The following is a 144,179-nucleotide window of genomic DNA, read 5'->3' on the forward strand; positions in this document are numbered from 1 at the left end:
TCAAGACCCAAGAGAGCAATACAGAAAACAAGGCGTGTTCATGATAGGTTTTTTGAACCACAATGGAGATAAAGACACGGCACAGTGGGTGGATATTTAAACCCACCACTGCAATTACTAGCGGGTGATGAACCCGAGTGCCATGATCCCTAATGTGATGAGAAAGCAAACTGAACAAGCTGTGGTGCACTCAAGGCCCAGGAGAAGCCTAACAGAAGAATTCAATTCAAAAATATAACAGCGATGGATAAAACACAAACAGGATTCATGGACAGTGTTGCAAAGGCTAAGGAAGACATTTTTGTTTTTGTTAGGTCCTTGGATTAACAAACTATTAAAAGAAGAGAGATTTGAAGAAGAGTTAAACGAAATTTGACCACTCTGCGGAGACCTTTCTTCACTTGGACATTAAGGAATCTTTCTCTGTTGGTCAGTATCATAAAAAAAATGAATGATGAAATTCACTGCGATTCAATCTATACTAATAAAAGGCAAAGCCCTCACTGATTGACACACTTATCACTAATTCTCCAACTTCACGTGTAGGTAGAAGGCTGATATTTGGCAGGCTCATTCTTTACAGCTTACTTACAAAAGTTAGGCAGGTTTCATTTCGAAATTCTACGTGTAATGTTCATAACTGGAACCTATTTTTCTCCATATACTGTAATGGACGTTAGCTCCTGCTCCTGCTTCTGCCTCCTACAGATACTAGCAGCTGACATTCAATTTTCTCAGTTAAAAATGAAAGACGTAAGCAGCCTCATGACAGCCAACCTGGTAGTAAAAAGCAAAGCAGACAATGACTGGCTGAGAAGTACGGTGATTGCATTTAATTAGCTTAGAGACAAGAACACTGTCCACATGTTTAAAACAAAAATTATCAATAAAAAAAAGAGTTTTGTAAGTGCCTTAGAATATCGAGTTTGCTACGTGCCGGGAGAACAAGCCATCTAAGATGCGATTCTACGGGAGGCACCATGCGGATTCTGTCGTTGGCATATAGCAACAAAGGAAAACCAAAAGGAGTCCAATTTAGCACTGAGGTAAGATCATCCAGGATTTAATCCAGGCCACTCTCCACCCCAAGCCAAAGAGCATCACTTGAGTGCAATGAAGGTCATTCTCAACCCAACAACTGTCCGCAAAGAAGCAAGAGACTCGAGCAATGGCAGCATCGCTTCCACCGGAGGGGACGTGCGCAGGGTCCTGAGGTAGAGACCTTTGTCTTGAAGGAGCAGAGCCTTTCCCCACTTCAGAGATATTCCTCTTCGAGCTTCTGGGTGGCACACTTGATGCGGTTGTTTTCGCGGAGATTTCGGAGGCGAGCGCTGCGGCTCGTGATCTCCTCCACGTAACTCTTTGGGAACCAGCCCCTCTCTCCATCAGAAAGCCGGATTCCTTCGATCCACCCTTAGGAGAGCAGTAAAGCCATTTAGTACCCCCTCAGTTTTACACACAGGCACACCGAGCACTCTAAGTTTGAAAAGCAGCCTCACCATCATTAGTTATCGTCTTAGCCTGAAGGATGTCGGCCTTCTCCAGGGTCAGCTCATCATCCTCCTGGGCTTTGTAGCTCCGGATGCATTGAACTTGTGGTAGATCTGCATACAAGAAAAGCATTGGTTGGTCAATGACATCTCAAAACAAGAGGCTTTCAGCAGGATACCACAGAGACTGGGTTAGAAGATGGCTTCTGAAGTCTCACTCTGCAGTAGACTCAGATTCCAAGGATGGCCTATGAAGTACACAGCGATTAGAAATAAATGCTCTACACCACCCACCCAGGAAGGCTAAAGAGATGTTTTTTGCAGAATCAAATTCTTCAAACTGCCTCATGGCACACTCTTAAAAAAACATTAACGGAGAATGGGGGGAAAATGGTGGTGTGGTGCTCCGGGCGCTGTCATTCTCAATGGAGAGAAAACTTCTAGTTGTTTTAACTCATTAGTTAAAGTAGGACGATCACACTTTGATATTATTTAGTATCAACAAGTACGCAATTCATATGGGCATTTTGAAAACACTGTAATGCGAAACGGCACCGCCATTTTAGAAAAATGACCCGTGACGTCACTCGGGCAGCACTGAGCTGATGGAAGGACACAAAAAATAAAAGAATCGATGCAGCAGTGTAAAACTGCAGCACCTTCACAAAGGATTCAGACCCCTTCATCTTTTACATAATTTGTTACTGTTCAGAAGTCGTTTAGATTAATTTTTCCTCTCTCATCAAGCAACACTCAATACCCCCAAAATATAACGTGAAAACAGGGTTTTAGAAACTTTAGCAAATGTATTCAAAATAACAAAACTGAAATATCCCATTGACACAAGTCTTTAGACCCTTGGCTATGACATTTGACATTTGGCTCAGGTCCATCCCATTGTATTGATCATCATTGAGATGTTTCTGCACCTTGTTTGCAGTCCACCAGTGGTCAGTTCGATTGGTTGCACAGGATTAGAAAAGGCACACACCTGCCATGGGGTCGAAGGAAGTGACTGAAGAGATTATGGACAGGATTGTGTCAAGGTGCAGATCTGGGGAAGGCAAATAAAAAACTTTCTGAAGGTTTGAAGGTTCTCCAGAACACAGTGGCCTCCATAATTCTTGGAACAACTAAGACAATTTGTAGAGCTTGCCGTCCAGCCAAGTGGAGCAAATCAGGGGAGAAGGAACTTGAGAGGAGTGGTGCTTAAGAACGTAACAGTCATTCTGGGTTAGCTCTGGAGAATTTGTGTGGAAATGAGAGAAACTTCCAGAAGGGCAACCACCTCCCTGGGATTTATGGAAGAGTATCCAAACAACGCATGAAAGCCCACTTGGAGTTTGCAAAAAGGCACCAGAGGACTCTGAAACTGTAAGAAACAGGATACTCTTGAATGAAGAAACCAATATTTAAATGTTTGGCCTCACTTCTAAGATACCATGTCTGAAGGAATCCAGACACCTCTCACCACCTGAGCAATGCCATTTCAGTAGTAAAACATGGTGGCGGCAGCATCACGCTGTTGGGTTGTTTTTCAGTGGTAGGGACTGAGAGACCTGATAGGGTTAAGGGAAAGCAGAATGGAGCAAAGTCCAGCAAATGTCCTTAATGAGAACCTGCTGAGGGAACTCTGGACCTCACACTGGTATGAATGTCTGTCTTCCAACAGGACAATAGGTCTAACCGCAAAACAGACAACACAGAAGTGGCTTAGGGATAACTCCATGAATGTTCTGCGGTAGTCCAAATAGATCCCACAATTAAAAAACCCGTCCACCAACGCTTTTCATCCAACCTGACAGAGCTGGAGAAGATCTGCAGAGAAAAATGGCAGAAAATCCCCAAAATCCATGTGTGCAAAGCTCGTTGCATTGGACCCAGGAAGACTCCAGGCTGGAATCACTTCCAGAAGGGCTTCAACTAAGTACTCAGCAAAGGGTCTCAATACTTTTGTCAGTGTGATATTTCAGATTTTTATTCTTAATAAATTTACAAAACTTGTCCTTTGTCATTTTTTCGTTCTGAGGTATTTAGTGATGCTTGATGAGGGAAAATATTTATATAATATATATGTAATTTAAATGATTTTAATATAATCATAAATAATTTAATTAAGATAACAGTTAAATGTCAAACTTTTTTTCTAATGATGTAACCCTGCAGTTTCCTATCTATCTATCTATCTATTATATAGTGCCTTTCATATCTATCTATCTACAGTATTATATAGTGCCTTTCATATCTATCTATCTATCTATCTATCTATCTATCTATCTATCTATCTATCTATCTATCTATCTATCTATTATATAGTGCCTTTCATATCTATCTATCTACAGTATTATATAGTGCCTTTCATATCTATCTATCTATCTATCTATCTATCTATCTATCTATCTATATGGGCTGCCATCTCAGCCAGGATTGAATAGGGGCCCTTATCTGGCAGGGAGGCCAGTACAATGGAAGGACTGATAGAGATGATAACTGGAGAATATTTTCTCCCCCAATACACTAGATGGCAGCAACTCTGGGCTTTGGTACCCATTCGGATACTCACAGGGCATGCTGGGAACTGGAGACCTGGAGAAAAACCCTTTTGGGTTCCATTGGTGCCTCCACGGGGTGCTGCAGTTGTTTACAATCGTGACTTCATGGGACTTCCACCTGACCCCAGAAGTGCTAGGACAGGCCATGTCCTGGCACTGGAAGTGCTCCTGGGCCTGAGATAAAAGGAGCCAGGTGGCAGCGGGTAAGAATCACCAGGAGGGCAGAAGGAGCAAAAGGTTCTTGAAGTAGTAATTATGTGTTTTTGGTTGTGATCACCAAAAAGTGTTGGGGACGGAAAAATTATCCTTTAGTTGAATCCAGAATTGTGTTGGGTAACATTGCGTCTGTGGTTTGAGGCTCAGTGGTGCCTCCTTGTGATCACACTATCTATAATTCTATTATAAAGTGCCTTTTCATATCTATCTATCTATCTATCTATCTATCTATCTATCTATCTATCTATCTATCTATCTATCTAAGGTTGTGCATAGCAAAGTTTAAAAAAGTGAAGGGGACTGAATTCTTCCTGAAGACAGCATATATGTCCTGCAAATTACTTATTTGTCTTTTTTGTGCATTCTTTAATGACATTTTGAGATAAATTTTGCGTTTACTTTTGGTTTATTGTTGACACTTTCTGTGTTAATTACAGATCAGGAAATACAAATTTCCCTGTATTAGAAGTAAACAAATGAAATTAAATGAAAACTATTGAAAGCTACTGTATATCGAACAATACACAAATTGACTTTCAATCTGTGAAGTGTTTTGTGTCTCTGTAAGCGCCCCCTACTTACTGTACCCGACTCTTTTATAGGCACAGCCTTTACAACTTCATTGAAGGAGTTTTCAGGTAAAACTACAGAAGAAGCCCTGGGCTGACATAAGAAGACAAACAGAGTCATTCTTCAGCTCTCCCACCTTCATTTTCTTTGATGTGCTCTTTGCCTGCCTCCAGATTTGAAGGAAACATGGCTGTGATCCAACGCTGCTTCTCACTCCTGAAAATATTCCAGCACATATAAAATGTCATCCTGTTGCACTTCTGAACACAAGGCAATAAAACTTAAATAAAAGAAGGTCTTTCAAAATATGTCAAATTAAGAAGCAGCCAAGTTTTCCAGGTTGCTCCATCTCCTTTATTCTATGGTTCTGTCAAATCTCTGCAACTCTCAAAAAACATGGATCGACAAGCCCCCAGATTCTGCCCGGTCACTTACTCTGTAAGAGCTTTAAGTAGGATCTGGTATTTCAGCTGCTGCCCATCACAAATCTGCAGGTGGAAGATATATCCAGAGATGCCATGCAACTTCACATTCAAGTCCTTCACTTTTAGCCCACCGATCTTCGCATGCACGAACACAGCAAACTTGCCTGTCCTGAAAAGAAAATAAAAACTTTAAGACAACCTGTTATATTTGCCACTCTACCATCAGTACTATAATCAAGAACATCAATGAAGAATCCCCCATTATCTTACTAAACCATCTACGAGACCTCGTCCACCTCTCCCAAGAATGCCAGGTGTACCTACTCCTTCTTCCGTGACAGCAGAAGATAGTCATTGAAGAGGTGGAGATAAACAGGCCTTGTCGGCAGCTTCAGTTTGGAGCCAGACATGCTGATGGTCTGAGTGTCCACCTCAAGGAGTTCTCCATGTTTTACAAGCCAGCGAGACTGAGAAATCAGAGGAAAGATCTGCACAGAAGCAAACAGGAATGCCAGTCAAGCTGAGCAATGACGTCTGGCACAAGAACCCTGAGGTGATGAATGCTGTGTCCTTTATACCTGACAGCACCAAGTGTGGTGCATCTTATTACAGTGATCAGTAAGCAACATGACGTGTTATTGACATGAGCCGTGGAGTTTGAAACACTGCTGCCCTTTACACGGAACTTTGTATAAGACAATGGTGATGTCACTGGGGCTTCTGGTACAGACTTTTGAATTTAGATCTCCCACCATTATAAAGCATACACAATGCAATTCATCTCTAAGTTGTGAAAAATATCCAGAGGAATAAAAATTGGCCACCCCATCCCATTCTTCATAATATGCCGACACGTATCAGTGGTAGGTGCTGGTGGATTTCAAGAAGACTGTCCATTACCTTTCCTTCAAAATGAATTTTCTTGTTGAGATGTATTAGCTCTTCAGTTCTTTTCATGGACTGGACACTGGAGTTGCATTCCTTGATCAACTGAGTAGACAAAAAATGATGAAGTGGGTCACTGTTACATCAGTGAGTACACATTAACAAAAGAGCTTTGAAATATCATTTAAACTGATCCAAATATATATATATATATATATATATATATTTATATAATATATATAATATAATATTAATAATTATATAATAATATAATAATAATAATAATAATTATAATATATATAATATATATAAGACTTTGTCTTTCTTCTGAGGTTTCATTTTGCAGACATGCTCACCCACTTGTGTATCCTCAGAGGTGGAGCCCTTAGCCCAACTCCACCTCTCACTTCTGTGCTGGACAGACAGACACACACACTTCCATGTGTAGATGTTTATAATATTATATTATCCATCCATTTTCCAACCCGCTGAATCCGAACACAGGGTCACGGGGGTCTACTGGAGCCAATCCCAGCTAACACAGGGCACAAGGCAGGAACCAATCCTGGGCAGGGTGCCAACCCACCACAGATATTATATTATATTATATTATATTATATTATATTATATTATATTATATTATATTATATTATATTATATAAAATCCAATGTCTGTCTCTCTGTCTATTTGTATGTCTGTCTGCTTTTCACAAGAGAACTACCTAACAGAGTTAGATCTTTTTTTTTTATAATTTGCTAGAACATTCTGGTTAATTTTGCAACTTCTCTCATTGCACTAAGTATCATAGTTCACTTGCGGTACCGACTTATTTGTGTGAATCTGAGAGAGACGCATCAGCCCAAGGGGAGGGGGTCGGGGCCCTCCTCACTCACGCACCAGCCATTCGGGGTGTTTCTTACCGCCACTTAGCTGGTAAACGAGAGAACTACTTAACGGATTTAGATCTGTTTTTTTTTCTATAATTTGCTTGAACATTCCAGTTGATTTTGCATTTCTCTCATTGTGCTAAGAAGCATAGTTCACTTGCAGGAGCGATATATTTGCGGTTTTCCGAGACAAAGACTGAGGGCCAACGGTAAGAGGAAGCGTGACGTGAGTAGTAGGGAGCAGGACAGGGCCCTCCAAGCTGTCCTGTTTCACTTCTACACAGGTGGAGCTGTGGGGGATGGCTAGTATATATCTATATCTATATCTATATCTATATCTATATATATATATATCTATTTCTATATTTATATATATATATATATATATATATATATATATATATATATATATATATACAGTGGAGGAAATAATTATTTGACCCCTCACTGATTTTGTAAGTTTGTCCAATGACAAAGAAATGAAAAGTCTCAGAACAGTATCATTTCAATGGTAGGTTTATTTCAACAGTGGCAGATTGCACATCAAAAGGAAAATCGAAAAATAACTTTAAATAAAAGATAGAAATTGATTTGCATTTCATTGAGGGAAATAAGTTTTGAACCCCTACCAACCATTAAGAGTTCTGGCTCCCACAGAGTGGTTAGACACTTCTACTCAATTAGTCACCCTCATTAAGGACACCTGTCTTAACTAGTCACCTGTATAAAAGACACCTGTCCACAGAATCAATCAATCAAGCAGACTCCACACTCTACAACATGGGAAAGACCAAAGAGCTGTCCAAGGATGTCAGAGACAAAATTGTAGACCTGCACAAGGCTGGAATGGGCTACAAAACCATTAGCAAGAAGCTTGGAGAGAAGGTGACAACTGTTGGTGCGATTGTTCGAAAATGGAAGGAGCACAAAATGACCATCAATCGACCTCGCTCTGGGGCTCCACGCAAGATCTCACCTCGTGGGGTGTCAATGGTTCTGAGAAAGGTGAAAAGAATCCTAGAACTACACGGGAGGAGTTAGTTAATGACCTCAAATTAGCAGGGACCACAGTCACCAAGAAAACCATTGGAAACACATTACACGCAATGGATTAAAATCCTGCAGGGCTCAAGGTCCCCTGCTCAAGAAGGCACATGTGCAGGCCCGTCTGAAGTTTGCCAATGAACACCTGAATGATTCAGAGAGCGACTGGGAGAAGGTGCTGTGGTCTGATGAGACCAAAATAGAGCTCTTTGGCATTAACTCAACTCGCTGTGTTTGGAGGAAGAAAAATGCTGCCTATGACCCCTAAAACACCGTCCCCACCGTCAAGCATGGGGGTGGAAACATTTTGCTTTGGGGGTGTTTTTCTGCTAAGGGCACAGGACAACTTAATCGCATTAACGGGAAAATGGACGGAGCCATGTATCGTGAAATCCTGAGCGACAATCTCCTTCCCTCTGCCAGGAAACTGAAAATGGGTCGTGGATGGGTGTTCCAGCACGACAATGACCCAAAACATACAGCAAAGGCAACAAAGGAGTGGCTCAAGAAGAAGCACATTAAGGTCATGGAGTGGCCTAGTCAGTCTCGGACCTTAATCCAATAGAAAACCTATGGAGGGAGCTCAAGCTCAGAGTAGCACAGAGACAGCCTCGAAACCTTAGGGATTTAGAGATGATCTGCAAAGAGGAGTGGACCAACATTCCTCCTAAAATGTGCGCAAACTTGGTCATCAATTACAAGAAACGTTTGACCTCTGTGCTTGCAAACAAGGGTTTTTCCACTAAGTATTAAGTCTTTTTGTTAGAGGGTTCAAAAACTTATTTCCCTCAATGAAATGCAAATCAATTTCTATCTTTTATTTAAAGTTATTTTTTCGATTTTCCTTTTGATGTGCAATCTGCCACTGTTGAAATAAACCTACCATTGAAATGATACTGTTCTGAGACTTTTCATTTCTTTGTCATTGGACAAACTTACAAAATCAGTGAGGGGTCAAATAATTATTTCCTCCACTATATATATATATATATATATACTAGCAAAATAACCGCGCTTCGCAGAGGCGAAGTACTGCATTCAAATTTTTATTAAGAAGAAAATTTTACCTTTTTAAACTGAGGGAAAATATGCCAGTAATTATTTGTTAAGGATCTCTTTGTATACCATGTTGTCAGTTCGGCCCTCCGGTTGTAATATGACCAAGCTGTGTGCTGAGCTTACTCTTGAGTATGTAACTTACAGTTGGCCATGTGAACAGTAATCTTGTCTCAGATCTCACAGCTTGGATTGCTGCTGTCATAATCGGTTTGAGTTTCATGGTTTGTTTCAATTACGACAGTATTTGCAGGATTTGTTGTATTGAAGTGACATTCGGCATCTGTCAAGCGTTGTAAGTATACAACCGGTTTCATCGATAACTTCACATCCAGCTTTTGAGAGTTTAAACATTCATAAACATCAAAGTGTCCACTACTGAAATCGTCACCTGTCAATCTAAGATGTTTAAGAGGCATTGGCGGTTGTCGAAAGGTGTAAAATATTTGGCCATTTCGGTACACTTTAAAGCGACAACCGAACAAGTCAGCGGCAGCCATCAACTCACATGCAGAACCATAGGTGAAGGGCTTAAGCATTTCACTCTTCTAGTGCTCCTGTGTAGTATAATTATCTGCTGTACCATCATCAGTCCACACCTTGAACCTGTCCCAGTCATTCAATACATAAGACACAATGTTCCACCGGATATCAAGAGTGAGCCTGATATGGCCGTGCAATATGTAACAAAGAGAATGGAAAAGGTAGGTGCCATCTCCGGGCATGGAAACCACTCGGTAAGTGACAGTTCTTTGATCGATAGTGATCATCTCGATAAACATGGTAATGGGGGTTGGAATGATAAAGGAAATGTGTACCTGAACAATCTAAAGTAAGTGTAAAATACCTATACAATAATTATAATTGTAATAAACAAACAATAAAACAGCGGAGAAGCCGTGGATTAAATAAAAAGGCTGTAGTTATCAGTAGGGAGACGTGAATCCTGTGGCGAAGCAAGGAAGGGAATGTAGAGACCGGAGCGACGGATGGCCTTATATAGGCAGGCAGCCAACAATGTGGGAGGCATTGGGATGGGGGACCCAACGTCACCTCACACGGTGACCGAGCTGCAGGCTATGGACGTATATATGTACGGAAGTAGGATTCAGTTAGCGCTGGGAACCCGTGTACCAAATTTCTTGAAGATGGGCCCATAAGTAGCAAAGACTGTTGAAAAGTTCAATATGGCAGCCGACAGTGGCGTCATACCACCGAAATAAGTATGTACATTGGTTTTGGTTAGCGCAGGGAAGCCGCCTACCAAATTTCGTGAAGATGGGGCCATGAATAAGAATGTTCAATATGGCGGACGTTGTTGACCGTTATGACCGTTATGCGTAGAATTTCAAAATGAAACCTGCTTAACTTTTGTAAGTAAGCTGTAAGGAATGAGCCTGCCAAATTTCAGCCTTCTACCTACACGGGAAGTTGGAGAATTAGTGACGTTTGGAAAATTCAAAATGGCGGCCGACAGTGGCGTCATACCACCAAAATAAGTACGTAAATTGGGTTTGGTTAGCGCAGGGAAGCCACCTACCAAATTTTGTGAAGATGGGGTCAGCCTTCTACCCACACGGGAAGTTTGAAAATTGGTGACGTTGGAAAGTTCAATATGGCGGCCGACAGTGGCGTCATACCATCGAAATAAGTAAGTACACCGGTGGACATTGTCGACCGTTATGACCGTTACGTTTAGAATTTCGAAATGAAACCTGCTTAACTTTTGTAAGTAAGCTGTAAGGAATAAGCCTGCCAAATTTCAGCCTTCTACCTACACGGGAAGTTGGAGAATTAGTGACGTTTGTAAAATTCAATATGGCGGCCGACAGTGGTGTCATACCAAATAAGTACGTAAATTGGGTTTGGTTAGCGCAGGGAAGCCACCTACCAAATTTCGTGAAGATGAGGTCAGCCTTCTACCCACACGGGAAGTTTGAAAATTGGTGACGTTGGAAAGTTCAATATGGCAGCCGACAGTGGCGTCATACCATCGAAATAAGTAAGTACATCGGTGGACATTGTCGACCGTTATCGACCGTTATGACCGTTACGTGTAGAATTTCGAAATGAAACCTGCTTAACTTTTGTAAGTAAGCTGTAAGGAATAAGCCTGCCAAATTTCAGCTTTCTACCTACATGAGAAGTTGCAGAATTAGTGATGAGTCAGTGAGTCAGTGAGGGCTTTGCCTTTTATTATTATAGATATGGTGTAATTCTGTTGTAAACATTTTCAGATGCTGGCTCAACCCATGAGCCTTTATCTCATATAACCTAAAATTAATTTAAATTTACAAGTTAAATCAAATTAAAAACTTTTTTTTTTTTCCAGAACAGAATTATGATGTGGGTAATCGTGAATTGCTAGCTATTGAAATAGCATTAGAAGAACAGAGACCTTAAAGGCACAAATCACAAAAATCTCATTCAGTTCTTATCCGCTAAGTGTTTGCTTTTATTTTTTCGGCCGCTGTAATGTTTTAATTTTTTACTGAGGAAGTAGCAAACACTGAGACCTTCTTGTGTATAAAAGCTTGTTTGACCCAAATGTCACCGCTCCTGAGCCTGTTCCTCTTATACCCCCTAAGAAATTTGTATGTGCAGTATATTAATTGTTATCTTAATCCTCCATCTTGAGGACAGCCTTCAAAACTCTCAAACGTACGTTTCACTTGTTCAAAATACTGTATTACATTCCATCTAAAAATCATGCTATTGTCTTTCATTGGGCCCATGTGTCTCCTATGTTTAGTGCACCACGTGAACATGTAAAGATTGGCACATGCATCCCCTTAGTATCTGAGACTAGGATAAAGGCCATGTTGGTTTTCGACCATATCTACCTGGCAGAAGAACTTGCTTTTGTTTCTATGACTTTTTAATTTTTTTGGTTTGCATTTTGTACTTGTCATGTCAGTTAGATTCTTGGTAATGACTTCAGCTCAATACTTGACTACGGCTCATCTCCAAATCCTCTTCATTAAGAAATTCACCGTCTCACTTCACATAGTGCATGTAAAATGAAAGGGATTACAAATACTTTTAACTGATACTCTTTAAAGGATGATTTAATATGCCAGCTTTGTTCCAAGAGCTACTTGGATATGCTAAGTCATTGCGAACTCTGAAGAAAAATGAAGGTCATACTGAACGGGCAGCACTAAACAGTTTAGTGGAAAGAAAGAGATAATATACAAGCAAAGTGGGCAATATCAAATGTGTCACAAGCTGCAATTTAAATATGATATATGCTAATTTAGAAGAATTTTGCAGAATATTGGAAAGCATAATTCCTTTAAAATGTATCTAGTCATAGCTTAACCAGAATGCTTTTTCTTTTCAAACTTTGTCCGTTCCTTTCTTCATTTTGATATTTTCTAACAAATATTTATTCATTCAGCATTTAACATCAATCAACAAAATGTTCAGTATATTCTTCTTGAATGCCATGAAGCAAACCGAAGTCTCTACAAAGTGCAACAGGAATTCATCAGAACTGCACACTCAAGTCCGGTAAAAAGTCACACCACATGAAAGGAAAGCCACACCAGAAACTGAGGTCAAAGATTCGGTAAACAGAACGATGTCGTGATAAACTACTGAGCTTTGCCGTCACACTTATACCTCAGAAAAGGATGCCGTTAAGTGCTGCGCTTTGCTGTCACACTCCTACAGTAGATGCTTCCTTACTAATTTAATACATCAAAGAATGGCTCGGGCAAAAATTCAAACACCTTTAGAATAAAAGTAACTGAGAAGAAGACAACACAAAGACCATGGGAGTCTACAGAAAAGACAACCAAGGAAGCAAATAGAAACTGAATCAGAATTAATGTTGCACAAGAAACTAAACAAGACTCAATGCAGAAAAAAAGAGAAGACCTAAAGCTAAAAACAGACTTTCTCAAAGAGAGTTGCTCATGAACGGGGGCTACAGGCATTCAGACACAAATGTTTGAGCAAAATGGAAACCCCTTTATATTTCGTATGTAGTTGGTAGTTGCCCAGGGCCTACCTGATAATTCCACTAAGCTGGAGAGCTTAAATTATTCTGGGGTAATCGAAGCAGATAGCGTGAAGAGAAAACAAGATGAGGCAAGAAAGCACTGAAGAGAGCATGGAGTAGCCATGGGTGGGACAAGACTCTTGAGACCAAGACAGATACCAGCAGATTACCTTTTTCAGTTCATTAAAAGCTTTGGTGGCTGTGTCTTCGTCCTTGGAACCAGGTGCTGTCCTTTTCAAGATATTCTACATGTGAATTAGGAATAAAAATCAGAATGTTATGTTGGGCTAATGCAGTCAGACTCAAGAAAGGAGTTTTATAAGTGAGCATTTCTAGTCACGTTCTGCACTTCAATACATTCGCAGAAGACTTTACAATCAGCCTGCTAGTCTGAAAAATACGTACTGTGCAAAGTGTGGAGGTGCCTCCATCAAGTCAAATAGCATAAGCTACTTCAAGAGAATATGAAAAATCAGTTTCTTTAGTTTTACATAGTGAAGACACTGCGACAACCTAATCAGGGTATGACAATTTTTGAACCACAATATGACCATTTTCAAACATGAAAGAGCCACTCGAGGGGATCAATGGAAATGAATGGGAAATGATGTGTCAGGTGGTAGTAGAAAACCTCACTGGTACAGGTTGCAAGTCTAGAGAGCCGAATGTCAAGTAGGAGGGGCAATATCAAGTGGGAGGGGCAATGTTGACTGGGAGGGGCAATGTCGACTGAGAGGAGCAATGTCAAGTGGGAGCCCAGACAGCCAAGGTAGAAGCTGTAGCAGAACCTGTCAGAAGTGGTTTGAATGCTATGATACCTTCTGCCAGATGGAAGAACAACAAAGAGACTGTGGGAAGGGTGGGAGCGATCCTTCACACCTCCATAGGCTTTGCGATTGGAATGTGTGATAAAAGTGTCTTCAATTGAGAGTAGAGAAGTCCTAATGATCCTAACTGCTGTGTGTACTATCCATTGTAGGACCTTGCGGTCAGAGACACTGCAGTTTCCAACTGGCAACCTCCCAGATACCAGCGCAAATTTTTAGCCTCAGAGCCATCACTGTGTTATATTATATTATATTATATTATATTATATTATAGTTATTTTAGATAAGTAAGACAGAAGTTTTGAGGTAGGGCAGTAATATTCACTAATCATGGTGCTGGAGAATGGGGTGACATGCTGTATGTCGAATAGCACATGTAAATACAGAGTATAATATTAGTATAATTATTAGTTATTGTCATTTTCTAACCTGCTTAATCCAGACCAGGGTCACTCTGGAGCCTAACCCAGCTAGCATTGGGCACAGGTCAGGAAGAAATCTTTGACAGAGTGTCTGTCCATTACAGAGTGACCATACATACCCACACACACACACTAATTTAGCATTGCCAATTCACCTGCGTGTCTTTGGAAGGTTGGAGGAATTTAGAGCATGCGGAAGAAACCCATGCAGACATGGGCAGAACATGCAAATTCCACACAAGGGGTGCTTGGGATATAAGTCCTGATCTATTTACTCTGATGCAGCAGAGATACCACTGCACCACTGTGCCACCCCTATATTATATTATCCATCCATCCGTTATTCAACCCACTATATCCTTAACTACAGGGACACGGGGGTCTGCTGGAGCCAATCCCAGCTAACCCAGGGTGCAAGGCAGGAAACAAACCCCGAACAGGGCGCCAGCCCAATGCAAGGCCGCACACACACACACACCCACACACCAAGCACACACTGGGGACAATTTTGAATCACCAATGCACCTAACCTGCAAGACTGTGGGAGGAAACCCACGCAGACACGGGGAGAACATGCAAACTCCACGCAGGGAGAACCCGGGAAGCAAACCCAGGTCTCTTTACTGTGAGGCAGCAGTGCTACCACTGCACCACCGTGCCTCCCATATTATATTATATTATCCATCCATTTGCTAACCCGCTGAATCCGAATACAGGGTCACGGGGATCTGCTGGAGCCAATCCCAGCCAACACAGGGCACAAGGCAGGAACCAATCCTGGGCAGGGTGCCAACCCACCGCAGGACACACACAAACACACCAAGCACACACCTTAGGGCCAATTTAGAATCGCCAATCCACCTAACCGGCATGTCTTTGGAATGTGGGAGGAAACCGGAGCGCCCGGAGGAAACCCACGCAGACACGGGGAGAACATGCAAACTCCACGGGGAGGACCCGGAAGCGAACCCGGGTCTCCTAACTGCGAGGCAGCAGCGCTACCACTGCACCACCGTGCCGCCTATATTATATTATATTATATTATATTATATTATATTATATTATATTATATTATATTATATTATATTATGTAAGTATAAGACAATTTGAAATTAAATCAATGGAGACATCTACTTTAAAGTTTGTAGTACGCCATTTATTGGAATGCATTTTGTAATGTATGTAGTAAGAAATTCATTGCATTTCTCATCCCAACAGATGATGCATCACAAATTTGTATTAATAAAACACATTACTACACATGTTTATGATATGCCATCTATTGGAATGACAAATGCAATGCATATATATATGTCTCTGTTACATGCCATTTGATATGGGATTTGCAAAAATTGTGTTAATACTTGTGATGCGCCATCTGTTTGAATGACAAATGCACTGCATTTTATTACTACAAATGTTTGCGATGCGCCATCTGTTGGAATGACAGAGACTATGGCAACTGGACGGCCACACAGATATACACACACTTGGCCTTTTATTTAGGTGGATAATGATAATAATAAGTAATAGTAAGTTTGTACTGAGGTGGGTAAGCTTATTACCCCTCGTGACTGCAAACGCACTTGTTTGGGCCCTAAGAGGGTAGCTGTTTTGATTTTTTATTGTCTTTGTATTCTTTTATCTGCCCAGTCTTATGGATATATCTTATGGATATGGTGCTGCGTCTGATGTGATAATTCAGGGCCCTCCAGAAATGACTCCAGAATCTGAGTCCTTATCAGTGCATAGCAGACACCTCTAATTGTACTGCAATCCCTTAAGCAGCAAACAGGTAAGTCAGAACCATGTTGGGTCTTGAAGCCTTATATTATTTGACACTTGCAGCATGTCTCCTCCCTGATTCATACATCATTTCCTCTATTTATGCTTCATTTTCCTGCCTTGCTGGCAGCACCTACCTAATTCATCACAATCCATGCTTTCCACAGCCACATCACTGTTCACCCTGCACCCCTGTTTCATTTTCTTTCTGGCTCCTAATCCCCTGTGTCCATTATCTGTAAGAACAGAATCACAGCAGGCCCCATTTACTGACCTACCTCAACCAGCATTTTGAGCCTGGTGATCCTCTGGAATGGAAGAATGAGGAAGGAGGTGAGAGGCAATCGCTGGCAGACTGGGTCTTCTTCTAGTCGTGCAAGAATCACAGGAAAGCGTGGATTTTCCAGACTACGTAATAAAATAAGCAAAACAAATGGTCAAACATTTAATAGAATTTTCTGAACCTGATTTCTTCCCCTAGAAAGCAGTAAGTCTGGTTTTCATGTCAGTGCATCACCATACACATACAACACCAGGCAAATGTGAAAGTTACCGATTAATCTAAAATATTCCCATCATTAGGATGTGAGGGAAATTCACATAGACGTGTGAAGAAAACCTAAAACCTTCACACCAACAGTTGCAATGAACTTCAAGGAAGCAGTAGAGGCACTAAATCTGGCAGACAGTCATGCTAAGCAAAACAAGACGTCAACTGTAAGCTCAAAGCAAGACGTCAGCCATGCCAATTCAGTTGTACCCCAAGAGTAGCATGAAAGGTTCCTCCTTACAGCAGTCTCTGGTATGTCTGCTCCTGGTAGGCCTGGTTTGTCACGTAGGGCAGGTAGACTTTCCGAAAGGCAGGGCAGTGTGTTAGAACGATGTCAGACACATCAAAGCGTAAGATGTCTTCCTCAAGTCTTTCTTCTAGATCTGAAAGGAACCTTCAGGAGACACAAAGGGTGACAATAATCAGACACTAATGATGCACAGACAATGAACACCATTTATTTTTATCTGCCATTGCTGTTGTTCAGGCTGGGTCTCCAACAAAGACCATTGTATTAGGAAAATTGCGATCTTAGTTCTCTGTGAAAACATGGAGATTGTAAAGTTGTTCTTGACTAACACTACAAACAATACAAGGTACTGTAAGTACAGACACAAAAATCATTCCTGGATTGAGCATTCCTTGAAATTTGTTTGGAGTTTCTAGTTCTAGACTACACAATTTCTGTTTTTGCCCTGTCATGTGAGTTTCTCTGATTGAGCAACACCTCCATATCTTCAAATTCCAGTTTCTGAATAGCATGACCTGGACAAGTAGTATCAAAAATTTGGCATTTTAATGGAAAATAAGTTCTCATTGGTCACAGATGGTTGTCTATTATCCAAAAACTGTACAGGCAGAAGAAAATGGAATTCCCAATTGAAGCTCAATGTCAGGGTATAAAAGAGAAATATTGTATGAATATCTGTGAAAAGGGCCTTCCTCTAAATTCCTTTAAACTTGTACCGCACCTTTCACTGACATCCTTGACGTCGGGGAGCTTAGAAAAAAGCCATTGCCTCTCCTGGGTCCCCAGGCAGTCGCTCAGCTCTCTTGAGCACATGAAGTGGTCCACTGCGATGGAGAGACTGCGGATATAGGAGGCCTCAGATGTTACCAGCTCAAATTTGGCCTGAGGATGCAAACAAACAAAGGCAGCGTCAACAGGGGTCCGTGAAAGATAACAAAAAGAGACTATGAGTCTCAGAACCAACTGGTGCACTCAGCTTCATGCTCTTATTGACTTTATCGAGTTTAACAGTAGGGCCGTTCCAAAACTAATGAGCAAAGTCACATTACGCCTATACCTTTGGCAGTAGAAGAACAAATTCTGTTTTGTCAGTATGTGCCATCTCTTGTTACGCCCTTGAGTAATTAATGATGTCATTAAGCTAACTCACGTGACCACACAGGTGTTAATCAAAATGGCCAACGATGATGTATTGTGCCATCAGTGTGCTGTGATTCAATTTTTTGTTTAAGAGGAAGCTCTTGTAGCTATTATTCAATGTTGGCTTCTGTGACATTATACTGTGAGGATGTGGATGAAGAATTTCAAACATGATAACACTGACGTCCAGAATCGGCCCCATAGTGGTTGCCATCAAAAAGACTCTACAGAAGACAAGAAAGAGTTGTTGCACTCAATAGAGATAACAGATGCTCGCTTCATCCCACGTTTACTGACTGAGCATAAAATCATCTCACCATAATTGCGTGAGTGATATCAAAATAAAGGAGAAGCCTTTTTGCCCAGTATAGGAGGAGGAGGAGGAGGTTAGGAGCCGCTCCCACTACGTGACAAACCAACTCAGGATCCCAGATTAGGATTAGGGTGACACCACACTAGTTCAGATGGACTGGAACCAGTGTGAGGTATTTTATGGTGGCTGGAGCGCCAATTCTGCCACCAACCCCCAGGTTTTTTTCCCTGCAGGGTGGAGGGCCTACACAGCACAGCGCAGATTTCCAGCCTCAGAGCCACCACTCCGGCCAGTATAGTGCTAAGTAAAATGCGTTTCGCCATTTTGAACCTGAGACAAAATGTCAGTGCATTTGATCATCTGAATTTGCCAAGAAAAAAATATAAAAAGCCAAAGACAGTGCAATCAGCTGCAAATGTTATGAGTTCCTCCTTTTTGGTTGCAGAAGTTTATGTTCTAATAGAATTGCTGGAGAATGGAGAAACCATAAATGAGGCTTTTTATGTCTAAACATGTAGTACTAGGGTGTTGTACCATGTTGGCATATATGATTGTAGTGAGAAGTCAATCAAAATGACTCCTTTTATTGGCTAACTAGAAAGATTACAATATGTAGGATTTTGAGGCAACTCAGGCCCCTTCTTCAGGCAAGATGAGTTGCCTCAAAAGTCTGCACATTGTAATCTGTTCAGTTAGCCAATAAAAGGAGTCATTTTGATTGACTTCTCACTATGTCTAAACATTAAAGAAGCCCTGGCATGCATTGGGTGATAAACGCCCTGGAAAGAAAGCCATCTTACAGCATGACAGCACTTGAACCCACTCTGGAAGAAAATGAGAGAATAGGATGGGAAGTTCTCCTCCACCTTCTTTACAGTCCCAATCTGACTCCCTCTATTTACCATCTTTTTGGAATCGTAAAGGAACAGATGTGAAGCCAACACTACAAGAGCCCAGAGGCAACCCAGCAAGCTGGGCATCAGTGTCTCTGGACGGCTGGAGCAGACGTCTTCCATAAGGGTGGCTTCAAACAAATTATGATTGTGAAGAAAAATAATCGAAGGTGTGTGCAGTAAGATGTCATACTTGTTTTATCAAGCATCAGAATTCCCAATTTTTAAAAAACGATTGCTCGTTAAGTTTGGTCCAACCGTTGTAGCTGTGCAAGTGGACAGAATTCATTAGCGGGTATAGAGTGCACCAGATTTAATGATCACCACAAGTTCAGCTTAATATAAATGAAATAAAATGAAATAGTCTCCAATAGTCCATGCAATTATTCTATCAAGTATTATTAACTAGCAGGAGTACCCAGCGTTGCCTGGGAATCTATAACCGGTGAATTTCCAAAATGAAAGAAACCGAACATAGAAATAGAACAAACAGTTCTCTGATTCACATTTTATTGTAAGTTCCTCCAATGTGGATTTTGTCTGGTGTGGCGTTTCAGACGCCGTTGAAATAGACTTTCTTCTGGCATCTGAAGTGGACCTTCCAATTCTACGTCTTTTTTTCAGTGGCATGGGTATATTAGTGAAAAGCAGGACAATTATAATGTGTTACATGGTATTACGTACGGAATAGGCACCACAGTGAGATGAATGTACCTTATTTACAATACGTCGGAAAGCGAACAAATAGCACCAGTCAGTCAGAAAGAGCAACACTGAAATGGTACTGTAAGGCGGAAAGTGAGCAAATAGCACCACAAATACGGAAAGCCAGTGAGAAAGAGTAGCACTGAAACTGTACTGGGAAAAATGGCGGGGAGGGGTGTTCTGTTTGTAAGGAGCGTCTGTGTTGAACTGTGCTGCCAACTAACAGATGTTGGCGATGGGAACTACAGAGAGAAGTTAAATACAACCGCTGCCGCGTGTGGGGAAAACGGTGGGGGAAAGATGCTGTCTTTTTAATGCGAGTCTCTGTTCAAACGTGCTGCCATATAACGGATGTTGGTGAATGAAATACAGCAGTATTAGTGTGTGTGGGAGTGTGACCCGCAGAAACGCGGGTGTGTGAGCCAGTCACGCTTACTGGGTCGTTCACGTTTTACATCCATACACCAGTTCCCCTTCACCCGATCAAGGCAGTCGGCGTACTAATACTTGGACACTTCCTCCATCTCTTGGCAATTTAAAGAAACATGGGTAAAGAGCGACGCAGAGGGACCAAAGCTGCCGCTAGATGGTGCTACCGTGAACATCTGTTTTTACATCTATACAGCAGTTTCCCCTTCATCTGATCAAAGCAGTCGACCTTCTCATAGCTGGACACTTCCGCCATCTCTTGGCAATTTAAAGCAACATGGGTAAAGAGCGACGCACCGGGACCAAATGTGCCACTAGATTGCGCTGCCGTAAACGTCTCTTGCAACGTGCAGCCATCTTGTTGATGATAAGTATAGGGACGTGTGCAGAACATTGTGTTGGTGAAAAGGTGCCCTACACTTCACCAAGAAAATGTTTCCCAACCAAACATACCCCATGACCTACTCCTGGTCACAAAGGAGCCCCAGCCCCAGTTTGGTGGCGATCGGACGCCCGGTGTAGATTTGTATGGAGGTCAAACAAACATACATACTCACATACATTGACTCTGCTTTATATATTAGATAGTCCGCTTTAGTCAGTTCTGCTAATAATGAGACCAAATGGTCCCCATTGGTAATCAAAACTCTGAATGAAACCTAGAGGTTTCCATCAGTCCCTGCTTTGATAAACAGAACTTAAACTTTGCCATTGGGACATATACAGTAGATCAATAAATACAACGCAATTGTCAGCCCACAGTGCTTTGAGTGTAAATGAAACCAAATGGCCTCCATTATCTCATTCAGAGAGTGCAGACAGGGTGGACTGGGTGCAGAAGAGTGGCAGGAGTGATTTGTGGTAGAAGAGTGAAAGGGAAGGTCTATAAAACGGTAGTGAGAACAGCTATGACGTGTGGTTTGGAGATGGTGTCACTGAAGAAAAGACAGGAGGCTGAGCTGGAAGTGGCAGAGCTGAGGGTAGGCAAAATTAGGAATTAGTATATTGGGGGGACAACACAGGTTTGGTGACCAAGTGGGAGAGGTGAGATTGAGAAGGTTTGGGAGCATGGAGAGGAGAGAGGAAGAGGTATATCAGGAAAAGACTTTTTAGGTGGAACCGCCAGGCAAGAAGAAAAGAGGAAGGCCAAAGAGGAGGTTTATTGATGTGGTGAGGGAGGACATGAAGGCAGTCGGTGTGGCAGAAAATGATGAAAAAGACCAAGACAGATGGAGTTGGATGATCTGCTGTGGTGATAGGAGAATAGGGGAAGCTGAAATAAGGACAAGAATATTTCATTCCACTATAAATGGAAGTAAATGGCCACCTTCAGTCCATTCAACAATAAGTTAAGCCAAACAATTAGCATCATATTGAATTGGAAATATCACCATCAGCCTGTGCTTCTGCAAATGAATTTTAATGGTGGCCATCAGTCCATCCAGTCATCAGTCCAACTGACTCTCACTTAATCCAAATTGGCACCATCAGAAAACACAGCTAGGAATACAATTCAATGGCCGCCAACAGTCCACCCCATCATGAATGAAAGTCAGATATAGAAAGAGGCTAAACAGAGAAGTCTGCAAACCTGACCTCCTGCAGCTTTCGCTCCTGGTTGCTGAAAGTATCCAGCAGGCCGCTGGACCGCACATCTGGGATGTCTTGCCAAAGCGAAAAGGCCGATCCCCTCGAGGAACGCTGTGAGCGGAAGGAGTTGGTCGGGGAGATATTACAGCTGGCTGGCGCAACGCCATTCTCGTCCTCCTCATTAATGGCATCTGCCCACTGCTGTCTCTGAATCTCCCGATTGATGGCCACGTCGCTGTATTCCTGATACAAGATTGCTATGGGATTCAAAGAGGGGGCAGTCTGTTAGAGTTGAAAAATTGAAGTCCAATTAGTGAAAGCAAGGAAAATGAAGATTACTAGAGCCAAAAAAATATATCATACTTTAGTACAAAAGCACATTACATTCATCAAGGAAAAAATACTGGGGAGGGGGTTTCTTGTTATTATGACCTAGCGTCTCATAATTAGGACTTAGTATCTCACAATTATGAGATAAAGATCTCGTAATTAGAAGATAAGAGCTCATAATTAGGAGATAACAATCTATGGGACAAGGTCTCATAATTAGTATCTAATAGTTACTGTATAAGATAAACTCATATTTAGATAGTAAGGATCTCATAATTATGAGTTAGCATCTCATAATTATGGATAAGGATCCTGTAATTATGACTTAGTATCTAATTATTATGAGATAAATATCTTGTAATTATCACTTAGAATCTCAAATTATAAAATGAGGATCTCATAAATATGACTTAAGATCTCATAATTATAAGATAAACATATATTTAGATTATAAGATCTCATAATTATAAGATAAGGATCTCATAATTCTTACTTAGGATCTCATAATTACGACTTAGCACCTCAATATTATGAGATAAGGATCTCGTAATTCTGACTTAGTATCTCATAATTATAAGAGAAACATCTCATATTTAGATAATAAGATCTCGTAATTATAAGATAAGGATCTTGTAATTATGACTTAGTATCTAATTATTAAGAGATAATAATCTTATAATTATGACTTAGAATCTCAAATTATGAGATGAGGATCTAATAAATATGACTTAAGATCTCGTAATTATGACGTAGAATCTCATAATTATAAGATAAAGTTCTCATATTTAGATGTCAAGATCTCATAAATTATAAGATAAGGATCTCATAATTATGACTTAGTATTTCATAATTATGGATAAGGAGCTCATAATTATAACTTAATATTACATAATACCAAGATAAGATCTCATAATTGTGAGACAATCTCGTAATTGTAAGATCTCAGTATTATGCAATATTAAATCATAATTATATCTTACCTTATAATTACAAGATCTTATCTTGTAATAATGAGATAATAAGTCACAACTACGAGAAAAGTATTTTTTCCTTTGGTGAACACATTAATTTCCATACTTTAACACCCAAATAATAATAATAATAATCCCTCACTGTCCATATTGATTAACACGATAATATAAACAGAGATTCTAATGCCATCTACTCATAGTCCTAATCACGAATAAACACCAGGACAGCGGACACACTGATCAGTTAGTCTGCATATGTAGCACATGTCTGTCATATTACAGAGACAACCTTGTTGTTCTTCACACTTCTTGATTTCATATTTACCTAAATAATCCAATCAGCCAATCAGAGTGTGTTGGTTGCTGTGGTGAAAGGAATGAAGAAAGTAGCCTGGTCAGGAGGAGGTGTGACACTTGCCTCAAGACTCTGGTGGTTTTCTTTCCCTTTAAAACTTTCAAGTGCAAAGAACATTTGCCTGAGATCTGATAAACGCCATCTTGTAGCAGTTTGCTAGAAAGGCTTTCCCTAGGAGCCTTAGATGCTGACATCTGTAAGGGGATTCAAAAGTGTGCACACCTGACGAGCCCCATTAAGAGTGAAACACGTGTCATGCACTTTTTGTATTAATTGGCAGATATGGTATCACATATATACTGTATATTTATACATATATTTGTAACTATATACAGTGGAACCTTGGTTTGCGAGTAACTTGGTTTACGAGTGTTTTGCAAGACGAGCTAATTTTTTTAATAAATTTTGACTTGATAAACGAGCGATGGCTTGCAATACGAGTAGTATGGATACACTTTGTCTGCTTGGCGTCATATGATCACAACTGAGCTGATGGTTCTTCTCTCTCTCACGCGCGTCTCTATCTCCTTATCTCTCTTGCTCACGCATGCGTTTCTCTCTCTCTCTCTCTCTCTCTCTCCTTATCTTTCTCGCTCGCTTGTGCGCGGGTTTACGAGTGTTTTGCAAGACGAGCTAATTTTTTTAATAAATTTTGACTTGATAAACGAGCAATGGCTTGCAATACGAGTAGTATGGATACACTTTGTCTGCTTGGCGTTATGTGATCACAACTGAGCTGATGGTTCTTCTCTCTATCATGCGCGTCTCTCTCTCCTTATCTCTCTCTCTTGCACGCCCGCGTCTCTCTCTCTCTCTCTCTCGCACGCCCGCGTCTCTCTCTCTCCTTATCTTTCTCGTTCGCTCGCTTGCGCGCGCGTCTCTCTCTCTCTCTCTCTCTCTCTTCTCTTGAGGGCAATCATCTCCTATTCTCCGTCTGAGTCTGCGTGCCTCACTCATATAGTCAACATCCGTACGAGCGCATACTGTTTTACTACAGCATCGTGACTGTGTGTGTGTGTGTGTGTGCGCGTGCGCACGTGTGTGCTGTGAAGTGCGAGTCCCCGTCTTGCGCCCCAAAACACGAAGCTGAGTCTCAGTACTTTAACAACACCAGCTTTATTCAGCTTGAAACAGCAACAGCCTGGTTATTTATTGTAGCAGGATCTTTATAATGTTCCTTGTATCACCCATCAACGGCAGGCTCTTATAGCATCTCCGCGATCTTTTTGGATACGCTTATACAGTGAACTGCTACAGCACTGTGATTGCTTTGGGACACTCTTCGCGTGTCGTCCCATTGGGTGGAATCCCGCAAGAGTTTAGAAACTCACTCACACCAGCCATGATTCTTTTTAAAGGTAAAGTGCAGGTTAATTTGTTTCATGTATTTTTACTTTATATTTTTTATTAATCATTTTTAAATGAATAATTTTTGGGTTGTGGAACGAATCATCTGAGATTCCATTATTTCTTATGGAGAAATTCACTTTGATATACGAGTGCTTTGGACTGCGAGCACGTTTCCGGAACGAATTATGCTCGTAAACCGAGGTTCCACTGTGATTTGTTTGTCAAACTTCATTTAAGACCATTTTTTTATTAAACTAACATTTATATACCATGTGTGTTTCTAATGTTGCTCTCCCAGTTTCTATTCCATATGCTAACCTGCTCTACTAAGTAAACTGACTGCTTTACTCTCACACATAGATTCTTAGATATGTCCCTTAATGTTTATTGTTTTTAACTGTATCTTAACATTGTTTAGAAATAATTAAAAGTCCAGTTGGAAAGAGATTTCTGGGGCACAAATACTTCTAAGATGGCACAGATCTTAGACATTTAGACAACCCTCCACTGTTAGCCAGCGCACACTACTGTAGAAAGAAAAGAACCATCAGGGGGTTGTGCCTTGAATGCCAGTTCTCTGAGGGCACCAGCACAAAAGAGAAGCTTTACAAGATGCACAAATGGCAAAGAATAACAGGCAGGAGCCCCCTTGTCCCATTGTGGGCTCCAGAGATGAGGCCTTGTTTAAAAGCCATTTAAAGACAGGAGTGTAGTTCTTCCAGTAGCCACTAGGGGCCACTACAGATTAGCTTGCCGAGAGTTTTTTAGGATTTTCCTGAAGCCAAAAGTGACTCCTAGTAGGACCTGGCATGGAAGTAAGATTTGATGTGGCTTGAAGACCACTATCAGCCAAAAACCTCTTGAGTCCAAAGTGTGAGAGATGTTGGGATAAAAATTTGAGGAGAATTTCACAAGTGGCCGGTTTCTGGCAGTATCACAAGTGAAAAACAGGGGAAAGGGGTATGATTGGGGTCTATTCAGTGGCGCCCCATGATGAAGTGCGATAAAAATACCATTAGTCCTAAAAAACAAGAAAAATGTGACAAATAACAGCTATGAGAGTCAAAAAGAGTGAGCAGCCTACAGGTTTCATCATACAGTTCAAAGGGAATGCAGATGTTGCCTGTACAGAACCAGGGAGCTAAACGCTGAATGAGCAGAAGGTGGATTCTGTTCTAAATCAGACCCTTCAGACTTAACATATGGCTAAGGCTGAAATAAAAGGAAGAAAAAAGCCATCAGGAAAAAAAAAGACTAGTGGTACATACAATTAGGCAGAAATCTTGAGAGTCGCTTCGTGTAGCCAGGACAAATAGGAGCGCAGGTGGTCTCTTCCATTGAGTCCTTCCTAAATGAGAAAAAGGAAAATATGAACCTTGGCTAGCATAATGTTACTGTTCCACCTGCCACCCATTTCTGCTTTACTCTCAGTTTCTTTCTCATCTGTTGAAATTTCTGGTGACTTGATTACATTTTTTGGCCACTCCACAGGCTTCAGTGAAGACCACGTCATGGAAGCTGGAGGATCAGAAACTGAGGAATTCAAATATTTCAAAGACGATTTGAGATAACATGAATACATTTCATAATGAGAGAGGAAACTAAATGTAATTTGACAGGTTGCCTGTTTGCCAAAGAGTAAAAAGATGTCAGGTCTGGGAAACGAGCCACACTTCAAATTAGAAACCTTGCCTTGTGCCTGGAAAGCAGTCCGAGTGCCATTCTTGGAAAACACGACTTATTGCTCAAATGATACTCAGGCCAAAGTCACTCTGAGACCACTGAAGAAGGTGGGAGAGGGTTTAGGGAATTGATGGGATGCCAGGACAATTCCCCAAACTGGTGGGTCTCACACAGAAGGTGCCCATGGGAAAGGTTAAATTGTTGTACTCTCTGATGGGCAAGCAGCCTGGGAGTCGCCAAACGTTTGTCGCCTTTAATAAAAATCGTGAGTGTGCTCCATCAGCTTTCTCGTATAGTGAGATAGAGGGAAAGGTCGTCAGAACCACTTCCAGTTGTGTAATATTTCTCAAATATCATATCTCTTTGTTTCTCATCATAACTGATAATATCAATACACAATCATGTATCTCTGTTTATAATCAAACTTTATATTAAAATATTTTCGCACTTAGGGAGGTCAAAAACGGTGGAATGTTTTCATGATTACATATTGTAAAAGGCCGCTCTATATAGCGCCTGACCCGGCACAGACCACGCAGAGGCACGTGTAAAATCAACAGGCTTTATTTTTTTTCTTCACCCGTGGGCACGCGTCTTCCCTGTGTCCCACAAGCCCAACACAGTCCCAAAAGCACACAACACTGTCTTACAACTCTCCCTGGCACCTCCACTCCTCCCAGGCAACCTCGTCCTCTACCTCCCGATTCTGGCCTCGACTGAAGGAGGGTTTGCCCTTTTATGGTCCACCCGGCAGTGCTCCAGGTGCTTGACCAGCTGGTCTTAATTGCACCTCCGGGTGGGGCTGGGAAGTCGTCCATTGTGGCGGCTGGCTCTCCGCAGCACCCCCTAGCGGCCTCCCCATCTCCCAACCGGGCTGTGGTGGACTCCATGTCCCATGGAGCCACTGGGGAGACTGAGGAAGGACCCACGGCCAGGGAGGCTGCCCCCAGGCGCCCCAGGGGAGGCATTGCACTGTCCATGGTGGCTCCCCCGGGACGTATGCAGCAGAGTCATCCCGGCCGGGCATGGGACCCGGCTGTCCGTCACAATATGCATTACCTAGATTATGTGCAAATAAAAGGAGTGATAGCCACCTAATAGCACAGAAAAAGTATTAGTATTATATAATATTTGTTGCAATAAATTGCTATAGGTAAAGCTGCATTTAGCTACATTTAATTATGATAATGATGAGTGGAAATAGAAAAAAATCATAAAATTAAATGTATTACCAGGAACACAGTGGGGGTGTAGCAGCTTATTGTTCCCATTACATTTTTATATTTACATGGTATGTTCAGTGTTTACACATCATTGTTAAACTGATTGTGTATAAATTAAAATTAAATTAATAATAGTTAATTATTTATAAGAATATGTGTTATATTGAATACAGTTTTTTAATATTGTGTACTCATTTATATTTCCATGATACAAAAAATTTGGATGGTTGTTTATATAAAATACTTTTGCTCAGTTTGCGTTTTATCATTATAAATATCTATATAAAATTTGATTCATCTATCTTTAATTATCTCCATAGTTTACTTGAAAATTCTCAAAAGTATTCAGTTAAAGTCCCATTTCCAGTGTCAGAAGTGGCCCAGAAGTTGAATGGATTCCTTATTTTTGATAGAAAGCAAAATCTAATTGACCAAAGTTATTGTTATCATGTGTAAACACAGACAGACAGACAGACAGACATCATTTCAAAAATGGTATCTTCAGACTCAGGAAGGTCTAAACCATCAAGATTCATCAAAAGCTCGAGGTTGAATTTTTTCACGATTCCTATACTTTCTCTATTCTATGTATACAAAAAAGTAAAAAGGGGCTTTAGAGTGCAAGGATGACCAGGGCTGCTCTGTTGGGATGGCCTCAGGACTTTTGGAGGCTGTTCCATCAAATGAATACCTGGGGTGGTATTTACTAGTCACTCCTTTCCAATGCCTATTGTGCTACCACACCAGCAAATAGCAACTTTCAGACTAGAAACCTGGAGAAAGGGCATAGTCAAAGACAGAAACATGGTCAAAACTGAGGGGTAAATCACAAAGTTACCAAAACGGCAATTCAAAATCAAAGTCAAAACTACCAATGGCCCAAAATATTTAAACAATAACAACAAAAGCAAGCTTTAAATAAACTAAAACAAACTAACGTGTAATTCAGATTCTGGGGTTCAAAGATCCTTCAAAACAAGTGTTAGATCTGCATTGAAGGATGAAGACAATATGAGATACTGAATCCATTCATAGCAGTATCCTATTTATTGGGACTGTTTAGAATATAATTAAATAAGGAAAACTCTGTAGGATTTTGAGAAAAAGATGAGTGGATGAAAATGGATTTTGAGATCAGAATTATGTGTCTTATGATTGGCCCCAGCGATAGTAATAGCAATCAGTGTGTCCACAGCCATGAACAATGAGCACAAGGTGGATCCAGAAAACAAAATGGAGTCATGGCGTCTCCTAACATAATGACAAAATAAACAAAAACCCACATGAAGAGCAAATGAGAGGAGAAAGGAGATGATGACCATGGCCAAAAGGATGGAAAAGTGGCCTGTCCAAGACGGAAAAAAATATACAAGGACCAGGAGATAAAGAACTAAAGGAAATAAACCAAGGGGAAACACTTGAGAAAAACATCTAGGACTCTTAGCTAAAAAGTCAAATGGGCTAGAATACCAAAACAACAACGTTACAATCATCAAGAATCAAGAATCAAATGGCGTAAGCAAACGTCCAAACCATAAGAATTCCCTTCCCTGACTAAACAATTGAGCATTTAATTGTCATGACGTTTTTCTGACGATTATAGTGTGGAAAATCTATTGCAAAATGTCACTGCGGTGAGGACACAAAAACAATGTGAAAAATTCAAAGCACTAATAAACCAAATTAATTTATGCAAACATTGTGTGAGAATTAGTATTTTTGCTGGACCTGACTGAGTGTGCCCTGTGATTGGCTGGCATGTCATCCAAGGTTGGATCCTGCCTTGCACTCAGTGCTCCCAGAATGCAATCCAACTTCCCCCAACCCTTAATTTGGATTAAATGGTTTCAGATAAAGGAAAGATGGATATGTGTCAGCCATACGTTTTGATAAAAGGTGGGCTGATGGATGACAGCTGGCTGGTCTTCGAAATGGAATAGCATAAGGATACATTGATGAGCCAAAACATGATGACCACTACCATATGAAGTGAATGACTGTTTCATGACAATGGCACATATCAAGGTCAGGGATATGTTAGATGGTAAGCTGACATTAGGCACTCATATTGAACATGTTGAATGCAGAAGATATAGGCAGGTGTAAAGACCCAGGTGACTTTGATAAGGTCCTAAACATTATGGCCAGAAGAATGGGTTAGAGGATTTCCAAAATGGCAAGACTGTTGGTCACAGTGAGTACTTGCTAACAGTGGTCTGAGGAGGTACAAAAACCACAAACTGATGTTGGACTTTGCAAGGGGTCAACAAAGGCTATCCCATCTGGTACAAACCAGCTATTGTGGTACAAAGTTCAATGATAGTTATTAGAGTAATGTGTCAAAGCAAAGTGCATCAAACTCTGCTGCATATGGGACAAAGTAAGCATAGGACAGTCAACATGCCCAAGTTGACTCCTGTCCATCATGGAAAGTGTCTCCAATGTGCACACGAGCATTGGAACTAGATGTTGGGCCAATGGAAGAAGACTGCCTAGCCCAATGAAACCTGTTTTCTGTCATGTGGATACCTGAGTATGTGTGCCTTGCTTACCTGAGGAAGAGATGGTACCAGGATGCTCTGTGGGGAAAAAGACACAGGATGCAGTGTTTTGTTGGGTAATTCTGGGCCTGGGTATTCATGTTAACATTAATTTGATGTGTAACACCAACTTAGATATCATGGCAGACCAGATATGCCCCGTCATGACAATGACATTCCTCCGATGAAAATAGCATCCTTCAGCAGTATAATGTCTACACAAACTGTTTGAGGAACATCATGAAAGAGTTCACAATGTTGTTCTGTCTGTCAAATTTCCAATCAAACAGTGGTGGAATATGTTGGAACAGCAGGTCCGATCAGTGGTGGCTCCACCTCACAATTTATAGGAATCAGAGGATTTGCATCCTGACCTCCTGGTGCCACATACCACTTTTTCAGAAGTCTTATAGAGTCCATGCCTCGGCAGGTCGAGGAGCAACAGCATATTAGGCAGGTGATCAGAATGTTTTGGCTCTGACATTTACATGGTTACACCAAGCTGATGTATAGATGTCTACCCCTTACTTTGTGTGTGTGTTATTGTGATGTTACACATATTTTGCTTATTTATATTTGGCAATATAGATTCAGCTGCTGTGTGCACCCTTCCTCCACATGGCTTACCTTTGTCGTGATGGTCCTTTATGCAGTGCTGCAGAGTGCTCACCAGGGGGCACCGGTCCTGGGCCCACAGGACTCTGAGGCGCACTGTCGGCGGAGCCCGCTGAACTGCGATCTCTGCCGCTGTGTCTGCCTGAGGGGAGAGGCGATGACAGACAATGATTATTACTATCGCCCTAGTGACGAATGATAAGCAGGCATTTCAGATGTTTTTGTCAGCAGACCCACATTTAATTTTTAATGAATTTCGTTGGATTTTATTGGCTTTGTCTCCCTTTAACCCTTAAGGTCTATCAAGATAGTGCCAAGGGAGTGGCAGCTGGGCTTCACCAATACAGACAATGGTAGCATGTGTCTGAAAAAGGGAGGAAGGAGTTAATAAAGGAATGATCAGGGCAGAGTCAAAGAAAATGTCAAAAAGAGAAGGAGCTCAGCGGGCACAAGCAGGCGAGTCTAGAGTCAACATGCTGGGTTTACCAGACTCAACAAAGGGAGAGGAAATGCGGAACGTTAAACCTGTCAGCCCACCAGTAGAAACAAGAAATTTGACAAACGAGAGGAGACCATTCAGTCTGTCAAGCCCGTTTGTTTAGCTAGTAGCTAAGCTGTCCCAACATCTCATCCAGATTCTTCTTAAAGGTTGTCAAGGTTTCTATAAGAAACAGAAGGGTCTGTCAGAGATTTTCTTCATGACGAACCAATAATCCACTGCTTTATCTTAAATGCTGGTGGTAGAACGCTGCAGAAAAGTTACTAGGTGAGGTGGTCAAACTGCAGAAGGGACTGACAGGAGTCCCATTTAGCAAATAGGCAAGAGGGTATCTTAAGCCATGATAGGAGGATTACTGGGACCAAAGATCACTCTAAGTAGTTAGAACATTAGAAAAATCTAGACGAGAACAGGCCATTCAGCCCAACAAAGCTCGCCAGTCCTATCTACTTGTTTCCTCCAAGAAAACATCAAGTCGAGTTTTGAAAGTCCCTAACGTCTTACTGTCTACCACACTACTTGGTAGCTTATTCCAAGTGTCTATCATTCTTTGTGTAAAGAAAAACGTCCTAATGTTTGTGCGAAATTTAGCCTTCACAAGTTTCCAACTGTATCCCCGTGTTCTTAAAGAACTCATTTTAAAATACAAGTCTCGATCCACTGTATTAATTCCCTTCAGAATTTTAAACACTTCAATCATGTCACCTCTTAATCTTCTTTTGCTTAAACTGTAAAGGCTCAGCTCTTTTAATCTTTCCTCATAATTCAACCCCTGTAGACCTGGAATCAGCCTAGTCGCTCTTCTCTGGACCTTTTCTAGTGCTGCTATGTCCTCTGTCAAAGTCAAAGACATGGAAGACCACCTATGGCCAACAGCCACATACAACTGTAAATTACCACTTCTCTTTTCTGCCGGTACATTTGTGGAAAATACTGTAATGACTCGAGGTGCATGGAAGATGAATTGGCCCACACACTCAAATAATGGGTTAGTAGGCCTGAACGGGAAAGTTTATTGGATAGAAATCACTTCCTTAATTTAGGCGCCTTATGAGAGACAGCAGAATACCCAGCACAACCAGAACTCTGTCAGACCTGTGCTGCTCCTCCGTCTCTTTCTGTGGTGTAAGCTGATTCTCGCACTGCTACTCCATGATCTGCCATGCTGGCTCCTTGGTGTTAATGTTACCCACAGCTCTTCACCTCTCAAGCCTGGGTGTCATACAGTTGTCCCTGTTTGAGTCTCTTGCCTACCAGGTTGCAGTAGAGCTACGAATTAAAGGACTCCAGCTTTCCCAGATGCCCTGAGGGTATAGGACGACTGCAGGGGGCGAAGAGTCTGCTGGGGACAGAGAGAGGCTGGTGGGAACTTTAATAGGAAGCCGACTAAAGAGAGAAAAAGTCAGTTGTTTTGTGTCAGTGTTCACCCGTCTCTTTTGCCATCTCCATCATTTTCCTTGCAGTGTCACTTTTTCTTGGATCACCGCCTGTATGGATGTATGGACTGTCTTGTGCCTGGCTGTCATGTGAGTAGTGTGTCAGGTTTACCATCGCCATCGTCAGAGGGAGTGCTCCCAAATCTCACCACCCCTGGTAGGCCTGTTTATACATTTCTTAGTGCAAGCTGTTCACAGGATCGCCATTTGGTTTCTTCATTCCATAACATCTGTTTCTGCTGGTTCTGGACTGTTTCTGGACTTGGTTCTTAGTGTTTACTGTTAAGTGTTTATCAGTGTGTTATTTGTTATCAACACATTGTTGTGTTTGAAAGGAAGGGCTATCTATTTATTTGTTGCATATATTTTGTTTAATTTAATACACAGCATTATTATATTGTGAATGTCCTGATAAAAACCAAAATCCAGGCCTTTATTGACCTCTTGGGCACAGCCATCAGCAGTGTGTCTGTCTGCGGAGGGAGTGTCGACCTTGTCGAGAGGTTTACTTACCTCGGCAGTGACATTCATGTGACAGGTGACTCTTCCTATAAAGTCAGTAAACGGATTAGGAGAGCATGAGGGGTCATGATGTCGCTAGAAACGGGTGTGTGGCAGACTAGCAAGTTCTCCATGGACCACTCTACTCTAAGGTTCTGAACTGGCAAAAGGTGCTACTCAGGGGAGGCAGATAACATAATGATAACATAAAATAAATGTATCCACTGGTCTGTGCTATAAATTTATTTTCTGTATGATTCCAATAACTTTGATCATTTTTATATTCAAAATCACTTAATTTACACATTTCCTATTCAAATACAGGGGAGAAATGCGAGGTACGGCAACAACGAGCCTCACCTCCCCTCGGACTACGCTCACTCACACACGGGGTTGATGCCTGCGATTGGCGCGTGCCTGTTGCTGTCTCTCTGTATGTCGCCAATATAATGTTTGCAGACACGTTTATTATACACCCTGACTTTCCAGAGTCTGGCTAATATCTTTAATGAATGTGTGTGACATATTCAGCCTTTCTGATCAGACATAAAACAGCAGTGAAAAGGCACAAGGTGAGGCAGACAGTACCGTGCTGCTCTGAAGGGGGCGCATGTGAGCCCAACAGGTGCTCATTGCTGCTGTTCTTCTACGCAGATGCGCCAATAAGTTAGCGATAGCAGAACATCAAGTGCACTGCAGCGCTCCGTTTAGTTTTATTTTTTGTTCCGACTCAATTCCAAAATAGAAGGTTAAGATTTTTAAAACCTGCGGTGGGTTGGCATCCTGCCCAGGATTGGTTCCTGCCTTGATCGTTCTGTAACAAGCACCATATTTCCTTGTGTTAAATTACTGCTGTCATTACTGAGAAAGGATATACTGTATTGGTGGCAGTACAGCTGCAATTCTAATAGGACACATGCATTCCCTGTGTAGACATAGGAAATAATATTCTGGGGTTTAGTTTCAAGTCCTAATGCTGTTGTGCATTCCGTTTTATGGGTAAGTCATACATGCTAACGTATTCCCACTGGCCCAGGAGTGGTGGTCTATTCACTACTTCCTATTCACTACTCACCCTGTCCTCGGGAGAGCTTTGAAAATACTCTAAGGAAAGAGGTCTCTGCGTGACTCAATCCACAGTTCTCTACAGGCAGAGCTTGGAGGAGGTTGACATGGATGGATAGGACTGGGCACTCTGTGAGCTCGGAGGCCTCTGCCATCACATCACCTTCATTGTCAGCAGCTACTACAAGTTGGGCCATGACACTCTGTCAAACTGCACTCTACAACCCACTGGCAGGGGGCCCGGGATGCCATAATTGACTCTGCACACCACCTCCAAGAGGCTCAACATTCAACATAGGGGATGTCCCTGCAAATTAATTTTAAAAACATGTTATGGTGATGTAAATTATACAATTTCCATTACTGGCTTTGCAAGAAAAATAGGCTCAATATGACTTCAGAAGAAGATTAATTGTTAGGGTGCTTCCTTTTACTTTACTCTACTTTACCCTACCCTTATGATGACAATCTGGGTGATCACAATATTAAACCTACAGACAAAAAAGAAACTTGAACCTCCATGCCATGTAGAGAATGTTGGTTAAACATACAAGCAATAATTTCAATGTTCTCTCTACACCTGAACTACTACCGCCAATTAAAATATCTATCTATCTATCTATCTATCTATCTATCTATCTATCTATCTATCTATCTATCTATCTATCTATCTATCTATCTATCTATCTATCTATCTATCTATCTATCTATCTATCTATCTATCTATCTATCTATCTATCTATCTATCTATCTATCTATCTATCTATCTATGTCTCTGGCACCTGGAGGTCAACTTCCTGGCTCCGTCAATATAAGCAGCACCATTCAGTGACAGGAGGGGGTGCTGTCACTAGCACTGTCTTTTTTTTTCATTTACAGTTCCGCGAGGAGACCTCTAGTGCTCACCTACAAATCCAAGGTGGCCCGTCCCTTCTGATTAGGCCACAATAAAAATGGACAGTGCCCAGATGATGGCGGCTAATTCTGGAACTCCCACTGATGAGACCCTTTCTCTTTTGAGTTGTTATAGTTGCTGGACCAGCTAAGATTTGTGTTTTGAAGCTTAAATATTGAACAACTTACTTTTTGCCTTTGTTCATTTCTCTGGCAAGGCACCTGCAAATTCAAGGGGGCAGCCTGGCTGGCCCCCTCACAATCAGCCCACTCTTCACAATATACACAGGTTTAATGGAATCAAGTTGGCAGGAGAGCTGGTTGTCATTTGTTATTTACATTGTAATAGGCAATATGGGTTGGCTGGCATCACAGCCGGGATGGAGAGTTCCTTACCTGGGTGGGAGGTCTTTTTTAATTGAAGTTTGTGAATGGATGGGCATCTTGACCAGGTTAGTTAGTGTTACATTTTTCTGGTTGGGAGGCCATTATAATGGATGGACAAGGAGAGACTACTATCTATTATATGGTGACTTACATATCTATCTATCTATCTCTCTGTTATATAGTGTCTTACGTATCTATCTGTCTATCTATCTATCTATCTATCTATCTATCTATCTATCTATCTATCTATCTATCTTATAGTGCACTTTTCATCTGTCTATCTATCTATCTATCTATCTATCTATCTATCTATCTATCTATTATCTAGCGCACTTTTCATCTATCTATCTATCTATCTATTATATAGTGCCTTACATCTCTATCTATCTGTCTATCACTATAACATCCTAGGTGCAGAAGAGGGGAGGTGACAGTGCTGCAGCCCCCCTAGTGGAGGTGAAAGCATCCAAAGCTTGTCATCAGCAGTGTTCAAAGAATGATTGAAGTTGGTGAGAGGTGGAGAGTCCTCCTTTTAGACACTTCATTGAAGGACGTACACGTGTCCTTGAATATCGGCCAGTATTGTCATCAGAGTACAACTGTGGAGTAGCCTCCTGACACACTGAATGTTAACAAATGACTACTGGCCAGAAACATGTACTTAATCGGTCAGACTTGTCATTTCCAGGGATGGTCCCTGCCTTGCCCCTGTTTTGCTCAGATAGGCTTCAGCACCCAATGGCTCTGAACGGGTTACTCACCTGTGCCAGAAAGTCTTTGACCCCATTTCCTGCAAGTACCATTTCCATCAAAAATCTGAATTGTGCGTGTCGACTCTTACCTTCAGGGCTAAGACTGCGAGATCCACCTTTCTCCTTTGGCGTGACCCTAGCAGAGAGTGACTTGCCCAGCTTCAGCGTAAAAGAGCTCTTCCTCTGTGAGAGCTGCAGGCGACTGATGAGCTCAGAGGCAGAGAAGCGCCGGCGCTCCTGATCCCCGGGGCGAGCAGCTTGTCCGGCTGCCTCTGCCACCACCATGTCCTCAAAACAGTCTGATGGGTCAGCTGGGGGACTCACTGCGCTCTCTGTTGGCCCCCTTGAGCTGGGCAAAGGAGGAGGAATGCCCTTCAGTTCATCTTCAAAGGCACTTGTCGGAAAGAGGTACTCGCACTCCAGGCTGGGGCTGCTCAACGACTCGTCGCTCAGGCTCTCCGGGGAGTAGACACGCATCTTCCGGCCTGCAACACAACCGTTACATGGTGTCAGAGAGTCGGGGTGATGGGGGGCATGAGCCACAGTGTATGTGCAAATGCAAGAACTGGCAAATATATAAGATACAAGTGAGAAAGTGTTTGCTATTAAATGGACTGACGTATATAATGCTAATGCTTTAAAATGGCCAGAAGGGGGCCCAGGTCACCAGAGCTATGTCTGATATAACCCACTGCGGACCCCCAGAGGCTTATTTTTTCCAAGAACATGACTGGAGTTGACTGGAGTTTTTGTTTTCCTCTCTTGTCAACTTGTCTTTTTCACAATTTTATTGTGAATGGATTTGTTATAATTGTTATTTTAATCAACAGCGTTTCACCTATATTTTATGTATGCATGTAATGTCATTTATGTTATACTTGTAAACTTGTTGCAACTCACTGAAGAGTACTAACAAAAGTGTAATACATTGAAATAAAAATCTCTTTATATGTGCTTGAATTTTTAGAAACATGTGACCACGCGTAATCACCTGTGTGTGCGCATACGCTACTAACATGTAAACGTGACAGAGCAAATGTCGGTCAGACTAACAGCATATGTGAGCGTGAGCATGTGTGCATGTGTGTGTGCGTGTTCGCACATGTACCTCTCGTGTGTGTTGCTCTGTCTTTATAATCACTTTACATGTGTCTGGATATGTTGCTCTGTAAGTACGTGGCTGTGTTTCAACACATATACTGTGTACTGACAGTCTGCTATGCCTCCTCATGTAACACGTACTGGAAACACAATAGAAACCAACAAGAAGAGAATGAGAACTCGAGATGCCTTCATGAAGAGACCAGAAGACCATTACTAGAAACCCCCACCAAAAAGGAAACGAGATGCACAGGGGGAGTTGGCAAAGAGACTTCCCCTTCTGTCAATAGAACCGTACAACAGCCCCTCGATCCAAATCAGGACAGACGAAATGTCAGATTTCTAGGGATCCCTGAGGAGAAACAAAATCCAGTCCACCCAGACAGGGCACTAAAGTGGAGTGAAAGATTGAGTGAAACCTGCCGAAAAAAATCACAGCTGGCATCTCCGGTTTATAAAGCTGATCACTGCTGCTCAGTCTTGCTTGGTGCCATCACCCCCTAGTGGCCACAATGCAGACCCACACATGTACATTAATCTAATGCAATGGCAAAAGATACGACAGAAGTGGCTCAGAAGTAATCTGATGGTTAGTTTTTGATTTTAATAAAGTCTTTTTTTTACATTTTAGATCTATGCTTCTTTAATGTGAAAAAATCATTGAGACCGCACTTTGAGCAGCTGTGGTTTTGTTTTCAAATAAAAATTGAGGTGAATAAAATAAAATCTGTAGTGTATAGATAGATAGATAGATAGATAGATAGATAGATAGATAGATAGATAGATAGATAGATAGATATGAAAGGCACTATATAATAGATAGATAGATAGATAGATAGATAGATAGATAGATAGATAGATAGATAGATATGAAAGGCACTATATGATAGATAGATAGATAAATATGAAAGGCACCATATGATAGATAGATAGATAGATAGATAGATATGAAAGGCACTATATGATAGATAGATAGATAAATATGAAAGGCACCATATGATAGATAGATAGATAGATAGATAAATATGAAAGGCACCATATGATAGATAGATAGATAGATAGATAGCTTTTTATATACAGGGGTGGGTTTACAGTTGTGGGTACATGAAACACAGAGTTTATTCTTGTATTATTAGTTTATTAATTATTGTATTATTTATTTATATTATTTATCTTCTTCTTATTATTATTACTAACATGTGCTTCTGTGTGGCAGGTAGACTACCAGAATGTGTAACTATTGAGGGCTATTTGAGCACTTATGAGATTGTACCTAAGCGCACTGTGCCATTGTGACATTCTTTTGACTACTGTAATAATTATAATCTGCATGTCTTTCTCCATACAAACAACTGTAAGCCTACTTTTGCCCACCCCTGTATATGTACACATATATGTATAATCACACATGCACATCAAGGAGCTCCTCCACGGGTTTGGTAAAGGTATGTAATAACCCAGTGAAACAAGAGGGTAGGCTACCACCAACTTTGTCCTTTTAGTTTTCTTCCCTCACGCTGCTAAGAATCCGCCCGATAAGGGCACCTTGCCCCACCCCATCCCGTCTGACTGCCATAAAGGACAGGCGTCATAAGAAGAGTTGTCTTTCGAGGCCAGAGGCAGCCGCAGAAGGGAGCACTGTCCTGTTTCTAAGACAGAGCAAAAATATATGAGAAACCCTGGGCTGGGGAGCAGCACAAAGTTGTGCATTTTGTTTTCATTTTTCATTCAATTTAGTTTGGCTGACAGTGAATAAAAGGGAAGTCCTGGTTGGTGTCCCAAAAATCAAGACTGTAATTCCCCCACCTGACCACAATAAATATATTGTCAAGCATGAGGATCTGAGGTTTGCCTTCCAGGCTCATTGGTGGTAAGCTCTACCAGTACAGGATATGAGGTGGCGCAGTCACTGATGACATCATCAGTTTTCTCCCACAGCCCATTGATGGTAACTGACTCCACCTCTTTTAGTCCCATCTACTATAAAGCTGAGGCGCTCTCTGCATTGGGTCACCTCATTCTGGAGAGAGCAGAGCTCCTGCCCGACTACAGAACACTGTACAGAGCCCTGAACCCGGCTGGGGTTTACTATCTTACATTTTGTTATTTTTCTACGTACCATCAGGCACCTGTTTAAATTGTTTGGACTTGGCAAAGGATTAAAAGGGGCCCTAACATATTTTCTGTGACCAGTCTGTTCCCTTGGTCGATTACAATATTATCGGTCACAAAAATATTTGTCTCTGATGGTTATTTTAGGTTTCTTAGTTGGTGTGTTGATAGAATAGAGTGTATTTTAGTGTTGCAAGCACACTTTTTACAAAAAGTAAAGCAATACAATAAGATATCTGAATGTCCACCAAGAATGAAATTAACACAGCAACAGAGCAGTTGTCAGCTAAAATGTGTGCCCAGAGGCTCAGCTCTTGAAGTAAACTGGGGGACACATATGGATGAGACACAGCTACTAAGGTCTCTTCCTCTTCCAGCCCTAGAGTGAAGCAGGAGGAGGAGCCTGCTGATGACCAGTGACACTGCTGGTCTGCCCTGAAAGCCCCACCCATTCCGGTCACCTGACTACAAAAGAAACAGCTGCATAAAGCTGGCGCTCATTTCACAGACTGTGACTGTCACAGTGACTGGCACTCATTTCTTTTGCATTTATTTTTAAAATAAAAAATACATGAAAATAAGCCCTAGCATGATTTTCAGGCTGCTCTGTAATATAAGCCCTACCCTACCAAAAACAAGCCCTAGTCAAGATCATCAGCTAAAAAGTAAGGCGCTTAAGGCCATGTGCCTGTGGACACTCCTGCTACACAAGTGTTGTACTGTTTATACTGTTTGTACTTTACGTAAATCTGGAAGATTCCACCAGATGACAGTGCGAGATATCATCACGGTGAGGAGATGTTCGGCTTTGCCGTGTTGTGTATTGCCCAAAACATCCATTAAATTCCGAGGACACTTTGTCTCAGTATCTCCGAAAAGGATGTTTAATGATTACATCCATCAATCCGGGGATGCGCCCATTCCAGCAAGCAACAGGTGAGAGAAAGAAAAACAAAATCCCTGGATGGGGCATCAGCTCATCACAAGCTGAACACACACACACACACTCTAGCGTCATTTTAGCGTCACCAAATCCTCAAACCTTCATGTCTTTGGAAGGAAAACGGAGCACACTGTGGAAACCCACCAGGAAAACATGCAAACTCCAGGCAGGGAACACCAGCGCCGTGACTCCCTGCGAGACAGCAGTGCTACCCCTCCGCCCCCGTGATATATAGGACATCCCCTGAAAATAAGCCCTAGTGTATCTCTTAGAGTAAAAATGAACATAAGACCTGGTCTTATTTTCAGGAAAATAGGGAAGTATCATTGCTATAAAATGGGGACGTCCCTGAAGTCACTTGAGTGTTTCCAACATTTTTTTTCGTATTTTCCAAGCTTTTTCATGTTTTATTTGCAATCATTTTTCAGGCGCTTTCCAAGCGTTTTTCAAAGACACGTTTGCGGAGGGAAAAATATAATTTCCATTTTGTAGGTTGTGAGGTGTTGCCGGGTTGTTTCCAGAATGTGATTTCAATCCTGGTGACCAAAGTACTGAAGAGCAGGCATCGTCAGCATTGGACTCGGCCTGTCCTGCAGCAAGGAGCATCGAGAGGACAATTCTGCACCCTCTGTGAAGCAGGCAGGATTACGCATGGATGATGGTTATCAGGTGGGTAGCGATACGTGGGGAATAAAATTGTTGAGCTGTCAGTGCAACTTCATGCAGAGGTGTGAAGCGGTCATCTAGTAACAGCTGGTGAGGATTGGGGCTTTCTCACACAGTCGTAATCAGCTCAAAAGAACCAAACTGACGTCATATTCACATACATTTAACTGAGGGGTAAATTTAATCTGCCCAGTTCAGAGTGACAGGGAAGCAGTGATCATTGCACTCATGGAAGCACATGTGCTGGAGGGTACGTCGATCCGTTTTGGGGGCTCAAATGCACAGCGAGGCAGGAAAGAGTGGGCTGCATGCAATCTAGCAGCAGCAGCACTGCCAGTTGTTTGTTTGTTTAGCTTCAATGTGCTGCTACACCCAGGAAGAGGCATTGACTTCCTGTAAAAACACTTCCCAAATGTTCTTTTGTTTTCTTTCACCATTGATTTCAATAGAAGTAACGTTTGGCAGATAATGCTCAGAAAACTGCTGCATGCGCGAGTTTTTTAAACCACTTGCTGCTACAAAAACTTACAGTACTTGTAAAAAGTGTCATTAAAAATAATGGCAGAGCACTTCTCGAGCAGCTTAGGAGCATTATGGTGTAGCAGTAAAACACTAGAAAACGCTTAGGTGTAAATGACACCCCATGCTTCATCCTGTACTGTCTCCTTTGTCCTCACATCAGGCATACAGCCCAGTGCTTGATGAAGGTGCCAATGATCGGTGACAACACGTGGAGCTTAAACCAAAGTGTTGAACTGAAATGGAAATAAAGTAGCTGAGAAGAGGGAATCAAACAGGACAGGAGCAGCCATACTGAAAAGGAAAGGCTCTGGTAGATGTGTAGATTTCATTGGCCTGTTCTACAGCATCGGAAAAGCGGACGGGTGGCACCCTTACCCAGCCAGGACGCCTTTGGAGTGGAAGGACCACGGGAGAGAGCGTGCACGGGTCTATGTCTCCCCCAGATCACTGGAAGTCAATCCTGTCTGGGTTGCAGAAGTGCATCAAATTTCCACAAGGCACCATGGGACTTGGAGTTCTGCAACTCAGCACCAGTTGGGCTCTGTGGGTGCCACCAGAGGGTGCAGTGGGGGTTGTGGAGCCCTAGTTTGTCGGACTACCGCCTTACCCAGAAATGCTTCCGGGCCATGCTAACAGGTCCAGGAGCAGTATAAAAGGAGACTGCTGTCTTCATTTGAGGAGGAGGAGGAGGATGAAGCTTGCTAGGAGGAGTAAAGCCAGAGAGGAATAAAGGCTGTGATGGATGGCCGGCCATTTATCCCGGCCAATACCCCCAAGCCGCCAGGTGGAGCCCTCCTTGCAGCATGGAGGTCCCCAGAAGACCAGCAGGGCATCATGGACATTGGAGTTTTTATGCAAAGCCCTGCTGGATGCCGTGGGGGCCACAGGAGGGAGCTGCAGGGAGGACCGAGGGCTTCTTCGTGCCCTGTGACCCGGAGGTTCGTCACAGGAAGAGCGACGGACTTCCGGGTTGAAGAAAGGGACTATTTACCCTGACCCGGAAGGAATAAGGACTTGTGGACTATTGGGCAGAAACACTTCCAGGTCAGGAGGTATAAAAGGACTATGGGAACTCACAGACAATGAGCTGAGCTGGGTGGAAGGGTGGCAACGCGTCTGGGAGCTGGAGGATTGTTTATTATTGAGTATTTGTGAGTTTAATGAGAATTGTGGTGGAGAGTGTGCTTTGTGCACTGTGGCAAGAAAATAAAGTCAACATTTGGACTTTTACCTGGTGTCTGGAGTCGTGGACAGGGGTTCAAGGGAGCGAGAGCGCCCCCTATTGTTCACAAGACGAAGAAAGAGAAGGAGAAGACAAGGGCTATTGTACTGTGCTTGCTGGTGGCAAACAATTAAGGAAATTGTACGTCCAGCTTAGCACACAAGCTGTATTTTGTGGGAAACGTTTCCTTAATATATATTGTCACACATGTTCCTCCGAGGACCTTCTTGCTGGCTTACATGTGGTAGATTGGAAATTAGCTCTACCCCTTCCAGTCCTCCAGCCATCCTGTCTTTTCAGGACCGATAGAGCTCCACAGGAGACTTGTTACTTGTTACAAAGGCTAACCAGAGCCCCGATTTTCTTTTGAGTTTTGTCCTACATGCTTATGCCTATTGTTGCCAGAAGGTACATGTTTAAAGAAGAGTCGGAGAATTAAACGGGATGACCCGGCTGGTGTCCCAGCTATTCTTCGCTTGTCATGGCTCTGTTTTTGGAATCACAAATGCAAAGCATTTTATTACTAAAAATGTTTTCTTGATTCACCATCTTTTGGAACGATAGAGGCACAGTAACTGGAAGAACGCGCCAACACTTATCCTTGTAGTAAGTTGGATGGTTCATGTGTTTGTATGTTCTCTATTTTCAGGAGAGAACCAGAAGCCTCCAAATAAAGGCACTCTCCACACAGCGTGTCCACATGTGAAAACGTTTCAGGACGGGGCTTTGTAACGTTAAAGAAATACTCCACCCAAAAATATTATTTGTTATCTGTTACTAACACCATGTGTTTGTAGTGATGGCCGAGAAAAAATGTTCTCATGTTTTCATGTGGAATGGACATAACAAGGCTTTTGATAGAAGAGGTGTCTATGGAGACCAATGTTGGACAACAAACAGAATCAAAAGTCTATGAAAAAATGTCATGTTACTCGTGTCACCTAATCCACATGTTAAGCCATCCAGTTGTATGCTCACGACATCCCAAATAAATGTATTTTTATTAAAATATTGTTAAATAAAGCACCGGTGGTGCAGTGGTAGCACTGCTGCCTCGCAGTTAGGAGACCTGGGTTCACTTCCCGGGTCCTCCCTGTGTGGAGTTTGCATGTCCTTCCCGTGTCTGTGTGGGTTTCCTCCGGGTGCTCCGGTTTCCTCCATTAGTCCAAAGACATGCAGGTTAGGTGCATTGGCAATTCTAAATTGACCCTAGTGTGTACTCGGTGTGTGTGTGTGTGCCCTGCATTGGGCTCGTGTCCTGTCCGGGGTTTGTTTCCTGCCTTGCGCCCTGTGTTGGCTGGGATTGGCTCCAGCAGAACCCCGTGAACCTGTAGTTAGGATATAGCGGGTTGGATAATGGATGGATAAACAAAGCACTTCTGAAAAACACTCTCATGGCTGAAACTGGCGTGCACTGCCCAGGTGAACTGATCTTTTGCTGGTTGACGCATGAGGCCTGTTCTCTTCCTGTTGATGCTTTCACTGGCTTTTTTTTGACTTTTAATTTTTAGGCGTATGCTTTTTGTTGCTATGATGTAAAGTGCAATGTTAGCCAATGAATAAGCTGTCACTGGACTGGACTTCTGACCAATGAATGAGGTGCAGAGGCGGGTCTTCAATTTAAATGCTCCATCACCTCTGAGCGCGTTTCATATCCATTCTGGAAATGGTTTATTTAACAATATTTTAGTCCAAATACTGTACATGTGAGGCACTACATAAATAAAATGTATTATTATTATTATTATTATTATTATTATTGTTTTGAGTCTGGGACATTGTGAGCACACAAATGGTTAGCTTAACGTGTGGGTCATGTGAGACGAGGAATGTGAAATTTTTTTCATGAACGTTTTTAATATTGTTTTCTTTTAATCCAGCATTTGGTCACCATAGATGTCTGTTCTATCAGAAATGCTGTTATCTCCATTCTGCATGAAAACATGAGATTCAAATTTTTCTTCAGCCATCAATACAAACTACATATGGTAAGCAAGATATAAAAATGATCATTTTTTAGTACATATTCCTTTCATGTTCTCTTAACAAATCGGTTCTGTACTTGGCCATTATTATGTGAAAATAAAATGTCTACAGTAAATGACATTCACAGATAAGCAAAACTTCACAACAGCATAGATCTTAAAGAGCCTGCCATCTCTTGGCTGTCTACACATCCTTCACACTGCAGATTTTTAAGGACTTCCCGACATTTGCCTTTGCACCCACATTCTCAGTCTATTTGCTGGGACAAAATGGTGCTGCGTCAGAGGAACTGGAAAGAGGAAAAAAAGGATTTCCAGATGGGGCCTCAAAGGCCACAAGTCCCCCATTTCTGTATGGCTGTGTCTACTCATATTAAATCAGCACATCTTCATGAATGTGTGTAATGTGTATGTGACGATACAATTTGTCTGAGTATGTGTACAATGTCACAAGCGTATATATCAAGAACATCCACACAACAAGGTAAAGGCTCAGAAACCCAAGTCTGGGGAAACTGCCTTTTTCTTTTTCACCCACAGCCTGCACACTAAAGCCTACTGATGTCACTTCCACATTGGTCTAGAAGCTTGTGATTCTTCCACCACATGGGAAACACAAAGAGTAAAAGTGGAAGATGTTGGTGTTCAATTGCAAACCGGAATCTGTATTAAACTGGGTGGCGTCTGGTCCCTAACCTTTCCGCCATCTCCTTTTGTTTTCTATTTATTACAGTTGGCTTAGTCGGCAGGATTTTCTGGCTATCAGCTTGGCAGGATCCAGTAATTATAAAATTGTTGTGGTCAGGAAGTTTTTGCGGTTTTGGGATCTGTGATACCCCCTAAAATGTCACAACAGGCATTCACAAAATACAGATGTGTCATATCTGTGTGTGTCCGTGTGTGTTGACATTACAAACATTTTGACAATGTGTTCTGTGCTGTATATACATGCATGTGAACACAGGTGGTGATGAATGTAAAATTATGTGTGTGTTTAAAATTTTGTATCTTAAAATAGATATTGTACACAATTTAATAAAACTCAAACTCATTGTTGTGCATGTATGCAGTCTCCTTGTTTAAAGGACCTGCACTCACGAGCAGACTTTTCCTTGTCCGAACTCTGAGACATCCGCCTCTGTGGGCTGCACAGGTCTGGGCTTCTTGGCTCAGATCCATGGGGTTCGGAATCGCACATCTGAAGAGGGGGTCTGGGGGGAGAGCCTGACTTCCTCCGTGCACCTCTCACCCAGACTGACTCTGAGAACGTCTGCTGCCCCAACTTCTCCTTCGACTGCTCCTTTCTGGATCTCATGCTACTGCAGTCCCAATTGTCCGTGGAATGTGCTGGCTTCGGCCATGCACCTCCATCAGAGCTGCTCATCCTTCTGCCAAATCGAGGCCCCGGACTCTCTAGGGGAGGCACACACCGTCCATTAGTAGCAGTGGTGGTGGTGGCAGCAGCAAGGTTAGGCAGCTCGATGAAGGCCAGCGTTTCCTGTTTGCAAACGGCAATGTGATGGTGCCGGGGAAATGGCCTATCATTCAAGCCCTCACTCAAACCTTGGGCCTCAGAAGAGCCTGGAATCCACATCTCGGCAATTTCTCTTCGATGTAAGAAGGCTTGCAGGTGGGGCTGGAAAGCAGGAAGAGGGCGGTAATCCATATCCAGGAGGTGCTGAGTGCAGGAGGCTGTATGAGAGAAACAGAGAGATAGTGGTGGTAAGACTTGGGGGTGAATCCACGTGAAAATAGCTGCCCTTCAAGTCTAACCAATGAGGATGAATATCAAATACGACACCAAAGGGTCCATTCTGGTCGGGCACCTATGGCACTTAAAGAGGATTGAACTGTGTTCATAATTGTGATTCAAATAATAATTATAAACAGTTTCCAAAACACCTGGATATATCCATCCAATTATCTTTTTGAAACATTTTTCTAATGCATGGCTACAAGACAAAGCGTCATTGGGTATAACATGAGACCCAACCCAGGATGGGATGCCAGTCCACCATAGCACACAATTATACTCACTGGAGCAGTTTAGAGTCAGATGGGAGTAACGGATGGTGGAAACTTGGAGAAAACCCACCACACAATGAGCATGGGCACACTACACAATGGCAGCGATTTAACCCAAGCCCCTCGGTAAAGCTGTGGGAGAGCAGCAAAATCCTGTACCAGCTCACCTTGGGTACAAACTTTAGCAAAGAAAAGATAAATCATTCAAATATTACTCCTGCCAAACACTAGTCACACAACACTTTCATGTCAATTTCATTCACTTTGTGGTTTCAGGGGAACAGAGTCCATTCAAACAGCACTGGGTGCAAGACAGTAACCAACACAGGCCCATTATAGTGCCCGCTCAAGCACAGTTCCAATTTTGAGATGTCAGTTGTGATGGAAACCAGGATATCAGTGAGCCCCAAACCCTCAACATGAACACACACAAGAATCCAGATTCAAATAAATCCTCCACAAGTAGCAAAAGCACAAATGATGTCGCTCTCTCTCTAACAAATCACAATTCCTCCCTTCACAATTGTCTTACCACCGCACTGCTCTACTCCAGTTGAGTGTTGCCTTCCTTCCTCCCAGCGCCGACTCTCCTGGCTAAGGGAGTGCAGTCCCTTTTATTAAGGACCTGGGAGTACTTCCGGTGCCAAGGCCATTGCCCGATGGAAGTACTTACGGGTCATGTGAAAGTCCATTACACTCCCTGTAGCACCCTCTTGCGACACCCAGTGACCCCAGCAGGGCTGCTGTGCCAGATTTCATTTCCCAGCATGCCTTGCTGTCTTCCCACTGGCCATTGATATCTGGGGGTGCTGCCATCTAGCATGGTAGGGGAGTAAAAAGCCTCCAGCGATGTCTTTCCTATCCGGTGGGCTGCCGTACATCCCCTCTGGTCCTTCCTTCCGGCTGGGATGCCTATCTGCCTTTTAGGAGCCTCCCGTCCAGGTAAGGGACCATCCCCTCTTTTGGCCGGGATGCCCATCCAGCCCATGTGACCTACACAATTCAACTTAAAGTGCAGGTGTTTGGAGTACCTGGAGAAAAGAATACCCAGAAAGGGCACACAGGCAGTGCCAGGGCTGGGATTTGAACCCACGTCTCTGGAGCTGTGAGCCAGCACAAGCAAACACTGTGGCAACCCCACCTACATAACCATCTATTGTCCACATAGACCATTCTAGACAGGCATTTCAAAATATTATTATTATGAATTAATAATTCAGACAACTAGTAATACACAGAAATCTTTTAATGTAGTTTAGATTAATTATGCTAGCTTTGTATCATTTCTAAACAGAACCTATTCATCCCAAATGTATAAATCCATATCTCCCTCTGTGTTGGCTCTGCCCGCTCTTCCCAATACCCATTCAGGTGGTGTCTCTGCCTTGTGCCTATGATGGCCATGAAGTTCAAGAAGCAAACAGTTAAATGATATTGCATGTTAGGTGCCATGAAAGGCTCCGCTGACGTTACAAGCGACCAATAATTTGTGCGAGAAGCAGCAGTACTGCAGGCAGCAGGATTGTCATCCCCCAGACAACAAGTATGTAGCAAGTAATCCCAGTTAAAGTTGTTCCTCCATCACCTGTGCCAATGGCAAACCAGTAATATTGCTAATCCCTCTCCTTTGTACAGCCGCCTGTTCGGCGGCAAGAGACACTCATTCTCGGTGTGGCTGATCACTGACTGCATCCTCCACATTTCCCAGACAAAGGGGCTTTTCAAACCCTAGCAGCCGCCCTCCTCCCTCCCTAACCAGGTGGAAATAACTGCGGAGAGGAAGCGGCCACAGTGGCTTGGCTCTGGCAGCCAGGTGTGTGCGTGTGTGCGTGTGTGTGTGTGTGTGTGTGTGTGTGTGTGCAGGCAGTGGCGGCTTCGCTGGGGGGGTGATGATGGGGCGTGGGGGTGTGTGGGCTTCCTTCCAGATGCTCTTCGCTGAGCTTGTCTCAGTCTGAGTGACGGCCACTGTCTTTCTTTTGCACGCTCCTATTAATTGATGCTCTCAAGATAAACATCAAGGCCGACTTTGAATTTCTTCCTTTGTAATCAGGGCTGCTCAAGCAGTTTGTGAGTTACGGTCCACAGCAGACAGCAAAGGTAGGGAAGGATTAAGTTGTTAAATTGTAATATTGGTTATTTTTAGAGAAGGTTAAGATAAATAGTTTAAATAAAATAAAAAACATTTTAATGCTACGGTGGGCTGGTGCCCTGTCTGGGTATTTGTTCCTGCCTTGAGCCCTGTGCTAGCTGGGATTGGCTCCAGCAGACCCTCGTGGCCCTGTGTTAGGATATATTGGGTTGGGTAATGACTGACTGACTGACATTTTAATATCGAGGGACTTAACCAAACATCTGTGTGTGAAGGCAAAGTAGTCAGTTTAGAAGAGCGGGTCAGCATACGGAATACAAACTGGGAGAGCGACATTAGTGAAAAGTGAACAACACATCAGGAAAGGCATCTGAATATCAGTTTGACAAAGGGAAGGGTCTCAAATGAAGTATAAGCAACACCACAACGTATATACAGCACTTGGTATAGATGTCCATGAGGGAGAACAGGCACCCTGGCTGGAAAGCAGGAGAGTTTCTTACACGTACATGAGGCCAGAGTGAAAGGACAGATGGGATGGCCAGCTTGGCAAAGAAACAGCTCTGTGCCCAGCTGGAGTAATGTAATGGATGGACCAGCAGAAGTCTGGCTGGTGGAAGTGACCCTTGGGTGGTATCCCAGTTTGGACACCCACAGGGGTGCTAAAGAGTTGGAGTTCAGAAGTGCAACCCTATATAACATACAGTATATACTGTATATATATATATGTGTTCACAAACACACACAGACGCACACGCCCATGCACGCACACACATACACATACAAGGGGGGACCCAAAAATAACCAGAATTTTGTTGTTGTTAGGTTGGTACTTGTAGTACGTGGTTGGGCCGCTAGGGCAATCTAGTTATACTCCTCACAAGTCAGTCTGCCAAGTGCCATCAGGCTGTGCTTGTGTTCAGTGAATTTTGTAAAAGTAGTTTTGTGCAAGCGTCATTTTTCTACGATGGCCGATTATCGTGAGCAACGCGCGGCAGTGAAATTTTGTTTTCTTCTTGAAAAAAGTGTTACAGAAACTATTGTTATTGAAACGGTATGACAACCCTGAACCACCCACCCTACTCACCGGATTTAGCTCCGTGTGATTTCTTTTTGTTCCCTCGGGTGAAAAAAGACTTGAAAGGAAGGCGTTTTGCTGACATCGAAGAGGTAAAACAAGAAATGACCAGAGCATTAATGGGCATTACTTCAGATGAATTTAAAAAATGTTTCGAACAATGGAACAAACGGTTAGATAAGTGTATTTCCGCCAATGGAGAGTACTTTGAAGGAGACTAATTGTAGTTTGTACAGAAAATTAAATTAAACACGTTTTAAAAATATTTCTGGTTATTTTTGGGTCCCCCCTCGCATATCTGTATATATATATATATATATATATATATATATATATATATATATATATATATATATATATAAAATCCAACATCTGTCTGTCTGTCCACTTTTCACAAGCGAAGTACTTAACGGATTTAGATGTTTAGGTGTTTTTCTATAATTTGCTTGAACATTCCGGTTGATTTTGTAACTTCTCTCATTGCGCTAAGTATTATAGTTCACTTGTGGTACCGATTTATTTGCATGAACCCGACAGACATGCAGCGGGGCAAGGGGAGGGGGTGGGGCCCTCTTCACTCACTCGCCAGCCTCGGGGTGCACATTACATCCGTTTAGCTAGAGAATGAGATAACTTCTTAATGGATTTAGATCAGGCTTTTTTCGAGAATTTGTTTGAATATTCTGGTTGATTTTGCGACTCATTGTAGTTCGTGTGCATTACCGATTTATTTGCGTTAATCCGAGAGAGAGGCTGCGGACCCAGGGGAGGGGGGCGGTGCCCTCGTTGCACACATGCCAGCTTCCGATCGAGTCGCTGTACCTCTCACCACGTGTTGGAGCGCACCTTACCTCTGCTTAGCTAGTAGCTTAGCTACCTGTTTGTTCAGCAGACATTATCATCTACAGATTGTTAAAGAGTAACGTTTGACATTTACGAGAGAGAGATCAGTGCTACGTGTGTTTTAGAGGGTACCTGCTCATTGGTAGAGATATCAAGGCCACGCGCTTTTCTCCACATGTGGGGGATGCTCTTCCGTCAGAGCTGAACACGATCAGATACAGTGCCAACGTTTGATGTTTGAGCGTACCTACCTTCCACTTGGCCAGAATTACATTTATTTATTTTTTATTGATTTTTAAAAGTTTATCCCATTTCACTACTTTGTGGGCGGAGCCGTGGGTTGACAGCTAGTATCTTATATATAAACATCTATGCGTGGAAGTGTGTGTGTGTCTGTCCAGCATGGAAGTGAGAGGTGGAGTCGGGGTAAGGGCTCCACCTAACAGAATACACAAGTGAGGCAAGCACGTCGGCAAAACAAAACCTCCGAAGAAAGAGTCACTCACTTAGCTCTAATACACACGTGATGCAAGCACGTCGGCAAAATGAAACCTCCTAAGAGAGAGATGCCCAGAGTGGTTCCTTTCAATTACCTGACATCTCTACATTTCAATTATTTTTTCTGATAATTTCAATAGTTTCTTGGACCCTGGGCTTTTTACAGTTTTGGCTTCCACAGCTAGTATGTATATATATATATATATATATATATATATATATATATATATATATATATATACACTAATAAAAAGCCCTCACTGACTGACTGACTGACTGACTGACTCATCACTAATTCTCCAACTTCCCGTGTAGGTAGAAAGCTGAAATTTAACGGGCTCATTCCTTACAGCTTACTTACAAAAGTTGGGCAGGTTTCATTTCGAAATTCTACGCGTAACGGTCATAACTGGAAGCTATTTTTCTCCATATACTGTAATGGAGTTGAGCTCGAAAGCCGTGGGGGGCGGAGTTTCGTGTGACGTCATCACGCTTCCCACGTAATCACGTGAACTGACTGTCAACGCAGTGCGTAGAAAACCAGGAAGAGGAACTTCTGTCATGTCAATGCATGATTTCCTGGTACACCGATTACATTGATCAGCGCATCCCGATTCATTTTACCCTCGCACCCCCTTGGTTTGAGAAGAAGTATAAAAAAATATGAGGTTAACACAGAAAAACAGATCACCAATTGAAGCTTTATGAATAATCGATTCGCCATCAATAATTGTTTTGGTAAAGCCATACTCAGCGTAATCCTCCTTCCATTTTATAATTTTTCCGCCACTAGCCATGATTAAATGAACAGTAAAAAAGTAAGAGCGAAGCGAGGGTGACTTATTCAGGCAGCGAATTTGGATATAAGTAGCTTCTATTTAGTCGCCAGAAATATCTTTGTTAGGAATGGAAGTTGAATTTAGTCTTTAAATTTCTATGGTAAAGAAAAAGTTATGCAATGATGACTAAATTTAACTATATAAAGTCAAAAGTTTTATATATAAAGTCATTCCCAAATATATAAAGTCAAAACTTGAATATATAAAGTCATTTCTGAATATATAAAGTCAAAACTTGAGTATATAAAGACGGCGTTGGAATATTTCTGAATATATAAAGTCAGCGCTGGAATATATAAAGTCAGCACTTTATATATTCTGAAGCTGACTTTATATATTCAAGTTTTCACTTTATATATTCCAGCGCTGACTTTATATATTGAGAAAAAAGTTTTGACTTTATGTATACCGACGCTGACTTTATATATTCAAGTTTTGACTTTATGTATACTGACGCTGACTTTATATATTCACAAAATAGTATATGTGTGTGTGTATATATGTACACATGTATATGTATATATATATATATATATATATATATATATATATATATATATATTGTAAAAGACGAATCAGGACACAACATAAAGGTTTGGGGTTTCCGACCCCGTATACTGTCAAATTCTCCACAGTATAACATAAACAAAAAGTTCACATATGCACGACGTTCATTCATGGCGTCGGCGGCCATTTTATGAAGGAGGAGCCGGAAGTGGAGGAATACTGGGAAGGAACCGTGAGGGAAGATGGGATCGATGACGTCAGGGAAAATGGAAGAGGAAGGGCGGAAGTAAACGAACTGCGGGCAAACCCGGCTTATGGTGGCGGAGCGTCTTTTTTTCTGTAAGAAAGCAGAGGGAGAAAGTTAGTACCCCGCCATTCCCTGCCGGCGAATGTCTTCCCAGGTGTGTTAAGATCCGTCTGCGGTCTCCTACTCGCGCGTGCGTGACAATATATATATATATATATATATATATATATACTCGATATTTATATATATATGCCAGCAACACTCATGACAATGACAAAACAATTACATTGTCAATCATGTTACTTTATTATTAAAATGTTTACTTTTCTTTTACTTCTCCGCTGCCAAGCGTGGGTATTTTGCTATATATATATATATATATATATATATATATATATATAGATATATATATATATAATATATATATAGTTATATATATAGATATATATATATATAGATATGAGAACAACACTCATATCAGTGACAAACTAATTACATTAACAATCATGTTACGTTATTTTTAAAATTTTTCCTTTTCTTTTTCATAACTTCTTTAACACACTACTTATTCTGCTAGTATATATATATATATATATATATATATATATATATATATACTAGGGGGTTTGCACCCCTGCTCGCTTTGCTCACCAACCCCCCCGGCCTGCACTACACACCAGCCACTTTGCATCTCTGCCACTTGTGTTGTTAAGATGGGGGCTGAAAGCACCCCAAGGAGACACGGTCGCCCCTCCTAAAACCCCTCTTAAACGTTGATACAATGGGAAAGAGTTTTTTTTTGACCTCCTCTTTGCTTGATCAGCTGCTGGCCTGATCTGCATCTCGCACGGCGCTTTGAACATTTAAAAGCCTGTATAGCAGCTGTCCTACTCTTTGTCTTTTATTTCCAGCCCTGGGAGTGGTTAAATCTCTTCTTGATATTTTATAGTTGGTAATTTAAAAATGGAATAGGAATCTGAAAATCTAACAACATCACATTAAAGTTTGATAAATTCTGAAAAGAATGATACCAAACATATATATGTAGGTTTTAAAATAAGCCTGATTTAAAGCATGACATAAAAACGTCACATAAAATCGTTGCACTTTTAGGCTTAGGATTTTATATATAGAGAGTAGATATGTGTGTGTGTGTGTACGTACATATAACATACATAATAAAAGAGCCTTCTGGATCTGATCCTGATGCTCTCTTGCGTTATAAACCTGCCTGCTTAGGTGTTCATAAACTCAGCAGCACCAGATGTTCAAACTGAGTTCCCATCCAAGATGAAAAATGGCCATCAAGGACTCCTGCCTACTCCCCCCTTGGACTACCAGCACCATGGTGCATAATTAGACATTTGAGCCGATCAACAGTCTTTAAACAAGCTGAGGCGTGAAGAAAAACCTGCCGTTCAATTTCAAGAGATTAAAAAGTTAAAGCTTAGGGTTCAACAAGCGGCTGGCCAGGGGCAAACTCAGCGGGGACAGGTTTGGTGGGGAGCATCAATAATCACCTTAGCTTTTTAATAAATGAAAGGCAAGCCAACGTCTCGTGATCTGACATCAAACCAGAGAACAGGATTTTACTGGCGGCAAATGAAAACAAAACACTGCTGTAAAATTTCAACCAATATCAAGAGAGGGATAAACTAGAAGAGTAAACGTCTGTTCAGTGCTCATCACAAGAGACAAACAAAACAAAATGTTGGAAAAGACATCTAAGATCTTCATTTCACACAAATTCCAGGTTGACAAATTGAGCCTGCCAGTCTAGATGCCGGGAGTGAGTGATGTAAAGAAGAATGGAGAGAAAATGGCGGCGTCCAGATGTGCAAAGCTGATAGAGATAAAGAGAGAGGGAGAGAGACCTGTGCACACAGACTCAGGGCTGACACAGGTGCTTCTGCTAAGCTCTCGGCTTGAGGGGTGAATATAATTTGACGTTTTTATATTTATAATTCATTTAGTTCACTTTGCAGCAATCTGTTTTTCACTTTGACATTAATGAGTCTTTTTCTGTTGATCAGGATCAAAAAAATTCCAAATTAAATCCAATGAGACTCAGCGTTGTATAAAATGTGAAAACCGTCAAGGGGTGAATTAACTTTAACAGGCATAGAGCTGTGAGGGAGCAGCACAAGCCTCCCTGTTTAAATGACGTGCCAAGTGTTCAAATCAGAGGCAGCCGGTGTGTCTTGTGACGGTCCTGGTTGTCTCCACTCTCCCTCTTTAACCTCAAAACTGTCGCTAGTCATAAACCGAGATGAGCCAAGCAAATGACGACACACACACACACGCAGCGACGGGCTGCTGTGAAACGTGTCAGTGATTTTATTAAAATCAATCAAAAACAGCGATCAAAAAGAGCAGTGTGTCAGTTCTTCTAATAGATAAGTAATCCATAAAACCACCGATAAATATGTGGAGGTTAAAAACTCCTAATAAATACATCCAATAAAACAAGGTTAAAATCCATTCAGTTTTTTCAGAAGTACCAGCCCCAGAGCTTCTTCCTTCAACCTGACGTCAGCTTTGCTTATTCGATTTAGACCTGACAGGTGCAGTCAAACATAAAAACCCGACTCGGGTCCCCATTGCCAGTCCTTAGGCATCCATGAGGCGCCACACCAAGCTGTACACACAAGTCTCCCGCTGCCAGTTCCGTGGCATATGATGGAGACATTGCATAACGGGCCACTCCAATGCCCCAGCATCGCCCAATAGGAGCGCTCCTTCTGCAGCCCAAGGCTCCTCTCCCTGAGCCACACAGATGCCTCCATTCCTCTTCAGCATTGCCTCTCGCTCTCTCTGTCCTTCTCTTCCACCTCCATTCTCTCCTTCTTGATCTTTCAATTTTCACACACGTGCACATGGGAGGCAGCTAAAGGGCTCGAAGAAAGGTAATTTCACACCAGACCAAGGGGTGGCAAGGTCTACTGATACTTTTTCTTTTTCCACTGCAGACCCATTACGGGAACTTCCACCTGGCCTCCATGATGTCACTTTCTGGTCAGGAGCCCGATGATGTCACTTCCGATCCAGATGACACCACTTCCATTCATGAGCACAATGACATCACTTCCGGCCCAGACAACACCAGCTTCCAGTCATGACCTGGATTACATCACTTTCCGGTCTAGATGATGTCACTTCCAGTCATGAGCCCGACGATGTTACGTCCCATCCAGACGATGCCCCTTCTGGTCACGACCCCGATGACATCACTTCCAGCCCAGATGACACCACTTTCTGGTCACCAACCTGATGACATCATTTCCGGTCTAGATGATGTCACTTCCAGATCATGAGCCCGACGACATTACATCCCATCCAGACAATGCCCCTTTTGGTCAATACCCCGATGACATCACTTCCAGCCCAGGCGACACCACTTTCCGGTCACGACCCTGATGACATCCCTTTTCAGTCTAGATGATGTCACTTCCAGTCACGAGCCCGATGATGTTACGTCCCATCCAGACGATGCCCCTTCCGGTCTTGACCCCGATGACATCACTTCCAGCCCAGATGACGCCTCATTCCGGTCACGACCCCGATGACATCACTTTCCGGTCTAGATGATGTAATTTCTGGTCACGAGTCTGACGATGTTACATCCCATCCAGACAATGCCCCTTATGGTCACAACCTCAATGACATCACTTCCAGTCCAGATGACACCACTTTCCAGTCATGACCCCAAATACATCACTTCTGGTCTAGATGATGTCACTTTTGGTCACAGGCCGACGATGTTACATTCAGTCCAGACAACGCCCCTTTGGGTCATGAGCCCACCGATGTCACTTGCAGTCCAGATGATGCCATTTCGGGTCACGAGACCCTATTGGGTGATGTTGGAGCGTTGGTGCGGCCCATTGTGAAATGTCTCCATCAGACATCATGGGACTGGCAGCGGGAGATGTGTGTGTGTGTGGCTCGGCATGGAGCCTCATGAGTGCTGAAAGACTGGCAATGGGAACCCGTGATGACATCACTTCCGGGTCCAGTCATGCTGCATTTTACAAACCCACAATCTCATCCTCATCAGTTAGTTCTGTTTTGGACTCCAAACCATATATACTTATACACAAAATTATATACTATATAATATTTGGCTGCCCCAAACCTTTTTGCTCTCTCTTGTCTCATCTTTGACAAGATCTTTCTGTCCCGTGTCTTGCACTCTTGTTCTCCTCCCTCTCTGCCCTGCAGGCTCCTTTATATGGCCTGATCAGGGGCAGATGTGACCACATACCAACAGTCACATTTGCATTTTAGTGCACGATCAGCCAGGCACCACAATCAACTCCGAAGTGATGCCATCATGTACACATCCACACCTATTCTGAGCCTGCATGCTCTCAGGATGTGATTATTTATTTAAAAACGTGCACGGTGCCACAGACCACTCATCACATGCCTCACCGACTCCATATTCTCTAACATCTAAGACTTTAGGCCCTTCCAGAATTTCAACATCAGCATCCACGTCTTGAGCGGGTTTAAACTGTCTAGAGGCGGCCTGGTCCTGCTCCTACCTCCTAATTCTGTCTTACATTGCATTTCTTCAATTAAAAATGGAGTCTTGCAGCATCATGACAGCCCACTGTGGAGAAACCAGAAAGCCAGAGTGTGGCTGCTTTGAGGAGTATGGTGATTAATACACTTAGAGGTAAGAATGCGGCCCACTTGTCACATACTTTTTTAATAGGAGGGCCTTTCATGCAGCACCTCTCCCTAGTCGGCCACATTGGTCATATTCTGACTGGCTGACATTGCACATTTGCTCCTCATCTTCCTGAATGGCTGGTCTCATTTTGTACAGAAAATGAAAAACAACAAGTTGTGCGTACGTATTGTATTACAGTGCGGCCACAATCACATTCTGAGCTGTCACATAAAGGCTGAAGCTTAAACCGCAAATGACTACACACACGGTGATTAGTTGTTTAGCGGTGCCTTTCTTAGATTACTAGAAAAGAAAATTCCGACCAGATTGCTATTTAGTAATTAAATGTAATTAAAATGTTGGCCACATCCATTGAAGTTCGACTCCGGCTGGGGCAGTTGGAATTCAGAGATGACAGTCTGCAATTCATCTGCTAAAATTCTGGGCAGGTAAAGAATGTCAGGTATGTGAAAATCTCCCAGCTCGGCCCAGTTTTCTGCAGGCCCTTCCGCCACAACACAGCACAGCACAGCCCCACTATACCAACGGTTAAGTGCTCGCCATTCCCGGACCAGAGGTGGGCAGTAATGAGTTACATTTACTCCGTTACATTTACTTGAGTAACTTTATGAAAAAAATGTACTTCTAAGAGTAGTTTTACTGCACCAAACTTTTTACTTTTACTTGAGTACATTTGTGAAGAAGAAACGCTACTCTTACTCCGCTACACCTGGCAACACTCGACTCGTTATTTTTTCCATTTATATATTACATTATATTTTTGTCAGAGAGAAGTCGCCAGTGAATCTACTGCATGACTGTTTCACCAATCAGACATAGCAACAATAATCACATGACTACATTTCACCAATCAGACTTAGCAACAATAATCACATGACTCTGTTTCACCAATCAGACGTAGCCATGCAGTCACATGATCACACACAAACTGTGAGAGACTTTTTAGTCATGTGAGGCTCCTGTTCACCGCTAAATGGTCACAGCTTCACTACAAGAACCTTGAGAAGCTTAACCATCACTTCCCTGAGTGAAGAACAAGCACATTTTAACCAAATATGCACACACAGTCAAGCTAAAGTGAGACTTCTTGTACGTGCACAAGCTGCCTTGTTCTAATGGTATTTTCTATCAGCTGTGCTATTTTGGAGGGCAAGTGTGTGACGATGCCGGCCCCCTACAGACTCCCTCTTCCTACATGGGGAGTCTGCTGAACTGACACCATCGATAGTTATGACCGAGATGAGCTGACATATGAGGACAATTCACTGATGAAAAAGTGCTCAAGTGCTTTTATTAAAAACCAGTCAAACCAAAAGTAAAAAAAAAACAGTGTTCTAAAAAACAGTGCATATATAAATCCATAAAAATCATTGGGAAAAGCAAGGATAAAAAAAATCAATAAACAAATCCGTTAAAAATCCGAGGTTAAAATGCAGACTAACTCCTGATCTCAGCCCACCTCCTCCTCCTCCTCCTTATTCTCCTGGCTTACCCATTGCTTGTGTAGCCAGCGGAGACTCAGCAGCCATGAGCTCCTTTTGGCCGACCTCCGTCTTGGCTCTTTTCTTTGATTCCCTCTTCTTTTTTTGTGCTGACCCATATATATATACAGTCCCGTCTCCGTGGGCCTTAATCGCACGCCGCAGGAAGCCAAAGAAGCAATTGAGGAGGTGCAGGTGCGACTCGCTTCAACTACCTCCTTAACTCCCCAATCCCTCATGCAATTGCACCCACGGAGAGCAACACAGCTTTGTGGATTTGAAACTGGCCTTTTTTTTTTTTTTGACGCCGCAGACCCACTGCACCACAAAGTGAATATGCAGTATTATAATGTCAGTGTACAGTATATCTTGTCACTGTAACTAGTTTGCACTGTTCAAACATACATGTTACCTACTGTACAGGGTGCTCCAGATCTAATTTTGCAATTATGAAAAGGCGAACACATCGCACCCGCTGTTCGTCTGACAACTGTCTCCGCGCCTTTTTGGAATGCAGGGCAGGTGCTGCCATCTATCAGCAACAAAAATAATTTTTTGTGAATTCATCCATCCATCCTTTTCCAACCCGTTGAATCCTAACTACAGGGTCACGGGGGTCTGCTGGAGCCAATCCCAGCCAACACAGGGCACAAGGCAGGAATCAATCCCGGGCAGGGCGCCAGCCCACCGCAGTTTTTGTGAATTCTCTATGTAATAAACTTAGTAAGTTATAGCGTAATGAAAATTGCATAATTAGATCTGGACCACCCTATAGGTATCGGCTTCAAGAGCTTTGTTGTGAAAAACTGAGATTTGGAACTTTGTGTTATTTGTGCATCTTTATTTTGTAAAGATGTTATTTATTTTTACTCATTTTTTATTTTATTATTTGTAAATAGCAGAATTTGCATATTATTTTATATTTTTGTCTTATTACAAGATTTCTAAAAAATAAATCATTTATTATGATCAAAGGGCAGCACGGTGGCGCAGTGGGTAGCGCTGCTGCCTCGCAGTTAGGAGACCCGTGTCCTCCCTGCATGGTGTTTGCATGTTCTCCCCGTGTCTGCGTGGGTTTCCTCCCACAGTCCAAAGACATGCAGGTTAGGTGGATTGGCGATTCTAAATTGTCCCCTGTGTGTGCTTGGTGTTTGTCTGTGTGTATGTGTGCCCTGCAGTGGGCTGGCACCCTGCCCGGGGTTTGTTTCCTGCCTTGCACCCTGTGTTGGCAGGGATTGCCTCCAGCAGAACCCCGTAGTTAGGATATAGGAGGTTGGCTAATGGATGAAAGGATTATGATCAAACAGTTACTCAGAACTTGAGCAGTCTGTTCACGTAATACTTTCTTACTTGAGTAATTCTTTGGATGACTACTTTTTACTTCTACTTGAGTAATATTATTTTGAAGTAACGCTACTCTTACTTGAGTACAATTTTTGGCTACTCTACCCACCTCTGTCCCCGACTGAGACACACTGCACTCCCCTACAGGCCCCATAATCCCACATTTTCGTGTTCGGCCATCACACAGCTGAGACGGTCTGACCTTTCAGGTCACTGGATTTTTTAAGTTGAGGTGGAGATGGCTTATCTCGGCAGACCTACATGCCCTCCCCTACACGCCCTCGTCTTGCTTGAGGCAGGTGGCTTATCTCCTTTGTTGTCCTTTCTGTTCACACTGTGCTACACCCCGTTCACACTTTGTTACTTCTGAGACATGCAATCGGGTTAATTGCTGAGGATAAATAACATCTTGAGTGCAAAGCTGCATCTCTTCCAGGTTTACACTAAAATCAATGGATGTCATGTCAATGTTCTTAACTAAATTTCCCTTTTCAGACAGTCTAGCTCAGGCAGCCATTACTGCAGTCAACTCGATGCCCTTTGTCTCTCAAAAATGACAGCTTATCGAGTGGAATCGCTTATCTTAACTCGAGCTGCTGACCTTTCAGTTTGCACAAAGTGAGAATTGCTCATCTGAGCTCACCTTGTTGCACTTTGCTCCATTCCAGCCTGCCAGCGCCTGCACTCTTTGCTCACCTGAACTCGCTGCCCTCTCCCACACACAAACGTCAGGTGGCTGATCTGCACTCCAAGGTGCAGCAGAGTCCTGGGTTCAAATGGCCACTGCTTGTTTCTGGAGTGTACATGTTCTTGTATTCTTCCTTTCCTGGCATATCCCAAAGACCTTTAGGTCAGGCAGATTAGCAAATTTAAATAATGTTAAGAGAGGCTCTGACATCTCCTGCCATGAACTCACCTTGGTGGAGTAGGCAATACGATGGACGAGCTGTACCCACCATGACTTCCTTTTTGGCTTCCTTTGCTCCTGACCACCTCACTTCCTCTGCCACACTTTACAAACCCACCATCTCAACCTCACCAGTTAGTTCTGCTTTGGACTCCAACCAACTTGTACACAAAATTCAATCATTCTGCAGCCAGGATCAATTAGACGGGAGGCTGCCCCAAACCTTTTTGGTCTCTCTTGTCTCATCTTTGACAAGATCTTTCTGTCCGTTGTCTCAACCTCTCGTTCTCCTTCCTGTCTGCCCTGCAGGCTCCTTTATATGGCCTGACCAAGAGCCGATGTGACCACATACCACCCTCTCCGAGGTGTGAATGAGGCACCTGACTGATCCAGTCACATTTGCACGTTGAGTGCGCGATCAGCCAAGCACCACAATCAATCGTTACATACACATCCACACCCGTTCTGAGCCTGCACGCTCTCGGGACATGATTATTTATTTAAAATCTTGCATGATGCCAGGGACTTTTCATCACATGCCCCCCCCCCCCCTCCATATTCTTTAACATTTAGACCCCTCCAGAACTTCAACATCAGCATCCATGTCTTGAGCGGGTTTAAGCTGTCCAGAGGCGGCCTGGTCCTGCTCCTACATCCTACTACTGTCTTACATTCCATTCTCTCAATTAAAAATGGAGCCTGGCAGCATCATGACAGCCCACTGGGGAGAAACCAGAAAACCAGAGAGTGACTGCTTTGAGGAGTGTGGTGATTAATACACTTAGAGGTAAGAACACGGCCCACTTGTCACATACGTTTTAATAGGAGAACCTTTCATGCAGCACCTCTCCCTAGTCGGCCACGTTGGTCATATTCTAACTGGCTGACATTGCACATTTGTAATCGTTAGGGGTCACCACAGCGGAGCATCTTCTTCCATATCTTCCAGTCCTCTACATCTTGCTCTGTCACCCCCATCACCTGCATGTCCTCTCTCATCACATCCATAAACCTTCTGTTAGGCCTTCCTCTTTTCCTCTTACCTGGCTGCTCTATCCTTAGTACCCTTCTCTCAGTATATCCAGCATTTCTCCTCTGCATGTCCAAACCAACGCAATCTCGCACAAGAGGATAAATTTGCACCCCTATGTATATAGTTTTTTATTACTAATAAGCAATAATAATAAGTAATAAGTATTAGATATAAATAAATAAATAAATTATGTTGAGAACAAAATTAATTTATTAATTATTAAATAAAAAAATCACAGAATGCAGTAATAATACAATAGTAATAGGAACATAAAGTTGCACATATTAAAAATAAAATCACGCCAGCCTTAACAAAAGATAAACAAAATAAAGTATTACACATGACAAGAATTAGAATATTACAAATTTTTCAGTAATTTAATTTAATAATGCCCTGTGGTGGACTGGTGCCCTGCCCGGGGTTTGTTCTCTGCCTTGCGCCCTGTGTTGGCAGGGATTGGGTCGAGCAGACCCCCGTGACCCTGTAGTTAGGATATAGTGGGTTGGACAATGACTGACTGACTGACTAATTTAAAAATCGAGACAAAATAATATCAATAATACTTTAGCCAAAACAAAATTGAATATAATTATAACGAATAAATAATTAAATAAATGGCCAATATAAAATCTTTTTTTTTTAAGTTTTAACTTTCTTGCTTTTAGTGAAGCAAATTCATTATTTTATCAAAATGAATTTGTTTTGTCAATTCCTGTTCGATTGATAAAATTGCCATATTTGACCATTTTTCCTGAGCAAGTGATGATCTTAAATATTTTTGATATTTTTTAGTTTACTAAAGCGTCTTTCACCAGAAGCTACAGTAACAGGTAGTGTTAGGAATATTCTCAGTGCAACTTCTATATTTGAATAGGACTGAACTAAACTATATTCATGGATCGTTTTTAAAAGATCTAAACTTGTAGCTGCTTTAGGTCTGGAATTAATGTCATTACCTGATTTTTACGTATTTTAATAATATTTTATCAAGAAATGCACGCATTTTCTGCATTGTGAGAAAAGACTGAATGACTGGACACGTGAATTACACGACACAAGTAACATGAGACGTTTTTACATTGTTTCCTGCGGTCCGGCGTTGATCTCCATAGACGTCCATTCTATCAGAACATTTATTATTTCCATTCCCCATAAAAACACGAGATTAAAAAATTTTCTTGCCATTTGTTCCAAACTATATGGGTAATCTAACATATTAGACAAATGTCAGTTTTGGGATGGAGACTCCGAATTGGCCCCTGACTGGATATGTGTGTGAATGGGCTCAGGGATGAACTGGTTCCCAGTCCAGGGCTGCTTCTTGCCTTGTTCAAACTAAGACAAGTGCAGCCGCCTAGAGACCCTAAACTGGATTGAGTAGACTGAGACTGTTATGTTATGTTATGTTAAAATGAAAGCCATAATTGCTGATCTTAACTTAACAGGTCAACTTTAAAAAAAAAAAAATAGCCTGACTTCCAATGGCACATTGATTGGTAATCGTAATCCTTCTTGGAGATCCATTTACAGATTTGAAAAATGACAGGAACCACCCATCTCCAATTGATTGCCTGTCCTTTTTAAAAAGCTAAATTTTAAATAAACTGGTGATGGCTTACTTGAAATCGACTTTCTTTCCTTTTTAGTGACTGAAATTTGCCACGCAGCAGCAGTTTCTGATCAGAGCTCAATTTGCGGCCCACGTCTTAGACATACAGAAAATGAGGCCAGACCTGCTGATCTAAACTGAACCACAGTCTCTTCTTTATTATCTGAGATTTAACACTGACAGCTGATCAGAAATCACCCCCCTGTCCCTTTAAAACTTGAAGTGTAGTCTATTCTGCAGTGAGGCAGTGACAGTACACTTGATGTCATTAACCTCGGCTGAACACTTTTTGAAAATATGGACTTGTAGCAACGCCTTGCTGATGATGGTGGAGGTGCCCTGTTGTTGTTTGTGTAGATGTAGGGTGAGAGCAGGACAGTAAATGCTATTCTAAACACAGGGTGGCACAGGGAAATGGGTAATTTTTTAACTAGGTGTTGGTGAATCTAGGGTGTCAGCAGTCATTTGTGACCAATGCCACCTCGTTTAGAACCCCCTGCCATTAGTTATAATGGAGTAGTGGAGTGGTTTGCTGTGAAGATAGATAGATAGATAGATAGATAGATAGATAGATAGATAGATAGATAGATAGATAGATAGATAGATAGATAGATAGATAGATAGATAGATAGATAGATAGATGTGAAAGGCACTATATAATAGATAGATAGATAGATAGATAGATAGATAGATAGATAGATAGATAGATAGATAGATAGATGTGAAAGGCACTATATAATAGATAGATAGATAGATAGATAGATATATAGATAGATAGATAGATAGATAGATAGAAAGATAGATAGATAGATAGATGTGAAAGGCACTATATAATAGATAGATAGATAGATAGATAGATAGATAGATAAATATGACAGGCAGTATAAGATAGATAGATAGATAGATAGATAGATAGATAGATAGATAGATAGATAGAAAGATAGATGTGAAAGGCACTATATAATAGATAGATAGATAGATAGATAGATAGATAGATAGATAGATAGATATGATAGATAGATAGATGTGAAAGGCAGGATAGATAGATAGATAGATAGATAGATAGATAGATAGATAGATAGATAGATAGATGTGAAAGGCACTATATAATAGATAGATAGATAGATAGATAGATAGATAGATAGATAGATAGATACTTTTATCAATCCCAAGGGGAAATTCACAAAAAAGTAGTAAAAAGTGTCCAGGGAATGAGTCCACATAAAAGAAAGCGGTAGGAGTGATCAGTGAATAGAGAAAAAAGGTAGAAAGATAAAGTCGCACACGGAGCTGCTGGAAAGGCTGCCACTCGCGGCGGCACCTGAGTCAGACAGAAAGCCTTTTACAAGAATGGTAACAGTGTGACTGCTGTGCAAAGGGAAGGTCGCCATCATTACCAGTTAGGATGTCATGATCGTGTCCCGTCTGCTTATGCGATTGGTTGCAGAATCTCAGATAAACGGGTTCAGCTTTAAAAAAGAAGTCCCCAAGTGGAGCCACTTGGCATACTGCCCCACAATCAATGGCATCTATTTGACGATTGTTTAGAAGGCACGTCATTCCAAGGCCTCCGAGATCCTCAGATGATTTTTTTTTTTCTGTGTGGACATCTTAAAAGCCAAGTGTACCGCACACGTCCTTCAACCATTGCTGAACGATAAAGGAGGACTGAAGAGGAAATTGATTGCTTTCCTCTTGACATGTTATGTCGAGCAATGCAGGCTGTCAGAATGTTAACACCCTCATGATATTTTCTTCAAAACATAAAGTGAATATTGATTATCATCATTAATTGTTTATCCTGTACAACACACTTCATCATTAAATGTAACTAGTAATGTGTTTATTCATACATTGAACGTCAACTGAAAATTTTCCGTTTCCCTGTGCCACCCTCTATAACACCATCCATTTTGAAGGAGTGTTCAGTCTGTGGTGTAGCAATGGATTGCGCAGATTGTGCAAAGCACAAGGGCCTATGAGCTTTGGGGGCCCACTCTGGGCCATATAGATTAAATAAAACGTATAACTTAAATCACTTACACAGTTCATTGCGTTAATAATTCACAGTGTTAGTGACATGTTTGCACCATCGCCAGGCAAGTCCAATCCAATCTATGATGATATTACATATTCAGCAGGCCTATAGTTGACACTAATTTAGACTTTAGAAGTGCGGGGGCTCGGAGCCATAACACATCGTAGCCCACCTTACAAAGAAGTGCTCATTCCCAAATTTGGCAACTTTTGGTGTGCCATAGCGGACATGAATGGAAGAAGTTTTGAAGGACATAACATGAATAATGTAAATGTACATTATTATCTTAAATAATTGTTACTTTTGTACATTGATTTGATGTTAACAGTTCCTGAAGCTTGAACTCGTAAACGGTTAATCATAGCAATTCTGTTGTTAAGTTATGGTCACCGTTAGTCGTCAAATGCGAATATTTGAACAATTTGACACTTATTATACTCTCGCCATATGACGCCATGTCGGCCAGTAGCAGCAGATTCAGCAAACATTATAAGACTGGTGCTGCTAACGTAATGCATGCCTGCAACAAGAACTGAAGAGCGCTAAGCTTACCAAGATTTCTACGTTTCTTAAAACTGAGGAAGGGCCAGCGGTGGTAACTGAGAATGCTGATGCTGATGAATCATCACAATGGTCGCAAGCAGGTTATGCAGACAGTGCAGTGACATAGTTACATCTACCAAGTCTGGAGGTAGCGATACAATGGCTTCAGATCAGGTGCTATCTGATAAAACCATTAAAATGGAGAAACTACTAAAGACAAACAAGCAATATACATGACCAAGCAATTTCCTACCAACAAGGCAAATTTCTTGGAACCATTGACACCTCACTTTATGATGTCCATTTTCTCAGAGCTTGTGTAAAACAGGTTGATTGTGTAGAAGTATCATGTCAGCCTGTGTTGTCATTTTAATTTGTTACAAACTGAAATGGCTTAATTTTATAGCACGGAATAGTTTCTGCTTTCTAGCTTATGTTACATTTTAATCATCTTTCTTCACAAACTTGTCTTAGAAAAGCAAGCAAGTCCAAATCTTACATATATTTATGAACAACTACGACTTCTCGCAGCTGGATGATAAATTGGACTGGACTGCCAATACTGATGCTCTGTGCAAGAGAAGACAGAGCCGACTATACTTTCTTAAAAGACTGGCGTCCTTCAAGATCTGCAATAAGATGCTGCAGATGTTCTACCAGACGGTTGTGGTAGTGCCCTCTTCTACGCAGTGGTGGGAAGGCAGCATAAAGAAGAAGGACACCTCACGCCTGGACAAACTGGTGAGAAAGGCAGGCTCTATTGTAGGCACGAAGCTGGACAGTTTGACATCCGTGGCAGAGTGACAGGCGCTGAGCTGGCTCCAGTCAATCATGAAGAATCCACTGCATCCAATGAACAGGATCTTCACCATACTGAGGAGCAGCTTCATCAACAGACTGCCGTCACCGTCCTGCTCCACTGACAGACTGAGGAGATCGGTCCTCTGCCACACTATGCGACTCTTCAATTCCACCCGGGGGTAAACGTTAACATTATACAAAGTTATTGTCTGTTATACCTGCATTCTTATCACTCTTTAGTTTAATATTGTGTTTTATCAGTATGCTGCTGCTGGAGTATGTGAATTTCCCCTTGGGATTAATAAAGTATCTATCTATCTATCTATCTATCTATCTATCTATCTATCTATCTATCTGTCTATCTATCTATCTATCTATTATATAGTGCCTTTCATATTTATTTATCTATCTATCTATCTATCTTTGCGCAGCAGTCACACTGTTACCATTCTTGTAAAAGGCTTTCAGTCTGACTCAGGTGCCGCCGCGAGTGGCAGCCTTTCCAGCAGCTCCGTGTGCAACTTTATCTTTCTACCTTTTTTCTCTATTCACTGATCACTCCTACTGCTTTCTTTTATGTTGACCCGTTCCCTGGACACTTTTTACTACTTTTTTGTGAATTTCCCCTTGGGATTAATAAAGTATCTATCTATCTATCTATCTATCTATCTATCTATCTATCTATCTATCTATCTATCTATCTATTATATAGTGCCTTTCATATCTATCTATCTATCTATCTATCTATCTATCTATCTATCTATCTATCATATAGTGCCTTACATTTCAATCTATCTATCTATCTATCTATCTATCTATCTATCTATCTATCTATCTATCTATTATATAGTGCCTTTCATATCTATCTATCTATCTATCTATCTATCTATCTATCTATCTATCTATCTATCTATCTATCTATCTATCTATCTACCTCCCACATTCCATTCCCACAATTTATTTTATTTTTGCTAATTTACAATGGCTCTAATAAAGTGATGGATAAAGTTATTACAAGTTCAATATAGACAGCCAGCTTGTTTGTCACCAGCGCGTGATCTGATAGTGACGCGGTCCAGGACACCACTGCCCAGCCGACCCCTAGGATCTGCTTGTGAATAAATTACTAAGAGTTATGCCAGACAGATGGGTGCTGCACAAAGGCATTCAGCAAACTGGCTACGCCACTGTGCTCAGTAGTTGGTGCTAATTTGAGTTTGACTAGCAGGACGTTTAGCAAACGACATTGGACCACAGCGATAATTGCTGATCTCTCTGTTCTTCCTTCTTCTAATTTTCCTAAGATTTCACCACATTTACGAAACTCTGCTAACTCAAGTGGAAAAAACAGAAGAGTAAGAGATTCCTAAATGCCTTTGGTGTGTGGCTACAGTGCCAGGTGAGCTCCATGGAGAAAGGCAGCATGACATGTTTAGTTAATATAAATAGGTGGGAAGTGAGGAGAGGATGATTTCAATATCTTATTCTTTAGAGGAAGTGTGAAAGACTTTAGGAGCAGAGAGAGTAGACGTGTGGTGGAATCTCATGCAGAAGATCTATGAAGAGGAGGGAATGCCAGAGGAGTGGAGGAGCAGTGGGACTGTACCCATTTATAAGGAGAAGGGTGATATTCAGGATTGTGGAAATTATGGAGGAATAAAACTGATGTCACACACAATGAAAATTTGGGAGAGCGTTACAGAGAGAAGGCTTAGAGAAGAGACCACCATAGAGGATGAGGGGCAGTTTGGTTTTATGCCAGGAAGAGGAATGTCTGATGCTGTCTCTGCATTGAGACTGCTGACAGAGGAGAAACGAGAAAAACAGAAAGGATTGCATGTGGTGTTTATTGATTTGAAGAATAAGGCTTATGATGGAGTGCCAGGGGGTACCAGAGAAGTCTGGGAGGATGTCCAGGATAAGCACGAGGGAGTGAGGACTCGGGTTAAAAGCAGTGTTGGGGTAACTGACAAGATCATAGTTAGAGGAGGTCTGCACCAAGTCCTTAGCTCTTTGGTCTGGTCGTGGATGTGTTGAGTCATGGAATAAAAGACCAGTCCCCCCATGGAGTGCAATGTGGATGGGACAATTGGAAGACGGTATCATGAGTATCATGTGATCAAACTATTAAGCTAAAGGTTAAAGGTGAGGTTTATAAAGGCAGTGGTAGGACAGGCAATGATGTACAGAGCTAAGACATGAGCAGTAAAGGAAGTGCAAGGAGAAGAAGTTAGATGTAGCAGAAGTGTGAAGGTTCAGACGGATGTAGGGAGTTGCAAAAATAGGATAGAATAAGAACTGAGACAATCAGAGGTACAACAAAAGTGAGAGAGATATGTAAGAAAGTACAGGAAAGTATGGTGAAGTGGTATGGACATGTGATGAGGAGAGACAATGAATATGTGGGCAGAAGAGTGATGGGAATGGAAGTACAGGAGAAGAGAAAGAGAGGAAGGCCGAAGTGGAGGTGGATGGATGAAAAAGAAAGAGGGTTTAAACTGGGGCGGAGTTGCAGGAATGGGCTGTAGAGAGAAGGTTCATCAAGTAAATCAACCCCACATAGAAGTGGGGAAAGATCAAGAAGAAGAACAAGATACTTTGAAGGAGCTGATTTCACTATCATTTATTTTATTGGGTCTGATTTCAATATAGAATACTTTGGAGAGTCTGATTTCAATATCATATTCTGTATTTTGCTTCCCCTTGCCAAGCTCCACACACACCACTCACTCGCCGATAATAACACAACAGTCTCAAAAAGGCTAATTTCAAAAAAAGTGGCAAAAATGCACCCTGAGCTGGAACCATTGCAGTCACAAGGACAAGTGAATGCCAGCTGCTGATCTGTGGTCTGAATATGAAAGACCCAGGGATTTGAACATGTGGGTAAAATAAGCTTTGACAGCCTTGAGAAGCACTTAAGGGTTTTACTCGCCCCAGAGGTCCCAAATAGGCCAAAGGCGGCCATTAATTATGCAGTATGATGTGCAGAAATAGACTTGAAAGCAGACAGTGTTCATCTGTAACAAAGTCAAAATGAAAATGCATCACTTTATCAGTTCATTTCCTGAATCTGCTTCATTTTTATTCAGGTAGGCAGGGAGCTGGAACCAGGCCAGACGTCCCCGTGCACAGAACCAGAACCAAATCTGCTCTCCAGTCTACTTGCTTTAATGACTAAGCAATCTCTCAGAACAAAAGCCTGGCTCATTGAAATGGTGTTCCTGTAACGCAATCAGCAAGTAAGACTCCATGAGCGCTGTATTCTTTTTAATTCTGACTCATCTATAGCTGTCTCATTCCTGCATTTCCCTTTGCCCACATGTCTAGGTGCCAGATGTTTGATGACTGTCATAACAGTATCAAAACATACGGTTACTAACTTTTGTGAGAGACCGCCAGTAGCTCAGCCCGGCCGGGACACCCCTGAAATGGAAGGATGGGGGAAGGTAGCTACTTTTGGACACTGCCTTCCCCAAAATGCTAGATGGCAGCTCCACTGAAGTGTAGCAGTGCCCCAGATTCCCACAGTGTATCCTGGGACTTGGACTTTTGGTTTCTCAGTCCAGTTGGGTGCTGTGGGTGCTGCTGGGGGTGCAGTGAAAGGACCTGGGGAGCCATGCTTCCCTTATAGCACAGAAGTACTAGGAAGTCAGAAGGACAGAAGCCCCCAAGTACTTCCAGGCTGATTAAAGACCTGGAATTCTCCATCTGATCTGGAGGAAGTCACATGGGAGGAAGAACAGAAGCACTTCTGGGTCAAGGACTCTACAAAGGACTGCTGTGAAACCAGCAAGGGAGCCAGAGTCGGGTGGTGGTGGACGAAGCTTGCTGGGAGATGTGGAGGAGAACTAGAGAGAGAATATTGTGCTTGGTGATTATTACTTGCCTGTTTATTGTGGCTGTGGTGACGGAGGCACTGATTAAGGAAGGAAAAGAATAAAAACAACTTCTTAGTACTTTTACCAAGTGTCCTGCATGTCTATCTGTTGGGTTTAAGGAGCAACAGTGCCACCTAACATTCACACTTTCTAACAGCACTCAGGAAGATAAGCACTACACTGTATACGTGGCGTGTTCAGATGTCCACCGTTCATTTGTTTATTCATTCCAGCTGCAGATTATTCCAGATCAATTCAAGGGACACAGGGAAAATGTGGGGGTTGGTGGCAGGATTGGCACTCCAGCCACCATAAAAAATCTCACACTGTTCCAGTGTGGTCCAATCCCGGTTGTTTGTCGTGTGGTGGGAGTGAGAACTCGTTATCAGCGCATACTCCCAACCTCTCCTCTCTTTCTCCTCTCCAGGGATGCCAGCAGCTGCAGCCCATCCCAGTATCATCAGACACACAGCAGGTTCCAGCCATCAACAAGATGCCATTCAATCTCAGGGCACACCAACCCACACATCCATTCTCAGAGTCGCCTGTCATGCTAACCAAAACGGAAGGAAATCGGATGACCAAGAGCAAACCTACACAAGCACAGAGAGAACATGTGAACTTCACCAGGACAGTTAGCCAAAATTCTGTATGGCTTCTTAATGCCCCACAATTCCGATAAAGCAGATCTGAAAAATGGACTTGCAATTAAGCCAAGTTTCAGAAGCAATCAACTCTTATCTCCTATGTTTGATCCGTTAATGTTTTACGTCCTGCTGCCCTGTACCCATTGTTCTCAAGTTCAGTGCAATTCACAGATGCAGGCTCCGAATTTATGATATGGATCTGGTGCTTCTGTTCTCGGGGTGGTACAGCACTGCCACCTCATGGGTCCAGCACCACGTGGTTGGTTGTTCTCTGTGTGGAATTCACATGTTGTCCCCATTCTCAAAAGACATGCATACTAGGTTCATTGTTGTCATTGTTTGGGCTTATGCATGACTGACCCTGTGATGGACTGGCACTTTGTCCAGAGCTGTGATGCTGCCAGGATAGGCTCTAGCACCTCACAGTCCTGTGTTGCAGTAAAACGTCCCAAAAATGGAAGCACTGGGGGAGAGAGCTTTTTCGGGACATTTTCTTCCCCCAGGCCAATAGAGTGCACCCAACGCCTTGCACCAGGGCCTGCTGGGGTGCTTGGATGTTTGTTGGGCCCTGTTTGGCAGCACCTCAGCCACACCAGAAAGTGCTGCCATAAGAAGGTTGTTGGACACTTGGAGTTCTGCCGGGTGTCCTATAAAAGGGGAGCCATTTGCTAGAGTCGGGGTGAAGAAGGACAAAGCCTGTGTGGAGGATTGGAGGTGGAAGTGTTAGCATTATCTGTATTGTGTCAAGAAGTGGGGAGCAAATAGAAAAGCACTTCACCACGGAGGAATAAAGGTGTGTGCTGTGCTGGAACTCGTGCCTCTGTCTGTCTGTGTCGGGTTTCCGGTTCCGGGCTTCTCACTTGAATTAAATGAAGTAAATATGGGAATGTCGTCTTTTCTGTTTTTAATATGTAGTTCCTCATCTGGCAAATTAGCCAATTGGAGTTTTGAGAGTCTATTTTAAAATATTGGGCAACAGATGAAAAAAGACAGAGCAGGGCAGACATGTGGGACAGGAAGACAGAGAAACAAGCCCAGTGAGGCTGGCTTCTACATGACTGAGCAGGGGTGCACTGCAAGAGGGACTCCGTTTCTTCAAAATGTGGAGAGTAGCAGAATGCAGGAACTTGGGGTCTGAGGTCCAATGAAAAGATGGATGCTGATAAGGAGGAGATTCACATCCAGTGGTGATGGTCACAAAATATTCATCATATGAAAACAAGTTCTCTTTAAATTTCTTTTGTGGTTTTCTGATGATGGAGACGCGCCCACAGGAGGGAGTGCATGGACTTTATTGTATACAGAAGTGCTGACCTCACATGTCTAGAATTGCTTCATTTGGCTAAGGTTTAACAATGGGACTTTGTTTTAGCATTCTTGTTTGATTTGGTTAAGGTTTAACAATTGCTTGCTTGTTTTTCTATTTGACAAAAGGTCTGATTATTCGAATGGTGTATTTGTGAATTAATTATTTACTAGTTTTTCTTTAGAATAAGGATCTCAATGAGGCATGACTCAGCATTCATAGGATGGGCATACTATTGCCTATTAAATAGTAGAGATGAATGAAACAATCACTTAATGAGAGGGGTTTCTACTTTTTCATTTAAGAATGACATGTGCTGCAGTGAGTCCGCATCTGGACAAGTTCTATAACTAAGAAGTGGGCCGCCTGGACAGAAAACCACGATCATCTTAAATGTGGAGTAGCTGCCAGAGTCCAGGTTGTATACTTTATGTGGTACCTCTGCCTGTGCTTCTGCTTAGGGTGGTACAGAGTGGCATAGTGGTTAACACTAGAATTACCAAAGCCTACGAAAAAACTCGTAATCCCTGCCCACCTTAAATCAGTCACCTCTCCATCAGCATCTTTTGTGTTGTAAATATGTCGCTCAACACAAGGGGCAAGCAGCCTGCTATCCCAACCCTCTCATGCCCACAGAAAGGACAAAAAGCTCTCCCAGCTCAAGCCTTGTTTATGGAGAGGTGCGAACGGATTTAAGTGTTAAAGCTTTGGATGTCAGACCCCGAGGTAGTGGGTCCAAAACCTGCTACTGACACTATGTGACCTTGCGCAAGTCACTTCATCTAACTGAAAAAATCAAAAGAAATGTAAACAATTGCATCTCAAATGTTATAAGTTGTCTTGGATAAAAGAGGACATGCAGCTTTGTCCATAATGGCCACTCCTCCTCCACTACTACCTCCAGGGGTCCAGAGTGCATCCCATAAATGAATCTACCTTTTCAATTAACTAGCTGACTCAATCAACTTCTCTTGAAGTGATGTTACCGGCTCTGCACACCACAGTGTAGAAAATCACACCGCCCATCACAGAGTTGTAGAAGATGTGGAAAATGTTACTATCCAAATTAAAGGAACACAGTCTGCTAAGAAAAAGATGTCTGCTCTGCCCATTCTTCTACTGTTCCTAGGTGTTCAGAGACCTGTCCAACCTGTCATGGACATGAGCACCAAGTATTTGTAGGAGTGGACAACCACCTCTACATCCACTCCCTAAATAGTGAGCACACATAGAGGCTTTTTGGTATGGAGAACATCAATAGAACAGTTTGTCTTCACTGTTGTTCTGCCTGTGCTTTCAATCCTAAGAATTAAGAGCTTATTATTAATTTGAGGTCAGTAGAGGTGAGAGAAGATGTCCTTGACGATATGAGTAAAGGTGTATATTAGTGCCTGGAGCCCACCTGCCTAATGGCTGGCAAGCAGAAACCCAATCCCACAGGTTTAACACATAGTCTGTGCATAGCGTAGTCTTAACAGCACTACAGGTAAGGGGGCACCATAGAGGCTGAAGTGCCAACTGCTTACTGGGCACGCTATGGCTGACGATCATGTCCAGCTGAAAACACTACATATTACTACAGTTCGGTGTCTGTGCTCCCATAAAGCAAAGAATGTAAGGTGTAGGGTGAGCGTGAAAAGCAAAGCATTTTCCACAATATTACACAGTTTGTATATCAATATATATGTGATACAGTACCTGCCAAATAACACAAAGAGTACATGACACACATTTCACCCTCATAGGGGCTCGTCGGGTGTATGCACTTTTATATCCCCTTACTGGGATCAAACCTTGGACTTCAGTGTTTGAGGCAAAGCCTGTGACACTGCACCATGGCGGGTGAAGATCAGAGTATTACACTCAGATTATTGGGTGGTTACCTACCAGGTATCGCTTGTGGCTGGTCGGCCAGTCGGCAAACTTTTGCCATTACCCTCTCAGTTGCCAGAAACGTCTGAGGTTTGATCCCCGTAAGGGGTTGTAAAAGTGTGTACACCTGGTGAGTCCCAATAAGGTCAAAACACGTGTCATGTACTCTTTGTATTATTTGGCAGATAACATATCACATGTCTATGATCTGCTTCTGGCAACTGAGAGGATGTGGCGGATGTTTGCTGACTGTTCGACCAACCACAAGTGTTACCTGGTAGGTAACCACCCAAATAATCAGACCTAAGAATGTAATACTCCGATCTTCATCCTATGAAATAAGTGAACCATCTGCTGTGGTGCAACGTCACAGGCTTCGAAATCAAGCCCTGAAGTCTGAGGTTTGATCCCAGGAAGGGGATATAAAAGTGCATACACCTGACAGGACCCTATAAGGGTGAAACGTGTGTCATGTACTCTTTGTATTATTTGGCTGATACTGTATCACATATATACAGTATATAGATATACAATCTGTGTAATCTGCTATTTCCATGTGTAATATGACCTAACAGTATATCTATCTATCTATATATATATATATATATATACTGTATATATCTCTCTATATATACAGTATATATATATCTCTATATATACTGTATATATATCTCTCTCTATATATATATATATCTATATATTGTCACGCATGTGCGAGTAGGAGGCCGCGGGCGGACCCGAAATCGCTTCAAGGACGTTTGTCGGTAGGGAATGGCGGGTACTAACCTTTCTGCTCTCTCTTCAGGAAAAAGACGCTCCGCCATCATAACCTGACCGCACCACGTCCACTTCCGCCCTTCCTCCGCCATCTTCCCTGACGTCACGAATCCCGTCATCCCTCACGCCTTCTTCCCAGCATTCCTCCACTTCCGGCTCCTCCTATATAAAAATGGCCAAGATGTGAAGGCGTCGCGCGCATAAGCAAAGTTTTGTTTATACCCTTGACCTTTATAAAAGAAGAATTTAATTTTTGTTTACAGTATACGGGGCCGGAAACCCCAACTCTTTATGCTGTGTTGTCTCTTTTCTTTACAATATATATCTATATCTCTCTCTCTCTCTCTGTCTATATATATATATATATATATATAAAATATTCTTTTCACATTTGAAACGTAAATTATGCATGACCACGCGATATGGAAATTACGTATTACGTAGTGCGCCCAGTGTCGCCCTCTCCCAGCCCTCCTCTCTGGACTCCAGCACTGAGAGACAGACAAAACTGCCACATTGTAACTTTTTTTTAATTCCCAGTACTTGATAGTAGAAGACATGAAGAAAAGAGCTTTGCTTCTTTCCACTTTTTAACTGCGCCAAGCTGTAAACCACCTTCAGTGGCAACAGGTCATAAGAACAAAGTGATGCTGGGAGGCGGGGTTTAAATTTGAATCACGTGGGATGTATTGTTCAGACGGAAATGTGAAATTAACACCTTTAAGCCATCCACCTGTACCGTTGTCTACAGAACATTACGAAATACAATTTGTGTTTTCAGATGACATCATTTGGCAGCACGGCTCCTACCGAACAGTCTAGGATTATGCCGACATTTAAAATATCGGGGCAAATTTTAAAAAAAATGGATTGGGGGAACTTCAGGAACCGTCAACATTGACAAAAAGAGTCAGGTTGCTCAGAGAAGGTGAGACAGAAGCAGACTGAGAGAGAAGGCTCGCTGATCAACGTATACGACAATCACAATTGAGGGCCTCACAAACACCCGAACAACATGCTGAACAGAATCGGATTCGACGGATGCAGTCTTCACAGGCTACCACGTCACACAGGCATCAGTTGCCTGATGCGAGCCACAGATTCCTCAAGATTCTGCATTTTATTTTTTTCCCTTCCGCTCAGTAAGCGAAGCCACTGGGTAATCTGCTAGTATATGTATATATGTTAAAATGGAATCCACTTGCTATAACTTGACAACGATGCCATATCTACATGGGTTGACCCTGAGAACCTCCAGAGCAGCAATCTGCTCATCTGAAGTGTGTAGTGCAGCATTACAGGGCAGAAATGGAGGAGTTTGCAGTTGAGAAGCAAACATATGATGACAAACAGAAATCGGTGAATGGACAAAGGTCAGAAAACATTTTTGGCACAGGCAGAAACTTAGAAGAAGGTGAGGATGAGGCAAAACAGTGAGAATAGTTTATGGCAAAACCCACCATCAATAGTATTATGAAAAACTTTAAAAGAGACAAACTCAAAGACTTCAAAATCGCCCTAGGCCTACTAAAAAAGACCTAAAAAAAATCTCAAAAGTGCGGGCTTAAAAAGGCAAAACCCAAAAAGAGAGAAGGGGACACTCCTCACCAAAATACATACAGTGATCCCACGCTATATCGCGCTTCGACTTTCGCGGCTTCACTCTATCGCGGATTTTAAATGTAACCATATCTAAATATATATCACAGATTTTTCACTGGTTCGCAGATTTCTGCGGACAATGGGTCTTTCAATTTATGTTACATGCTTCCTCAGTTTGTTTGCCCAGTTGATTTCATACAAGGGACGCTATTGGTGGATGGCTTAGGAGCTACTCAATCAGAGCATGTATTACGTATTAACTAAAATTCCTCAATGATATACGATATGCTTCCCGCGCGGTGCTTGATTGTTTGCTTGTCTCTGTCTCTTTCTCTCACTCTCTGTGACATTCTCTGCGCCTGACGGAGAGGGTGTGAGCAGAGGGGATGTTTGCACAGAGGCTGTTTGCCAAGAGGATATGGACGCTCCTCTAAAAAATGCAGCTTTATTGCGGTGCTTCTGCATACTTAAAAGCCCAAAAGCACGTATTGATTTTTTGATTGTTTGCTTTTCTCTCTCTCTCTGACATTCTCTGCACCTGACACCCATTCCTTTGAAGAGAAGATATGTTTGCATTCTTTTAATTGTGAGAAAGAACTGTCATCTCTGTCTTGTCATGGAGCACAGTTTAAACTTTTGACTAAAGGGTGTTATTTCATGTCTAGGGGGCTCTAATAATGTTAACAGTGTGGGAGAGTTTATAAGGGCTTAAAATATATAAAAATAACAATACAAACATATGGTTTCTACTTCGCATGTGTGTATGAAGCAGTCCGCTCTGCTTATGCTCAACCACAGCCACTTGATGGCGCATGCTTGTACTTTTACATTTTTTCAGTGCACCTCACTTCTCACTACATAAGACCTGTGAGCAGCAAACACCTCCACACAATGACACAGATGAAGAGACACAACAACGAAACAAAGCAATAGCTACGGCTCAACAACATGCAAGTGAAACACCTCAGCAACGGGGGGCAAGGCTTGAAGTTTTCAATAAAAACATTGTCTATCTGGAGGTATTTTCTCGAGACAAAGATTGATAGGACACATATGCCAGCGATACGGGATACAGGATCTTCTTATGAAAGCCAGTATGGCAGCAAACACAGGTGGATCCATGTCCTCCTTACTGGGTCAATCTTAAGAGTTAGCCAATGCCTCTCCAATTTCATGAATATCGTAAAACTGCTAGGGAGGCTTTGATTGTTTTTTTGTCCCAAAGACCACATGCCGCTAGTTACATATATTATAAATTTTACTGAAAGATATGTTCACATATTTTTTGGGTATATTGCAATATATTTTATTTTTGTTGGGAATACCAGAACAGCACAAAGGTCCACAATAAGGAAGGACGTGTCCATAATAGCGATGGCTACAGCAAGCAGTACAGACACCCATAGTAGTACACATTGCACTCTGGACACTTTAATCTTTTCCAACGCCCAAACCACAAGGTGATTAAAGTAAAGAGCATACGGGTCCATCAGAAACTCTTCATGGCTAAGTGCCCACTGAGGTTGACAAGTCAATCACAAACGTTGCACAACTAAGGGTTGTGGATGCTAGAGGTCGCTGTTGCCCATTTAAACCCAAAAGACAGACGCACAGGACACATGTTAAAAGCATCAAGAAGATATTTAGTTATTTTACTATTCTAGGAATAGTGCCCTAAGAACCACAGCCACCACTAATACAAGTAAATATTAGCACAATCCACAATAATAATCATAATTCTCTCCTCCACACCTCCCAGCAAGCTCTGTCCTACACCTCCCGACTCCGGCTTGCCTGCTCGGTTCCCATCAGTCCTTTAAAACGTCCTTGACCCGGAAGTGCTTCCGTTCTTCCACCCATGTGACTTGCCAGCACTTCTGGGTCAGCTTGACTTTTCTTCAGAGCTTCCGTCCTCGTGACTTGGGAGTACTTCCGGGCTATGGATGAAGCATGGCTCCTCTGGTCATCTCACAGCTCCTCTTGGCGGCACCCACGGTACCCAACAGGGCTGAGAAACTGAATTCCAAGTACCAGGATGCCCTGCGGGAATCTGAGGCACTGCTACACTCCAGGGGAGCAGCCATCTAATGTTTTGGGGGAGGCAGCATCCAAAAGTAGCTGCCTCCCCCCATCCTTCTACTTCAGGGGCGTTCCATCCGGGCTGAGCTGCTGGCCGTCTCTCACAGGGTCTACACTAAACAGGGACATATCTGTTGTCAATAGTATACATCTAACTGTATATTCAAGTGTCCATTCTATACGGTCAACACGTCCATCATCCATCCATCCATTTTCTAACCCGCTGAATCCGAATACAGGGTCACGGGGGTCTGCTGGAGCCAATCCCAGCCAACACAGGGCACAAGGTACAAGGCAGGAACCAATCCTGAGCAGGGTGCCAACCCACTGCAGGACACACACAAACACACCCACCCACACACTAGGGCCAATTTAGAATCGCCAATCCACCTAACCTGCATGTCTTTGGACTGTGGGAGGAAACCCACACAGACACGGGGAGAACATGCAAACTCCACACAGGGAGGACCCGGGAAGCGAACCCAGGTCTCCTAACTGCGAGGCAGCAGCGCTACCACTGCGCCACCGTGCCGCCCCCACGTCCATCATAACTGGTGCAATCTTAACTCTTTGCACTTTATAAAGTCAAACAGATGCACATAAACTTCATGAGCAGAGCATGTCTAAGAGTCCAGGCAAGTGGATACGTTGGTCTCAAATAATGAATGACTAAGCAGTAGACACCATGACCAGTGCAAATCTAAGGGAGTACTGTAGTGGACAAGCCCATGCTGAATAGCAGTAACACCTATTGTACTGTAGGTATCCATTCTGCATAGTGAAGAGTGCATGTAGCAGTGTTCAGCGCAGTAATCATTTCCATCATGCACAGTATCTACTCTACAGTAAACACTGGACATGTTAACATGATGATCATAAATGACATAACAATACAATACAATTTATTTTTGTAAAGCCCAAAATCACACAAGAAGTGCCGCAATGGGCTTTAACAGGCCCTGCCTTTTGACAGCCCCCCAGCCTTGACTCTCTAAGAAGACAAGGAAAAACTCCCAAAAAAAACCTTGTAGGGAGAAAATGGAAGAAACTTTGGGAAAGGCAGTACAAAAAGAGTCCCCTTTCCAGGTAGGTTGGGCGTGCAGTGGGTGTCAAAATGAAGGGGGTCAATACAATAAAATACACGGAACAGAACAAATCCTCAATACAATATAATAGTGCAGTAGAAATCTTACAAGTACAGAGCAGAATTCAACAGTAGATGATATCACATAATAACCTTCCATTACACACGGTGCACACTAATGACTGAACAGCAGTGCATGTCTAAGTCTCCATCATGGTGGACAAGTCCATCTTAAGAAATATAAACCTACTGTACATGTCCAATCTGAACAGGGCTCAGCACAGTGAACATGAAACTGCACAGGTAAATGTGCCCATGGTAATGACGTCCATTTAAGTGTCTGTCCTTCATAGAGGACATGTCTATGTGCTACGGTAGTGACTGAACAACAGTGTCTGGTTAAAGGTCCAATGCAGTGCACATGTCCATTATGCACAACGTATTTTCAAGTGTCCAGTTTTGTGGCCATGTTCATCATAAACATCCATCCATTTTCTAACCCGCTGAATCTGAACACAAGGTCACGGGGGTCTGCTGGAGCCAGTCCCAGCCAACACAGGGCACAAGGCAGAAATCAATCCCAGGCAGGGCACCAACCCACCACAGGACACACACACACACACACACAGACTAGGGTCAATTTAAAATCGCCAATCCACCTAACCTGTATGTCTTTGGACTGTGGGAGGAAACCCACGTAGACATGGAGAGAACAAACAAACTCCATGCAGGGAGGACCCAGGAAGCGAACCCGGGTCTCCTTACTGCGAGGTAGCAGCACTACCACTGCGCCACTGTGCCGCCCCCATCATAAACAGTTCACATTTAAAAGTGTCAGGCCGTTTAAATGTTATTTATAAGCAGTGCCTGTGTCCACCACAAGCATTAAAGCAGAAAGAGCCCAAAGCCATACCAAGGCAGTCAGGGGATTGCTAAGAGGAGGCATGACTGAAATTTTTCAAATCGTGACAAGATCGGTAAATCCAGGCTGTTCCTTTAAAATGAGTTCAACAAGAACACAGTGACACGCTGATGACTTGTTAAGGGTACATTTTTGCACACACAGAGGACCACAGGCACATGAGATAAGTCACAGAGCAGTGTGGTGGAGACCAGCACTTTAGGGACCTTCTCATGTCACCTTGATGTTATTTCATATAAATTAGGTCTAAAGGACTGATGGGCTCCATTGGGCTGAACAGCCTGCTCCCATCACCATTTTTCCAATATTATAAGCTGCTTTCTTTAAATAGTATCCCACTATTAACTCTGCACATCTAAATCAAGGAAATATAAACTCACAGTCATCCAAAAGGACTGCTTTTGCCCTCGTCTGCGTTCAGGAACCTGGCAAAGTAAAGACAAGTTCCCAAATCAATGTAACTAAGTACAGCAAAAACATCACATCACAACCCATTAGTACGGTAAGGAAAGGCCTCATACGGGGGGCACCTGGCAGCATCAATTGTGGAGATCGGCCCGGACCCAGACAGACACAGGACACATAGAAGTCCCAACAAACACGTTTTTTATGTTTCTTTTCACAGTACACAGTGCACAAATCACCAGCAATACTCAGTCCTTTCCTTTTCTCTCTCTTTCCATTCTCTTCTACCACTCCTGTCCTCACAAGCTCTGTCCTCCACCTCCCGACTCCGGCTCCCTGAATCGAGTGAGGCGGCCCCTTTTATACTGTACCCAGATGTGCTCCAGGTGCTCGTTGATGACCTTCCTGCAACATTTCCTGGCATGGCGGAATTGCTGCTTGGGCACCAAGAAACACTCTGGGTGTGCCTGGATTCTCTTCGGACAGCACATCTGAGTGTGACAGAAGTGTTGCATTCCAGGGCTCCGATCCTGTCCAGGCGCCCCCTGAGTTTCCAAGCTCTTCCCGTGGCTCCGACCCTAACCAGGGCATCTGCCCTCTTGTGTCTTGGGGGAGATACCGCTCCTCTCCTAGTCCTTCCACTCTCCGGGTGTGCCGGCTAGGCAAGTGTCCCACCTGACAGTTACATCATTTATAAGTGACCACAGCGATACATCTGCCACCTCTCTTCACCCAGGACGGCATTTACAGTGAAAGATGGGCATCTGGCAGTGTCTTCAACTGAACGCTTTGTTTAATTTCTGCTAAGTCAGCATTCGATGGCATTGGTGACCAAGTGAAGAGTGATAACCAGCACCATCCACTAATGCGACATATTAACATTTGTTACAGTTCCACACACTAAGAAGTCTGGGAGCTAAGCCCTCCATTTCCTGCCAGTATATGGATGTGACGTGGCCTTGGAAGAAGAACACGTTGATTTCATATTAGATTTTTTACTGAGACTTAAGAACATTTTTTCTCAGGCATTTTGCACGGATTTTAGGATTTTTTTTATTTTCCTTTGATGTACTTTGTTCATCCCTGAAGGAAAATTGTCTTTTCACATGACTTTTGGGGGTCAGAGTGCAGGGTCAGCCATTGAACAGCAATTTTCAGGTTAATGGCATTGCTCAAGGGCCCAACAGAGTAGTATCCCTTCTGGCAGTAACGGAATTTGACCTTCTAGATACCAGCTTAGCTATAGAGCCACCACTCCGAAGAAACTGAAGTATGAAAAAATCTATTCTGATATTCTACCCACCATTTACAGTTGTTCAAATTATTTTGCTCCATTTCTGTTGTTTTGTAAATTGGCAACACTGTCTCATGAGTCCCATTGCCAAAAAGAAGATCTTGGTTTATGGAGTGCTGATCTCAGAGGTTGCAACTTTTGTATCATCAGTGCGGCAGGTTCAAAGGTTGCTGTTAACCAGAATTGACCTGCAAAATTTGGCAAAGCATTTTCCACAGCAGATTTGCTCAGTTCACGGGTGACCTTCATTCAACAAAATTTTTCCCAGAAAATTCATCAATGTGGCCAACTTACATGAACTTTTTTTTTCCCCAGTGCCCCAAGATGCGTTGTAAGGTCATTGTGACATCACGGAGGTGTAACAACCAATATTGGATGGGGATGTCACTACCTGATCTGTGCTACATATGTGCTTTGGGTCATGAAAGTTCTACACATGCAACAACTCCCAATATTTTTATTTGAGTGCTGCATTAAATTATCATAATACGAATATTATGAAAATACAAATTCATTGCACCTTGTATCTTCATTGCTGAAAAAAGCATGTTATGTAGTGCAGATCAAAGTGACTGGGACAGTAGATAACGTTGATCACTTGCATAACAGGCTCTGTAGCTGCAGTGATAGGAGCTCAGCAGGTACAGAGAAAGATAAAGGAATTGGAGTGTTTTGCAATGTTGGGAGCATATACCACCACACGACAGGCCACCTGGATTGGGACCCAAGTGCAGCGGGTGACATCTCAGCACCACACTGGAACAGTATGAGTTTTTTTTACGGTGGCTGGAGTGTCAATTCCCAAGCACAGAGTATAGTTTTATCTCAGGGACACACATGGTGGCTCAGTGGTTATCTCTGCAGCCTCACAGCTCAGATCATACTTTTGGCCACAACAATTCGTCTAGCTTCTCCAGTCCTCGGGGAAACTTCAAAGACCACTGCACCACTTTAATCAACTAGTTCAGCTTCTCCCACTCCACTGACGTCAATGCATTTTGCAGAATTCATCGATTTTCCCAAACCTTCCTGCTTTTTCACTGAACTCAAAGGAAAATGAATTCAGCTGAGTTCGCTCATCACTACCGTTGATGTACAAGGGGGTACCCAAAAAAAAGGTAATCTGTACCTGGCGCGTAATCTAGATTCAGTTGCGAATTTCGCCACTAGGTGTAGCATACTGACAGTAGTTTGTCAAATGGCGTTGCTCTGTATTGTTCACACGGCATTTGTTTTTTCCTGGTGCTTATTAAACGTGTTCTGTGATTTTTGTGATGGGTGATCATAAGGAACAGCGAGTCTGCGTTAAATTTTGTTTTCTCTTAGGGAAAACAGCTGCTGAAACTGTAGTGATGCTTAAACTGCTTTTAAAGAGGTAGCTTTAGGTAAAACACGGGTCTACAAGTGGTTTTCACTTTTCAGATGAGGGGAAATGTCACTTGAAGACGAACCAAGATCGGGCCGGCCTTCCACGATTAGGAATGACGAAAATCTGGAAAAAGTTCGCAATGCAATTTACAAAGATCGCCATCGGACTATTGAAGAGGTTTCTAAATTGACTTGTGTGTCTTGGAGTTCTTGCCACCTTCCCTACTCGCCTGATCTTTGCTCTGTGCGACTTTTCTTTGTTTCCGCTGTCACACAAATAGGAGGCAGCTGAAGGGCTTAGAGAATAATATTAACACAACCGCCCAGGGGGCAGCGAGGGTGCACTGTCTCTCTTTTTAAGTCTCCTGCAGAGCTTTCCCGGAAAATCTCGCCAGAAGCCGGTGCCTCAGCTCAGAGCACGTCACTTCTGGTCCTGGGCTTAAGGATGACATCACTTCCTGTCCCTGCCCCGAGGATGACATCACTTCCTCAAATCTCAGTATAAAAGTACACTCCCCTCCTTCAGAGGACAGTTCTGTTTTGGTGTTTCTGTCTTGTAAACACTACTGGCTTCACAACTCTTTTTACTTTTGCAGCCATATTATACGGGTGGCTGCCCCAAACCTTTGCGATGTCTGGTGTCTCTTTCTGTCACACCGCATATGAAAAAAGAACTCAAAGGAAAGTATTTTTGTACCGTGGAGAAAGTCAAAGAAAAATCACTGCAGACATTGGACAACGTTCCTCTTCAGCAATTCCAAAAATGTTTCCACCAGTGGGAAAACCATTGGGACAAGTGCATTCATTCACATGGAGTGGGCTTTGAAGGAGACTAAAGTATCAGTAAGTAAAAATTATTAAAACAATTTTTATTTCTCCAATTCCAGTTTTTTTTGGCTACCCCCTCCTTTTTGGTATTTTGATCTATAAGCTCTGTATTTTTTGACTATATAATCTTGTCTCGTTTTTTGTTTTTCTACTTTTTTGCTTTGCGCCCTAACCCCACCATAACCTATTGTCTATTGGGGAGAAGGAAAAGCTTTAGATTTGTCAAAAATTTCGGTCAACATTTTTTCGATGGAACTCAACGTTTTAGGGTCCCCTGATACCAAAAACATCGATATCTCGATGATGGGTGTGTGTCTGTCTGTGAGTGTCTGTGTATCACAGTTTCTTGAGGATGGTCCAGAGTTAAAATGGCTGAATGGAGAAATACCAAATTCGAAACTTAAGCCTATTATGAGATGACAATGTGCTGATTAGTTTTTGAGCCAAACCGTGCAAGAGTAAGAGGCACTCTAGAGGAACACTCATATACCATAATTCTGCAATTAATGATGAATTCTTCTCGTCAATTGTTATCGTAATAACCTATTTTATAATCAGAAAGATCGGCATCAGAGCAGTAAATAATTACTGAAACTTGGTTCCTGGAATGCAAACCCTACTGAGGCTCACATTTGAATTTTTGGTGTGTTTTTCACTATTTGCTCTCCTAATGATTACTTATCCACCTAGACTGGACAGTAAGCACCTAAAATAAACCAGAGGACTGGCTACGCTGTACCCTCATGGGAGAATGTCACATTCAGAACTTTGGGGCGATCCTTGCACACTTTATAGAAAGTAGCCCAGCACTTCTTGGACTCGACAATGAAGGGTTGCAGAATCCATTTTTGATGCTTCCAGTGACAAAAGTACAAAGTAATATTTGCCTTCCTATGCCTTGAAAGGCCCCCATGAGATTCCCTTTCAGGACCACCTGTTCTTCAGGAATCCCTCCCGAGTCTAGGGTGCGGCTCTCATTTTCAGAGGCTGCCAAACAACGATGAGCCTCCCCCACCTAGAGACCTCGGCTGCCCGCCAGATCATCTTACTTCTGTAGGAAGTCAGAGGTGGGAAGTCAGCGGCTGAGAGCAGTCCTGGATGAATGAAAATGCTGAAGTGGTCCCAGACAGAAGGGGAACAAGTTAAGACATGTTGGAAAAACACTTGTTGATGGGGGGGGTCAAAACTTGGGGTCACGTCTCCTATAGTTGTCTGCCCGAGGTGAAGAATTAAAGCTCAACAATTCATGTAATGTGCGTCTGAGCTGTCACTCAGCTCTTATGGCTGCAAGCTTTCCACAAAGCGTTTTCGGCTTGGCTCTGGGCGGCCACTTCAAAAATAAAAATGGGACCTCGGAGTCAGAAGGGACTACCAGAACCAACCCCAGACTGCCTCTGAGTGTTGTGGCAATCTCACGGGTTGTGCAATCTCAGCAGCAATAGAGCAGAAATGATCCAAGATAGAATGCCAGTGCACCTCAGAGGACTCTTGGGCATATCACAAAGGTACACTGTCACAAGCCAGTCCAAATAACTTCATGTCTTTAGGGAAAATCCATGGGAACCCCACATAGAACCCATTTAGGCCAAGAAACCAGGCTCAAAGATTTAGAGAACTGCTTATACTTTACATAAGAGATTGAAAATAGAATGAAAGTAATATAAAAGAAAATTGTAACACAAATACTATACATGGGCACCATGGTGTGCAGTAGTTGGCACTATTGCCTCACAGCTCCAGAATGTTAGGTTCAGATTCTAACATGGTAAGGACAGATTTGTACCTGACCACCCACAGTTCCATAGTGAATATTGGTTAGCTTCAATGCTTTGTGGTGTGAATCCACACTTGGTGACGAGGATGGGATTTGCACTGTGGACTGGTGGAGCGTAGTGGTGATGTTACAAAGACAAGGTGTGAGCTGACAGAGACAGAGCACAGCTGACGTCTCCATCATGTAATCTACTTAAAGTGTGCGTGGCTGAGACACGGAGTCATCCTATTAGCCCACACTGCAAGAAGACCCCTTCTGGGCCAGATGTTGAAAGTTTATGACTGGCTACCGGCAGGTCACCAAAGTTCATAACTTCAGAGTGAGATGCTTCATGGTGTGAGCCCACAGCAAAGCGGAGGTTATGCATTCTCCCTGTGTCGGTGGGTTCTCCTCTGAGCTGTCCCAAAGATGTGTGGTGGATTAAATGGTAACTCTAAATTGGCCCAGTACCTGTGGGAATGTGCCCTGTAATAGGCTGGCACCATGTCTTGATTTTGCTTCTGCCTGATGTCCCTAATGGCTCCTGATACCCTGAACTGGACCACTTGGCTTTAAAAATGTCATGTTATGTATAATCTAAACAATCCCAGAGGGCCTCATTTTGGAGGTGATGATAGGTAGCTAATGAGTCTAAACCCTTGTAAAATGAAAATCCATCCTTCCATTTTCTTAACCTGCATATTCCATTACAGGGTCATAGTAAGCCATTCCCAGCAGCTTTGAGCTCAGGGCAGCTTGGTGTGACAACCCACCACAGGACGCTCACACACCCACCAGATCATTCACAACGGCCTAACCTAACTTGCTTCTGTAGTATAATACACTGAGAACATGCAGTCTTCACAGAGCAGGAGCCTGAGCTGGGGTCCTGAGGCTGCAGTGCTAAACATTGTACCACCCTGCAGCCATTATGGAAATGTAATTCTATGTTCGATGTCATAAATTGTTAGAAAATCAAAACTGTATGCGACAAACAAGGAAACGGTGCCAGAGCAAGCAGAATACACTTTCAGACCTCAAGAGTGAACAATTCAGGTCAAAGTCCACTCTTCTAGCACCCTGTGATGTCACTAATGGAGGAGTTTATCATTGCAAATCCCAGGAGGCCTGAGTAAACATCCTTGTTAAAGTAAAGTGCACTTGAACCTATAAGGCGGCTTCACTTCTTGAGACTTGTCACCTGTCACTAGAGGGGGCCACTTCTACAGTACTACAAGCAGGCAGCCGCCTGGAAGTTTATTTATTTAGTTATTTATTTACTTACTTATTTATCCATTATCCAACCCGCTATATCCTATATCCTATATGGGTCTGCTGGTGCCAATCCCAGCCAACACAGGGCACAATGCAGGAAACAAACCCCGGGCAGGGTGCCAGTCCACCGCAGATTGATTGATTGATTGATTGATTGATTGATTGATTGATTTATTTATAAAACATTTTAAAAACAAAATCAAGGCAGACCAAAGTGCTGTACAATAAAACCCAACATATAAGACACACAATAACCACAGGGTAGAAATTCATAATAAAAAGGTACACAGATAGTCAACTAAGGTCCCAGTCAACATCTCACACTGGGTCAAAGGCCAGGGAGTCAAAGTGTGTTTTAAATAAGATTTAAAGACAGCAAGTGAAGGAGCCAGCCTAACGTGTAATGACAAATCGCTTCCAGAGTTTTGGGGCTGCAACTGAAGAAGCCCAATCACCTCTAAGTTCGCATCGTGTCTTAGGAACAAGTAAAAGCATCTGGTCTGCTGACCTGAGAGGACGAGACGGTACATAAGGGTGCAGCAGTTCCGACAGATAAAATGGGGCACAACCATTAAAGGATTTAAAAACAAATACAAGGATCTTAATATGGATTTGGAAACGAACTGGAAGCCAGTGAAGGGAAGCCAAAATTGGGGTAATGTGCTCATGCTTGTTTGTACCATTTAAAAATCGAGCAGCAGCTCTAGGTAAGCAATGGAGGGCTGACTAAGTTTGAGAACTGAGCTGAGTTTGAGAACTCAGGAGGAGGAGAATGAAAACTTACAGCCGGACCCTCATCTAACACCCCATAGTCCAGGAGAGACTGACTTTGACTTCACTGAGGACTTGACTTAACTCGCCGATGTTAAGAGTGGTGTTCCACTGGGGGCAGTGCTGGGGCCGCTGCTATGTTTAATATATATAAATGATTTGGATAGGAATAAAAGTAACAAGCTGGTTAAGTCTGCAGATGATACCAAGATAGGTGGATTGGCAGATAATTTGGAATCCATTATGTCATTACAGAGGGACTTGCATAGCAGGTCAGTGGCAGATGAAATTTAATGTCATTAAATGTAAAGTATTACACATAGGAAGTAAATGGGCGGTCAGATAATCGAGAGTCCACCTTATGAGAAGGATTTAGGAGTCATAGTGGACTCTAAGCTATCAACTCCCGACAGTGTTCAGAAGCCATTAAGAAGGCTAACAGAATGTCACGTTATATAGCACAATGTGTGGAGTACAAGTCACAGGAGGTGCTGCTCAAACTTTATAACACACTGGTGAGGCCTCATCTTGAGTACTGGGTGCAGGTTTGGTCTCCAGGCTACAAAAAGGACATAGCAGCGCTAGAAAAGGTCCAGAGAAGAGCGACTAGGCTGATTCCAGGTCTACAGGGGATGAATTATGAGGAAAGATTAAAAGAGCTGAACCTTAATAGTTTAAATAAAAGAAGATTATGAGGAGACCTGACTGAAGTGTTTAACATTATGAAGGAAATTAGTACAGTGGATCGAGATGGTGAGTTCAAAATGAGTTCATCAAGAACACGGGGACACAGTTGGAAACTTGTTAAGGGTAAATTTCACACAAACATTAGGAAGTTTTTCTTTGCACAAAGAACGATAGACACTTGGAATAAGCTAACAAGCAGTGTGGTCGACAGTAAGACTTTAGGGACTTTCAAACCTCGACTTGATGTTTTTTTGGGAAGAATTAAGTGGACAGGACTGGTGAGCTTTGATGGGCTGAATGGCCTGTTCTCATCTAGAGTGTTCTAAAGTTCTAATGTTGACTTGTGTGTTTCACTCGCTTCTGTTGCCTCTTGGTCTTATGAATCCCAATGGCCTCTGATCATACTGTATGTGTTATGCTTCTCCATAGAGGCTTTCTGTTCTAAAATCACGTTGTGGAGGGCACTTTGCTTATGTGTATCAGTTACAGCACATCGGCCAGCATGGTGGCTCAGTGGCTGTCACTCACGTCTCACATCTTCAGAGTCCTGCCCAGATGGAGTCAGGCAATTGTCCAGGTGTAAAAGAATGTGGGCATGTGCCAATGTGTGACCTCCAAAACACAGGCCTTCTCTCCAGGGTTGGGTCCAACTTTGTGGACAATCCTGACAGGTCTGGATATACGGCTGCTTCCTGTGATCTTGTAATCCAAAAAGGAGGCCCAGCAAAGTTCTGAATAGAATGAGTGAGTGTGGAGGAGGCCTAATGTCTCCATACAAAGGGCCTGATGTTTTTATTTCCCTTCCTTTAACATCAAAGGACTATTAAGACGGCCCTCTTTATTGCATTGCTCTCTTTGTTGGAACGAATGGTGAGGTTTGTTGGATTCTTTGTCAGGCTTCGTATTCTACCTGCAATGTTATTCCTATTTGTTTCATTGAATTGGGCTTTGTTATAATGTTATAAAAGAAATAAAATAATGAATAGACGGGACTGGCTTATGATTATGTCTCCATATACTAAACCAGTTTATGGTCAGGGGGACAGCAGCATTCTGTACATGACAGAGCAGATGGTGCCCGTTCATCACAGGGCTGACCCAAGCTGTTACACCCACACTCACTCATGCAGGGCACACTTCGGGTTTACTTCAAGCAAACTGGCTGTGTAAATGTTGGTGATGCCCTGCATGTCAGACAGTGCCACGCTCAGTGCTTTCATAAGCACAGTGGATTCCGAAAGTGTCCGCACCTCTTCAGCTTCTGCACACTTTATTGTGTCGTTGTACATTTGCCATTTTTGCCCATCAATCTGCGCTCAAAAACTCATAACGACAAAGTGATAGCATGTTTTCAGAAAGGTTTGCAAATGTATTAAAAATCAAAAACTGAAATCTCTGAGAATTGAGACCCTTAATTCAGTACTTTGAATAAGCCCCAGTGACAGCCAGGGCGAGTGCCACCCTTAAGGTGAATTAGATCATATGGCTGGGGTGGGGGGGAGCCCAGCAGCATGGTCGCTCAGTTGGTACACTAATAAGCCTGGCCTAGGGTGCAAAATAACCTAGCACTGGCACTGGTGGCAGCAATTCTATTATTATAATTGACTCTTCTTATGTACATCTTTACAAGCTTTGCACACCTGGATTGGAGCAGTCTATTCACTTTTTCCTGGCAGATCCTCTCAAGCTCCATTGGACTGGATGGGAAGCATCTGTGAACTGCCATCTTCAGGTCTCTTATACGTGTTTTATAGGGTTCAAGGGTGGGCTCTGCCCGGGCCCCTTGAAAACTAAACTACTGCTGTGTTGTCCTGGCTTTGTGCTTTGGGTCCTTTTCTTTTTGAAAGGTGAACCATCACCCCAGTCTGACATCACATGTACTCTGGAGTAGGTATTCTTCAAGGACCCCTCTGTATTTTGCTACAGTCACCCTTCGCTCAATTCTGACCAGACTCCTTGTCCCTGTCTCTGAGAAGCACCCCCATAACTTGATCCTGTGTCACTGTAGGGATGATTTTAGATAGTGCCTGGTCTTCAGCAGACATAGTGCTTGGACTTCTGCCCAAAGACTTCAATTTTTGCCTCATCAAACAAGAAAATCTTTTCCTCCTTCTCTCAGAATCCTTTAAATGCCATTTAGCAAACTCCAAGTGGGCTGTCATATGCTTCTTACTCAAGAATGACACCTGTCTAGTCATTCTACCATGAACTCCAGGTTGACGGAGTGCTGCTGAGATAGTTGTCCTTCTGACCGGTTCTCCCATCTCAACAGAGGACTTCTGAAGCTCTGTCAGAGTGACTGTTAGTTTCTTTTGCATCTGAACAATGCCCTTATTTCCTGGTTAACCAGTTTGGCAGCCAACTCTAATGAAAGTCTTGGTACTTCCACAGTTCTTCCATTCCATAATTACTGAGGCCTAAGAATATTCAAAACATTAGAAATGAATTTATCTCCTTGCCCTGATGCACGCCTTACCACAATTTGATTATGGAGGTCTACAGAGAGTTCCTTGGACATTGCTTGCTTTTTGTCCCGGCGTGCAGTTTGAATCATGGACCTCATATATACACAGGCCTTTCTAAATGATGTCCAATCAGTTCAATGTACCATAGGTGGCCACCAATCCAGTTCTCGACACATCACAAGAATCAGGAAGGCAAACAGGACCACCTGACCACAATCTGGAGTGCCACAGCACAGGGTCTGTGAATGAGAGATCTTAGCTTTTGATTTTGAATTGTGAGACTTCTGAACTCTTTTGAGACCCTAACCAATGGGACAACACACAAAAGCGTGACTGACGCGTCTGTTGAGGGCTGCTTGTCTGTCACCGTGGCAACCGCAGATTTGCATCGCCACAGTAACAACAACAGGCTGACCGTTGCCATGTGCAAAGCCCCAGTCGCCCGATGGGTGATGCAGGGAATCCCACTGCAATAAATAACCTTGCCATTCCTGTTTCGAGTGGAATAAAGCTGGCTTTGCTCAAGTCCTGAGACTCAGCCTCGTCCTTGGTATACAAGACACAGACTCGCGCGTCACAGAATAAATTTGAAAACCTTTCTGAAAACGTTCTCACTTTGTCATTATGGGTTACTGAGTGCAGACCAAACAGCAAAATGGCAAATGTATCCATTAAAATGAAATGTACAACACAATAAAGTGTGCTGAAAGTGAAGAGGTCTGAATACTTTCTGAATCCCGTGTGCGTGGAGTAGCTTTACCGTTGGTTAAAGGGAGACTGAAAGAGAAAAGACCCTCGGGACGAAGTGATAGCCAGACTGAAGAGGCACAGAGGGACTTGACTGGAGGAGCAACCACAAGAAATATGAGCAGGTAGAAATAACGAGAGTTTACTGACTGTGGTGAGGCCGAATACTTGAATACTTACAAACAATTTCTCGGAGACACTTTAACGTCCCGCGAGACAAAAGGACAGCTGCTGTACAGGCTTTTAAATGATTGTCACGCAGCATGACACGCAGAACACGCAGAAAAGCACAAGCAGCAGCTGGAAGGCAGCAGCTGATTTATCCGCATCTCCTTAGCGTACGTTCATGACACAAACGCGAGCAGCAGAGACACAAAGTGGCAAGCGTGAAGTACACACCCGTAGACAGGGGTTGGGGGTGGGTGAGCGAAGCAAGTAGGGGGCACAACAATAAGAATAATAATAAAATTGCAATAATAGCAGCTGGAGGGCACTAAACTCTTTTAAGTGCTTAGGACCACAAAGGGTTTAATCCAGCCCTGCACATGACCCACATCAGGTCAGGTCAGGTCGGGTTGGGTCAGGTCAGGTTAGGTTGGGGAGCATGCACTGGTACAGCGTGTTGCCGCACCCAGCACACGCCGAAACAGCTTGGGATCCCAGTTGGCAACCCCCCAGGCAGACACACAATCCAGTCCCACCCTCTGGAAATGACCAGCTATCTGCTGAAGCCAGGTATTACATGGGCATCCCCTTGGCCTGGTTCAGCCGCTCGGGTCCTCAGCAGTGAGTTGGATCACAACTTGGGTAATCGCACCACATGGCTGTAGTGCTGTAACTGATGTTCCCTCACAATGCAGGTAATGTGCCTCATTCAGGACTCCATAAGCAGCTGCTCATTCAATACAAAGTCAAATCAACGGTACCAAAGGATATTCCAAACAGACAGAGTACCAAAGGAGTCCAGTCTTCGTCTCAGGTCACTGGACAGCGTCCATGTCTTGCAACCATATAGCAAAACAGAGAGCACTAGGACTCTAAAGACTTGGACTTTCATCCTTTTGCATAGATACCAGGGGCACCACACACCCCTTTCCAGCAACCTCTTGGCCCCCCACGCTCTCCCAATCCGTCTACTGACTTCATAGGAAGAGTCACTAGAGACATGAATGTCACTGCCAAGGTAAGCAAACCACAAGTACCTGATGCTTATCTGCAGGATGAAGTGAGTTGGAGGTTAAATCGCCATTTCAGTAGTTCCAAAGCTCTCTTCCAAGACTTGAGGCCTCACTTGTGTAGCCTGCCTAATACTGCAACGTGATGGTGGCTATCAAAAGTAGCCGTTGCTCATCGGACAATGCCCTGGCGTTTCTGTGGTTTAAAGGCTTTCTCCAGAATCACTAGGCTGCACTGCCTGCCTAAAAAGGTGAGTCATACGCTGAACTGGCATCCTTGTGGCTTAAAGCCCCCTGCTCTAACCTCTACGCCCCACCGCCTGCTTGCTGGTTTACCGATGATGGAGTACCCATTGCTCCTATGCCACTTCCGTGAGGACAGCGGACAGAAAATGGACAGACTGAGTGCTTTTGCAATTAACGTCTCCTCCTCGTCTCTCACTCTCCAAAAGAACGGCAAGACACCGCCCGCCAGCAGAGACCTGAAAGCCGCCGGTAAGTAGGTCAAAAACAGCAATTTGAGCAGCAAGACAGCAGCACTGCTGAGCACCTGCACAGGTGTGCTGCGGCGTACATCCAATTAGGGGAGCGTCGAGCGATGCCTGGAGGGCATTGCTATTCAAAGTGTATTAGTTTTTACAAGGTACAGCAACATCTTCTCACTAAAGTTTTGATTTATCACTTATCGACTATCTTTGATATGTAAGTTGTTGCCAAAAATACACATAAATGTAAAAATGTTGACACAGCAGACCTCTTTTGCTTCCTTAAGCGATGTGCCCAATGATTTGCCAAATCGCACGTGACATCTGCCTGATGTTTTCAAACAAAGGATCAGTCACGGTGGCGGTGTTAAATTGGAAGACTTCGAGGTCAGCACACGTGCATATTGGCGTAATGGATCGAATGAAAAAACAGACATTTCTCGTACAGCACACAGACCGCAGACGGAGTGTTTGAGTCCTCTAGTTTCGGCTCTCAGTTTACCTAATCTTATCTTGTTTGCATTTAGATTTATTCCTTTAGCAGACGGATCGAGGAAACATCAGTGACAGGACTGTTTGGGAGCAGGTGTCACAGGACAAGGTTACCACAAGAGCCCAAAACCAAATGTAAGTGAGTTACGATGACTTAGTTACCGGACTAACAATCAAAGCCATTCAGAGCACAGGAGGTGGGCAGCTCATTCCACCAGCTAGCAGCGACACATTGAAAAGTGAGTCTGAATTGAGACTTGATGGGATGCATCATCAGCAAACCTGAGTGGGCGAGAAGAAGCACAGGACCACTCAATTGTCTCCATATAAATACACCATAGGTGCTGACCCACTGACTACTCTGTAGAAAGACATTGAGGAATTCAACTTCACGCAGCCAGTGCAGTGATCTGAAAAGAGGGGTGCCATGTGCCCGCCTCGGCTGGTTGAACACAAGACGCACCCTTCTCTACTTTAGGAACTTTCAGAACTTGACATGATGTTTTTTTGGAAGAAATAAGTGGCTTTGTTGGGCTGAATGGCCTGTTCTCGTCTCGAGTGTTCTAATGTTCTCCTGCCTGTCCAAGGATTAATTCTTTGAAAAAACACGTCTCCATTCCGTGGTCTACTTTTCAGCACTCAGCATCCACCACGGTAACCTCAGCACAGAGATGATTTGTGAACCATTGTTTTTAAAGCTGGGTAGAAAGGGTGAGATGAAGCCAAAGGATGCTTTCGTGAAGTTTGGATTCATAAAGAAGGGTGATTATGATAAAAATGGTCAGTCAGTCAGTCAGTCATTTTCCAACCCGCTATATCCTAACACAGGGTCACGGGGTCTGCTGAAGCTAATCCCAGCCAACAAAGGGTGCAAAGTAGGAACAAATTCCCAGGCAGGGCGCCAGCCCACCGCAGGGCACACACACACACACACACTAAGCACACACTAAGGACAATTCAGGATCTCCAATGCACCTGACCTGCATGTCTTTGGACTGTGGGAGGAAACCGGAGCATGTGACGATGTGGGTTCTGGCTCCACGCTCCCATTGCTGTTTGGGAACCCTTGAACCCAACACCGTCGATAACGTAACCGAGTGAGCTAGTCAGTGAAGGCAAATAAACACTTGAGCAAGGGGTGGTGCAAAAAGTGAAACAGTGCTTTTATTTAAAACTGTCCATCAAAACAAAACAGTGTTTCATAAATAGTGCAGTAGTTTCAAAATTCAATAAATAAATAATCCAATAAAAGAACGTGGAGGTTAAAATCAATAAATAGAAAAAACAATCCTTTAAAACGAGAGGTTTAAAATGTTCTTCAGGAAGCAGTTTTTTTTTAAAAACAACATCAACAAGCTCGGTGCCTTCTTTTGTGCTAGCGTCTCACCTCCGTCCTCTTTCCTTTCCTTTCTTTCTTTCTCTCGTTCTTTTTTCCATCCCCTCCTTAACCGACTCGCGCTTCTTTTAAAATGACGAGGGCCACAGCAGCTGCAGCATTAGCCACGGGACAATCACGAATGTGGGCAGTTCCTCACCTGTGCACTAGGTGAGAAACGCCCACCCTACGGATCGCCCACCCACTATATTCGCCCCCTTGCTAAGCCGTCTCGGTGATTATTTATTTAAATATGGCCTTTACTCAACGAGCTGTGGACCCATAACACCACAGAGCACCCGGAGGAAACCCACACAGACACGGGGAGAACATGCAAACTCCACGCAGGGAGGACCCGGGAAGTTAATCCAGGTCTACTCACTGCGAGGCGGCGACATGGTGGCGGCATGGCGCCCAACAGAGTAATTTGTTAAAATTAAATAAGTAAGTATGCAGTGATTTATTGTGTAACATGAAAGCAAAAGCTGACAATGATCTTTTCAGATTTTAATTCTAGTCTGAAGGTACACAGAAGCAGAAGCAGCACAGATAAACGGTAACGCTAAATGGCACAGATAAATGGTAACGCGCGCTCAGTCTGTGGTACGTTATGCCATTACGTGGCACAAGCTGTAATCCTGCCCTGTCCAGTGTGGCACTTGTTGTGTGCCCAGCACCAGCAGATTGATGGCAGTTCCCTTTCTAAATCTGTGCTACACTTATATCAGTTAGTTCAGCTGCACCTTTTCCTGTGTAATTAATCAATTCAAACACCGCGTAGCTGCAAGCTGATAACGTCAGCTCTTTACAGTAATAGTCAGCAAATTGTATTAATTCAAACAATTCAGTCTTATATATGCTTGCATAATTGTTTTCCCATTCCATTAATTTTTAGAGAAGTGACATTTCTGACTTTTTTTGTTCTTGTATAGCAGTAGCAGGCAGGTGCTGGGGTGTGAGCTGATTATGTACGAACTCCTCACCATCTCACTGCCTTGTGCTGGGCATCTGAGTGGCTATCAAACAAGTAGAAGAGGAAAATATCCACCTTAAAAAGGATTTGTGTCTGTGCGTCTGTCTGCATGTCCGTCCGATTGCTGTGTCTCTGCCATTCCAATAGATTGGGCATGCCAAACATTTTTAATATTACAATGCATTGCATTTGCCATTCCAACAGATGGCACATTAAAAGCATTAACACTGCTTTCATGACTCCCATACCAAATGGCATATAACAGAAACATATGCAATGCAAATGTTAATTTTGAGGTCTCCATTGATTATTTAGACTTAGATGGGTAGCACAGCTAGTGTAAAATATTCAAGCAACTGGAGCAGTAAACCAATTCATAGCTAAAGTCATCTAGAATGTTTCTCCATGTTTGTAAATTCACCAAGGCTTTTCAATGGAAGACTTTGAATTTTCAAACCTTTCTTCAGAGCGATCTATTTGAGATATCTGAACAGAAATTGAACTGCATTTCTTGGAAGAATAAGCATGCCACATTTCACCAGAATGAGTCCATTGGGAGCCAAGTCGTTGCATGTGGACAGACACATAGACACACAGACAGACACGGCTATTGCAATAGGTGCTCCGATCATTATATATACGTGAATGCGCCTAGAGACAGGCAAAGGTCAGAATGTCCTGGTTAAACAATTGCTTGTCAAAGGTAGATTCAAGGTAAAAGAAAAAGACAAACAAAAGGTCCTATCACTTCAAAGATTGTATGGAAGCACCTTTGAGCTTCTGATAATAGAGATTTAAGATAGGAATCCATTACGCAGATATGAAGAGGTGTGCCAATGTGTCATGTGACTGGCAACGGGTATAGTGACTGAAAATGTAAATGCAGAAAACAAACTGGCTCTGTCAGAATTCTTATTTAATAGTCTAAAAAGTACAAGAGAGGGTTAGGGTTAGGGTTAGGGTTAGCTGGTATAAGAAATCTAAAACTGAGAACCTACAAGGTAACGTCATCTGAAGATCATCTTCAAGATTGCTAATAAGGATAATAGTGTTAGGAATTGGTTTCTATTTCTAATTTGTATTCATTTTTCTCCAGTATTTTCTGAGATCTTACACTTGTTTTTGTTCTTTTTTTTCTGGGTTGCTGAATGTGAATCTGACATTCAATAGCTGCAAAATATTTTGGGCCTTTTTGTCTGCCATTTTGTATTTTCACAATCGACACCATTGTGAACTGGGAAGGTTTATGCTTCGTAAGGGATGTGTATCCGACACAATGGATTAAAGGGTCATCCAGGATTTCGCTTCCTCATCAGGATTACAATGAGCGAAAGGTTCAGACCGGGAGATAATAACACGAAATGAGAATTTCAGCCAGGCAAGGCAAGGTCAAAACCAGAAGATCAAAAAGATGTACAAAGTACTGATTCAAACCAAGAATCAAATTCAAAAGTCAAAACCAGAGATCAAAAACCCAACACCAAACCTACTTCATAAGCAAAGTGACTCCCATTAAAGAATTTCATATTTATCCAAACAAGGGATAACGCTGCATAGGGTGTAGAAGAAAAATCAGACTTAGGGATCCCATAGTCATTTAGGGGCAATATACTTAATGCACGTAAAGTGTTTTGGTATGCTTTTCATATTAAAATATAGCATCTACTGCATCTTAGAATTATTAAAGGGTTAATAAATGTCAGAAACCTGTTCAAGCATATCAGGAAACCAAGAATGGTCAAGTAAAGAAGCAGAATGTTCCAGGGGATGGTTCAAGAAAATGGCTGATGTGATGTTCAAGCACCTGATGAGACTTGCTGGTTGGCTCATGTACAGTTTTCATAACAAAGTCCAAGAGTTATTGAAGAACTAATATATAGGGAGAAAAACTTTTATTTTATCTTTTGCTACAGCACCTCATGTGTTTTAACCAATCAGATTGCAATATGTAAACAATAATTCAGCTCTGTTATACAAATTCAATTGTGTATACGAGGTGTGATCAAAAAATATGGTGAATGCTTTAAAAAAGAAACATTTATTGCAGTAGAAGATTTACAACAACTAGTCACCCTCAAAATACTCTGCTCCACTTTCAAATGCACTTATCTCAACGCTCCTGCATCTTTGTGGTGGATGAGGACACAGCGTAATGTTTTTATCAGACAGAAATTGTCATACTAGAAGGGATATGTGACAAGAAGCGCTGTCATGATGAAGAATGAAACCATTTGAACATTTTCCTTGGTTATTGATGTTGAAGGACGTCCTGATCTTTTCTCGTCTTCAACCAAATCAGATCCATTACGAGATTGATCAAACCACTTGTAAACAGTCTTAATTGTCGGTGCACTGTCACCATAAACTGATTTTAACATCTGATGGGTTTCCTGAGCTTTTCGCAATTTGAAACAAAATTTCATGTTAATGCGTTACTCGATATCCATTATTAACGACGAAGTTGAAAAACACACTTGAACTCAACAGTGGCTCACAAACAACTGACAGTATCAAACCAGTTGAAACTTGTCACAAACTTGTCTCTAGGATGGACCTCTCAGAACCGGCATTGAATTGTTCTGCGCTGCTCTTGGGTGGTGCTCTGCCTCAACATTCACTGTACTTTTTGATGACACCTCATAAATATCACCCACTACCTGTGCCTTTTGACCATTCTCACCATGTTGTGATAGACTGCTATGATGAGGGCTCCCTCTTCAGCAATTCCCTGTGTGGAATAAGAACGGGCAACCCGGCCATGGTGGGCCCATAATTTATTACCTGTAACAGAGGCCTGCTGGACGAAAAAGATAACTTTGTGTCCAGCCGGTATAAAATAATGGATGAACTAATGGAAGCTTGGGAGTGATTCCATCCCCCATGCACTAGGTAGTGGTGGTCTTTGTATGACAAACCAGTCGAGACACCCGCAGGGGTGCTAGGGAGATGAAGTCTGGAAATGCAGCCCTATAAGGGTCCCTTGGGATTGACAGAGGTCACTGTCAGTGCTGTCAGGGGAGGACCACCCTACTTTGTCTATGGCCTCAAAGTGCTTCCTCAAGGAGACAGAAGGGCTCCAGAAGTATTCCTGGGTCCAGCTGATAAAGGAGCTGATAAGTCAGAGTCAGGAGGCTGCAAGCGACACTCAGCCGAGGAGAGATGGAGGAAGAATTGGGGATTTATTGTTGGTTTATTGTATAATTGTAGCTCATTGTTGGAAGAGGTGGTTTGTGGAATAAAAACCCTTTATTCTCTTTATACATTGTGGACTGTATTGCTGTGTTTGTGGTTTGGAGCTGCCTGAGGCCCCCTTGTGGTTACGGCTGCAAGAGTGAATGAAGGACACAATGAAGAGATGTCCTCCTGCCTGATTACTGACTTGAAGAGATTTTATCAAAGTTGTCCTGGCAGAGGATATGTTTCTTTTTTAAGAAGCTGATTTCTACTACAAGGGTCATCACCACATTTAGAGCATAACTCCCACAGACATCACTAATGTGCCCAACGTGGTCACGTGACACAACTTGTGTAAACAACAGCATGAAAATAAAAACAAATAATAAAAAATAATTTCAAAAAGTCCCTAAAGCAACACTTAACACTACAAGTTGTGATTCAAAACCCCTTTTCAAATCAATGATTTCAAATACGTTCCTTTGGTTTTTGATGACTTTTGTCTCTCATTTTGGATTTGCCACTTGTGTATTTGTAACATTTCCTTTTAATAACCACCTCCCAGTTCTCACTTAAATAAACGCCAGAGCTCTGACATCACAAATAGTTGAATTGTTGTGATACATAGAAATTGAGGACCCCCAAACATTTTATATTGTTGTAAGAAAGTGACCTGGAGATGATATGGTAAGGGCAAGATGAAGACCTGTGGCCTCATGTATAACGCCGTGCGTAGAACTCACACTATAACATGGCGTAAGCACAAAAGCGGAAATGTGCGTATGCACAGAAAAATCCAGATGCATAAATCTGTGTGTATGCAAACTTCCACGTTCTTCCACTACATAAATCCCGGTCAGCGTGAAAAGTAACGCTCGTACACGCACCTGCTGTCCCGCCCCAACTCCTCCCAGAATTACGCCTCTTTGAATATGCAAATCAATATAAATCGCCCTTAAGCTCAGCCTTCTGTGAAAAGACAATGGGAAAAGCACAGGGGACAATACCAAGTGGAGGCAAAGAAAAACGTACTATTTGTTGGTTTAACCAGTGGTATAAACAACAAAAGGAAGTTGATCAAGTAACAGAGTGTTGGAGAAACTCGAAAGCTCAAGTTCAAAAAGTCACACAGTGCCCGAAATAAAAAAGAAGTTGTCAGATATCAAAGTCGCCGTGAAAAGGCGAGTTGTAGCCCACTGTCTGAGTTTCATATGAAAGCTTATAGGGTACAGAGAAAAAAAAGGCACACAGTGGGAAAAAGTACGAAAATGTCAACTTTAATCTCGAAATTTCCACTTTAATTATGTAGTTTATTTTGTCCTTAAAGTTGAACATCATAAACTTCATCTTAAAATCATTTAATTTACTAGTTTCTCAAATCCCATCGTAACTAAAGTAGCACGTTAAATGCTTTGTTTTGTATCTGATCTTCTATGTTCTCTATGTGTGTGAATCTTAAACCAGCTTTCTCTTCCTCCGACAGGACACAGAATCCACAGAATACTACAGCTCTCTGAATAATTAAAATACTGAGATGTATACGTGATATCATTTTCATGATTATAGGAGTTAAAGCACGTTATTAAACATGGGAACACGGTGGCGCAGTGATTGTTCATGTCTCACGCAAGATGCTTGCTGCGCCATGTGCGACCTTTGATGAAATGCTTTATTATAGCAGTACTGTCTCTTTCAAACGTACTAACCCCTAATTCCTGTCCTTACTTTTTTTTCTTCAAATACCCAATCGCCACACAATCAGCCCTGTAATAGACGTTAATCCATCTGTAAGCTTAGAACTCCGATTCTTCAAAACCTTTAAGGAACATTGAAATATCTTTGTAGTAGGTGTTTAATTATTCTATCCATCTATCCTTCCAGTGTCGTGCCAGCCCAGCAAGAATACAGGCAGGAACAATCCGTGAACAGAGCACTAGCTCCTAGCTAGCGCTGTGGCACCATGTCCTGGCATGTTTAACTATTAACAATACAGATTATTTAAATGAAGTTAAAGTTTTATCTGTATAATATAATAAACATATTTTGCTGCATTTCATCTTAAAAATTATATTGTCATCATATGTAAATACGCGATTTATAAAGTGGCTCAGGTTGTGCAATATTATAACTGTATCACAAGTTCACAGTGAGGTAATTGTACTTATAAGTACAAACAGTTCTACAAGGAGCACTTGATGGACTGATTGAGTGCGTTTAGAGCTCTTGGGATGAAACAGTTTCTGAACCGCGATGTCCGTACAGGAAAGGCTTTGAAACGTTTGCCGTGTGTGAAGCAGTTCAATAGACAGCATGGCTGAGGCAGTGTGTGCTTGATGCTGTATACCGATAATTCTCTTTCTCAGCTTCTGTAGATCTTTGATTCCCCACTCAGATACAGTGATATAAATACTCTGAGTGGTGCAGTGAGAGTAATATGGAAAAAGATGATCCGCTGTGGCAACTCCTAACGGGATCAGTTGAAAGAAGAATAAGAAGGTGCAGTGAGAGCAACAACGCTAAAGCAGCTATGGTATTTAGAATAGTTTGACCATTATGTGGACCATTATATTGTTACAGGTTAAATACAATCAGATTCATTAAACTAATAAACAATATGCGGTTAATTTCAGTGTATTTGTAAAGCTGCGTCAGGGATGTGGATCTGAAAAAGAAAGATAAACCACAAAGGAACAGTAGCATTGCTTTGACGCTGGGTGCCGCCAGTCTGCAAAACCGAGCAGAGAACTTGCGTACGCCAGGGTATGAGCTACCGTGGGAATGTGCATGGCTTTACGGCAAGTTTAGGTTTTATACATCACGATTTGAGCATTGAAATGCAACATTTCTGTGCATACGCACCATTTATACATGAGCCCCCTGGTCTTTAAACAGGCCAAAAGTCAAAACCCAAAATAGCCAAAATCTTCAAAATACCAACATGTTAGTCAAAACTCTTAGTTGAAAACCTGAGGCCAAACAAAGTCCTGACTGCCTTGCAATTCTTTCTCTTAAGATAAACCCTCCATACATCCATTATCCATCCATCCATCCATTATCCAACCCACTATATCCTAACTACAGGGTCAAGGGGGTCGGCTGGAGTCAATCCCAGCCAACACAGGACGCAAGGAAGGAAACAAACCCCGGGCAGGGCGCCAGTCCACCGCAGCTTAAGAGACACGCAAAGCTTATTTAGGAAGAAGGACAAGGAGAACAGGCCACCAAGTTAAGTCATCATGCAATGTGACCACATTTTGTAATAAAATGTAATGCTCTCAGAATAAAATTGCAGAGCAAAAATATAACAACATAATGACAAAAGATAATCAGACTTAGAAACAAATTAAAGATAAGAAACTAAACAGTTTCAGTACGTCTGCAGACCAACAGTCATTAGATGCCCAGAGAACAAGACTGGCAGTCTTGGTGGTTTTGATCAACAGGTTCCTATACAATGAGGTTAGTGCCTTCTGGAATCACCTTGGTGCTGTGCTAGATGATGACACTGACAAAGATGTCAATATACCAATTAATTGATATGCCAATATACCACTGAAACCGTAGGATGGTTTTCATAAATTCTGCATCCACAGAGAATGAAGATTCAACTTCCAGTGGCAGAATGATAAAGACTCTAAAATATGGCAGAAGATTGAGATGGTCTTTGTTTAAAATGAAGTGGCAAAGATTAGCTATCCTGGTTATTCCAAAATCCTTAGTAAAAATGTTAACATGGCAAAGGAGTCTTATGCTCCTATAGGGAGAATCCAGGCAACAGTTCTCAGGTGAGAAATCACAAACCGCCGTCAGACACGTGTGCATGGGAGACAGTTTAAGGGATCAGGTGATGGTACTTCTCCACCTATCCAGGAGGTGGCACTGTGTGATAACGCTCTCTCTTTCTCTCCCTCTGCAGACCATAAGACTGATGGTTCTCCTCCAATGGTGTCACTTCTGGTGTCCGCCCACCTGGACTCGCCTCTTCCTGCCTGTTAATCACATGACTGGAAGACCTGCCATTTTCAACATTAAGAATAAGACTCCAGCCTAAGAAGACTCATTTTGTGTTTTAAACACATGTTTTCTTTCCCAAGGTTTTTTCCATTTTTTCCCTACAAGGGTTTTTTTGGGATTTTTTCCTTGTCTTCTCAGAGAGTCAAGGCTGGGGGTCTGTCAAAAGGCAGGGTCTTTTAAAGCCCATTGTGGCACTTCTTGTGTGATTTTGGGCTATACAAAAATAAAATGTATTCTATTGTATTGTATTTTCTTTTATTTCAACTTTATAATAGAGAGGTTTGGCCCTAAGGTGCCCCAAAACATTTCAGTTGTCCTGTGTTTCTATCTGGGGAAGGGTCTAATAAGAATAATAAGCCCACTGATGTCTGTTCAGGTTCGGTCCTAGAGGACCCACCTCTTCCACCACGCAGGCGATTTAAAGAACAGAGTCGCCAGACATTGGCATTCACTCGTGAACCAGATTCCTGAGAGAACGGAGGTCCGAGAAGCACTAAGTATAAGAAGACTGAGAAGAGAGGTGCCATTTGACAAGCAACATCCCTGATTAGTTTCTGTTGTTTGGATTTTACTTTTGTACAATTGCACACATCAAATGGGTTACCAGCTGATCTTCGGCTCTTTACCATTTCCTTCTTGTTCTTTCATGTATTTCAGTAATATTTTTACAATTTGTCACGCAGAAAAAATCCAAAATTTGACATTAAAAATATAACAAGCACACAGCCTGCAGCTGAGGGACCTGAAATAGAGAGGCAACAGGGGGAAAAAACTAAAAAACCTAACAGATCCCAACCATTGACTATCACGATAAAACCTTCACCAGTGTTAATGGGATGACACTTTCTAACATTGTAGGTGCCAGAGGGGAAGGACGGGCACCCAGGCAAGGATAAAGGAGGGACTCATACCCTCCAGGAGACCATAATGGATGGACTGGATGAATGGGCCTACGAGGAGCAATTTATTCCCCCACACAACAGGTGGCAGTGTACCTCAGGGCTAAACCCAATCAGGACACCTGCAGGGGAGCATGGGAGTTGGAGTCTGGAAACACAGCCCTGTTGGGGTCTTTGGGGACCACCAGGGGGCACTGTCTGAGAAGGACAGTCTTGGTTTCCTCATAACCCCAGTAGTGCTGCAGACAACTTGGACAGGAGACCAGAAGCAGTTCCCAAGTGTAGTTTCAAAGAAAGCCCACTGCCTCACTTAAAGGGATTCAGAGTCGGGAGGCAGTGGGCAACGCTCTCTTGAAGGAGGAAGGAGGATTGTGAAAACTTTATTTTTACTGGTGTTCTTATAAAATAATTATTTTGAACCTGAAATTGTCTTTGACATTGCTGTTTCTGTGGTTTGAGGCTCAGTGGCACCCCCCCTTGTGGTTACAGCATCATCAGCCTTTCTGAATACCGTAGCAAACAACTGCAAATAATCTTAAGGGTGCTATTCAGATGCAGATGATATGATAGAACTCCCACAAAAATAGATATTCCTCAAGCTGTCAGACACTAACTGATGTGGCCACCTCCAAAATCAAAGAGAGGGACAATACCATATGATCTGACTGGCATCTCTCTCTGTCTCTCTGATCTCTAGCTGGCAGCTGGAGGAGGCGGTAGGCCATACATCCTGTACACTGCTGTGTGTGATTTCAGGCTCATTTCATGATGTTTTCCCATGCTTTACGGTCAATGGTGATGGTCCTGGCATGGTTGAGTCATTGGATCTTCCTCCACTTGTTTGGTCCACATTTTGTTGAGCACAGTCTGTTGTATCCTCCACTGGGTGGCTCGCTGTCTCCAGAGGAGTCTGTGTGGTAGCTTGTTTGTGCCCATTCTGCACAGAGAGCCAGACAACCTCAGCCTTCGCTGCTTGATTTGCTTGTTGATCGTTGGTTGCTGTTGACATCTTGCCTGCATGGTTTCGTTGGTGATGCATTCACGAAATGAGACTCCCATGATCTGTCGCAGACATGCATTTGGAATACCTCGAGTTTGTTCAATTCCAAGGTCCATGTTTCTGATCCATAAAAGAGGATTAGTAAAATGAGCGTCTGCAAGAGGCAAAGTTTGGTCTTCATGGAGACATTGGTTCTCTTCCGTAGGCACCTTTTTAGGGAGGCAAACACCACAGCCATCTGTCTGATTCTGCTGTGGAAGCCACCTTCTTCTCCTGGATCAGCGACCCTAGGTATTTGAAGACTTGCACCTGCTCAATCTGAACATCCTTGAGCTGGACAATGGCCTGCGATCCATCTATTGTTAGCACCTTGATTTTGTCCATGTTGATTTTCAAGCCAACGACTGGGTGATGTGGGTGATATCGTAGAGGATGTTGGCATCGTTTGCGAAAAAAGCAATATTGTTGGCAAACATGCCTTCCGTCATGAAGTGGTCCTCATCATACTGTACTCAACTTCTGCCCTGGAATGCTTTTCTCATGATGGTGTCGATTGTGATGTTGGAAAGCAGTAGAGAGGCTCCAACCCCTTGGCAGACTCCAGTTTGAACTCTAAACTCTCCAGATAGTTCATTTCAGATACACACCTGGCTGGTTGAACCATTGTACGCTGTTTGGGGAAGTGTGATGACTTTCAAGGGCATGTGTTCAATCTCCAGTGATCTCCACAGGGCAGGACAGTGAACATAGTCGAGCGCTGACTTGAGGTTGATGAATACAATGACATTTCACTGCCCATACTGGATACTTTCCTTAATTAGTTGACAAGACTGGCACAGTGGAAGAGCTGCTGGACTTTAAAGCCAAAGGTCGAGACCCCTCAGTGAATAACTTAACCTGTCCATGCATCATCCATAGAAAACACAAGTAAACGATTGTAATGTGTGCCAAAGGTGTCTGCAGGATCCATAATGTCAATGTCAAACACGTTCTGCTTTATTTAGCACGGTGGCTATAAAGGGCAAAGTATAGTGCCGTTCTACAGTGAATACCATTCAAAAGGGCCTTTACCATCCACAACTTCAGTAAGTCGTCCATTTTCTTAACACACAGTCCACATTTAAAGCTGCAAAGGGGCGAGGCCTGGCACAGTAGTGCTGGATGTACGACAGAAACCAGTCCTGGGTGAGAAGCCAGTCCATAGCAGGGCAAATTTCACATCTCCAATTTACGTGATATGCACCTATTGGAGATTTAAAAATGTAAGCAGAGAAGGGATGGACATTCAGTGTCCACACAGACTCAAAAACTAGTCTGCACAATTTTCTAATATACTGAGGATTCAGACAGCATTCAGATTTCTCCATTTTTTCACAATTTGTTCTGTTGCAGCCGCCTGCTGAAATCATTTACACTCAATTCTTCGCTTGTCAATCAACACTCAATATCCCAGAATGACAAAGTGAAAGCGGGATTTTGTGAATTCTTGCAAGTTTGTTAAATATATAAAAGTGTAAGATTACTTTGACACAAGTACGACATATGAAGACTTTTGTTATGATATTTGAACTCTGGCTCAGGTGCAATCCCATTGTATTGGTCATCACTGAGATGTTTCTATGCCTTGTTTGGAGTCCACCTGTGGTCACTTTAATTAGGTGCACATGATTTGGAAAGGCACGCACCTGTGTATTAAAATTCCCCCAGTTGAGCAAAACCCAAACTATGAGGTTGAGGGATTTGCTTGCAGCGTGCAGACACAGGATTGTGTTGAGGTGAAGATCTGAGGAAGGATACAAGATCTTTCTGGAGCATTGAAGGTTCCAAAGATCACTGTTGCTTCCAGAATTCTTAAATGGAAGAAGTCTGGGACAACCACAACTCTTCCCTGTGCTGGCCTCCTGGGCAAATTAAGCAATCATGGGAGAATGTTCTCAATGACTAAGGACTCAATGATCACTCTGGCTCAGCACCAGAGAACCTGTGTGGAAATGAGAGAATCTTTAAGAAGGAAATTAATCACTTTCAGCATTCCATTAATCTGGCAGACTGGCCAGACAGCACATGAAAGTCTGCTTGGAGTTTGCAAATGGCCACCTAAAGAACTCTTAGACTGTGAGAAACATTCTCTGGTCTGATGAAACCAAGACTTAAAGTAACTGCTTAGCCTCAGTTCATGTCGAGAGGAAGGCAGACCCTACTCATCACCTGTGCAATACCATCCCAATGGTGGAGCATGGTGGAGGCAGCATCATGCTGTGGGGTTGTTTTTCAGTAGCAGTGACTGAGAGACGAGACAGAGTTGAGGAAAAGCTGAAAGGAGAAAAGTATAGAGATACTCTTAATGAAAAACTGACCCAGAGTGCTCTGGACCTCAGATTGGGCCAACAGTTCACCTTCCAGCAGGACAATGACCCTAATCACAAAGCAAAGACAACTCAGGAGTGACTTAGGGACAACTCTGGGAATGTCCTTGAGTGGCCCAGTCAGAACGTAGACTTGAACCCACTCAAACATCTCTGGAGAGACCTGAAAATATCCGTTATTCACTTTGTCATTCTGGGGTATTGAGTGTTGCTTGGTGAGAGAAAAATTGGATTTCAACGATTTTAACGCAAGGTTACCCCATAACAAAATGTGAAAGGGGGTCTGAATAGATTGTGAAGGTTCTGTATAATAACCACTCTGCCTCTGAAAGATCAGATTCAAAACAAGGTGGTCAAGGAGATGTGATGTCCTGGAAGGGGTGATAGGTGGTGGGATCTCACAAGACTGTGCTCTGCCAAAGGTGCAAAGTAGAATTGCATTGTAAGGCGGCACCATTTCCTGTACTCTTCCCTCCAGTGAGAGTAGAAAACACAGAGTTCTGAAGGGCCAAAACTGGCATTAGTGAAGTGCCCTGGTGAAGTGGAAGCAGACTGATGCAGGTGGGCAGAGTCTTACATGCGTGTAATAATCCATTAAAGGGGCTCATTTATCACAAGGCCTGTCCTAACATATTAGTTCACCTGCCATCCTGCTTTTTATGGAACATTCAAATAGCAAAGCAGAGATTGCAGCAAGCCTGTAACAAGCCCAAGGTTCAGTCCACCTACCCGGTGGGTCACTTCAGGTGTCACAAACACAGATGCACAAGGCAGAAAATGAAACAAGTGGATGAACGCACTACGATGGAGGAAGAATAACATACACTTAGGGTTAATTACAAGAGGCACATGGAGCAAAACATTCAGGTGTGAGCATCAGTAGGCTTTGCACCCTAGGAAACAAGTTACCTGAACTATTATATAACATTTCAGTAAATATTTATCGCTCTGTTGCTGATCTTTCTGATCATAAAATATGTCATTACGATAGCAATTGATGATAAGGATTCATAATCCATTGCAGAACTATGGCATTAGCGGGTTCCTCTAGAGTGCCTCTTTCTCTTGCACAATTTGACTCAAAAACAAATCAACACATTTCATAACAGGCTTAAGTTTGGAGTTTGGGATTATTCTGTCCAGCTGTTTTAGCTCTGGACCGTCCTAACGAAACTGTGACACACACACACACACAGACAGACAGTCACACGCTCATCATCGAGATACCAATGTTTTCTGTATCAGTGGACTCTAAAACATCGAGATCCGTTAAAAAATGACATTTTTGATGAATCTAAAGGATTAGGTTAGGATAGGTTATGGTGGGGGAATGGCACAAAGGAAAAAAATAGCAGACATGCATGAGCGGGTTGTCAATCTGCCCATAGTTCACCTCAGTACCACAAAGTGTCCTGCTCCGCACCATGTCATCTCTGATACTTGACTTGAGGATGCCAGTATCTTTCCCTTTATGTGGCTTCCCACGTGGAGGCTGGTAACTTTCCCTTTACTCATCCCTCTTGCATAAAGGCCTATGTCTTTCCCTGTTCTTCTTCCTCCCATCCAGAGTCCTCCATCTTTCTCTGTATCCCTTCTTTTCATGGAGGAGATTTAAAAAGTCTCTTCCTGTGCTCCTCCCTCCTCCAAGCATGCAGTTTGGTAAGCTGGTAGTCTCTGCTAACATGACTGCATGTCTGTAATTCAGCATCATTTGCTTTAGAGGAAATCTGGTCAGTCAGGGCCATCTTAACGCATGGGCATGCTGGGCAGTTGCCACGAGCATGGGGCCCCATGCTAATCTATGTATGTTGTGACTTGCTGAGCGGTTGTGTAGGTAGGGGTACCAGTGCACTGCTTTGCCCAGGCGCCTATTATGCTAAAAGTAGATCTGTCTTTGCATAATGGGGCACGGAGCCTCCTGTTACAAGCGCAATATAGACAGGTCATTTTGGCTTCTGGTGTTTCTTCTTGTACTTTTCCCTCTCTCAAAAATGCTAAATGCACAAGAATTGGTTTGTAGGATAAGTAGCCATATTTGTTCTGAGCTTTTACCAATTTAACCGCACAACCACCTGACATGAAAATGAAGTGGCCTGACTGGGAGTCACTGGTTGAGCTGGAATCTGAATAGAGAGCCTTAATCTTCCAAAACACTTGACAGAAGGCAGACATGATTCCTAGACAGTGGTTAAATAACACAGGCACTAGAAGAGAAGCAGACGGTCACTCACTGAGCAAGTGCAATGTGTGACATACCGGCCGAGCAGCCCGCTTGGCCCACAGGTGTGAGACATGCCATGTACTCAGAGAGCAGAAGCTGAGACCCCCACTGGTGAAGGAGCAGCACAGCATAAGTTCCCCTGACCAGCCTTTTACTAACTAATCACATCCCTGTGACTTGCTCCACATGAATTACCCTGCGTCTGGCCTAGAGCTTCTTCAGTCTTCTAACCTTAACGTGGCATGCCTGGCAGCATGGGAGTTGGAAGATGCACAAAGCCATCACCGTGCTGCCACGTGAGCGCACTCTCCGATAATTAATGCAAGCGGATCTGCTGGCAGGCGACTTTGTGCATGTCTGTGCAGACGGAGCACCTGGGACGTGCTGGATTTCCTTACTTGTGCACACGCACATGCATTGACTTGGCTGTACTGCACTCTCTAAGAATTCAATCCAAGGGTACGCTGCTTCCCACCAAAGATCTCCACTTGCTGTCCAACTGGAGATATACCCCAATGCCAACCCCAAGGGTGGCATCTCTGCATACATGTCCTTTCCAAGCCAAACAGAGAGAGCAAAGAGAGAGCCTGAGGTGCTTACCTTATGGGAAGCTGCAGCTCCTTCTTAAGCCACTGTGGAGTTGCATCGGTGAACACCAAACATGGTGATGACTGTGACTGTCCTGGGTTCCCATTACCAGCCCACTGGTTCCAGCTACTCCTAAAGAGGCACCCAGCAGCCAGCGTATTCAATCCAAGGGAGTTTCCAAAGATCAGAGAGAAAGGCCAGCTTGTGTTGCTCCGCTTGCTGCCATGTCAGCTCACCTCTCCAACTCTCAACAATCTCTTTCTCCCTCTCTCTCTCTCTCTCTCTCTCTCTCTCTCTCTCTCTCTCTCTCTCCTCTATGAGTTATTTATGGTTTTATCTTTAGCACCTGCCGGCAGAAGGGAGAGGAGCTCACATGCCAGGAAAAGCCTCTGTGTGTGTGTGTGTGTGACAGCCGGGCTCCAGCAAACCGCTGGGATCAGATGAGACGCCAGGTGAGGCGGGGAGGAGGGGGGCGGGGGGGCGTCATTGTCCATAAGCCTGTGTGTCTGTGCAGACTAAGCAAGGGAGCTGCCAGAACTTGCACTGGATCTCCACATCCCTCCCCCTACGCTGCTGCCTCACTCGCTCGCTCGCGCTCACTGAGGTCTGAAAAGACAGTGGGTGTGGCCTGAGCTGGCTATACACACACACACACACACACACAAAGTACACGCCCACTGACCAAGCAGCCTCACAGACAGGTGTGGAGGTGGAGCTAGTGCAAGTGGGAGGAGCCTGAGTGCTTACCTCCAAGTGCTTTGTAAAGCTGGATGTCTGCAAAGGGTGCTGGATGAAATTAGGGCTTAGCTGATTAAATGTGAGATGTGCATAAAATAAAAAAAAAGAAAACAAATAGAATTCACAGGCTGTGTAGAAATTCTCTATTGGCATCTCATTAAAAAGACAAAGGTTCTAAATCTTAACAAAGCAACTCAATTAAAATTAAGGCGAAAGAAGGATGTTCCATTAGGAACAGTTGCCTGTTATTAATTGAGAAAGTAGCTGAAGTGAAAAATGCAGCCGGTTATATCAACAAGCTGACCTGTACGTCTAGTGAGCACCTTGCGACAGAAAAGGGGGCTTCAATACCCCCAAAACAAGTGTAAGATCATACAAATTGGTTGAGAGAAACAAATAAAAAATATAAACAAAAACAAATCAGGACACAGTCATTGCAGCCCATCTAGAATCTACAGGGTCTCACAAAGGTAACAATCACCTCTGTAAAGCCGACGTCACATTACACGACTTCTAGTCATTTGGTATGTCAGGCTTTGTCACCGGACTATGTCAGTTTAAACAGCTGGGAATTGCTGAGTGTGTCTCAATTAGTGACTGTTGTGACCACCAGGGGCGCCTTGTTGCCCTGACTACAGACACAACTCACCCACAGAGAGTTCCAGGTTTTGTTTAAATAAAGATTTATTAACAACAATACCTACTCCAGGTTTCAAATCAATAATACAGCACACACCAATTCATTTAGCGTCTTCCGTCCTCCTCCACATGTGTCATCTCACTCCCTCCCAATTCCGGCTCACCTTTCAGGAGTGAGATGACTTCTTTTAGGCCAGACCCAGGAGTACTTCCATTTTTATGGTGTTACGCAACTGGAGTACTTAAGGGTCAGATGGAAGTCCTCTAAAACATGGAGAGTTACTCCTAATAGTGTCACCTGGCGGCACCCAAGGGTTCAAAACTCCAATTCCCAGGCCACCCTGTAGATGTTTTGGCCAAACCAGAGAAGCAGTGACGCCTTTTATACCGGGGAACAAATTGTTCATCTATTATTTGTTCTCCCCAACTGGAATTGCAATCTATCATCAACCGAGCCGGGTTGCCCTTCCTGTTGTCTTTCTGTTATGGCATCCCAGCCAGGTAAGGATTCACCTTCCATTCCAGTTTGGATGCCAGTCCATCCAGCATGGCACTTACACTGCGTGCCAACTTCCAACACAGTTGTTCTCCCCCCACCCTTATTGTGGCAGCCAATAGTGTGCTGCCTGACGGAGGTGGTGTTGTACGAAGGGTTACCAGGTATGGCAAGGTTCAGCGCCAATTTCTTCCCTTAAGTTTTTATTTTTTCCATTCTATTGTGGTACATAAATCACAAGACATCAGACAGTTTGTGAGGTCCAGAACACCCACGCACCTCCTTCCTCGTTGTACTTCTAGATGAACTTTCACTGGTCGTCAGCTCTCATGCACACAGAGTCCACCCCTACGACTGAAGACAAAGTCAAACCTCTTTGATTTTACTGGAGTGAGTCGCTGGGGATGTCACATTAGGGGACTCGTCATCACCGGCACTTGCCACCAACTGCCTAAGAGTATGTAAATGAAAGCCAAAACTTACAGTCACTCCAAAACACGGATAATGTGACACGGCCTTAAGTGGAACAACCTTGCAATGCGCCTGGACACACATTGAGGCCTGTATCTGCTCCTGTATCCCCCCGGCCCCCCAACATAGAAGCTGGTATCATTCACTTTGTTCATCCCTCACATATTAACATGCATGTTTTGCCTTGTTCTCCTTCATCCCAAATGAAGACATGTCTTCCCCCGTATTCCTTCCTACCTGCTACGAGAGACCTGAAGTTTCCCCTGCATTGCTTTTTTCCCACAGGGGGAGACTCTGTAGGTCTGTGTCTCTTCCTCTGCTCCTCTCTTCTCCTGTTTGACAGAGTCACACACGTGCGAGTAGGAGGCAGCTAAAGGGCCTGAGTAATGGTAATTACACCACCATCTGGGGGTGGCGGGGTGTGCTGACTGCCTTTCTCAGTTACTTGCAGACCATTCCTGGGAAATCCCACCAGGCTCTGGCACCCTCGATGATGTCACTTCTGGTCCCAACAACATCACTTCCAGTTCTGGCCCCAGAGATGACGTCACTTCCTTAATGGGCATTTAAAGCCGCTATCTTGACTGTCTGTGATCAGTTCTGTTGTGTGAACATCTCTGTTCAAATAATTGCAAATTTAGCACCCAGGATGCAATATACAGGTGGTCGCCCCAAACCTTTATCGTGTCTTTTGGCATTATTTGTCACAGCTGGAATAAGACAGCCTCTTAACTACAAGCACAAGTGAGGACAGACACAAGCAAGAGGTCTTAGCTAAAACGACCGCACAGCCGTCTGTCCATAGTGTAACATGGCTCAGCTCAGGGGACATCTGGGCAGTTTTTGCTAATGGATCACTGAGGCCTCCTGGTAGGATTAGAAGGGGATCAGGAATTTTAGATATAAAGGGACCAGAAGATCGAGGTCAGGAACATGTGCTGATAGCGTGTTGCTGCACCCACCACACAACGAACCTCCTGGATTGCAATGGGAGAAGGAATGAGCGGACAATCCATATTCCAAATATTAGATGTCAGACTGAGTACAGGCCTGCACAGCCACAGAGTTTCACTTTAATACCTTCTATAAGGAGCACAACCTACATTTCTTTTTTAAGATTTTTAAATGTACAGCATTTCAGATATGTAATATATATACAGTAAAGTTAGAAAGTATTAAAAGCCCTTTTCTTTCTGCACACATTATTGTGTTGCAGATTTAATTTAAAATGGATACATTTTGTCATTTCTTTAGCCATCAGTCTGCAGTCAATAACCTATAATGAGGACATGTTTACAGGGAGGTTTTAAAATGAAAAACTGAAATCTCTCATTTACAGAAGTATTCAGACCCTTTTCTGTGTCACTCCAATCTGTGGTCAGGTGCATCTTCTTCACTTTAATCCTCTTTAAGATGACTCAAGAACTTGACTGGAGTCCCCCTGTGGCAAACTGAATTGATTGGATTTCATTTATAAAGGCACACAACACACCTGGGTGCCCACAATTTGCATTGTACATCAGGACAAAAAGCAAGTTGCCATGTCCAAGGGAACCCCCTGTAGACCCCCGTGATCAAACTTCAATAAGGCAAAGATCAGGGCAAGGGGATCAAACCATTTCTGAAGCTCTGAGTGCACAATGGCCTCAATAATGGAAAATGGAAATTATTTGGAGCCACCAGGACTCCTAGAATTGGCCAGTTTTACCCATGTTGCCCACTTGATTCTCATAGGATGTTTGATTGGATTGTGACAATAGATCAGCAGTTTTGTTGGAATTTACTTTCCCTTTTTTCTCTTTTTTCTTTCATTTTCATTAATGGAGTGCATGGATGGGCACCATCCCTTTACTATTTCCCTATCTCTTTTAATTTATGATAAACTTTTATTTACAATTACAGTATATTACAGTTATGATCATACTAACAGACATTAGTCTATAACATGTGGGAAACATTTACAATTTACAGGCTTTCTATTCACATTTTACCACAACATATGTATTTTCTATAGAACATAAAACATAAATTATATACCAGATTTCTGAAAGCTAGCAACATAATCTAGATAGATGGTTAGATAGATAGATAGATAGATAGATAGATAGATAGATAGATAGATAGATAGATAGATATGAAAGGCACTATATACTAGATAGATAGATAGATAGATAGATAGATAGATAGATAGATAGATAGATAGATAGATAGATAGATATGAAAGGCACTATATACTAGATAGATAGATAGATAGATAGATAGATAGATAGATAGATAGATAGATAGATATGAAAGGCACTATATAATAGATAGATAGATAGATAGATAGATAGATAGATAGATAGATGTGAAAGGCACTATATAATAGATAGATAGATAGATAGATAGATAGATAGATAGATAGATAGATAGATAGATAGATGTGAAAGGCACTATATAATAGATAGATAGATAGATAGATAGATAGATAGATAGATAGATAGATAGATAGATAGATAGATATGACAGGCAGTATAAGATAGATAGATAGATAGATAGATAGATAGATAGATAGATAGATAGATAGATAGATAGATAGATAGATGTGAAAGGCACTATATAATAGATAGATAGATAGATAGATAGATAGATAGATAGATAGATAGATAGATAGATAGATAGAATATGTGAAGCACTATTTAACTGATAGATATACACTATGTAATGTACTATCTAACAGATATTTTTGTACTAGTACAGTTTATTTAATATGTAATTCAAAATCAATAGGCCCTAAATGCTTATTTGATTTTTTGCTCTCTTGGCAACCTTTTTATGTTTTATGACTATAATACATAATTTACATCGTGGAGTATGCTGACATGAGATCTGCAATTTCATCATTTTTGTGTTCTCAACTTTTGATGACCTTTCTTTTATTTCAGTTTTTTATTTGTGTACAAGCTATTATGTGCCAAGTGGGAACCATTTGTCCTCCAGAGAGCTTAACTTTATCACCCACCTCATCCCGTGATGCTCTTGCATTTTGAAATGGAATTCTCCTAAAGAGACGGCTTGGATTTTGTTCCTGTAATTGTTTCTAAAAGTGTGAAATCTTTTCAAGCCTTCCTATTCCTACATTTAAAATATATTGTAAAATACCTGTCATTACATATCCATAATGAGTTAAGAGCCATTAGGTGTGTAATATACCAGATTATTATTTGTAATTCACAAGCATTTCTCCACCCGAGCCCCCATCCTTGCCCGTCGATGATTTGAAATGACAATGTGACGATGTGAACTTTTAAGACATCACACATCTCTATTTTGCACTGCAGGTTTTGTGTTCTTCCTCTCTCTATCACTTTTCTGAAGGTCTCCTCCAAGACTTTAGGTCAGAGGTCCCCAGCTCTGGTCCTGGATGGCTGCAGTGGCTGCTGTTTTTGCAGCTAATGAACTTCTTTTGAATTCATTTTAATTTACTTGCTCTAGGAGACTAAGACCCCTTAATTGTTTCTTTATCCTCAATTAGCAGCCAAACAATAATGAGATACAAAACATGACCAGCAAGTTGTGACCATCATACAATATCTGAAAACAGAGGAAGATGAAGGTCTTGGGAATGTTGATCTGCTCAGGTCCCCAAAACATATGAGCAGAGCACTTAGAAAAGAGAAAATCATGGGTGGGGGTGATTAATTTTGAACCAAGTCTTGTAAAACTTGCTTATTTGTATGGAATGTTATTTGTTATTAAAATCAATAAAATCCAAAAAAAAAAAGAGAAAAGAGAAAATCAACCATTTCTGAAATGTCTGCTATTACACAATGAGAGCAGCAACAAGCCATGGAATTAAAGATCGGGTTTAATTAACCACAAGAATCGACGCCTAATTAAGCAACTGGTTGGAGTTTAAGGCTCTGATGTAGGTGGTCCTCTGTCAGCTCACTCACTTCACATTTCATTTCTGTTTGGGTGCCATTTAAAGGAAAGAAATGAAACAATTCAGAGGAAGGATGAAGAAATTCAGGGGAACAAATCTTAAAAACAAGTCCATTAAAATGTAAGGAAAAGGAGTTCATTAGCAGCAAAAACATGTCACCAGTTAAGAAAAGGGTTAGAATGAAAACCTGCAGCCACTGCGGTCCTCCCAGACCAGAGTTGGAGACCACTGTTTTAGGCTGCCTTCTTCCACTCTGATGTTGCCCCCTTCCATCTGGAAACCTCCTGCCAGTTAAGTGTCCCTTCACAGTGGACTGATTCATTGAAGTGTGGCCTAGTGGCAATCTGGTGAGCGTTACTGCCTCAAAGTCTCAGGGCCACTGCCATGTATGAAGTCCATGTGAGATATTTTTCCACATAAACTTTGCAAGTTAGATTCCTTGGTGACTCTAAATTGGCCGAGTATGAGAGAATGGTGAGCGGACTGACCCCCCTGTCCTAAGCCTTAATTTATTTAGCTTGTATCGCACAAACAGAGGCTTCCCATGAACAATTCAGGAGTTATAAAAGAAGGTAGGGAACGTTGCGTATATTTGCAGCAACTCTGACCCTTGTGTGCGCAACATTTCAGAGAAACGGAGAAATGAGGACCCCATTGATCAAACTGGGAAATGAAGCCAAATCAGCTAAATCGTGATTTGCATGAACAATAATTAATTATTATTATTAGAATGCACATTGACATGACAATCACACTACACTTTGTAATAAGAGAGAAAGACAGCGAAAAGGTTTGGGGGTACTACCTCGTATATTGCTGGGTATCTCGAAACAAAAATGATTGTGCAGAGCACAGCCAAATACTCTTGAATTCAGGAGGCGGGGTCACAACATGTCAGCAAGGAGATGCTGCTCTGCCATCCAATGAAGTTCTGCAGCATCTTGATTGCATATGTATGAGGCTGATTAGCATGCTCCATATGTGGCTGCTTCCTGTGGCGCCCTCATCTTCTTATCTAATACGCTACCGTGGTTGTCTGTTTGTCTGTCCAGGATTTTAAATCACCTGTAGCTCTCAAACCGTTTGACTTGTTGACCTGAAATTTGGTACACATATACTACGTGACGTCTACGGTCCACTTTCAGGGTGATGATCGACCTCCAAGGTTATTCCTCTTTTTAGTTTTATTTTATTTTATTGTATAATCAACTCTCGGCAGCGGCCAGCAGGGTGGCACATGCGTACAGGCGCCGTTCTCACCCCTACCACCTTTGCCATCACTTCCTCTACCTCTTTATATCTTAAATTATATTATATATATATATATATTAAATTAAATTATATTATATCACGCCTGGACAAACTTGTTAAGAAGGCAGGCTCCATTGTAGGATTAAAGTTGGACAGTTTAACATCTGTGGCAGAGCGACGGGCACTAAGCAAACTCCTGTCAATCATGAATAATCCACTGCATCCACTTAACAGTGTCATCTCCAGACAGAGGAGTAGCTTCAGTGACAGACTGCTGTCACCATCCTGCTCCACTGGCAGACTGAGGAGATCGTTCCTCCCCTACACTATGCGACTCTTCAATTCCACCCAGGGGAGTAAATGCAAACATTAATTTTATTTTAATTTTTTTTCATTTTTATTACTATTTAATTTAATATTGTTTCTTTGTATCAGTATACTGCTGCTGGATTATGTGAATTTCCCCTTGGGATTAATAAAGTATCTATCTATCTATCTATCTATCTATCTATCTATCTATCTATCTATCTATCTATCTATCTATCTATCATTCTTGAGACATATTGAAGACTTCAGTGCCAGCTTAAGTGAAAAATTAAAGAAAACGTACTAAGTAATTGCAACACAAACTCTGACTTAATCAGTTTTAATGTGAAAAGATGCTGACAGAAGAAGAGAAAAAGCGGGCCGCTTAGGAAGCAGCAAGCGCATCAACTTCTGAGCAAACGAATGCTAAACGTGCAGAGGAAGAGGATGAAGACTAGGAATGCTCAAGTCAAGTGTATTCACTGCATGTTATCGTGCAGTACGCCATTACTGGTGTACACATTTTTACAAGGTAAATGGTAAATGTAGAAATATGCACATGTCAGGTTTTATAAATCTGGATTTTTTATTGCTGTATATTTTTTTGCTGTTTTTTTGACTGCTCCTATTTTGACACTTAAATCTGGGCAAAGTTTAATAAATGAGGCCCCAAGGCTGACAGGTTTCAGCTTCCTATGACCTCGTATCTAAATAAATACAGTAGATTTACCCAATGGATGGTTGACACAAAATATCCCCCATGAGCGCAGAACTAAATAAAATGGAGGGTATAATTTGGGTGCATAAGAGCACAAGAGAGCTGCAGTTAGCCTTCTGGCCGTTTGTGAGATGACCTCCATGATACGTGGCATGCTGTATCCATTTGGTAGGAACGCAGGTGACCAAGTGAAAGTAATGGGGAGAGAATCTAAAAATAGCTGAGAGATGTTAGAAAGGAGCAACTTACCAACCCCAAAACTCATCAGCAGTAAAAAACAAAATGCCGTCCTCATCGACAGCCACAACGCTGAGCTTGACCATCTTCACTGCATAACAAATCGATGATCTCCGTGATGAATGATTAATGTCCCAAACTTTATTTAAAATCCCTTCCGCTTTTATTTGACCTGAATGGATTTGCCAACTAAACGTTGAATCAAGTAGAGACAGAGAGAGAGACCAGAAGTGCTGTTGGTGAGGCAGGGCAGAGTTCTGATCCTTCAGTCTCTCCTAATATGCAATTAACCCTCTCAGACCTGGAATCAGCAACTCACCCGAGCCGCTCTCCTCTGGACTTTTCCTCGAGCTTCTGAGGTTTTTTTTTTTGTAGCCCAGAGTCCTAAACTGCACAAAGTACTCCAGGCGAGACCTCACTAGTGTGTTATAAAGCTTGCATTGCAATTGTCTACAAATGTGGCAGGTTAAGTGACTGGCACAGGGTAACATGGCAAATGGGAGGGCACCTGTGAAGTCTAGTGCCTTGGCCAGTACTTCACATCACACCCCTGGCCTGTTACTTCAGATCTTAGGTGGCGTGGCCTGTGCCACCAGCTGCCCTGCTGCTGTATGTAAATGGAGAGGTGTAATGTCTCTGTTGTTGTTAGGGTGTGTCTACTCCAGTGCCTCGCTGTCTCTCTGTGTGCCAGGCATTATAATGCCCTTAATGTGCCATTTATTGGCTGAGATGCAGAGCTGCAGTTTGTGTTGAACTTGCTGATGGTACAGTTGATTATCCATTGCGTGTCTCTTGTGTGTCTGGAAGGGCGTCACAGTCCTGCGCCTGCCTAATGCCATCTAAATGCCTGGTGTGAGCTTGGGTTCGAACACCATCAGACTAACACCAGCACTTTACACAAAACACACGTTTATTATTACAAATAAGTCCCACACAGCACACAGTGCTCCCTGCTCCAATCACCCTCCTAAAGGGCTTCTCTCTCGGTCTCCATGGGCCACCTTTCCTCTCCTCACAGGGAGCTTCATCCTGCTCGCGCTCCCGACTCTAGCTCTCTGATTGGAGTGAGGCGGCCCCTTTTATTCCCACCCAGATGTGCTCCAGGTGCCTGATGACACTCTTCCGGCAGCACTTCCTGGTGTGGCGTCCCCAGAAGGTCCTTCCTCCACCCTCCCAGGTGTGGCACAAGTATCGATCTCCCGGGTTCCACGACACTCGGGGTGCCCCCTGGCAGTGGCCATGGGCTCCATTGGGCTTGAGCCTCCTTGCTCCTTCCCCATGGTCCTCTCAACATCCAGGGCAGTTGCCCCCTCATGGCCCGGGGGATGTATAGACCACCTACCAGTCCTTCCAGGCATCCCAGCTGGGTCTGACCCCGAGCCTCCTATGACACTGGGCACCCCAGTAATTAGACCCACACAAGTGACTTGAAGAATGGGCTATTTGTGGTGAGGGTGAAACAGCACATTTTAGTCCTCCTTCACTAAGCTTGGCTCCTCTTCTTCTGACCAGTCGTCCCATCGCAGTAAAACCAACCTTGCTTTCAACAGAAAAGCCAGCCTTAAAGTAAGGAAGTTTTGCACAATAAAACCACCCTGGAAATATAAACTGCCCCTCAGCATATTTGAATAAAGCCCCTCACAATATTTCAGACATTCAGAATGCAAAGCTATGCTCCTCTGACACTGTATATCAATCAATCAATCAATCAACATTTATTTATATAGCACATATTCATACAAAAAAAATGTAGCTCAAAGTGCTTTACAAAATGAATAGAGAAATAGAAGACACAATAAAAAATAAACATAAGTCAACATTAATTAACATAGAACAAGAGTAAGGTCCGATGGCCAGGGTGGACAGAAATATAGTATATAGTATAGCGACATTCTACATGTTTAGCTGTCCTTTCTGAAAGTATATCCTGCTGTTTGCCATGTTTAGCTGTAATCACCTCACAGAACAGAGGGCTGCATTTAGTTGAAACCTTTTAACAATATGTAATGCGATTGAATTTGTTTAGAGATACCGTAAATACTTGCGTTTAAGTTCTCCCATAGATAAGTCAGGGCTTGATTTTACCATCTAATTTCCGGTATTTTATAATGTCGGTCATATAAGTCGAAAACTCACACTGTTGGTCCAAGAGATCATGATATGCTAACACCCACCTGAGAGAGGAACCACGGAGCACACAGCCTTTGTTATCTATGTATTGTGCCTACGCAACCACGCGGTAATACCCAAACTATTCCTAACCTCCCCAAATGGACACCCTCATGTCCTCGGCTACGCCTTGATGTCCTGTCCATTTAAATCACAAATAGGAGCGGTGACAAGACACAGCCTTGATGAAGCCCAACACCTCCAATGAACAAATCTGACTTAATGGCACATGTTCAGACACAACGTCCACTGCATTCATCTGGGGAAGGACTAGCACACCAGAGCAGGCCTGGTACCCTGTCTGCCTGCTGCAGCCCCCACAACATACACCAAAAGACACAGTCATAGATGCCTTTTCCAAAATTACAAAACATCATTCATTTTTAATATTTACCGTATACAGTATACTCGCGTTTACATTCTCCCGCAGATAAGTCGGGACTTGATTTTACCGCATAATTTCTGTCATTTTATAATGTTGGTCATATGCAGAAAACTCACACTATTGGTCCAAGAGATTCCGATATGCTAATGTTAGCCCACCTGAGAGAGTAACCACGGAGCACACAGCCTTTTGTCTTCTATGTATTGTGCCTACGTGACCACACAGTAATACCCGAACTATTCCAAAGCGACGTTTGCGCTGATTTGTGTTTCTCGTATCTCACACCCTCATACACCTTTATCGTAAGAGCATCCCTTATCTACTATGGAGCGTTCGATTAGAAGAAAATATGAAGCTGGTTTTAAATTAAAAGTCATTGAAGTTGCCAAAGAAGTTGGTAACTGCGCTGCTGCAACAAAAGTGGATGTGTCTGAGAAACTGATGCAAAATTGGAGGAGGCAAGAAGATGTAAAAAGTGTCACATTTTTGAACGGACGTATAAATCAGGGTCTGATTTTACGATCGATTTTTCAGGTTTCAAGACCCAACTTATATGTGAGTATATACAGTACTTATTCCTCTATATTGTTCAAAGGTCTTGGAGTAATAAATCGCATTATTAGATCACAGATACAAACTAAACTTGTATTCTTTTCTAGACGAAGACGCCAGTATATACGGTACTTTGTTAACTGCATATTGTGTCATTCAGCATGTTTGGTTATATCTCCTGAGCAATAAAAACATTACCAGCCGCTTTAGCAGATGGGCTACAGCAGCAGGAGACCACACTGGGTGACAGCATTATAGGCCCCCGGGCAAAGCAGTGCACTATGGCCACTACCCAAACAGCCACTCACAAGAATAAAAATGGGAATGGTCGATAAAATGAAATATATAGGCACAGAGATAGCACAGTATGAAAATACTATGAATTATTTATTATTAATCAGGTGTTCAAAACAAGCATTTGTAAAGTTTCTTTGCAGACAATTGAGTTGAAGTGATGTTAACGTATATACGCTTTTATGTGATGTAGTGCGTGAGATCCATACATATACAGGCACGTGAGGTGGCAGAGGTGACCGTGATAGTAAATCAGAGGTGAATGCCAAAGTCCACTTGTAACACAATAACAAATATTTATGGTGTAGTATAGTATAGGATTTATTTATTGACAGCAAGTCACAACATACATAGATTAGCATGGGCCCCCCGGGCAACTGCCCAGCGTGCCCATGTGTTATGACAACCCTGCTGGGTGCCACTCCTGCCAGCTAAGAACAGGCAACTGAAGCTACACTTCACGCAGGCTCACCAAAATTGAACAACAGAAGATTGGAGAAACGTTGTCTGGTCTGATGAGTCTCAGTTTCTGCTGAGACATTTGGATGGTAGGGTCAGAATTTGTCATTATCCATCCATCCATCCATTGTCCAACCCGCTATATCCTAACACCGGGTCACGGGGGTCCGCTGGAGCCAATCCCAGCCAGCACAGGGTGCAAGGTTAGGAACAAATCCCTGGGCAGGGCGCCAGCCCACCACAGGGCGCACACACTAGGGACAATTTAGGATCGCCAATGCACCTAACCTGCATGTCTTTGGACTGTGGGAGGAACCCCACGCAAACACGGGGAGAACATGCAAACTCCACGTAGGGAGGACCCGGGAAGCGAACCCGAGTCTCCTTACTGTGAGGCAGCAGCGCTACCACTGTGCCACCGTGCCAAATTTGTCGTCAACAACATGAAATTATGGATTCATCCTGCCTTGAATCAGTGGTTCAGGCTGATGTAATGGTGTGGGGGATGTTTTCTTGGCACACTTTGGGCCCCATAGTACCAACTGAGCATCGTTTAAATGCCACAGCTTAAATGAGTATTGCTGCTCACCATGTCCATCCCTTAATGACTGCAGTGTACTCATCTTCTGATGGCTATTTCCTGCAAGATGATACGCCATGTCACAAAGCTCAAATCATCTCAGACTGGTCTCTTGACCATGACAATGAGTTCACGTTACACAAATGGCCTCCACACTCAGCAGATCTCAATCCAATGGAGCTCCTTTGGGATGTGATGGAACAGGAGATTCGCATCATGCACATGCAGCCAACAAATCTGCAGCAACTGCGTGATGCTATCATGTCAATAAGGACCAAAATCTCAGAGGAATATGAGCTGCCGCAATAAGGCTCTTACAAGGTGTAACCTAATAAAGTGGCCGGTGAGTGTATAGTGTGACTAGCTGAAGCACCCAGCATTGCTGATATAAATAAAAAGTAAATACTTTCATTTGCAAATTCAACATGGCTAACCTCAGCCCCCAATGAAACAAAATAGACAAAAGAAGAAGACATCCAAATGGCTTACGAGTTTATTTATACTGTGTAGGCTGAGCGAGCTTACCCAGAGGCCCTTGACAAGTAATCAGTCACAAGAAAATGTTTGTGAGCGTGTGGAATTCCCTGGATTTGTCAGAGTAACGTGGAGTAATCTTCAACACAGTCACAATAGCAGACAGACGCAATTCCAATTGCAGATGGCCTTCTTTGTCTTGTGGCATTCAGCACACGGAGCTCAAGCCTCTTGATATCATATAGTGCCTTTCAGCATGTAAGGATAAATGCCTTTGAAAGAGCTACTCCACATGTTAGCAATAATAACAACATCCATACATCCATCCATTATCCAACCCGCTATATCCTAAAACAGGGTCATGGGGGTCTGCCGGAGCCAACACAGGGCGCAAGGCAGGAAACAAACCCTTTGCAGGGTGCCAGCCCACCACAGAATAATAACAACAACAATATTTATTTATAATGCACAATTTCATACATCAAAGTAGCTTTACAATAATAAAAGTCTAAATACTATATACAACCTGGTCATTTATACTGCTATTGACCCCATTTAGCTGGACCGATTTGACGTAATATAGCGCTCTTCGGTATGTGTAGCTGTACCCCTCATTAATATATAGCCACACTGAGCGTGCTCGGCCATTTAACCCTTGATAATTCACAGGCACAACTTTAAAACCATTAAGAGGTGACATGACCAACTTAATTAATTATTTTGGTCCAACGGCACCTGTCAGGGGTGGGATATCTTAGGTGGCAAGAGAACAGTCAGCTCTTGTAGGTGATGTGCTGCAAAAATGGGCAAGCGTCAGGATCTGAATAACACTGAGGAGGACCATATTGTGATAGCTAGACAACGGGGTCTCAGAGTGTCTCCAAAATGGCAGGTCTTGATATTCAACCACAATCTGAGCGACTTCTCACTCCTTAGAGGCAGGAAGACTTCTTTCATTACACTGAAAAAAGTTTGGTAATGATTCACACTTAATATTTTCAATCTGAACCAATATAACTCTTTTTAGCTTATTGATCCCACAATTTTTAAGTTGAGGAAAACATTTAGAGTGATTGGGTGCAATTCACTTGTTTTATACTGAAGTTAATCTATTTTTTACGTTGTTCTTCTTTTTTGGCAGTTGGAAAGCCATCACGCTGGAAAGCTCCTCAAACACAGCACACGAACAACCTAAAATTTTAGGTTAACTGAAATAGGATTTTTACATTTATTCCCTCCACCATAACTTACTTTGGTACAAACAATTTTTTTTACTTTGATTGAGATCTGAAACCAAATATTTTAAGCTACAATACTAAATGACTAATCTTAAGTTGCTTGAAAGAGAACATTTTTGTTGAATGAACAACATCAATGTTATACTTTTTTCAGTGTAGAGCCCTACATTGTAGTGAGAAGTCAAGCAAAATGACCCCTTTTATTGGCTAACTAGAAAGATTACAATATACAGCCTTTCGAGGCAACTCAGGCCCCTTCTTCAGGCGAGATGTAATACAGAAACTGGAATTCCCCGTGTTTATACCAATGCGTTTAGCCAATAAAAGGTGTCATTTTCCTTGACTTCTCACTACATCCATAATGGCTAACAAGCTACAACACCCTAGTACACTATTGCAATATTTTTCTTTAATTTTATTAATTTTATTGTAATCATTCCACACAAATAGATCAATTTTTACAAAAAAAATAGGATTAAAAAACAAGTCGTCCCCCAACCCATCCCTGAGAGAGAGAGCGTGGCCAATGGAGTTAAACTTAAGGCTTGTAAACATACCTAAATTGATGAGTTATAATAAGGCAATAGAGATGAATGGAGAAGAAAAAGAAATGCAGAGATAATTGCTTCCTCGGTGCTTTATACAGTTTACAATGCAATACAATACAATACAGTTTATTTTTGTATAGCCCAAAATCACACAGGAAGTAAAGCAATGGGCTTTAACAGGCCCTGCCTTTTGACAGCCCCCCAGCCTTGACTCTCTGAGAAGACAAGGAAAAACTCCCAATAAAAACCTTGTTGGGAAAAATGGAAGAAACCCGGAAAGGCAGTTCAAAGAGAGACCCTTTTCCAGGTAGGTTGGGCGTGCAGTGGGTGTCAAAAGTAGGGGGTCAATACAATACAATACACAGAACAGAACAATTCCTTAATACAGCATAATAATAAAAAATTTTTTAGAAGTACGGTATCACAGTAGATGATATGACATAATTAGGTTTGGATATTTTTAGAGTTCTGGAGACCTCATCCATCAAGCTGCCTCCCCATTTGGCCATGCCACGGCTGAAACGTTGCTCCGATGAAAGGACCCCTCTTTCCCATGATTCCTGTGATCCTCCATCAGGGATGACTTTACCATAGGCAGGCAAACAACTTGGCAGGTGGGCCGTGGTACCAATTGCCACATTTGGGTACCGAGAAAAGAAACAGAATAGGTGAGGGTTAGTATTCAAATATAATTATCATGTTACTTATGTTTTAGTGCTAATGACTAACAACAGAGATGCAGTATGTACAGTTAATCAGCAGCTCTAGTCAGGATATGCTAAACTGAAATAGTGAGTCTTCAGCTGGGATTTAAAGGCTGAGGCTGAAGGGGCATCTCTTATGGAAGCAGGAAGACCATTCCACAGTTTAGGGGCCCTGTAACTAAAAGCTCGACCTCCCACTGTTATTTTATTAATCCTTGGAATCTTAAGCAGACCGGCATCTTGAGATCTTAATGTGCGCTCAGGTTTGTAAGTCATGATAAGTTCAGACAAGTAAGCCGGACCTTGGCCATTTAATGCTTTATATGTTAAAAGGAGGATTTTGAAATCTACCCTGAACTTAACTGGGAGCCAGTGTAAAGATTTAAGAACTGGGGTTATGTGTTCATATTTTCTTGTTCTTGTAATAATTCTTGCAGCGGCATTTTGGATTAACTGGAGGCTGTATAGAGAACAGTTTGAACAGCCAGTGAACACCGCATTGCAGTAGTCAATCCTACTAGAAATAAATGCATGAATTAATTTCTCACAATCCTGTTTATTTAGAAAGCGCCTTAATTTCCTAACATTTTTAAGATGGAAAAAACATGTTTTGGACGACTTTGTAATATGCGCTTTAAATGACATGCTAGAGTCAAAGATAACACCTAGATTACGGGCTGATTCAGTAAAATTAATTGGGATTCCAATTGAGTTAAATGACGATAAAATATTGCTGTGATCAGTGTCATTCCCTCCAACAATTAACATCTCTGTTTTATCTGTATTTAAAGACAAGTAGTTCTCATTCATCCATTCCTTTAATTCACTAACACAACTACTTAAAGACAACATCGGAGAAACTTCATTTGATTTAAATGAAAGGTATAACTGGGTGTCATCTGCATACGAGTGAAAATTAACATTATGTTTCCTAATGAGAGATCCCAGTGGAAGCATGTAAAGTGAAAATTTTAAGAGCTCATTCTTAAAAATGATTGATTAGATCCTGCCAGGTTTTGAAAAAATTCTGTACAGATCCTCTAACTGAGTATTTGATTTTTTCCAATTTCAAATAGTATAACACATCGGTTTCCCACTGACTTAAAAGAGGAGAGTTAGAATTCTTGCAGTTTAGCAAAATAAGTCTGCGTGCCAAAAGTGTAGTGAATGCAATCACAGTTTGTTTGTCCTTCTCCACTTTGAACCCTACTGGAAGACCACCAAACACAGCTGTTAGTGGGTTAGGAGGGATTGTGACACCAAGGTTGTCTGAAAGGCACTTAAAAATTTTGGTCCAAAATGTTGATTTGGTGCAGGCCCAAAACATGTGACCCATTGCAATATTAACTAGAGCACTGTGATTTCTTGACAACTTACCCTAAATTGTGCAAGGCCACACTTTGTCAATTAATTCATTTTTATCCCAGCAGCAGGTTCATAAACCACAATTCATTATATGAACCCACTTAATCCAATTCAGGGTCTTAGTTGTTAGGCTCGAGGCAGGAAACAGCCATTGACAGGGTGCCAGTCCATCACAGGGCCCACTCATGCACACTGACACAGGGACCATTTGGAATTGCTAAAGAACCCCGCTGGCACATCACTGGGGATATGGAAGGAAAACCCATGCAGGCAGACACTGATAATTAAATGCAGGTTATGTGAACTGACAGCACTTCCCACTGCCTTCCTTAATAAAGAGTTTATGATAACATGCAACACACATAAGCAATGGACACTAACCAGACAGGAGACACAGTGGACAAACCGGCCACAGCTTTAAAGCCACTGACAGGTGACGTGAGTAACATTGACTACAATGGCACCTGTCATGGGGTGGGATATATTAGGCAGCAACTGAAAATTCAGGTCTTGAAGGTGATGTGTTACAAGCAGGAAAAATGGGCAAGCGTAAGGATCTGAGTGACTCTGACAAGGGCCAAATAGTGATGGCTAGATGACTGGGTCAGGGCATCTCCAAAACAGCAGGTCTTTTGGGGTGCTCCCAATATGCAGTGGTTAGCACCTATCAAAAGGCGTGAGAGCACACAGTACACCATAGCATGCTGTGTATGCGGTCCCATAGTCAGAGACCAGACAGAGTGCTCATGCTGGCACCCCTCCATTGCCAAAAGTGCCAACAACGAGCATATGAGTGTCAGAACTGGGCCATGGAGCACTGGAAGAGAGTGGCCTGACCTGATGAATCACGTCTTCTTTTAGGTCATGTGGATGATTGGGTGGGTGTGTGTCATTTACCTGCAGAAGAGATGGTAGCACAATGACTATAAGAAAAAGGCAACTGTGATGCACTGGGAAATGTTCTTCTGGGAGACCGTGGGTCCAGACATTCATGTGGATGTAACTTTGACACGTACCAACTGCCTAAAAGTTGTTGAAGACCACATACACCCCTCCATGGCAATGGTACTCCCTGTTGGCAGTGGACTCTTTCAGGAGGATAATAGGCCCTGCAACACTGCAAAAAATATTCAGGAATGATTTGAGGAACATGACAAAGAGTTCAAGAAGTTGATTTGTCCTCCAGATTCCCCAGATCTCAATCCAACCAAGAATCTGTGGGATGTGCTGGAAAAACAAGTCCAATCCATGGAGGCCCCACCTCACAACTTGCAAGACGTAAAAGATCTGCTGCTAACATGTTGGTACCAGAAGCCAAAGGGCACGTTCAGAGGTCTTGTAGAGTCCACACCTTAATGGGAAGCACGAGGAGGACCTATAGTTGTGGCCAAATGTTTTGAGAATGATACAATTATTGGTTTTCACAAAGTTTGCTGCTTCAGTGTTTTTAGATCTTTTTGTCAGATGTTTCTATGGAATGCTGAAGTAGAATTACAAACATTTCATAAGTTTCAAAAGCTTTTATTGACAATTACATTAAGTTTATGTAAAGAGTCAACATTTGCAGTGTTGGCCCTTCTTTCTTATTCAAGACATCTGCAATTCACCCTGGCAGGCTGTCAATCAACTTCTGGACCAAATCCTGACTGATGGCAGCTGATAATCAATGCTTGGAGTTTGTCAGAATTTGTGGGTTTTTGTTTGTCCACCTGCCTCTTGAGGATTGACCACAAGTTCTCAATGGGATTAAGGTCTGGAGAGTTTCCTGGCCATGGACCCCAAATTTTGATGTTTTGTTCCCTTAGTTCTCGCTTTTGCCTTATGGCCCGGTGCTCCGTCATTGTTGGTCACCAAACTGTTCTTGGATGGTTGGAAGAAGTCGCTCTTGGAGGATGTTTTGGTCTCATTCTTTATTCATGGCTGTGTTCTTAGGCTAAATTATGAGTGAGCCCACTCTCTTGGCTGAGAAGCAACCCCACACATGAATGATCTCAGGATGCTTTACTGCTGGTATGACACAGAACTGTTAATAGCGCCACTCATACAATCATTCATCCATCCATCCATACTCTTCCGCTTATCTGAGATCGGGTCGCGGGGGCAGCAGCTTGAGCAGAGATGCCCAGACTTCCCTCTCCCTGGTCACTTCTTCTAGCTCTTCTGGGGGAATTCTGAGGTGTTCCCAGGCCAACTAAGAGACATAGTCCCTCCAGCATGTCCTGGGTCTTCCCCGGGGCCTCCTCCCGGTTAGACAGGCCCGGAACACCTCACCAGGGTGGCGTCCAGGAGGCTTCCTGATCAGATGCCCGAGCCACCACATCTGACTCCTCTCGATGCAGAGGAGCAGTGGCTCTATTCTGAGCTCCTCCCGGATGACCAAGTTTCTCACCCTGTCTTTAAGGAAAAGCTAAGACACCCTGCGAAGGAAACTCATTTCAGCCACTTGTATTTATGATCTTATTCTTTCGGTCACCACCCATAGCTCATGACCATAGGTGAGGGTAGGAACGTAGATCGACTGGTAAATTGAGAGCTTTGCCTTTCGGCTCAGCTCCTTTTTCACCATGTTAGACTGATGCAGAGCTCACATCACTGCAGACGCCGTACCGATCTGCCTGTCGATCTCTCGCTCTATTCTTCTTTCACTCATGAACAAGACCCCGAGATGCTTGAATTCCTCCACTTGAGGCAGAATCTCGCTCCCAATCCTGAGAGGGCACTCCACCCTTTTCCGGCTGAGAACCAAGGTCTTGGATTTGGAGGTGCTGATTCCCATCCCAGCCGCTTCACACTCGATGGGGATTGATCAGAGCAAATGACTTTACCCCAACAGTCCTCAGCAGTCCCATCTCTGTACCTTTTGCAGAATATCAGTCTGTCCCTGGTGTTTTTCTTAGCTTCTTTGTTGTCCTTCTTGACACCCACCAGGCCATCCTCCAAAAGTCTTTGCCTCACTGCCACCTGCCTGCTGCCATTCCTGAGCAAGCTCTGCACTGATGGTGCCCCAATCCCGAGTCATGAATAAAGAATAGGACCAAAACATCCTCTGAGAGCAAATTCTCCCAACCATCAAAGAACAGTTGGGTGACCAACAATGATGGACTGGGCCATAAGGCAAAAGTAAGAACTAAGTGGCTCAGGGAACAAAACATCAAAATTTTGGGTCCAAGGCCAGGAAACTCTCCAGACCTTAATCCCATTCAGAACTTGTGGTTAATCCTCGAGAGGTGGGTGGACAAACAAAAATCCACAAATTCTGACAAACTCCAAGCATTGATTGGGCTGTCATCAGTCAGGATTTGGCCCAGAAATTGATTGACAGGCTGCCAGGGTGAATTGCAGAGGTCTTGGGAAAGAAATAAGGGCCAACACGGCAAATATTACATAAACTTAATGTCATTGTCAATAAAAGCCTTTGAAACTTATGAAGTGCGTGTAATTCAACTTCAGTATACAATTGAAACATCTGACAAAAAGATCTAAAAACACTGAAGCAGCAAACTTTGTGAAAATTAATATTTGCTTCATTCTCAAAACTTTTGGACATGACTGTACACAATATTAGGCAGGTGGCTTTAATGTGGTTATGGCACTCAGCATGTGTAGTTATACTCCCTTGACAAAATGTATGTGGTGCTTTTCCATGGGTTTACAATAAGCAGATATATATTTTAAACTTTTATGAATAAAAAGTGGATGAGCACCACCATAACCCCCATTATTACATGAGGCCAATCCCAACCACACTCCCTCATACCGGCGGCAGGCCGTGTAGCTGGCAGCTCTTATCGGGTTTTTTTTTTTCATTTTACTCTTTTATCTCCATTTATGAGTACAGGAGGTGTCAGCAGGTCGTGAAGAACTTCGGAGCCAGCAGAAATGAGCATATTAAAAAATTACAAAAAAAGAAAGCCGAGAGGGAGAGAGAGAGCAGGCGAGAGTGCGAACTGAGAAGTTCAAACTGAAAGCCGCCCAATCACTCGGAGGATTCCCAGTCACGCCAAAACAACAAGGTGCTGCCGAAGAAGAATCCCTGACATGTGCAAACTTACTTCTCCGGGAGAGACGCTGAAACTAAAATTCATTTTGGGTGAAAAAAAAATGTAAAACCACAGCTTCGGGCAAAAAGCATAAAATTAAAAAGCAGAAAAATGCAACACCTGCTGGATTACAAGAAAAAGGATTGAATAACTAAATAAATTAGCTGAAGCTACGCTGGCCCACAGAAGTACTTGTGACAACATTGCTGGGTGGTTTTTTTACTTGTATTATTTTTATTATTAATATTATCTATTTTAGCACCCCAGTGGTTAGAAATGCTGCCCCACATTCTACAGTAGACTCATTTCTTACCTCGATACAGTGAGATGTTTGTGTGTTCTCACTGTGTCTGTCTTGGTTTCCTCTGGATAGTCCATTTAGTTTCCCAAGATCCAAAATACACTCAGATCATTGCAGCCATCTTTTAGAAACACTAGAAGAAAAAAGCAGGCTCAGAAAGTGAATGAATGAAAAAATCAGAAGAGGCATTCATTCAGGCCACAAGGACCCCAATGGTATTATGGGTATCATGTAACTTCACATTTTTCTTTTATTCACTTCCCATCTTACTAGGGAAATTTAAATCAGACAGGTAGAAATTCTGACAATGGGACCTCCGAAGTGCGCACATGTCTATGCTGACCACTCCCTTAGTTTATATGCAGCAGCCACACCACCTGCACTTCAGAAGAGGGCATCCACCCAAAGCTAAGCTCGAGGACACTTTTTTGTGTGCCCAGCCATCACAATTCTGCCTCCTATAAAAAACTAGTCCAGGTGTTAGAAGAAGTGGGACACATCTTTAGAAGGAGAATAAAATCAGGTGGACCGCTACATTGGGGAGAGTCAAACATAACAGCCTGACCACATGCAATGACATACACTGACATTATACATACATTCATGCATACATACATACATACAGTACATACATACATACATACATACATAAATACATACAGTACATACATGCATACATACATACATACATACATACAGTACATACATACATACATACATACATACAGTACATACATACATACATACATACATACATACATACATACATACATACATACATACATACATACATACATACATACATACATATACATACATATACATACATACATATACATACATACATACATACATACATACATACATACATACATACATACATACATACATACATACATACATACATACAGTACATACATACATACATACATACAGTACATACATACATACATACATACATACATCCATACATACAGTACATGCATACATACATACATACATACATACATACATACATATACATGCAGCCATAACACTTCCACTTCAGAAGAGGGCATACACAAGAAGCTAAGTATGATGACACTTTTTTGTCCCTGTAAGGCCTGCTATAATAAACTAGTCCAGTTCTTAGAAGCAGTGGGACACATCTCTAGAAGGAGAATACACTCAGGTGGATCGCTACACTGAGGAGACACTATCACCTCCTGGTCAAACAACATGGCCTGTCCACATGCAATGACATACACTGACATTATACATACATAAATACATACATATGTACATGCAGCCATACTGCCTGCACTTCAGAACAGTTCATCCACCTGAAGCTAAGTGTGTTTGGGCCCAACCAGTACTTGGATGGGAGATCATCTAAGAAAAGCTTGGGTTGCTGCTGGAAGAGGTGTTGGTGAGGCCAGTATGGGGAGACTTACCCTGTGGTCTGAATATGGAGTGTGCTGTGCTGCAAAAATAGCACCACCCTTTGCATGAGACATAAAACCAGGGTCCTGACTCTCTGTGGTCATAAAAGGTCCCTGGGCATCCTTTGTAAAGAGAAGGGTGTATCCTTATGTTCAGGCTAAATTGCCATGGCATAGTCATTCTGTCCCCCTAATCATCCCCTAATCTAATCTAATCTCTCTCACCACCTCACCTAATGTGTGATGAGCATACTGATGCAAAGATAGTTGCCATCACATCATTCGTGGATGTGGCACATTAGTGGTGGTTCAAGTGGCTCCTCATTCACTGAAGCATTTTGATTAATGAGAAAAGCGCTAGATAAATGTAAAGAATTATTATTATTAAAACTGCCGTGAACTTGATTCAGACCTGTGCATCCCTGTTTAGACAACATGCATGGTAACAGTGAGCACACAGTACGAGCTGATTAAGATCTACCTACCGGCCTTTCAAGGACGATTTCTCAAGCTAATTGTGTTCATGTCAGTGTTGAGACTGCACCTTCAATTTATAAACATGCGGGTTTTTAAGCAGGTGCTCTGGTTTTCCTCTCACGTGCTAAAGATAGCACAACAGGCTAACTGGCAAAGAGAAACTCACCCTGTATAGGTAAACGTAAGTTTGTCTACTCTTTGATAAATTGGTATCTCATCCAGAGTTGGTTCCTTTGTAATGTAGGCTCCAAATATACGAGAAACTTTAACCTTTTCAGATGACGGATGTCAGACGAGAGGCCTTAGGCTACGCTTGGTCAAGCTGAACAGTTTAGCTCATGATTGTTTTTATATAGTTAGACTAGCTGTACCCCATGGCTTCGCCCACATAGTGACAGGACAAACTTTAAAAATCAATAGAAATTGGCACTATATCTGATCATGTTCAGCTCTGATGGGAGAGCGTCTCACGGGTGGGGAGAAAAGTACATGGTCATGATATCTCTGGCAATTAGTAGCTACCCTATAAAACACATGGAGTTCTGATCTCTCTCTCAAAAACGTCAAATGTTACTCCTTAATAATCTGTAGATGATAATGTCTGTTGAGCAATCAGGTATCGTTAGCTAAGCAGAGGCATGGTGCACTCCAACACATGGCGAGACGTAGACCAACTCGAACAGAGGCTGGCGAGTGAATGAGGAAGGCCCCGTCCCCCAACCACTCTCTTGGATTTGCATAAATACATCGGTACTGCAAGCGAACTATGGTACTTAGCGCAATGAGAGAAGTCGTAAAATCAACTGGAAAGTTCAAGCAAATTAAAGAAAACAACCAGATCTAAATCTGTTAATTCCCTCGTGAAAAGTGGACAGGCATACAGGCAGAATGCGCTTGGACCACAAAATTTTTAAAACTGTTTCTTAGCAAGCACCTATGGGCCAAGGGTAACCTACATTCCAAATTTCAAGTCCCAAGTCCTTATGGTTCGGGAGATTTCATGATGAGTGAGTCAATGGTACTTGGCTTTTATATATATAGATTGTGCAGCTTTTAATTCTAATGAGAGGATAACCCTGAGCCTGTGTGATAATGATTTTGTAACATTTTCTGTGCAAATTTCTAATGTATTTTGAGAAAATGTCATGTCCCGGTAATGGAGATGAAAACACAAAGTCAGGCATTTTATGTATGTGCTGATTTAGGACAAGCAGGGGAAAAGAGCTCTGTTAACTGCTGCTTGCCTGACATTTTGCAAAGGGCTCCCTCTCCAACAAGACATCTTTTCCTTTTCTTTTCATCAGTTAAGGATATGAAAGTTCATGAAAAGGATGATCTGGGGTGTCTGCTTGTCATCTTGCTGTTGCTAACGGGACTGTCTGAAGACGAAACCCATCAGGCTGTATGATTCCATACTCTACATCACTTCACATTTGCTGCTGTTGCTTTTGATGCAGATAAATATCTTTTTTGTGTGAACAATTAAATGCAGCATCTCTACTTGACTGCTGCTAGCAATGGCTGGAGGTTTGACTGTTCATTCCTTGTCTAACTGCGACTCTAGGGGTCACCCTCTAGTTGTGATGCACTGGATTGAAGTAAAGGTTTCAAAGTAAAGTGGGCAGCCTGCTATAGTGGTCCCCTAAAGTGAAACATGGGGAGTGCAGAACAGACAGAGAGACCAGTTAGAAGTTACAGGGGTATAGATGGTTTTGATATTTCCCCCTGTTCTTCATCTAGAAAAGAAAACAACGTTAGTTTGTATCTGTGATCTAAAAACATGATTTATTACTCCAAGACCTTTAAACAATATAGAGAAATAAGTACTGTATATACTCACATATAAGTCGGGACTTGAAACCCGAAAAATCGATTATAAAACCAGACCCCGACTTATATGCATCTTCTTGCCTCCTCCAATCTCTCATCAGTTTCTTGGACACAGTGAATTTTGTTGCAGCAGCGCAGTTACCAATTTTTTTCTCTACTTCAACAACTTTTAATTTAAAACCAGCTTCATATTTTCTCCTGATCGAACGCTCTATCATAGATAAGGGATGCTCCTACAATAAAGGTGTACGAAGGTTTGAGAAACAAAAAACACAAAACAGTGCAAACGTCGCTTCAGAATGGTTTGGGTATTACCGTGTGGTCACATAGGCACAATACACAGAAAAAAAAGGTTGTGTGCTCCGTGGTTACACTCTCAGGTGGGCAAACATTAGCATATCATAATCTCTTGGACCAATAGTGTGAGTTTCCCGCATTCGACTTATACGACTGACATTATAAAATACCCGAAATTATACAGTAAAATCAAGTCCCGACATATCCACGGGAGAACTTAAACATGAGTATATTTGGTAGATATTAAAAATGAATGATAATTCAGTCTACATGTGTTTTGTAATTTTAGGAAAGGTATCTATGACTGTGTCTTTTGCCGTATGTTGTGGGGGCTGCAGCAGGCAGACAGGGTACCAGGCCTGCTCTGGTGTGCTAGTCCTTCCCCAGATGAATGCAGTGGACGTTGTGTCTGAACATGTGCCATTAAGTCAGATTTGTTCATTGGAGGTGTTGGGCTTCGACAACTCCTATTTGTGGCTTAAATGGACAGGACATCAAGGTGTAGCCGAGGACACGAGGGTGTCCATTTGGGGAGGTTAGCGGTAACATTGGTGCTTTATTCAGATGAGGTTGTCCTCTTTGCCTAGTAACCTTAAGCACACACTCGAGATTCACAGCCACGAAGAAGATCAGCACCTCCAGGTTTGAGGTTCTCTCTTGCCGATGAGTGGATTGCTCTCTCCAGGTTAAGAGGGAACAACTGCCCTTAGTGGAGGAGTTCAAGTATCTCAGGATTTTGTTCACCAGTGTCAGGAGTAGCAAATGTGAGATTGCTAAGGGGATTATAATGGTACCAGCTGTTCTGTGGTTGTTTTTCCAGGCTGTGGTGACGAAGTGAGAGTGAAGTCTAAAGACAAAACTCTTGGTTTACCAGTCAACCTACTTCACTGTCGTCAAAAGATAAGAGTGGGAAAAGGAATGAATGATCCCGAAGATGAGCAAAGAACATAATTTAGGCTGATTGCTAAAATTGTGTAACTGTCTTGATTATTGAGGTTATTTTAGCCAAGATGGGTCACATAGGCAGGGTTCAGAAATCAGAAGGATGGGTAAAAACTTGACTGTGTCTCTGAGATCTTATGATCTGAATTTTGCTATGACTGAGCATATTGTGGACAAAACTGTCCTCTACTTTCAAAGAAGTCATTCTTGGAGAGCTGATGACAATGCAGAACAATTCTTTATTTGTACAAAGGTATGCACCAATGTCTCAATCCATGGAGTGTGCAATCAATAAAACAAGTCATCTGCCTTTATGCTTATGTTACATTACACCGTCTAAAACATCACGTCATCTGACTCTTAATATGCATCATATACCAGGCTTCATCCAATCAACGAGTGCCACAAGTGCCTTTTTCTGATTTTTTTGACTGAATATTGCCTTGTAAATGGGGTGATCTTCTATTGACTTTAGCACCAGTTCAAAGAAGGGGTGTTTGGGCTTTCCCATTAGTTTATTCCTGTTTTCTACTGGGGTGTTTGTTACTCATCTACTTCATTTTAACCTTAGCGACTATCATGGTGGCTCCTCTGAGATAAATCAAAAGCCTCACGTACCTAGGCTTAAAACAACATTAGTTAACCCTTTAGTTACATTCAACTCTTATTCTTGTGTTTAATAATTCATTGTTATAACTTCATATGAGTATACAGTATACTTGTATTAAATTGTAAAATGATATTATGTATTGATTAAGAATATTGATTAAACTTCTATACGCACAACATTAAAAATATGCTGTCACAAAATCTATCCACATTTAACTGCACAACAGTAATTACGCAGATGGCACATCCATTATGTACACAGAGTAATGCCGTGCAGAATCAACAACGTATCCTACGAGAAAATGAGATGGTGGGCAGAGCGTGGGTGCAAGGCTTCTTTTTAAAACACTGTACAGATTTTTCCTGCTAACTACAGATGTCAAGAATTCCATTTTGACTAGCGTGAGCAATGTCATGCTGGGACTGGCATTCCAGTCGTGGCTGAACTGGGATGCCAAAATCATGGAAGGACATGGGAGGGCAATTTATTCAGGGCATTGTCTCCCCTAAAACACTAGGTGGCAGCCTCCCTGGGTTCCGGTAACACTACAGATACCCACACGGCATTTTGGGAACTGCAATTCTTTGGGACAGCCCTGTCGGGTTCTGTGGGTCGCTGAAGGGATTAGAGAACCCTACTTTGTGGGACGTCAAAAGTACTCCCAAGGCACAGTCTCGGGACACCGGATATGTTCCTGGGTTTTATATAAAAGGCGCAGCCGGCTTCAAGACGGGGGTGCAGAGTTGAGAGGAAGAGGACAAAGCTTGTCTGGAGGAGCGGAGGAGAGATGGAAGGATTGCTGCAAGCTTGATATATAGCTTGTGAGTCATGGGAACGTGTGTGTGTAAGAGTCTCACCCAGTTAAACCCTTTGTTCTCAATGGAACTTGTGTCCGTGCCTTGGTGGTGGGAGTTTGAAATGCTGCAGTTTCCCCTGGAGGTCACACAAGTTACACTGTGTCTGCAACCCAATCTTTTATGACAGAGTCTAACGCCACCATCACACCTTAGCAATCCAGCCTGTATCCAGCCTAAGCTAAGCAATGGAATCCTCTGGAAGGATTAAAAATGACACCATGCCTACCAAGAAGGACTTCCAAAATTAGGACCTTGTGTTATGTAGACCAGCAGACATGTGAGATGTTCCTGTACCTGACCTGGCTGAGTCACTCAGGTGAAACTTTCAGGCTTGCACCACTGACCCAGCACTCATTCTTAGGGATTGTATTCATGTTGCTTCCTTTGTAGGCATTTTCCCGGACAGTTCTTCTTTTATGCCCATTAAATCTCTTAATTCATACGTCTTAACTGTTCAGCACACAAATCCTCCAGGCTCCTTTTATCGGCACTGAATCTCATCACACACCTGACGGAGCTTCCCAACAGGTAGCAGCAGCATTACTAGCAATTAAAATATTTGCACATTTTATTTCTTTGAAAGGATGGAACTTCAACTAATAACAGGTGTAAAGCAGGAATGGAAAAAATGAAGATTGAGTGGAACAGACAATCGTGATGGGAAGCAAAAGGCGTCACACTGGTGTAATGAAGTTTAGTTTCAGAGAAAAATGGATGAGTTCTGAACACCTTAATGCATTAAACAAAGAGCTGGGCAGAAGGCTGGCTACCGAGGGTCCACTGCACTTGAACAGATTCATCACCACTGGCAGCTAGCAGGAAATACCTGGTAAGCTATCCTGATAGATAGATAGATAGATAGATAGATAGATAGATAGATAGATAGATAGATAGATAGATAGATAGATAGATATGAAAGGCACTATATAATAGATAGATAGATAGATAGATAGATAGATAGATAGATAGATAGATAGATAGTATATATTATAATAGATAGATAAAAAGACACTATATGATAGATAGATAGATAGATAGATAGATAGATAGATAGATAGATAGATATGAAAGGCACTATATAATAGATAGATAGATAGATAGATAGATAGATAGATAGATAGATAGATAGATAGATAGATAGATAGATAGATAGATAGATGAAGCTCAACAATAAATAAATAAATATCATTATTATTTTATAACTAATAACAAATAAGAAAGAGAATTGGCCATAGATAACAGAGCAGTCCCAGTCCCAGTGAGGGGTTATATACAGTAGATGTAGTGTTGTTGGTATAATGGAGCCCCCTTTGATGTTTCTTCACACACTTCTAATGTATAATTCATTGACTGAAAGTCCTCATTGTTGGTGTGTCACAGAGAGGATGTTCAGCGTTGTTCATAACGGCACTCAGTTTCATTTTCATTCTCTCCTTTGCTCCTCCAGAGATGTGTCCCATAACTGAGCCTGCCCTTTTATCTAGCTTCTTGATTTGGTGGTCCTCTCTTCAAGTGATGTCACCAGCCCAGCACACTACAGTATAGAAAATCACACCTGCCATCACAGAGATCCAGAACATGTGAAGGATGTTAGTACTCACATTGAAGGAAAGCCATCTCATAAGAAAACAGAGTCTGCTCGGCCCTTTCCTCCACATTTCCTCTGTGTTCTGAGACCAATCCAGCCAGTTGTTGATGTGGACCCCCAGGTCCTTGGAGCAGTGCACCACCTCCATTTCTATTACTTGAATAGTGACCGGACACAGAGGCTCTTTGGTGTTCTCAAATTCAATACACAGTTCTTTGGTTTTGCTGATGTTGAGTTGCAGACAATCCCCAAGGTTCTCCACCTGTATTTCTGTATTTCTGTAGGTGACATGACCTGCTGTTATATTTATAGCCTGAGCTGTGCAGAGTGAAGAGAGAAGGTGGCAGGTCTGTTCCTTGTGGTGCTGCATTGTTGCTCACACAGTTCCTTGAGCTTCACGAACTGCAATCTGCCCGACAGATAGTCCATTATCCAGGACACTACCTGCATATCTCTGAGTTTACTCCTTAACAGGGACGGCTGAATAGTATTGAAAGCAATGGAGAAATCAAAAACATAAAAGTGCAGCTGAGAATGTAATTAGAAATTACAGCTATCTATTATCGAGCCAAGTTATTCCGGCAAAAAGATTAAGACAGGCAGCATTGGGCAGAAGGCAGGGTTCAGCCCCGGACAGAGAGCAAGCTAGATGCGAAATAGGACCCCCTAATTAATGCTTAAGACTCCCTGAATGCCTAGAAACCAAACACTTGGGGGATCCCCAGAAATATATTTTAAAAACATGTTACAGTGTCATAAATCACACATAACCGGATTTGGGAAATACTGCAGAGCCAGAAAGCAGCTGTCTACAAGATGTTCACTGGCTGGGCGGGGCTGAGTGGCACGGGAAGGGGGCGTGTCTTTCTGACAGGCTTTGAGAGGATTCAAGGAGGAGACACTTAGGAACCCAGACAGGCATCGGGGCTTGCTGTGCTTTGACTGATGCTGAAGATTGTGATAAAGGACAGCAGAAAACGATGGAGTTATCAGATCTCGGGATATTGAGGAGCACTGCTTTACTGCTGAAAGGACGTTCTTCTTTCTTCTGTGCTTTTAACTAATGAGAGCCACAGCGCTCATCTGTGGAACGATGGCATACAAGTAACTCAGTCTGCAGGATGTAAAAGCCACTTTAGCATTGCACACAAAGCATTGGTGTCAGTGTTTGGTAACTGAATACTTGAATGAATGGCTACAGCGCCTGTCAAAAGTATTCATCCCTCGGAAGTTTACACATTTAATTGTTATACAACAGTGAATCACAGGGGATTTAAATTTACTTTTTGGCATTCATCATCAAAAAAAAAAAAGACTCTCTGATTTCAAAGTGAAAATATACTGCCCGATGTCCTCTAATGGGCCCTGTGCTCATTGCCCAGCCATACAATACCAGAATTGGCACGTCCACCACTGGCACCCTGTGCTATTCACAGGCTCATCCTGAGCACATGTGACAGACATGAAAGGGTCTGGAGAAGCCGTGGAGAACTTCATGCTGCCTGTAACATCGCTCAGCATGACCGGTTTGGTGGGGGGTCAGTGATGGTCTGGGGAGGCATTTCCATGGAGGGCTGCACAGACCTCTACAGGCTAGACAATGGCTCCTTGACTGCCATTAACTATCAGGATGAAATCCTTGGACCCACTGTCAGGCCCTATGCTAGTGCAGTGACTCCTGGGTTCCTCTTGGTGCATGACAATGCCCAGCCTCATGTGGTGAGAGTATGCAGGGAGTTCCTGGAGGACGAAGGAGTTGATACCACTGACTGGCCCCCACACTCACTCGCCTGACCTCAAAACAACAGAACACCTCTGGGTGGTACATCATGTTTCAGTCCACCCGACGCCGCCAGGTCGCACCTCAGACTATGCAGGAGCTCAGTGATGCTCTGGTCCAGATCTGGGAGGAGATCCCCCAGGACACCACATGTTGTCTCATTAGGACGTTGTCAGGCCTGCATACAAGCACA

General features: G+C 42.6%; 1 protein-coding gene across 2 annotated transcripts; it reads right to left on the reverse strand.

The window, feature by feature from the left end:
* Positions 1 to 807: 807 nt before the first annotated feature.
* arhgef19 (Rho guanine nucleotide exchange factor (GEF) 19) lies at positions 808 to 112,842 on the reverse strand. Of its 2 annotated transcripts, XM_039755595.1 has the most exons (16): positions 112,307 to 112,842; positions 46,287 to 46,880; positions 36,727 to 37,122; positions 31,116 to 31,245; positions 26,311 to 26,390; positions 22,043 to 22,293; positions 17,688 to 17,848; positions 16,958 to 17,110; positions 16,445 to 16,574; positions 13,303 to 13,377; positions 6,154 to 6,243; positions 5,578 to 5,741; positions 5,264 to 5,422; positions 4,965 to 5,044; positions 1,500 to 1,604; positions 808 to 1,413 (listed from the first exon to the last, which is right to left on the reverse strand). In XM_039755595.1, exons 2-16 carry the CDS (start codon positions 46,852 to 46,854, stop codon positions 1,256 to 1,258), a joined length of 2,700 nt encoding a protein of 899 aa, XP_039611529.1. In that variant the 5' UTR covers positions 46,855 to 46,880; positions 112,307 to 112,842; the 3' UTR covers positions 808 to 1,255. The 2 variants fall into 2 exon arrangements, with proteins under 2 accessions (XP_039611529.1, XP_039611530.1); XM_039755596.1 differs by lacking the exons at positions 808 to 1,413; positions 1,500 to 1,604; positions 4,965 to 5,044 and having other exon boundaries at positions 5,348 to 5,422; positions 5,574 to 5,741.
* Between the last annotated feature and the right edge of the window lie 31,337 nt (positions 112,843 to 144,179).

This window comes from Polypterus senegalus, chromosome 6, assembly GCF_016835505.1.
Source record: "Polypterus senegalus isolate Bchr_013 chromosome 6, ASM1683550v1, whole genome shotgun sequence".
Classification (NCBI taxonomy): Eukaryota; Metazoa; Chordata; class Cladistia; order Polypteriformes; family Polypteridae; genus Polypterus; species Polypterus senegalus.

Bases quoted from the DNA above. Each gene is read 5' to 3' on its own strand.
- arhgef19 (XM_039755595.1), bottom strand. From the start codon at position 46,854: ATGGATTACCGCCCTCTTCCTGCTTTCCAGCCCCACCTGCAAGCCTTC. The intron at 5,423-5,577 runs GTAGGTACACCT...TTTTCTTTTCAG, and splicing joins CTGCTGTCACGGAAGAAGGA to GACAGGCAAGTTTGCTGTGT. The intron at 1,605-4,964 runs GTGGGAGAGCTG...TCTTGTATGCAG, and splicing joins GCACATCAAAGAAAATGAAG to ATCTACCACAAGTTCAATGC.